At 40.1% G+C, this 144,179-nt stretch overlaps 2 protein-coding genes across 11 annotated transcripts; one reads left to right on the top strand and one right to left on the bottom strand.

Annotated features, from left to right (window-relative positions):
• The first annotated feature begins 20,260 nt into the window (after positions 1–20,260).
• Positions 20,261–34,895, top strand: Nqo1 (NAD(P)H quinone dehydrogenase 1). Its single transcript, XM_027405950.2, has 6 exons — positions 20,261–20,419; positions 28,115–28,279; positions 28,350–28,480; positions 30,273–30,386; positions 31,706–31,807; positions 34,012–34,895. Exons 1-6 carry the CDS (start codon positions 20,413–20,415, stop codon positions 34,315–34,317), a joined length of 825 nt encoding a protein of 274 aa, XP_027261751.1. The 5' UTR covers positions 20,261–20,412; the 3' UTR covers positions 34,318–34,895.
• Positions 34,896–43,524: 8,629 nt separating this feature from the next.
• Nfat5 (nuclear factor of activated T cells 5) lies at positions 43,525–129,448 on the bottom strand. Of its 10 annotated transcripts, XM_027405948.2 has the most exons (16): positions 129,019–129,448; positions 127,295–127,348; positions 102,566–102,691; positions 88,947–89,086; positions 88,528–88,805; positions 83,388–83,580; positions 80,586–80,776; positions 78,866–79,038; positions 72,899–73,033; positions 72,718–72,770; positions 70,481–70,613; positions 65,719–65,802; positions 56,612–56,760; positions 53,395–55,894; positions 52,242–52,485; positions 43,525–51,750 (listed from the first exon to the last, which is right to left on the bottom strand). In XM_027405948.2, exons 1-15 carry the CDS (start codon positions 129,089–129,091, stop codon positions 52,250–52,252), a joined length of 4,518 nt encoding a protein of 1,505 aa, XP_027261749.1. In that variant the 5' UTR covers positions 129,092–129,448; the 3' UTR covers positions 43,525–51,750; positions 52,242–52,249. The 10 variants fall into 10 exon arrangements, with proteins under 10 accessions (XP_027261749.1, XP_027261745.1, XP_027261746.1 ...); XM_027405944.2 differs by having other exon boundaries at positions 88,528–89,086; XM_027405945.2 differs by having other exon boundaries at positions 65,719–65,799; positions 88,528–89,086.
• Between the last annotated feature and the right edge of the window lie 14,731 nt (positions 129,449–144,179).

The following is a 144,179-nucleotide window of genomic DNA, read 5'->3' as shown; positions in this document are numbered from 1 at the left end:
TCAAAGTAAGTTATAAGCTACAGCTACAACGCCATGTCATTCTGCCTGTTGCTAGATTTCCAGCACAGTGGTCATGTACTGTCACCCTCTGTAACTATGGAACCCTAAGTACCATGCTTTCTCTCCTAAGTTGCCTTGGTCACAGTACTTCGTCATGGCAATAGGTTAGAAACAGCAGAAAGGGGGGACTTATTTCAGGAAATGAATGCCAGAAAAGAAAGAATTTTGTGTCTAATTTCACTACCTCCCAGGCCCTAGGGCATCTGGAAGATGTTTCAGCAAACAGGAAGACAAGTGTCCAGGCCTCCTTTCCAAGAACTGCTGGCCCACTGCACCATCACTGCCAGTAGGACTGGGCAGTGTAGGCTGTCCCAGAGACTTGTGTATGCAAGCTGTCCTCAGCTATGACCACAGAAGTGGTTTGCAATTTGCTAAACTGAAACAATGCCCATATTCCCAAAGACCAATGCCAGCCAGCATTCTCAGCAGAGAAAAGAAAGCCCAAGTTCATTGGTTAGGTGCAGGTTTCAGGCTAGCCTGGGCTACACCATGCCCTGTCTCAAAATAATAAGATAAAGATTCATTGTTTGCTTGGTTTTTTGGTTTTTGGAGATAGAGTTTCTCTGTGTGGTTTTGGCGTCATTCCTGGATCTCATTGTCTAGACGAGGCTGGCCTTGAACTCACAAATTCGTGCCTGCCTCTACCACCTGAGTACTGGAATTAATGTTGGGTCCCTGGCAAATTATGCTTTTGGAGGCAGACTCTCATTATATATTCCAGGCTGGCCTTGAACTCATAGTCATCATGCCTCCTTTCCAAGAGCTTACATGAGATTACATGTAGGGTAATACTTACACTCAACACTTGTGATTCTGGGCTAGAGAGATGGTTCAGTGGATAATAGAGCCTCCGGGGCCCCAGGTTCATCCCCAGCATCACCGTCAGGCAGCTCCCAGTCACCAGTAAGTTCGGCCCCAGAGGATCATATAACTCTAGCCTCCAAGGACACCTGCACTCAAATGTACACACACACACACACACACACACACACACACACACACACACACACACACTTTCCGCTCCTGCTTCCCCCAGTACACCCTCCTCTCATCCGCCCCACAGAGATGGTGAGGTTCCCCTAGGAAGTCTACTAAGTCTGTTCTATCATCTAGCTGAGGCAGGACTAAGGCAGAGCACCCCCATTCCCCTGTGTCTAGGCTGGGCAAGCTCTCTCTCCATACAGAATGGGCTAAGTTCAGTTTTTGAATTAGTGCTAATCTTGGACCTACTGCCAGTGGCCTCATATATTGCCCCAGGCACACCATTGTCACCTTTATTAAAGGAGTCTTATGCAGGGAACCCATTTGTCACACCTTGCGTCATTGATCTCTCTCTAGTTCAGGTCAGCTGATTCTGTGAGTCATGGTCTCGACTCCTTTGTTCATATTATCACTCCTCCCTCACTTCGATTGTACTCCAGGAGCTTGGCCCATTAGTTAGTTGTGGATTTGCCTCTGTTTCCTTCTGTTTCTGGAAGAGGGTTCAAGTGTCTCTGGGGTTATGGATTGTAGGCTGGTTATTATTGATGAATACAAATGGAATCGGAGATAGGTTAATAACCGGTAATTTATTAGGGGGTATAGTCACACAAGGGAACCAGTGACCAGGTTGGCACCCGAGCAGGTCAGACACAGAATGCTACCTAGTGCTGGCTCAGCCTAGAGAGAGATTTTGTGCTGGCCCCACTTGTTCTTATACACCCTGCTATGTACCTGAACCACACCCATACTGGGGTGGTCTGCAGTACCTGTAATCAGGGTCTCTCTCTCTACAATTCCCCTTTTAATATCAACAGGATTTAAACTTGAGACAAAACCAAGTTGTGTACAAACGTCTTAACATATGTAAGAGCATACATCATCTTAAGTAGAGAAAAGACTTTACAGAGTAAGACGATGTATGACAAACAAATTATACATGCATTACATCATACAAGGTTCTATAACAGTGTAAGTTATCTATAATTAACAATCCTAAAGATGAATCACAAGAAGATATGATAATCTACTTATTTCACATCCTAACTATATCTATCCCATGTAAACTCTAGTCATTTGAAAGAGACGTCAAGCCTGAACACCTCCTTCCAAACCCAACCCTAAACAATAGGAATCTAGCCCTAACTAGGTGTACATTATCCTTTTAATGTCAACAGTGGGGATGGGGGGCATAGTATTCTCTGAATTACTTCCTGCTGAAATGGAACGATGATAGCCTCATGGGGTTCTGTAGGAAGAATATGTTAGAGTAGTGAAAGTCTTGAATGGATTATCTGCAACACTTGTATCCAGTCTGTGTTTGTCGGGAGATGCTTGATTGAAGGTCTTGATTGAAGTCCTTGTGTTGATTGAAGTTCTTACCTGAAGCTCTGGCCAGGTAAGAACTGCCAGACTACTACTGCTTGTCCTGTGGGATTGTGTGGTGTACCGGTTACATGCTTTATATTATAATATTTGAAAAACCGTTCCAATTTGGTGGAGACACATGCTGGAGATTGTCAGTTTTTATTTGTGTAGGTATATCCATAATGGCCATTATGTCTAACAGGTGTGTTATAACAGAATCAGCCTTTTCAGAGCTAAGAGCAGTAGCCCACTGAAACCCTGAAAATGTGTCTATGGTATGATGTACATATTTTAAATTTCCAAATTCTGGAAAGTGAAAGACATCCACCTGCCAGACCTCATTTCTCTGAATGCCCTTTGGATTACAGCCTGCTGGTAATGGAGCTTGATGATAGAACAAACAGGTAGGACAGTTTCTTACATTCTCCTTGGCTTGTTGCCAAGTGATGGAGAAATCATTTTTTTTAAACCTCTGCTATTTATATGGTGTTTCTTATGAAATTCTGAGGCTTCTAGCATGCTTCCTATTAATAAAAGATCAATATTTTTCTAGTTTCTTTTTTTTATTTAGAGAATACTTTATTAGTTTTTGTAATCAAACCCACGTAGATAAGACCTTACATATTTAATACAGTGCATTAACCCTGTACAAATGGAAAAAAATAAGTTCAACATTTCTAGACCAATATGGCTGTTAATTTCTGTACAATGCCAACTCAACACGGTAAACTGGGATACTTTTTTCCAAAGTTGACAGCACAGCTAAAGTTTCCAAAAATTCAAATTATATATGTATATATATATTTATATTTATATAAAAGACCAATAATAGCAGTATGTTATGCACCAATAGCAGCACCAACTTTTCCAGGTTCTTCAGTTATTTGAACAAAATTGTAGAGACATCCAGAACACTCCATTTAAAAAAAAAAAAAAGAGTAAAAAACAAAATCCCAGAAAACAGCACAGTTCTGTTACTCTTGTAGTACCTGGCACCATTTTTAAAAAATTCATCTGGAAGGTAAACCATTCTGAGCAACACCATTAAAAACAGCTCTGATAAAGCATGGTCACTACTACGTATCATAAAGCAGGTCCACATATGAGTGAGTACATATCATGTTTGTCTTTTTGTGATTGGGTTACCTCACTCAGAATGGTTTCTTCGAGTTCCATTTTCCTGCAAATTTCAAGATTCCATTGTTTTTTCTGCTGAGTAGTACTCCATTGTATAAATGTACCATATTTTCTCTATCCATTCTTCAGTTGAGGGGTATCTAGGCTGCTTCCAGTTTCTGGCTATGACAAATAATGCTGCTATGAACATGGTTGGACAGATGTCCTTGTTATATGAATGTGCTTCTTTTGGGTATATGCCTAGGAGTGGAATTGGGGGATCTTGTGGTAGACTCATTCCCATTTTGCTGAGGAGTCACCATACAGATTTCCAAAGTGGCTGTACAAGTTGGCACTCCCACCAGCAGTGAAGGAGTGTTCCTCTTTCTCCACATCCTCTCCAGCATAAACTATCCTTGGTATTTTTTATTTTAGCCATTCTGACAGGAGTAAGATGGTATCTCTGAGTTGTTTTGATTTGCATTTCCCTGATGGCTAAGGATGTTGAACACTTTCTCATGTGTCTTTCAGCCATTTTAGATTCCTCTATTAAGAATTGTCTATTTAGTTCTGTACCCTATTTTTTAATTGGATTGTTTGGTGTTTTGGAGAATAGCTTCTTGAGTTTTTTGTATATTTTGGAGATCAGCCCTCTGTCAGATGTGTGGTTGGTGAATATCTTTTCCCAGTCTATGCGCTGTCTAAACGATCAGTCTTGTCATTGTCTTGTGTCAGTGGGCCTGGCAGACCCGTTATGGGATCTGATGTGTGATATATATGTATAATACATACATATATACATATACATATGAATATATATATATAATATCATAGCAGATGGGTCCTATTCCTGATTGTTTCTTGTAATTGTATACACAGTGAAGTTAATTCTGTATAGTCAGGAATGAATTCAGCAGTCTTGATGTGCAAAACAACTCTCTCTGCATATTGAGAGCCAGTAATTATATTGAGAGGCTCTGTAAAATCCGTAAGTATCATAATAATTTCATATAATTCTGCCTTCCTTACAGACTTTGGACTACTGTACTTATATCTCCTGATTTATATCCTGCCTTACCCGATTTGTTTGCATCAGTGTAGAAGGTAGGGACTCTAGAAATAGGTGTTTTTCTTACAATAATTGAAGGATCCAAATTGTCTTTTTTTTATGAATTTAATTCTGTCAGTTTGGGGATAATTGCTGCTAATTGTTCCCAAAATGTTAATACAAGCAGTCTGCCAATATTCATTGTCCTTCCATAAGGAGGAAATTTCCTCATTAGTTAAAGGTACTATAATTTCTGCTGGGTCCCTTACAGTCAGTTGACGAAGTCTTAATTTGCCTTTTAGAATCAAATCAGAAATCTTTTCTATGTAGATATTTAGCTTTTCATTCTGTTTATGTGGCAGAAATATCCATTCTAATATATCTTCCCTCTGCATCAGAATCCTTGAAGGGTACTCTCTAGATGGAAAAATAACCAGAATACAGTCTAAATTTGTATCCACATGGTCTACATGTGTGTCCAGTATTCTGTTTTCTACCCATTGTAATTCTTTTTCCGCTTCGGCTGATAATATTCATGGACTGCTTAAGTCCTTGTCCCCTTTAAGAACCATTTTTAAATGCTTTAAGTCATGTCCTTCTACGCAAATTATTGTCTGTAGTTGAGAAATTTCCTCTAGCAATTTCTGCAGGTCTATAAGAGTTTGATAATGATCTCTTCTAATTTGTACTTTTTGCAGCCTGATTTTTTTCGTGCATCTATTTTATAGCCTAAATAATCAATAGACTCTCCTCTTTGTATCTTTTCTGGGGCAATCTGTAATCCCCAGAGAGGTAGAACTTCCTTCACTGTCTCAAACATCTTTTCTAAACTGAATCTGAAAACAATATGTCATCCATATAATGGTATATTATTGATTGTGGAAATTTCTAACAAATTATTTACAAAGGTTTTTGTAAGAAGTGTTGGCACAGGGTAGGACTATTTAACATTCCCTGTGGCAAAACCTTCCATTGAAATCTCAACTGGCTGGGAGTTACTATAGGTGGGTACCGTAAATGCAAATTTTTCCCTATCTTTTCTTGCTTCGGTAGAGTGAAGAAGCAGTCTGTTAGATCAATGACTATGATAGGCCATCCTTTAGGAATTGAGGAAGGCAAGGCATTCCAGGCTGTAGAGAGCCCATAGGCTGAGTTACTTTATTGATGACTCTCAGGTCTATTGGCATCCTCCATTTACCAGACTTCTTTGTGATAACAAATACAGGAGAATTCCAAGAGCTGGTATATTCTTCTATAAGCCCAGCAATTAGCTGTTCCTGAACTAGCTTTTCTAAGCCTCTAGCTTCTCAGAGGTCACAGGCAATTGTCCTACCCAGACAGGTCATCTGTAAGGCACTTTAAGAGTAGAGCAATTACAAATAATGTTGCTATGAACATAGTTGAGCAAATGTCCTTGTAGTGTGAATGTGCCTCCTTTGGGTATATACGCAACAGTGCTAGTGTAGGGTCTTGAGGTAGGTTGATCCCTAATTTTCTCAGAAATAGCCATACTGATATCCACAGAGGCTGTACAAGGTTTCACTCCCACCAGCAATGGAGGAGTGTTCCCCTTTCTCCATTTCCTCTCCAGCATAAACTGTCATTGGTGTTTTGATCCTCAAATAAATAAATAAATAAATAAATAAATAAATAAACCCAGAAATTCTTCACTTTCTGTGTCCAAGTACTGCATGAGTGTTCTTACTGCCATGATCAAATTCCCTGTAAAGAGCAGCATGTGGGTGCTTGCTACACACCTTTTGCTTTGGCTCAAGCTCTCAGAAGACGAGAGAGCCATGTCTGGGGAGGTGGGAAGATGTGTCTGAAGCAGCTATTTGCATGTCTTTGGCAGGTTCCCTTGCCCTAATGACCTTATTCCTGCTGCTGCAGTCCACCACCATGGGGCTTACAACCTCCTTATGGCACCCCTGCTGGAGACCAAGAACTCAGAGACTTGAGATGATAGGAGACCTCTCCCATTCAAACATTGAGGAGGACATTTGGACTTCAGCAGCAGCAATAACAAGAAGAATGGACTCAGTCAGCTTTGGGCGCCTGGTTTAGAGACATGAGTATGGACTAGATAGAGAGTGAATACACAGGCTTCTTCAAAGGTCCTTGTCACTCAGACCCTCCAATTCTCTAATGACTCCAACTACTGTAGACCTCTTCATTTCTACAGTCACGATACAATTCCTGTTCCTTACACTCATATTTATGGGCACCCAAAGAGTGACAGCCTGTCTGTGACACTAGAGGCCATGAGGAAATTGTTGTCCATCGAGATTCCCCAGAGCTGTTTTGTGTCACCAGTGGCATGGTGGGCAGGAGAAGACTCTAAACTTAATAGGGGAATATTTAACTACCCGGCAAGGCTGAGGGAAGTAAGAAAGTGAGGGCATATGCCCCAAGCCCATGGCAGAATCAAATTCCTTATCTTTTACAGCTAATATACACTAACAGAAGCCAAGGTAAAGAAATAAACCAATGGACAAAATGTCAAAGATAAACGGATAGACAGTCATAGAAAATGGTTGATAATGAAATAAACTGAAGCACAGGCACAAACTAAATCTAAAACAAACAGTAAGTCAACATTAGCCCCAAACCTAGCATACTCAGGTTCAGGTCAGTGGTGATCACAGATATTCAGTGTGAAATACAGACAATGAAAAACAGAGTTCTCACGAACAAAGTTTTGAATGAAGCCCTCTGCAGCCAACCAACACCTTCTCTGCAACCAAAGGACAAGATCCAGGCCTAGCTGGCTCCTTGTGAGGTCACTGAGCCATGGACCAATCACAGCAGCCAGAAGCCATCATAGTTTTTTGAGATTTTTTGCTCATGGCTCCTCCCTAGCAGAGTCCCTGAGACCTGATCTAAATGAGTGACCCTGTGTCCAAAAAACTTGGTGAATGTGTCTGAGGAATAAACTCTAGCGTGTTTCTGTGGCTTCCACATGCACATATACCAAAAGAATGCATGCCTGCACAGAGACACATGTGCATCCACACACATGTAATAAGAAACACACACACACACACACACACACACACACACACACACACACACACACAGAGAGAAGAGAGAGAGAGAGAGAGAGAGAGAGAGAGAGAGAGAGAGAATTGAGGATTTCAAGCGAGATCTTCAATCAAGCGAATCCCATCTAACATGGACTGGATACTAACATTTTCTTTCTACAGGACCCCACATGACTATCATCGTCCCATTTCAGCAGGAAGTAACTTGGAGAATGCTACGCCCCCTTTCCCCATTGTTGTCTCTTAGGATAGTGTATATACCTAGTTAGGAATTGCTTCCTATTGTTTATGGTTCGGATTGGAAGGAGGTGTTCAGGCTTGGACACCTCTTTCAGATGACTTTAGGGTTTAGTTAAAATAGTTAGGAGGTGACATAAGCAGATTGTTGTATCTTCTTATATTTTACCTTTATACTGTTAAGTTTTAATCCTCTTTTAGACTAAAAGGGGAATTGTAGGGGAAGCTGTAGCCACGCCTTCTTAGGGGCTGGCTACAGGAGTACCTGACCAGGCTTGTGAGGGCGTGGTCAGAGTGAGTAGGGGGACTGCGTTTCGGTTTCGGTTTTCTCTTTGCTTCTTGCTGTACAGACTACCACCGGCTGGCTGGTTCGCTCTGTAAGTAAGGCTTTTCCCTATTAAATACCCTTATATTTCTACCTGACTCCGTATTGGTAATTTCCCACTATAGAGAAGAGAGACAGATTGTGAGAGTGTGAGAGAAAGAATCGCAAAACATCCATTGAATTTTATGGACTGATTCATGTTGCTCAAACATTTTTTCCATTTTTGTTTTTATAGACACGGTTTCTATGTGCAGCTTTGGTGTCTGTTCTGGAACTCTTTCTGTAGACTAGACTGGGCTCAAACTCACAGAGTTCTACCTGCCCCTGCCTCCTGATTGCTATGATTAAAGATGCATACCATCACTGCCTGGCAAATTATGCTTTTGGAGGCAGACACTCATTATATAATCCAGGCTGGCCTTGAACTCATAGTCCTCATGCGTCCTCCCAAGAGCTGAGATTATATGTAGGGTACTATTTACACTCAACACTTGTGATTCTGGGCTGGAGAGATGGCTCGGTGGCCAAGAGTGCCTTCCAGGGACCCAGCTCCATCCCCATCATCGCCATCAGACAACACCCAGTCACCTGTAAGTCCAGCCCCTGAGGATCATGCACCCACACACACAGGTACACACACACACACACACACACACACACACACACACAGAGAGAGAGAGAGAGAGAGAGAGAGAGAGAGAGAGAGAAAGAGAGAGAGAGAATTAAAAATAATTAAATAAATATTTTTTTATGCAAACAGCAAGAGGTTTTATTGCATTTGTTTAACAAGCTAACCCCATGTTAGCTTGGGCCTTTCATCTATCCACCATGGCAGACAGCTGGGAAAGATGCTGTGAAGCCACAGCATAGAGATCTTATAGGGCAGCGTAAGGGGAGTGTCTAGGGGTACGCACAGGCTCACTATTGGTGTGCCTCCAGGCTTGGAGGGCTTGCCCTGTGTTGATTGATCAACTGGTTGTTATGGCCCATAGACCCTCCCAGGATGGTTGCTATGGTCTGCAAGTCATTGCTGTGCACTTGTCTGTAAAGCACACCCAAAGCCGTAAAGCATAGCGCCACCAGCTAACTTCTGATTGATTCCTTGCCACGAGGCAGGCATCTGACCTTCTAGGGACCAAGGCAAGGTCAGGCAAGCACGTTCTAGGCTGTTATGGCTGCTGAAATGGGGAGCTGGTCCCTTCCTTCCCCCATTTTCTTTTTGGAGATTGCAATCATGGAATTGCTGTCTCTCCAGCGTCCCCATCAGGGAGTGAGAGATATTGGCATCCCCTATGTAAGGGAGTTCCTTCTGACTTAGCATATCAACCATGGAAAACAGGCGATGTATTCATTCCCATGCTACTTCTGCTGACTTTGGGACGAAGTTAGGGACCCAAGAAGGCTGAAATGCTAGTCAAAAGCAAAAAGGGAATTTAGGTAATGGGGAATCCATCAGGAGCTTCTGGTTGGCAGACTCTGTTGCAGAGACGGAGGTGTCCACATCAGCTGGACTGGTTCACATCCACAGCAAGTCCAGGGCTCGAAGTTCTTTAGGAACAGCCTGTATTCAGCAACTGATACTTAGATGTGTCTGCCAGAAGCAGAAACCTGTTTAAGACATGTTTAAACTAGGAACAAAAGTTAAAACTTATTTACTGAAGCCCACAGTGCAGAAAAAACAGGTATCTGGTTATCTGTTCAAACAGCAGGAACATATTTGTAACTTTGAGTCCTAGCAAAAACTACAGATTTGGGCTAGAAGCATGTACATTTTTCTTCTGTCCAGAGAGCCAGGTATGGATTGGACAGAGGTGCCTTTGGCCTGATGAAAAGCCCTTTAAGTTTATACTTAGATGAAAACCAAAATAAACCTAAAAACCTTGAGCTTGTGACTGAATAGTAGGTAGTGAAGGGACCAGCTCCCCATTTCAGCAGCCATAACAGCCTAGAACGTGCTTGCCTGACCTTGCCTTGGTCCCTAGAAGGTCAGATGCCTGCCTCGTGGCAAGGAATCAATCAGAAGTTAGCTGATGGCGCTATGCTTTACGGCTTTGGGTGTGCTTTACAGACAAGTGCACAGCAATGACTTGCAGACCATAGCAACCATCCTGGGAGGGTCTATGGGCCATAACAACCAGTTGATCAATCAACACAGGGTAAACCCTCCAAGCCTGGAGGCACACCAATAGTGAGCCTGTGCGTACCCCTAGACACTCCCCTTACGCTGCCCTATAAGATCTCTATGCAGATGGTTCGGCCTGTCTTTTCTAGCCATCCGCCATGGTGGGTAGATGAAAGACCCGAGCTAACATGGGGTTAGCTTGTTAAACAACAATAAAGCCTTGTGCAGTTTGCATCAAGCTTTCGACTCCGCATGGTGATTGGGGTGGCCTTGGTCCTGGGTTGAGATCCTGGAAACCTGAGCTTCTGGGGGTCTTACATTAGTCACTGCTTTATCAACTAACATGCTGACTATAGTCTTGTAGATCTGACTGCCTGATTCTGCCAAGCTGACAACCATTAATACTTTCAGAGATCTGAGAAGGGTAAATTTTATAGTTTCCGAATCTATTAAAAAGTGACAGGAGCCAGTCCATATACAGTTAGCCATACCCAAGTCTCTCCATTAGCATTGGAGGCAGAAGTATTAAAGAACAGCAATCTTTGCCAGGCCTATAAGGTGAGAGGGTTTTTTTCTCTCTGTGGAAGAGGGACATGGAAAAGACTGACCTTGTTTTGTCTAGGCAAAGGGGGTGCAATTAATTTTCCAGTGTCCAGCAGCTTTGTCCACATTCTTGGCCAGGTCCTGGCAGGCAGTAGGTGTCACATTTGAGCATCTTGCTCACTGGTTGGCGTCATCATTATCCAGGTGCAGGAACTGGGGTGCCTCATAATCTTCTTTGGAGACTTTGGTTCACTGTCAGGATCTGGCAGTCTGTCTGATCTTATAAACTTTTAAAATAACGTTTTAAATGCCATATTCTGCAGGTTTCTGAAGCATTAGAGGTCTGTCTGTTTGTTCTAGTTACTTGCCTTAAGCACATAGGTGGCTAGGCAAAGCCATATTTCTGTTACTAATTTTTAGTCTGACTGTAACAGGTTTTAACTTAGTAAAATAGTTGGAACTTAGCACAGTTGAATTTAAAACTGCATAGTTACCTTATATCCCTTAAACAGTAGCTACATGTATACATTTTAGCTGCTTGCTTAAACTTAACTTCTGAAAACATAAACTGTATTTATTTGTATTTTTAACATTTTAGATTAGCAGCTTTTATAAAACAAGAACTTTACATTGTCAGGCTTTGCTTAAAAATAATGATTTTAAATTTAAGCTCTTTAAGTAAACATTAATGAACACATCTTAAAAACCATAAACATTTAAAAAGCTGTTTTTAAAAAGAAATTTATAATCCCTTAATGTAAGCATTAACATTTTAAAAGCACAAACATTAATGTCTTTCTGTAATATATAGAAGCAATAACAATTTAAATCTTAATTGAAAAACTTGTTTATAAGATGGGTAAATTTTATAGTTTCCATGTGGTCACCTTTAGTCAAGATGGCTGTTCAAGTATCTTTTATCAGCTTTAGCAAAATGGCTACCAGCTAGCCATGTGGCCAGCTTGCCGCATGGCTGGCTGCAAAATAGCAGTAACCTGCACCATTTGTTTTAGCTGTATGCTTGTAACAGAACTTAGGTTATGCCAGGAAACAGATAGAACATTTTAAAACAAGCATACATAATTTACTTGAGAAATAAACAGAACTTTTAAAAATAGAACTAACTTAATATGGTTAAAACTTTGTCTTATATTACCAATTTTTATTATTTGTAAGTATGAGAAACCATAACAAACAGTTTACATTTTTTCTTTAATTTTTTTTGTTTTGTTTTGTTTTTTGAGACAGGGTTTCTCTGTGTAGCTTTGGAGCCTATCCTGGCACTCGCTCTGGAGACCAGGCTGGCCTCGAACTCACAGAGATCTGCCTGCCTCTGCCTCCCGAGTGCTGGGATTATAGGCGTGCGCCACCAATGTCCAGCTTTTCTCTGACTTTTAACAATCTTTCCTCTGACCTTTAACAACTTTCCTCTGACCTATGACTTTCTTTGACCCTCTATAACTTTCTATATACCTTCAGTTCATTCCTCTGATTCTCTTAGACATTCTTAGATTTTTAATAACTTTAAGGCCGTTTCTTTTTAACGTCCGGATCAGGCCAGATGATTCACCTGCCCCAGCTCCATGTGTTCAGGACGGAGACCTCGGGGTGGGGGGGAGGGTGCTGCTGGTAATCCCTCTGCCAATCCAGGTGTGGGAAAAAGACCCCTTAGGTTTCCCTGCTCCAACATTCTGCATACCACATGGAGCACAGAGAAGGCCAGGCAGCCAGGCAAATGGTGGCCTTGCAAGCCATGTGCTCAGGACAGGGAAACTCCCGCCGCATGCCAGGACCCATGGCAGGATGGCAGTTGGGGCAGAGAGAGCCCCACTTTGCATGCCTCACAGACCGGCAGGTGAGGATGGAGAGATAGACTCACCTGCACCGGCCAGGCTCAGCTGTGAGGGCCGCAGCAGTGGTTGGAGTCCAGAGCAGCAGCCTTACCATGTGCTGGGAGACAGAGGACTCCACCGCAGCACATTCTAATCCATGGCACATGGCAGAGGAACTCCTGTTCCACACGCCATGTGCTCAGGGCAGCAAGAAAAGACTTCGCTAGTGAACCCAACATAGGACCTTTACATTTACACAATTAACAAAAACAGCAGACATGAAAATACAAAACTGACATAGCACCGAAAAGCAGGCGGGCAGGGTGTGGATTGCAACAGATCAGATAACAAACCTGCTTAACTAGCCAGTCACACAGCCTGTTCCGATCCTCCAGACTTCACAGAAACTGTACAGAAACAAAGACAGAAAAAAGAAAGTTACCTAGTGTGGTGCCACGTGACTCAACGAAAGGGGGTGTTGTAACTTTAATTGACTGACTATGGTCCTTAACATCCCTCCAGTGGTCAAAAGTCAGATTGAGGGGGGTGGTTACTGTCGGTCCCATCGTCAAAATCACAATAAGACAAAACAGAAACCCAAGACACACAGACAAAAACTAACAGATGTCTGTCTCCACCTCCGGGAGGGTGTGTAACTTCCCCAATCCAGGAGAACTACCTTACCCTCACCAGCTCCCAGACAGGAATCTCCCAGGCATCCCTGAGACTCCCCCAGACCTCCTGGGACATCTCCCAGGGTGGCAGTCGGTGATCTCCTAGCACGTCTGCTGGTCATACTCTCTCTCCTCCCTAGACCAGAGCTCTCTGTCTCTTCCTGAGACTCGAGCGATTGTGAACAACCGAAAGCGCTTTTACAGAATACGAAATAGACAGAGCCGACAAACAGTAGACAAGACAATATAGGGTACCGCTTACCTCCAAGATCGACTCAGGTGAGGGGTGGTAAAAAATCCAGGATGAGCCCCCAAATGAAAGACCCACGGAGGCTCAGACCCCCAGGATCTCTGTCCAGGACCAAGACGACCCCAATCACCAGGTGGAGTAGAAAGCTTGATGCAAATAGCTAAAGGTTTTATTGCAGTTGTTTAACGAGCTAACCCCATGTTAGCTCGGGCCTTTCATCCATCCACCATGGTGGATGGCTGGGAAAGACCAAATAAATCTTTTTTAAATGGTCTGATTCACCAAGAGGTGGTGACGCACACCTTTAACCCCAGCACTTGGGAGACAGAGGCAGGTGGATCTCTGAATTGGAGACTAGCCTGGTGTACAAAGTGAGTTCTAGGATAGCCAGGACTATGCAGAGAAACCCTGTCTCAAAAAAAAAAAGCAAAAAACAAACAAACAAACAAAGATCCCCAAGAAAACAAAACATGTTCTGAATTTAACTCAGCTAGTCAGTTAGTGGGGCAGAGAGCAGACTGTGTTGCTTGCTAACCCAGGTTTACCTTCCAGACTATTGGTGTGTATATAAGTACTGCTTGGTTCTTATCTTTCCCACAAGCTGGGAGCTTTCTTCTCTACCTCATATCACACTTCATACCACCTGATCCCATAGGCTAAGCATGGTTGGGTCCAGTTAGTACTTGGATGGGAGGACAGGCATTTTGGCACACAACTGTAATCCCACCATATGGGGAGAAGGCAGGAGGATCAGGAGTTCAAGGTCATCCCTGGATGTACAATAAGACCAACCTGAGCTCCATCAGACACTGCCTAAAAAAGGGGATGAAAACATTTGTATACATTTTCACATCTTTGGATAAAGCAATGTTTTCTTAATCCCATCCCTGAATCACAAACCAGATGAGAGAAGGTTAGTGAGAGAGAACATGGATAACACAGACCTCAGTACTGACAGGGGAGTAAAAGCAGCTTACATCCAAATACTCAGAAGGTGGGAGATGTACTCCCTGATGCAACCCTGGGCCCTGAGGAAAGATCAACAAACTCCTCCCATAAAAAATGTGAGGGTGCAGGGTCTTATGAAGCCCAGGTGAGCTTCAAATTCCCTATGTAGCCCCAAATGACCTGGAACCCCTCAGTCTCCTGCTTTCATCTCTCAGGTTCTTGAACTGCAGGAAGAAGCCAGACAGTGCCTTGAAAATTCTTTTTTTAAAATGATTTACTTATTATGTATAGTGTTCTGGCTGCATGCATGCCTGCAATGCAGGCCAGAAGAAGATACCAGAACTCATTACAGATGTTTTTGAGCCACCCTGTGGTTGCTGGGAATTGAACTCAGGACCTCTGAAAGAGTAGCCAGTGCTCTTAACCTCTGAGCCATCTTTCCAGCCTGAAAATTCTTTAATAATTACTTTTATTACACATGTGCGTGTGCGTGTGCGTGTGTGTGTGTGTGTGTGTGTGTGTGTGTGTGTGTGTGTTCACAGCACATGACTGTCAGTTGTACTTGCTATATAGTCCAAGCTGGCACTGAACTCATGAGAATCTCCTGCGAATACCTCCTGTGTGCTGGTATATAATTATACCAGTTATAATTCCCCATAACTGGTTTAATTTACTTTTTACTATGAGGTAAATAGTTCACATAGTTTATGTGAACAAAATGCCTGTAAAGAAGCTGTCTGGCTGGGAACAGCAATAACAACGCCACCACCTCCTGGAAGGAGCCTGTGCTGTGTCTGCAGAGACAGATAGACTAGTTGGAATTTCAGTACTGTGGAGAGATTGGAATGTGATATATTGGGAGGCTAATTCCTCTGTCTTGGGCTAGTTTTAGCTTTTTTTTTTAGCCATTCCTTGTCCCTCTCTGTATCTGAGTTCCTTCCTTCCCACTTTCTTGCTTGTTTCATCCTTCCTTCCTTTGGCTTTTCAAAAGAGTCAGGATTTCCCTGTGTAGCCCTGGCTTCCTGGAACTCACTCTGTAGACCAGGCTGGCCTCAAACTCACAGAGATCTGCCTGCCTCTGCCACTGCCTCCTGAGTGCTGGGATTAAAGGCGTGCACCATCACTGCCTGACCCACAAATGTATTTTGATGTTGCCTTGACTTATGACTTTCTTTGTTCTGTAAAACTGTAAAAATCCTGTGAAACTGTTTCCACACTGGAATGTGGAATTTTGGGTAACTAAACTTGTGTTCCCCTGGCGGTGCTCATTCAACATGGTTCCAGAATATACTCTTATTGCCCTCAGGATGAGAGCTGTGGTTCTTATGTTGGCATTTGTCTACACCTGAGCAATAACACAAGGCACTGATTGCCCTCTGCCACAAGATGCAAGGAAACATTGGAAAACCCAGTGTTCAACATTGTACTGACGGCATTAGTTATTTGCCTGTTGCTGAGACAAAATTGACTTGAGGAAGTTACTTTAGCTCACAGGTTGAGGGTTGAGCCTGTTGTGGTGGGGCAGTCCAGGAGCTCAAGGCAGCTGGTCACATTGCATCCACAGTCAGGAAGCTGAGAGCCTCTGCAGATGCAGCTATAGCCCCAGCTCCTAGTTTTCGCTTTTTGAAACAAGGTCTCATGTAGCTTCTCAGGCTTCACTCTGTCAGGAGCTAAGCAAAGCCGGCCCCTTCAAGGGCAGTGGCTGTGTGAATGACAGTGTCCTTTTATTTCCAGATGAAGCTTTATGGTGGAAACTAGATGTGTGCAGGAATGTGACCTCCCCAAAACGCCTCCTCCATAGGAAAGGTGTGACCCTCCCTACTAAATCTCACCTTTTCCTTGGTTGGGAAGACCACGGCTTTAGAACTGTGCCCTGGTCCCCTTGCCTGCTGAGGATCACACTTCCTTCTTCCCTCCTTAGGTCTCAGAGGGTTTACTTTGGCTTTGCACTGGCCAAGATGAGAATCCACTGAGATCCATTATAGTCAAAGGCCTGTCACCACAAACAGAAGAATGCACGCACATCTTTCCTCCATGTCAGGATTTATTGAAGAACAACAAAGTTGCAAGGCCAAGCATTTTGTTTGGTTGTTTTTTGAGACAGGGTTTCTCTGTGTAACAGTCCTGTCTGTCCTGGAACTTGCTCTATGGACCAGGCTGACCTTGAAATCACAGAGATCCACCTGCCTCTGCCTCCTGAGTGCAGGGATTAAAGGTGTGAGCCACCACCACCCGACATGGCTGAGCAGTTTTAGTGATGGGAATTTGTATAAAGTCTTACTACTTTGGTAGCTTGGCCAACGCAAATGTAGGTTCTTCATTCCAACCTTTTTTTAAAATTTTTATTCATTTATTTATTTATTGAGGCAGAGTCTCTCTGTGTAGCCCTGGCTGTTCTAGAACTAGCTATGTAGGCCAGGCTGGCCTCAAACTCAGAAATCAGCTTGCCTCTGTCACCCAAGTGCTGGGTTTAAAGGTAGGCCCCCCCACTTCCTGGCTTTATCCCAATTTTAATTGCTAATATTAATTCATATCACATATCACACTGTAAATGAAGCTAAATGTCACATATAGACAGGTTAAAGAAAGAAAGCTACTGCAGAGTCCAAGGGGTTTCAATAGTGTGCTGAGAAAGTGGCTCCACCGAGAGATAAGAACCAAGGCCAGCATCTGGAAGGAGCAATGGAGGAACTTCAGTCAGGTTTGAGGATGAAGCTACAGAACGCAGCAGTAGGGGAAGCTGTAGCCACGCCTACTTAGGGGCTGGCTACTAAGGTCGGGAAACCCCGAGGGGGGGCCTCAAGAAGGCCCCCACATCGAGAAAAGTTAAGGAACACCTGTAGCCAGCCCCTAAGTAGGCGTGGCTACACGCAGCTGTGAGGGAACAGGCCGAACCAAGTCCACAGAGAAATGGGTCAGGAGCAGGGAACAGCAGAGGGTCAGGTCCAGGTCCAGACAGGTCAGCAAGTGGATGGACAGGCAGACAAGTGGGCTATATCAATAGTGAGGGACAGAGCAGAAGAGGGCAGTCCTCAGTTCTTGCCACACATACTATCAGATGACAGGTGCAGCCTTGCCATTGCAGTTTTTTTGTTTGTTTTTAGGGGGTTTCATTGTTTTGGACTACTAGGAATCGAACCCAAGTTCTCACACATGTTAGGCGAGTGCTATACCACTAAGCTAAGCCCCACCTCCTGCCATTACAGTATTAGGAGACATCATGATTGCAGTCCAGGTGAGGGAGCTATCCCCTTTCCTCAATATGCCGGGTAAGTTCTTGGGCCTGGTTTCCCTGATAGGATTTTAATGCATCCATGTTGTGGGGGTCTCTACAAACACCACAGCCGGCAGAGTAACAATCCAATGGTGGTTCAGACTTCAAGTCTGATACCAAGTAGTTTATTTTAGGTATATTTAAGCACATCACAATTTGGTGAAAAGTTTCCTGGTGATAATTTGCTCAATCCCATGTGCACAACAAAGCTGAAGACATGACTACATCAAAACTCTTTGTAAAGTACAAGTGACATTGTCCATAAAGGTGGGTTCTATAGATAAACTGAGGAAATGGGTCAGAGATCAGGGTCTGGGGAGGATCTGGTGTGGTCCTCTACCCAGCATTCTGGGTAAAAAACAGGTTATACATCTCTCCCTTTGAAGGAACAACCCTGTGTGTTTAACATTCCTGGCTCCCCTAACACTTATCTGTCACCACAATAACCTCCTTGCCTGCTCTACCATGTGACCCCACAGCTTCAAGTCTCCCCAATAAACCTAAGGATGTATCCTTTCTATTCCCAGGAGTCTGTGCTCAATGGATGCTGTGACAGATGGCATAGTTTCTAGGTCCTTGTAAAATGGAGTCTATTGAGGCAGGGCACTGCCTGAAGACCACTGTTTTCTACAACATGGAATGACTTGGAGCAGAGCATGGCTTGATCTCAACACTGAGGATGACCTGAACCCCTGACCCTGAATGAAAAAAGAAAGAAAAGGAGACATGACTGCTCCTAGGTATGGTGGAGAAGCAGGTTTATTGTAGATAAACAGGAGAGCATAGCCAGAGGCAGAGACATCTGGGAGAGTCCAGAGTGAACAGGACCCTGAACCTGGCCATTGAGGGAAGCAGGTAGGGAAGAGGAGAGAGCAGGAGACCAGGAGGCTAAGAGGCCAGGAGGGTAAAGGGTAAAAAGGACCGGTGTAGCCAAAATGGCTGGATTATATGGGAAGAACCTCTGGGGTAAAGACAGCCAGCCCCTGGGCTGGAGTTTTTAGGGAGGGGGCAAGGTATGCCAGACTGAGGGATACTGGGAGAACCTGGTGGCTAGGACTGCTTTGATTTGGTTAGATGGGCACCTCAGTTAGCTAAGAGGTCAGCTCTGTTAGGTCCAAGAATTGAGACTAAGATGCTGCGCTCCCTGAAGCTAAGTTACAACTGGTTGTGTGTCAGGACCAAAGGGTCCCCTGGAAAAGCAGCGTTCACTTCACAGCAGAGTCCTCTCCAGCCCCCTTTCTTTGACTTCCTGACAGTCCATCTCCCTTTTGTTCTGTAGGATGACTTTACCATTTTGGTTTTTTTTGTTTTGTTCTTTTGTTTTGTTCGTTGTTGTTGTTGTTTGAGACAGGGTTTCACCATGTAGTTTTGACTGTTCTGTAACTCACCAGGTAGGCCGGGCTGGCCTTGAACTCACAGAGATCTGCCTGCCTCTGACTACTGTCTGCTGGGACTAAAGGTGTGCAGCAGCATGCCCCACAACCATAATTTTTACTTATAGAGATTTAAAACCTTTTTGTTCTGTGTTCTGATGTAAATCTTTGTATAAAGTTACTAAATTTCATCTGTCTGGCTTTAGAAATACTTCTCCATGGCTGCTGCCTGGCTTCCTGGAGGGCCACACTGATCAGTTCTTGGTTACCTGTCCACCAGGGGCAAAATTGAGGAGACCCAGAGTTACACACCAAGGGGGGGGGCAGTTTTTGTAGAGTTTCTTTCTTTCTCCCCTGCCCCCCTTCTTTCCTTTTTTTCCAGGCAGGTTTTGGAGACAAGGTTTCTCTGTGTAACCGTCCGGCACTTGCTTTGTAGACCAGGCTGACTTCAAACTCCCTGAGATCCGCCTGCTTCTGTCTCCAAGTACTGGGATTAAAGGCGTGCGCCACCAGCACCAGCCTTTGTGGAGTCTGTAAGAACAGAACAGAACGCTGAAAAAAAGAAAAGAAAAGAAAAGAAAAGAAAAGAAAAGAAAAGAAAAGAAACCAATTAAAAAAAATCATTCACATGCCAAGTCTCTCTGAGCGCTTAGTTTGGAGTCACAATGACTCGGCAAATCTGATCCAGTACTTTGCCAGCCCCACCCTGCCCTTTGCGAGCGAAAGCGATTTCCCAGGGCTGAGCAAATACTAATCCACACTGGCCATATATACAGGAACGTCCAACAAAGCTCGGGTAATTTCTGTTGGAAATTTCCATTTTGTACCCAAGAGGTCTCCGGCAGGGGGCAGTTAAATTTACCCCATATGTAACCATATCCTCAAATCCCCTCTCACACCCTGGTTCCGGGAAACTCTTTTGACTTCCATATTCAGGAGTCCTATTCCAGCCCTAAACTGCTTCTCCTTTCCAGTAACTTGGTATCCCCCGCCCAACGCCTCTGGGCTTGGGAATCCAGCCCCGCCTTCTCTGGCTGCCCCACACAGTGGGCCGGGCGGGCCGGGTAGGAGGGTATAAAGCTTCCAAGCTCAGCTGGCACCGCTTACACTAGTCCCGGCTGCAGCCCTTCGCTTTTCTCCGTAATTCTGCAGGGTCGTCCTGGCAACCAGTTGCTCAGCCAATCAGCACTTGGTACTACGATCCGCCCTCAACATCTGGAGCAATGGCGGGTGAGTGCAGCCAGCCGACTCCAGCCAGATTCATGCAGGGGCTTGCTATGAGTTTTGTTCCTTGCTTCAAAGAGGAAAAGTGAAGTGATTAGGGTCCTGGATGAGCCTTGACTAGTCTCTTGACTAGTCTTTGGAAGGGGAACTTCTGTTCCTAGCCAGAGGCAACGTTTATTCTGCAGCCCAGTATTGCCCCTTCACCATCCCTTCCCTAACAGAGCCACTCTAGCACCTTATTTGGACTATTTAGAGATAGGGCCTCACGTATCCCCGGTTGGCCTTAAAACTGCTGCATAGCGAAATCTGGCCACGAACTTAGGGTCCTTTTGCCTCCACTGCCTGCATACCAGGATTGTAGGTATGCATCGCCATGCCTGGTTTATATGGCCCTGGATACTAAGGTAAAACTCTACCACCTGAGTTCTGTGCACATCCCCAGCCTAGGCCAGAGAGTACTTAAGTATTTGGGAATAAGTTGCTAACATATAAAAATGCAGAGGCAATTTATAGGGACTCTTGCTGAGCTTGGCACACACCCTTAATTCCAGCATTCGGGAGGCAGAGGTAGGCAGATCTCTTTAAGTTCGAGGCCAGCCTGGTTTTCCTAGTGATTCCAGGACAGCCAGAGCTACATAGTAGAGAGACAAAGACACACACAGAGACACACACAGAGAGACAGAGACAAAGACTGTCTCAAAAGGGGGGGAGGGATTGTCAGCTTCTGGAAGAAAACTGGAAAATGAGGAGACAGAAGATGGGGGAGGGGCTGGAGCTAGGAAGTGGTATAACAGAACTGGGACCCAACTCCAGCCGGCCTGGCCCTGGAGAGTTTCCACTGTGAACTTGGTGGGGGAAATCTGATTTGCCATTTGGTCTATTTTTATGACTGTCTCCCCACTTTGCCATCATCCAAAGGGTAAGTGAGGGAGGGGGGTCCTTGAAGGTCACCACCACACTTGTCTGGTACCTAACTGACATCTACTGCTTTCCTGAGCAACTAGCGTCCAGGGCTTCCCCACAGGGGCTGGCCCTGAGTTTGGGCAGCACTAAGGTTTAGGCAGCATCTCCACAGTTGGTGCAGGATTCTACCTTTTTGTATGTAGTTCTTTTTCTTCTAAAACTACTGCAGCCTCCACAAATGCACTCAGGACATTACCTTGCTAGAAGTATGCTGGGAATGAGGGCAATGCTTCCAGGAAACTGGTTGAGAATGCCCACTAAGCTCTACCATGAGTGGCTGGGAGAAACAGCAGGGAAGAGTTTTCAACAGCTGGTAAGGCTATGTCTGCTATTTTCCCTTTGTGTACTGGTCTCCATTTATCTGTGAGGGATAAAAGTTCAAGACCCCTCCATTAGAATAGCAGACATCAAAGTGCCATGCATGTTATCTTATACCCCCATGCCTGTGATTCAGTTTAATGTTTCTTTATTCATTCACCCACTTGTTCATTTTGGCCAGACTAGATTCTAACTCAATCAGGTCTCCTGACCTTGAATTCCAGATCCTCTTGCCTCTCTCCCAGGTGCTGGGATTACAGGTGCATGCCACAAAGCCCAGGTGGTATAGTTTGTATCAAGCTGACAAAAACTAACCAGCACACATGGTTTTTAAAATATGAATTAGCCTGGTAGTGGTGGTACATGCCTTTAATCCCAGCACTTGGGAGGCAGAGGCAGGCAGGTCTCCATGAGTTAAAGACCAGCCTGGTCTACAGAGTTGCAGGACAGCCAAAGTTACACAGAGCAATCCTGTCTCAAAAAAAAAAAAAAGAAAAAAAGAATTCTGGAATTTTCAATTTGATATTTTTAAAACCTGTTGACCAACGGTAACTGAAACCATGGCAAATAAAACTACAGATTGGGGAATGGGGCGCTATTACATTTGATTCTATAACTACCCCCCTGAAGTGCTGGCACCTCCCCCTCCAATTAGAACTAGAATATTTTCTAGGCATAGAGAGATGACTCAATGGTTAGGAATACTTGCTGCTCTTGCAGAGGACACACATTTGAGTCCAGAACCTATGTTTGGCTGCCCGAGTGTCTAGAAACTGATGAGTGCTGCAATCAGTTTGGTTATCAGGTTATGGTTAAGGGGAAGGTTTTTTTTTTTTTTTTAATTATTGTAGATACGAGAGAACAGCCAGAGGCATCAGGAAGAGTCCAGAGCAGAGAGAAAAAGAAGTAGACTGAGCATGGTCAGGGCTCTCTGTGAGAACAGGGAGAACAGCCAGGGGTAGAAATAGAGGAAACACTGTGAGAAACAGGAGCAGAGCAGACAGTGAGAAGAACAGGGTTATAAGGAGAAATGAGTAGCTCCTGGGGCGGTGTGTGTGTGTGTGTGTGTGTGTGTGTGTGTGTGTGTGTGTGTGTGTGTGTGGCTGGAACCAGTTTAGGGTAGGAGACAGGAGAGGAAGCGAGAAGAGCTAGGATGGACTTTGAAACGTTCAACAGGGAGCCTGGAGGCCAAGCATGCTGTTATGTGCCACACATATGCTGATAGGTGCCACAGAAAGCCACATGTCCCTTCTGTCAGAGGTAAGGGAAATGACTCCCTTTGGCAGATGGGAACCACTTTCACGAGTTCCCGAGGAATGCTGGCTTTTATCCAACCACCAGAAATCCTCCTATAGTCCAGGCTGACTCATGCCTGGATATTTGACTGCCTTTGGAGTTTGGGAAATTGGAGTTTCCTGTGGACCTGACAACAATTACCTGTAACTCCAGCTCCAGGGGAGCATATGTCCTCTCATACTCCTGCGTGCACAAACATAAGTCATGATTTAAAATAAAGTGCATCTTTTAAAAGATAATTGCAGCTGGGAGGTAGTGGTGGTGGTGGCTCAGGCCTTTAACCCCTGCACTTGGGAGGCAGGCCGATCTCAGAGTTCAAGGCTAGCCTGGTCTATAAATTGAGTTCAAGGATAGCTAGGGCTACACAGAGAAACCGTCTTGAAAAGCAAAATAAATAAATAAATAATAACAGCCAAGCAGTAGTGGCATATGCCTTTAATCCCAGCACTTGGGAGGCAGAGGCAGGCAGATCTCTGAATTTGATTGAATTGGTTAACATTAACCAATTAACATCTGAATTGGTTAACAGAGTGAGTTTCAGGACAGCCAATGCTACACAGAGAAACACTGTCTCAAAATACGTAATACATACATACATACTTTTCTATTTGCTAGTCTTACAACTGGGCGTGATAGTGCACACCCATAATCCCCAGTGTTTATGAGGGGGAAGTTGGAGAGTCTGAAATTCAAAGACATCTTCAGCTACATATTGAGTTCAAGGTCAGCCTGGGTTCCAACACTTATCTAAAAAAAAAAAAAAAAGGTATACCATCTTACAGAACATGGCATATTTATGTGTACATACAAAATTAGAGCTATTGAGGAGAATGGGACCATTTGAATATTGTTTTTGAAAGAGGGTCTTATACTACAGCTGAGGCTGTCCTAGAACTCATGGCAGTCCTCCTGCCTCAGTTTCCCAAGTGCTGGCATTACAGAAATAGGCAATATAACTTAGTTTTATGTGTGCTCAGTAGCTCAGTCTTGAGATTGACTGGAATGTGCAGGACATTTGTTTTCCACTAACAGCAGGTTGCAGGGAAATTAGTAGCGTGGCTCTCCTGTGTTTCAAGTGGCTTGCTGTAGTCTTCTTGCCAGACAGACCATGTAGGTGGTAAATCTTTTACTGCTATGATATCACCATTAAAACACTTTCTTAGGGTGATTCCCACAAGTTTGAGGGCAGCCTGGGTTGCATAGCGAATTCCAGGTAAGGCTGGAGGAGAGCCTGAAACCCAGAAAGAAAGAGTTACTGGGCTTGGTGGAGAAAGCCTTTAACCCTAGCACTTGGGAGGCAGAAGCAGGGAATGATCTCTGTGAGTTCAAGGCCAGCTAGGTCTCTGTAGTGAGACCCTGTCTCAAAACAAACGAATAACTCTAATAAAACAAAACAAAGGCTCCTAGCTCTCTCTGCAAGAACATTATTTCTTTCTGGTTCCTCTGGTCACTCAGGTCTCTTGAGCTGGCATCCATGTAGCTGTGACGTGCAGTGCAGAGAGCTAGGAAGCACACTAGCTTTTAGATTGTCAGGATGCTGAAAGCAAGTAAAGGATGAACGATGGAGCAATTGATGAGGACAGAGGTGATAGTAAAAAATATAGAGACTCCAGACAACAGCTACCAAAATTTAGAGTCAGGGTTGGCAAGGTGGCTCATTGAATAAGGGTACCAGCCACTAGGCTTGATGACCTGCATTTCAACTCTGGGACTCATATGGAAAGACAAATCATCTCCTGTAAGTTCTGCCAACATATTCTCTCTCTCTCTCTCTCTCTCTCTCTCTCTCTCTCTCTCTCTCTCTCTCTCTCTCTGTCTCTCTCTCTCTCTCTCTCTGAACACATAAATAATGTAACTTAAAAGCATTTGGGAGGTAGTGGCAAATGGATCTTTACAAGTTTGGGGCCAGCCTGGTCTATATGACAAGCTCCAGGGCAGCCAAGGCCACATACTGAGATCTTGTTTCCAAAGCAACACAACAGACGAATATAGACCTGGAGAAGTGGCTCATTGGTTACACACACTGGCTGCTCTTGGAGAGGGTCTGGGCTCAATCTCCAGCACCCACATAGGAGCTCATAACTGTTTGTAGCTGCAGTCCCTCTGAGGGTTCTGGGAGTACATATACTGCACAGGCATACATGCAAACAAAACACCCATACCTATAAAATCAATAGATTAACATTTTAAATGTGATTTTAAAATTAATTTATTTTTCCCATGTGGCAGGGTCTCTCTATGTAGCTCTGGAACTCACTATGTCAGCCAGGCTGGCCTCGAACTCACAGAGCTCTGACTCTGCCTCCCAAATTCTGGGATTAAAGGCTTTCACCAGCCGGGCGTTGGTGGCACACGCCTTTAATCCCAGCACTTGGGAGGCAGAGGCAGGCAGATCTCTGTGAGTTCGAGGCCAGCCCTGTCTCCAGAGCGAGTGCCAGGATAGGCTCCAAAGCTACACAGAGAAACCCTGTCTTGAAAAAAAAAAAAAAAGGCTTTCGCTACCACACCTGGCCAAACATTATTTTTTTATATAGTTTTTACTCCACAGTAATGTGTCCCAAGTCCTCAGCCCCTGTGATACCTAATAGATGCCCAGTTAACAATGTGGCACAGATGAAAGGTTGGTTTCTGATGACGTGAGCATTTCAGGGGTTAATGGAGTGGAAATCAAACGCAGGTGCAGGGGGAGGAGCAAGAGTCTTCCGGGTTCAGGGTTCATGGAATAATCAACCCATCTGTTTCTGCGCAGCATGCCAGCAGGAACAAGGAGCATTGGCAAAATGGTGTTGTGGCTGCAAGGCTGGCTCTGTCCTAGGAGGTGTGAGGCTACAGGTTTGATCCGCAGGACCTGACAGAAAGTAGATGCTGAGTCCTTAGATCTATGTACTCCAGGGAGACTCAAGGCAAAGCAGAAGTTGAGCAAGCCGTGCTGCCCGTAATTCCTGCTGTTTCAGAACTCAGCTGCAAAACAAATAACATTTAGGTCTCTCATTACCCTGGAAGTTACTTCTGTCTGTGGAATAACTCAAACAAAAACTCAGGGCTGGAGAGATGATTTCGTTAAGAGTATTGGGCACCCAATCTAACAAACTGGGCACCCTACAAATCCCTGTAAATCCAGCTCCACTGGTTGGGGACTAAGTGTTCAATCCTCAAGCCTGTAGGGACTTTTTATTTTTAAAAGGCAGGGTCAGCCTTGGCTCTCAGGTTGGCCAGAACCTATTATCCTCCTGTTCCTGCCTCTCAAGTGCTGGGATTACAGACATGAACTACTAAACCTAGTTGGGTGGTGCATTTCATCTTCAAACCATAACAAATTGAAGCCAGAACCAAAGCATGCAAAACTCACACTCAACCCAATCGCATGCCTAACCTCATTCATGGATGGCTGCAGTGGACACAATGCTACAATCTCAATGGCTCAGTCTATGAAGTGCTTGTCTTGCAAGCACAAGGACCTGAGTTCAGATCCCGAGAACCTGTGTTTTAAAAAGAAGGCCAGGTGTGGAAGTATGTGCTTATATTCTCGGGAAAGTTCCAGGGGCTTGCTGGCAGCCAACCTGGCCTACTTGGTAACTTTCAAGTTAGTGAGAGACCGTGTCTCAATCAGGGTAGAAGTTGCCTGAGGGATGACACCCGAAGTGTTCTCTAGCCTCTACATGTACACACCTACACACGTTAGCAAATACACATACACACATACACACAAACTAGAATTTGACCACTGTGGTGAAACACGATGTAAGAACTAAATGGGGCATTAAAGAGGTGATTGGGGCAGACATGGAGGTCTCAGAATTTGGGAGGTAGAAGTAGGAGGACCAGGGGTTCAAGGTCACCCTATGTTACACAGTTCATTTGAAGCTAGCTTGGGCTACATGAGGCCCTCGGAAATGATCTAAGCCATTGCCACATCTGTGGATTAGTATGTGGAGAGAGAAGCAGTGTGGCTCTCACTGTGCATTACCCAGCACTGTTGTAGGACTCTTGCAGAGTTTCCCACCATCGAGAAGGACCCTCAGCAGGCGCAGCCTCCTCCCACCCTCTAGTGCTATGAATCACATATATCTTCACATGTAATATATTATAAAACCATGCAGTCTGTGGTATGGAGTTATAGAAACAGAAAGTGTGAGTGGTTGAATGAGAATGGCCCCATAGGCTCATACATTGGAATGCTCAGTCACCAGGGAGTTTGGCACCATTTGAAAGGATTGGAAGAATCAGAAGGTGTGGCCTTGTTGCAGGAAGTTTGTCACTGAGGGATAGGCTTTTAGGTTTCAAAGGCCCATGCCAGGCCCTGTGTTCCCTTTCTTCCTGAGGATCAGGATGCAGCTCTCAGCTACTGTTCCAGTGTCATGAGTGCCACCATGCCCCCACTATGATGATAATGAACTAACCTTTTGAAACTGTAAGCCAGCCCACAGTTAAATGCTTTCTTTTATAAGAGTTGTCTTGGACATGGTGTCTCTTCACTGCAATAGAATAGTAAGAGGGTAAATGAGCTAAGACAACTACCAGTTATCACTTCTTCCCTTACAATCCTTGACTTCCCAGCTCCGGAAGCTTTGCTGGTTGGTACAGATGGAAAAGCTGAAATCAGAAACACTCTATCTAAAATCCAAAGTGTTTTTAATGGTATTAAGGATGCTAGGCAAACTCCACAACTAGCTTTTTTTTGGAAACTTTTTTGGGTATTGACATGATGTTCAAAATATTTTGGATTTTGGAACCCTCTGGCCCTCAGATTTTAACAAATGAATTCATTGCATATATGGTGTGCGTGCGTGCGTGCGTGCGTGTGTATGTGTACATAGTCCATGTGGAGGTCAGGATAACCTCAGAGCCGGTTCCTTCCTTCCACCACATGGATCCTGGGGATTGGCCTTAGGTCATCAGTCTTGTCAGCAAGCGCAGACCTGCTGAGCCATCTCACCAGCCTGAACTTCAGATTTTCAGATTAGGGCTGTTTAATTGATAATGTTAGCCACTATTCCTTAGTCGCTATTCTCCAGTCTGAAAAACTACAATGGAAACATGTCTGGCCCTAAGCATTTGAGATGAGAGACTCATTTGGTCTGTTTGAATTTTCCTTCCACGTCTCACCTTATTATGTCTAAACAGTAAGAAGAGCCCTGATTGTATTGGCCCATTCAGAGAGGACATCGTTCAACTACGCCATGAAGGAGGCTGCTGTAGAGACTCTGAAGAAGAAAGGATGGGAGGTGGATGAATCTGACCTCTATGCTATGAACTTTAACCCCATCATTTCCAGAAAGGATATCACAGGTAAGAACTGTCTCTCTCCATTGACAGTGGACCCTGTGGCCCAGACTCAGCCCCTCTTTCCTCCCAACAGGTAAGCTGAAGGACGCAGAGAACTTTCAGTACACTTCAGAGTCAACACTAGCATATAAGGAAGGCCGCCTGAGCCCAGATATCGTGGCTGAACAGAAAAAGCTGGAAGCTGCAGACCTCGTGATATTTCAGGTATGGCCAGGACAGAAATCGTAAGAAAGCCATGTCTGGGGTGTTTGTCCTTATTGTCCTAGACCTGACACTTTCTGCATTCTCTCTGAATAAGTAATGTCAGTCAGGGGTGGCATTGCATAGGCTCACAGATAATGTGCAGCTGAACTGCCTACACTTTGTGTATTTATTTAAATTGTGTGAGTGTGTGTGTGTGTGTGTGTGTGTGTGTGAGTGAGTGTGTGTGTGTGTGTGTGTGTGTGTGTGTGTGTGTGTGTGTGTGTAGGCCAAAAGATGGAATACCATTGCCCTGGAGCTCAGCAATGCAGCTAGGATGGCTGGCAAGAGAGGCCCAGGAATCGACCTGTTTGTACCTCCCCACTTCCCTGTTACTGGGATTAGAAGCATGCCATGGGCCACAGCCTTTCACCTGTGTGCTCGGGAATTGAACTCAGGCACTCATACTCGTGAGACCAGTTCTTTACCGACTGAGCCATGTCTCTAAGCCCTGCAAATTCTTTGTCCTGGTTTTCTTCCTGGATGTGTTCATGAGCTTTGAACCATGTTTTGAGGAGAGTAAAGACTGGAGCAGGCCCTTCTCTGCTTTTATTGGGACCAGAGGGCAAGTAAGATGCAGTTTTGAGGTGCTGGGGATGAATGCCAGGACCTCATGCCTGTTTGCTAGGCCAGTGCTCTGCCACTGAACAGTAGCCTAGATACAACTTCCTCGTGGGGCACCTGATAAACCTTAGCCACAGTGGCCAGTGATCTGCATTTTGAGGGGCTTTGATTATTCTAGATAATAGGACTGTAGATCTGTGAGCACAAGGGAGGCACGGCGTCTTGGGAGGACGCCTGCTAACACAAGCTCTTGGAAAAATATTCAGCCATTCCTCGAAGAGGCAAACTCGCCTGCAGCCCTTGCTACTTGGACTTTTGCCATCAGGTGGATTTCATGGAAATAGATCTGATTTGCATGTGACTTTATTCACACCCAGCCAATGGTTGTAGTTTTTAGGAGAAAGAGAGAGAGAGAAAGAGAGGGGGGGGGAGAGGGAGAGACAGAGACAGAGACAGAGACAGAGAAAGAAAGCCAAAATCAAGGATAGAATTTTCTCTTTTCTTATTGAGTTATATACTACCATATATTTTTCTTTAGTTTTTTTGTTTTGAGACAGGGTCTCTGTGTAGCCCTGTCTGGTTGGGATTATGCTGAACAAGCTGTCGTAGAACTCACAGAGCTGGGCTTTAAGGTGTGTTCAACTATGTCAGGAAAATGTATTTTTTAAATTATGTAGGCTGTGTGTTTGTGAGTGGGTATGTGTATGAAGGTGTAGGGGCCTGTGGAGACCAGAAGTGGATGTTGGGTCCCTTCGAACTAGATTTCTGAGCCATTTAACATGAGTGCTGGGGCTGAACCTGAGTCATCTGGAAGAGAAGTAAGTGCTTTTAACCTGTAAGCCATCTCTCCAGCCCTGTGTTTCTTTTATTTTGATTTTTTTTTTTTTTTTGAGACTGGGTCTCCCTATATAGTCGTGGCTGACCTGGAACTTGATATGTAGACTAGGCTGGCCTCAAACTCACAGAGATCAACCTGCCTCTGCCTCCTGAGTGCTAGGTCACGCCCCTGGCCCCTGGTTACTCCTATTTTGTTAAAAGCACTAACTTTTCTTGAGGGAATGACAAGGGCAAAGGTGCCCTATGGTGATACTGTGGACAGCTGCTTAGCACCTGAGTGCTTCCTGGCCACATGGGGGAAGGACAGGCAAGGGAGTGCCCTGAGTTGACCTCCTGGCTGTTTTCTGTCCCACAGTTCCCTTTGCAGTGGTTTGGAGTGCCCGCCATTCTGAAAGGTTGGTTTGAGCGAGTGCTTGTTGCAGAATTTGCCTTCACATATGCCACCATGTATGACAAAGGCCCTTTCAAGGTAGGTGAACCACTGGGCATTCTTGGTAGATTCTACCCTGAGCGCACAGACCTGGGAGGGATGAATTGTACAGCTCTTATAAATCGAATGTGTGATGTTTTGGATTTGTTTGATTTTTTTTCATTCACTTATGCATTATTTTATGTATAAGGGCATTATGCCTGTTTGTATGTCTGTCTGTGTACTACATGTGCGCAGTGCCCAAGGAGTCCAGAAAAGGACATCAGACCCCCTTGTGGGTGCTGGGAATTGAACCTGGGTTGAAGGGAGAGCAGCGAGTGCTCTTAACCCCTAAAGCATCTCTTCATCCCCTATTTATTTATTTATGTGGGAAGGACATACACATGCCTCAGTGTGTATGTGGAAATCAGAGGTCGACTTGCAGATTGGCGGGAAAGACTCAGGTTGTCAGTCTTGGTGGCAGGCACCTTTACCAGCTAAGCTATCTCACCAGCCTTTGTTGTAAATATTCCAGAAAAACATGAAAAAGTGAGTGTTGAGGGGATTAATGAGTGTCGAAGAATAGATGAAACTAGACTTTAAGATGTTTGGTGGACACTTTTTTGGGCTGTTCTCTTCATGTTTGAGATTTTCCATAATAAAAATAAAATGGAAATTTTACTGACATGGTGGTAGGCACCTAAAATCCCATTTGGGAGGTAAAGGCATGAAGATCAGAAGTTCAAGGTCATCCTCAACCAGAGAGTTTTAGGTCAGCCTGGGATACATGAGATTCTGTCTGGAAAAAATAAAACAAACAAACAAACAAAAACCTTTGTTGTGGTCTTTTGCGAGCCATCCACCATGGTGGGTGGGTGAAAGACCCGAGTTAACATGGGGTTAGCTCGTTAAATTACAATAAAGCCTTGTGCAGTTTGCATCAAAAAAAAAAAAAAAAAAAAAAAAAAAAAAAAAAAACTTTGTTGTTTGGAGGCCAAATAGTGGCAAGAAACATCTTGTGACTTTTTTTTTTTTAATCTAAATAAAAAAAAAAAAAAAAAAACGACACAGGGTCTCACTTCCAGGCCAACCTGGAACTCACAGAGACCCACCTGCCTCCTGGGTGCTGGGATTAAAGGCGTGCGCCACCATGTCTGGCCATCTCCTAACGTTTTAAGTGAGCTGGTGATCTGTGCTGCAGTCATGGCTATCCACAGCCACAAGCAAGTCACAGCTGCAGTTGGGGCATGTGCAGAGTCACGCTGAGGCTGCAGAGGAGCTGAACAATAGGTTGGGCTCATTAGCCCCTCTCCCTGGGGCAGTTCATTAACTCCCTGGGACCCAGGAGAGGAGGGGGTGACTCTTGTTTTCCCTTTCAGAATAAGAAGACCTTGCTTTCCATCACCACTGGGGCCAGCGGCTCCATGTACTCTGTTCACGGTGTCCACGGGGACATGAACGTCGTCCTGTGGCCAATTCAGGTACCTCGTTGTCGGTGAACTTCCAGGGGAGTTTGTTAGCTGAGCATTCCTCAGAGTCCAAACCTCCAGACAGTAACCGAAAACTGACCCAAGGTGTGAGGAGAAAATCCTGGCAACGGTGCAGCAGCACCCGAGCTTTCTTCGGGGACTTGTGACATAGATGACCCAGCCCTCTGGGGTACAACATGGTCAAACAGTCTCTCCTAACCAACGTGCACCGACCCTCAATGTGTGGAGCCAAAGCCTTGGTCTCTGCAGTCTTTTGGAATTGTATCTCCAGCTCCAGAACAACAAAGTGTGTGTGTGTGTGTGTGTGTGTGTGTGTGTGTGTGTGTGTGTGTGTGTGTGTGTGTGGTGTGTGTGTGTCCCCGCCTCCCATCGTGGCTTGGCATGCTGGGATTGCAGATTCACGCCACTGCATTCACTTTTTTTTTTTTTTTTTTTTTTTTTTTTTACAAGCGTTCTGGGTTCTAACTAACTCCATCAGTATTGCAAGGCTGGTACCTTTACTCTCTGAGCCATCTCCCCAGCTCTTTCTTTCTTTCTTTCTTTCTTTCTTTCTTTCTTTCTTTCTTTTTTTTTTTAAGGGGTGGTGGTGGTTCAATGTGGTGTGTCATGGGCTGGAGAGACTGCTCAGCAGTTAAGAACACTGGCTGCTCTTCCAGAGGACCCAGGTTCAATTACCAGTATCCATATATCCATTCCCAGGGGATCCAACACCCTCACAGACATACATGCAGGTAAAACCCCAACAACGCACATAAAATAAAAATAAATTATTTAAAAAGGGGCATCTCATTAAGTAAGCCCAGGGTGACTTGAACTTGTGGCAATTGTGCCTCAGCTTATTGGGTGCTGGGTTTAAGGCATGGACCAGCACATCTGGCTCCCCAGGACAAGGTAAGAACTGTGTCCACTCAACTTGCCTTAGAGGTGGGCTTTGGGGCCGTTGGACCCTGACGATGATGTCTACTGAGGGAAAGGGATTGGAGAAGAGAGTGAGTGAGGTGGGCAGTGGAGGGATCATTTGTAAAGATGGAACTCATGGTGTAGGGAGGCAGGAAAATGCACATCCACATACCCTGGCACGAGCCAGTGCCAAGGAGCAAGCACTCTCCCCAGTGTAACAGAACTTCCGACTGTTTTGGCAGAGGATCCAGGTTGGCACAGTTTCAAGACTGTATTCATTCAAAGGAAAGCTTCACCAAAGAGGCTAAATGAGGTAACAGGAAGGGAGGGAGAGCAGAAGGTAAGAGAAGGAACTGTGACTTCACCAGGGGTACCTCAGGCCTCTGACTGGATTTTCTCTCATTGGCAAACCCAGATCACCCTTTTAAAAGAATTTTAAAAATTTAGCCAAGTGGTGGTGGCTCATACCTTTAATCCCAGTACTGGTGAGGCAGAGGAAGGCAGATCCTGTGAGTTCGATGCCAGCCTGATCTACAGAGTGAGTTCAAGGACAGTCAGGGCTACACTATCTAGAAACCCTGTCTCGAAAAACAAAAATGATTTTTTTAAATGTAATTTAATTTTTATTTTATGAGTTTTGCCTGCATGTATCTGTGTAGTGTGTGTATGCAGTGTCAGCGGAGGCCAAAAGAGGACATTAGACCTCCTGGAACAGGTGTTGCCACCATGTGGGTACTGGGAACACAACCTAGGTCCTCTGGAAGAGCAGCCAGCGCTCTTAACCACTGAGCTCTCCCTCCAGCTCCAGGACTGTTTGTTGTTGTTGTTGTTGCTGCTGTTGTTTTTGGTTTTTCCAGATAGGGTTTCTCTGTGTAGCTTTGGAACCTATCCTGGAATTCGCTTTGTAGACCAGGCTGGCCTAGAACTCAGAGATCCTCCTGCCTCTGCCTCCTGAGTGCTGGGACTAAAGGCGTGCACCACCACCACCCAGCTTTTTTTTTTTTTTTTTTTTTTTTTAAGATTTCTATTTATTTATTTTACTGCTCCGAGTGTGTGCTACATAGGTGCCCCACAGCGGTCAGAAAATGTCATCCAATCCCTTAGAGCTGGAGTGACGGTGGTTTTGAGTCTTTCCACATGGGTGCTGGGCACCAAGCTTGGGTTCTCTGAAAGAGCAGCAAATCTTCATGGTTAAGCCAGCTCTCCAGCCCCAAGATCAGCTTCTGATACTTATTTACAGTACAGCCTGTCTGACTGCTCCTGAAATTTAGCTTTGTATTCTTTGTCTCTTTTAGAGTGGCACTCTACATTTCTGTGGCTTCCAGGTCTTGGAACCACAGCTGGTGTACAGCATTGGCCACACCCCACCAGATGCCCGGACTCAGATCCTAGAAGGGTGGAAGAAACGACTGGAGACTATCTGGGATGAGACACCACTCTATTTTGCGCCAAGCAGCCTGTTTGACCTAAATTTCCAAGCAGGATTCTTACTGAAAAAAGAAGTTCAAGAGGAGCAGAAAAAGAACAAATTTGGCCTTTCTGTGGGCCATCACTTGGGCAAGTCCATTCCAGCTGACAGCCAGATCAAAGCTAGAAAATAAGGGTGTCCCCCACCCCCAACACGTAGTTAAATCTAGTTATTGTTTTTCCAGCTTGCTAGCTTTCTTTTGTTTTTTTCCCCTTATTCCACAAGGATAGGAAAATAAAATAGGCTCACACCATACATTTTGGAAAGTTCTGTCATCGAGTGTATGGCTATGACAGCAATATGACTGAAATCAGATTATGTGCCACAGGTCACTTGGGATATGAAGCAGGGTGGATTAGGGTGGGAAGGAGGTATGGGAGCTGGAAGATATTCCTTTAGGTCATCGATGCAATGTATTCCCTTTCTTAGGGCTAGCCCTGGCTACATGGCAGCCAACTCTCAGAGATTTGTTTCTTTTAATTACCTCTCTGTGGTTTAGGGCAGAGGGGAATTGCTCTGAGAAAACCATGACTGAGGGACTGACTCGTTTTAGCAGTTAGCAAGCTGAAGCCTGTTTATGATGCGTCCTGGTTTCAATTACTGAGCAGTGACTGGCTTGTCTCCCAGGGGGGTTTCTCTCTTCTCTTCTCTGTCTTGTACACAGTGCACACAGGTCTTGGGAAATGAATATTAAAACAGGTCTTGGTCTCATTCTTCTAATTCATTTTTTTGCAGAAATAAATGACCACAGCAGGGTATGGTGGTACACGCCTTTAAGCCCTCCAATACTTAAAAACAATAGCCCACTACTGAGCTGGAGAGTCGGTTCAGCAGGTAAGAGCGCTTGTTGCTCTTGCCCAGATCCTGGATTCATCTTCCAGCCCAGACACCTACATAGAAACTAATGGCTGTTTCTAACTCCGTTCCAATGGATCCAATGCCCTCTTCTGTCCTCTGCAGACACCACAGGCACACAGTGCACAGACATACATGCAAGCAAAACATCCATACACATAAATCCTAAATCCAAAACAACAACAAAAAAACTATAGCCTTCTAGTGAAACAAAAGTTTGATCTATACAAATATCTTGAAGGTTTTTCTATAATACTGTGAAATCAATGACATTCCTTTTTATTTTTAAAGATGTTTTACTTTTAATTATGTGCACTTGTGTGTGTCTGCCTGAGGGCTTGTAGACATGTGAGTGCAAGTGTCCAACAGAGGCCAGAAAATGGCCTTGGATCACCCAGAGCTGGAGGTACAGGTGGTTGGGAGCCACTGGAAGTGGGTGCTGGGAACCAAACTCAGGTCCTTTACAAGAGCAGAAAGTGCTCTTTAGCTACTGAACTATCTCTCCAGCCCTGATGATTACATTCATTTTATGAAAGTATTTGGATTTCATGATTTGGGCGATAAAGTCGTAGGTCTTATTATTTATGGTCAATAATTTAAACATTCTCTCTGTGTGTGGTGTGTGCATGTGTGTTGTGTGGGTGGCTAAAGAATAGTCTTCTCACAAATGTGAAGCAAGGATTCTTCCCTTGAACTACATTCTCAGTTCCTCATTTTGGTATAACAATTTTGGTGTAAAATTAATTTTTATTTAGGCGTGTATGTACACGTGAGTGTGGGTGCCTATGGAAACTAGAAGATGGAGTCACAGCTCCTGGAGTTATGGGCATCTGGTTGTAAGTCACCAATGTAGGTTCCCAGAATTGAACTCCTTTTGGACCCTCTGCTAGAACAGCAAGGACTCTTAAATGTTGAGCCATTTCTCTACTCCTCCCTCCCCATTTAACTTCTTGAAAGGCAAGCTGGGCATGTTGACGATGCTATGACTGTCATCTCAGCATTGAGGAGACAGGGTCAGAAACTTAAGGTCATCCTGAGCTACATAGTGAGTTTGAGGTTATCTTGGGCAACATGAAACCCTGTCTCTAGAAACAAATCTTTAGGTGCATCTATCTCTTCCCACTGTGGGTGTAATTCAGGAGATTACAATAGTGCACCCTCTTGTGGCAAATGGCAAGAAAATTTGCAAAGCTATATGGTCAGAGAATCTGCAGACCTGATTTAGTGCTGGATGCTTTGGGATTCATTTCAACAAATAAACCCACTTCACTGTTACCAGTGGTATAGGCATCCAGGTTGATATACTCAGGGTTCTCTGGAGGAACAGAACTTAAAAAATAAAACTAGATAGGTAGATAAAGGGGATTTATTAGAATGGATTTTAGACTGTGGTCCAGCTAGTCCAACAATAGCTGTCTAACAGCAGAAGGACCAAGAATCCAGTAGTTGTTCAGTCCATGAGCCTGGATGTCTCAGCTGGTCTTTATATGCCACAGTCCCAAAGAAGTCAGCTCTGATGCCAGTGAAGGAATGGATTTGCTAGTGAGAGTGAAGGCAAACAGGCAAAGACAGCAAGATTCCTGCTTTCATGTCCTTTCTCTAGGCTGCCAGCAAGAGGTGTGGCCCAGATTAAAGGTGAATCTTCCCACCTCCAGTATCTGGGTTAAAAGTACATCTTCCCAGCCAGGCAGTGGTGCACACCTTTAATCCCAGCACTCGGGAGGCAGAGGCAGGCTGGTCTCTTGAGTTCCAGACTAGTCTGGTCTACAGATTGAATTCCAGGACCGCCAGGGCTACAAAGAGAAACCCTGTTTCCAAAAAAAAAAAAAAAAAAAAAAAAAAAAAAAAAAAAAGTAAAAAGTTCATCTTCCCATGTCAAATGATTTATCTAAGGAAAAATCCCCTCACAGGTGTAACCAGCCACTTTTGTTTTAGTTAATTCCACATGGAGTCAAGTTGACAACCAACAATAGTCATCACACAGGCCAAAAGGAAATCTGGGTTTCAGTAACAAGTGGTGGCCAGACGTAGGTAAGGCAATGTAGCCTGAGCTGACCCAGGGGGGCTGTTGCAGATTGAATGGCCATGGAATCACCTGTCCCTGAAACCTACATGGTGGAAGCAGAGAACTTTTTTTTTTTTTATAGATTTTATTTGAATTAGAAACAATCTTATACATATCAATTACAGTTCCCTCTCCCTCCCATCCTCCTATGCCCCCCTCAGTCCCCCCATCCCAGCCCCCATCCACTCCTCAGGGAGGGTGAGGCCTTCCAAGAGGGATCATTAAAATCTGTCAAGTCATTTGGGGCAGGGCCTAGACCCTCCCCTGTGTATCTAGGATAACAGAGTATCCCTTCATGGGAAATGGGCTCCCAAAGTCAGTTCGTAGGGATACATCCTGGTTCCACTGCCAGAGGCCCCATAGACTCCCTAGTGCTCCTAGCTGACACTCACATTCGGGGGCCTGGTTTGGTCCTGTGTTGGTTCCCCACCTGTCAGATTGGGGTCCATGAGTTCCCACTTGCTCAAGTCAGCTGTTTCTGTGGATTTTCCCAGCATGGTCTGACCCCTTTGTTGGTCACTCCTCCCTCTCTGAAACTGGATTCCAGGAGTTTGGTTCAGTGCTTGATTGTGGATCTCTGCTTCTGCTTTCATCAGCTACTGGATGCAGGCTCTAGGATGGCATTTACGGAAGTCATCAATCTCATTATAGGGGAAGGGCATTTAAGGTAGCCTCTCCTATTGCTTAGGGTTCTAGTTGGGGGTCATCCTGTGGATCTCTGTCCAATTCCCTAGTGCCAGATTTCTCTTTAACCCTATAGTGGCTCCTCTATTGATGTGTCTCTTTTCTTGCTCTCCTCTATTCCTCTCCCCACTCAATCTTCCTGATCCCTCATGTTCTCCTCCCCCCTCCTCTTCTTCCCTCCTCTCTCCTAACTCCCTCCAAACTTTTTTTTTTTTAAATCTATGTCGTTAGTTTTTGTTGTTGTTTGTCAATCTGACAAGCTAGAGTCATCTGGGAAGAGAGAACTCAATTGAGGAATTGCTTCCTTCAGATTGGGCTGTAGGAAGGGGGATGGATTTTGATTAATGATTTGTGTGGGAGGGGGCCCACCCATGGGCAGGTGGTCCTGGGTTGTATAAGGTTGTATAAGAAAGCCAGTAAGCATCTTTCCTCCATGGTTTCTGCTTTAAGTTCTTACCCTGGCCATTCTTCCTCTCCAGGGTGCTTTATCACAGCAATAGAAAACAAAGTAAGACATTTGCTATCAGGATGTTTGATCTGACACAGAGGTAGGTAAGGAGTAGCTCTAAAGAAAGGAGAGCTGACAAAATAAATTTAAAAAAATCTAAAAACCGCATGGTGACTCACAACCATCTATAGTGAGATCTGATGCCCTCTTCTGGTGTGCAGACATACATGCAGGCAGAACAGTATACAAAATAAATAAATAAATAAATAAATAAAATGAAAGGAGAGCTGAAGAAAGCCCAAGAGAAACTAATTAAGCTCAGGACCTGTAGCACCCCAAACTTTTCATAGTCATTGAAGTTTTCATAAAACAGCCTTGGCAGATACAGCTTCTTCCAGGAATTCTCCTTCACACTGGGGAAACAAGAGAAAAGATTGTACCATCCTGAAAGCCAACTGAAGAAAGTGTGCCAAGGAGGGAGCTTTGGGTGTGTCAAAAACTGTAGATAAGCCAAGTAAGATGAGGCCTGAAAACACACCACCAGGGTCCACCATGTAGAAACCACTGCTTGGTGATCTGGACAATGGCTATTTCAGTAGAGTGGGATGATAATTGCTGGGTGTGTTCGAGGAGACTGGAGAGAGTGAAAACAACATAGAAGAGAAGTGGTCCCAGAGAATTACTCACCAGATGCTGAAACAGGCTATCTTCAGGGCCAGACTGTCACCATCTTCAGTTCTGCTGGGCCTGCTTGCAAGAGAGACTCACAACAGGGCTTGCTGACTATTTTTACCTTCTTTCAAAGGAGGGTCTATGGCAAGGAGGGGTGTCATGAGACCTTCACCTATCTAGCCACTCCTCCCAGTTGTAAACAATTCTAACATAAATGCATGTAGTCTCGAGAGAGGCTAGAGGATACAGATTCAGAAGAACATTAATTTATGCAGTCCTGGGGAAAGTCATCATCCCCACCAGGGGCAGATGTTCCAGTGTGGCTACTTTAAAGTCACCTATGCTTCTGTCCATAACCACTCACCACTGCTCTGTAAATAAGCCTCATAAATTCACTGGTTTCCCTCAGTGAATGCTGGTAAAATTGTACATGCTAGGACCTTAGGAGAAGGGATGGATGTTGTTGATATTACACCAATGGAAGGGATTTTATTAATTTTGTTTGTTTGTTTTTTTTCCTTAAGATTTTATTTATTTATTATGTATATAAAATTCTGCTTCCATGTACATCTGCACACCAGCAGAGGGCACCAGATCTCATAATGGATGGTTGTGAGCCACCATGTGGTTGCTGGGAATTGAACTCAGGATCTCTGGAAGAGCAGTCGGTGCTCTTAACCTCTGAGCCATCTCTCCAGCCCTGTTTGTTTGTTTTAGAGAGAAGTTTGTTATAGATTTCTAGGTGGAGGAAGGGAGAGCCATGCCATTTGAGTTAAGCATGGAAGTTGGCCATGATATGAACTGCATGGTAAATGGTGAAGGGACCAGCTCCCCATTTTGGCAGCCATAACAGCTGAACACGTACTTGCCTGACCTTGTCTTGGTCACTAGGAGGTCAGATGCCTGCCCCTTTCAGCAGCCATGACAGTAACATGTGCTTGCCCTGATCTTGTCTTGGTCACTAGGAGGTCAGATGCCTGCCTCGTGGCAAGGAACCAATCAGAAGTTAGCTGGTGGTGCTGTGCTTTCTGGCTCTGGGTGTGTTTTACAGACAAGTGCACAGCAATGGCACACAGAGCATATTAACCATCCTGGGAGGGCCTATGGGCCATAACAACCAATTGACCAATCAACACAGGGCAAGCCCTTCAAGCCTGGAGGCACACCAATCCTGAGCCTGTGCGTACCCCTAGACACTTCCCTTACGCTGCCCTACAAGATCTCTGTGCAGTGGCTTCGCAGCATCTTTCCCAGCCACCTGCCATGGTGGATGGGTGAAAGGCTCAAGCTAACATGGGGTTAGCTCATTAAACAACTACAATAAAGCCTCGTGCTGTTTGCATCAAGCTTTTGCCTCTGCCTGGTGATTGGGGTGGCTGAAGTCCTGGGCTGAGATCCTGGGGGCCTGAGCCTCCGGGGGTCTTTCAATGGGAGGGGAACTTCAGAGACAGTGTAAGAAAGACAAAATATTAGGGAAAGTATGCTTAGGCTCTGGCAAGCATCCAGGAGAAAAGGGCAGAAGGGCAGCAATAAAAAATTACACCTGAGTCAGGACTCAGAAGGGAGGCTGTGATGGCTAATTCTCATGTCATTTTAACACAGGCCAGAATCATTTTGGAGGAGGGAACCTTAACTGAGAAAATCCCACCAGCCTAGCCTGGTGGGAAGCCTACAGTACATTTTCTTTGTTAATGGCTGATGTGGAACCAGCCCACTGTGGGTGGGACCACCTCACATTTGATGGTTCTGGGTTCTGTAAGAAAGCAGTCTGAGCAAGCCATGAGGAACAAGCCAGTAGGCAGCACCTCTCCATGGCCTCTGCATCTGGTCCTGCCTCCAGGTTCCTGTTCCTGTCCCGTTTGAGTTTCTGCCCTGACTTCTGGAACTATGACCAAAATAAACCCTTTTTCTCCCCAAGTTACTTTTGGCCTGGTGTTTAATGGCAGCAATAGAAACCTTAACACACACACTGTGTAAACTAAACAGAAACTGGCTCTTGGATGACTGCACTTGGGGCCAGGAATTTTTGCCTGTTTTTTTTTTTTTTTTTTTTTTTTTAAAGCTTCTTCTTCTTCTTCTTCTTCTTCTTCTTCTTCTTCTTCTTCTTCTTCTTCTTCTTCTTCTTCTTCTTCTTCTTCCTTTAAAAAATTTATTTATTATGTATACAGTGTTCTGCCTACATGTGTCCCTGCAGGTCAGAAGAGGGCACCAGATCTCATTACAGGAGTTGTGAGTCACCATGTGGTTGCTGGGAATTGAACTCAGGACCTCTGAAAGGACAGTCACTGCTTTTAACCAAGAGCTGTCTCCCCAGCTCTTGCCTTATGTTTTAAGAGGTTTACATACCAATGGGATAATAGAGACCCTTGGTGCTAAAGACAATTAAAGGACTGTATTTTTTTTAAATAAATTTTATTCTTGAGAATTTCATACATATACAATGAAATATCATACCCACCCCAACATCCCCCTCCAACTCCTTCCAACAAGCCTCTCTCACAACTTCCTGCATTATTCTATTTGTGTATGTGTGTATGCTCGTGCTAACCCATAGAGTCTAATTAGTGTTGTCTGTGTATGCATGGGTGTGGGGTCTTCCTCTGGAGCATGAGAAATCTACCAGTGGGAGCACTCTCAAAAAGAATGATCCTTCCCTCCCCCAGCAGCTAGCAACTGCTAACAGTACCACAGTAAGGGGTGAGGCCTGGAGTACTGGAACATTGGCTGGCTTGATCTTATGCAAAAAATCTTAGCTGCTGTGAGTTTATGAGTATGATTACCATGTCATACAACTGGATCTTCCAATAAAGGGAAATGATATTTAGGGTATGAGACAACAGAACAGGATGGCATCAGGACTAGTAATGTTAATATTGTGTATTTACTGTGAACCAGGAACTAAGTTAACTAACACATATTAACTGGCTTAACTCTGGTGACAGACCTTAAGGGACAGTCTCCTTTACATAAAAACAAATTGGTGAATGGTTGATCAGCAGTGTGGGAGTCAAGGCTCCACACAGGACCAAACTTGAACCCTTGTTTTTATACTTGTGTTTTGCATTCATGTCATGGTGAATTTGTGGAGGTCAGAGGACAACTTTATGGAGTTAGCTCTCACCTCTTTTTCTGGGTTCTGGGGATTGAACTCAGGTTGTCAGGCTTATGAGACAATGAGCCATAGTGGTGATCCTTGTTTCTCAAAGACTAATTTTATTTATAATTATATGTATGCATGTGTATATGCGTACGCATAGAGGTGCCTGCAGAGGCCAGAAGAGGGTGTCTGATCCCATGGAATTGGAGTCACTGGCAGTTTGTGAGGTGCTTGATATGGGTGCTGGGAACCAAATTTAGGACCCTCTGCAAAGCAGCAGACGCTCTTAACTGCTGAGCCATCTTTCCAGCCACCTTTTCCCCTTTTTTTCCCGTTTTTAAGACAGGGCTTCTCTGTGTAGCTTTATAGACCAGGCTGGCCTTGAACTCAAGAGATCCACCTGCCTCTGCCTCCTGAGTGCTGGGATTAAAGGCATGCGCCACCAATGCCCAGCCCAGGCACCTTTTCATTTGATTATTATACCTTTCCAGTGCTGTTTAAGCTTATTAATGCCAAACATTAACATTCTGTGGTTTTACGTGTACATGTGTAGTGTTTATACATCTGTGTGTATATGCAAGTGCAGCTATTGTGTGTGGATGGCAGAAGTTGACTTCAGGTGTCCATCTTGATTGCTCAATTTCTTAGTCAGGTTCTCCACTGAGCCTGCAGCTCAGAGATTCAGCTAGGCTGTTGGTGAATGAGCTCTAGGGATGAATCTAGAGCCCTGTCTCTCCAGTGTTGGAGCTAGATGTATATCACATCTGGCTTTTATTGGGGTGGTGGGATCCTCATCTTTTGGCATACAATTTACTGGCTTGCATTGAAATCAGAGATCTGCCTGTTTCTGCTTCCTCTGTGCTGGGATTAAAGGTGTGTACCACCATGTCCTGCTGAGGCAGTCTCAGATTGTTCTTTATATACTATACTCATGATATCCTTGTATCACCTAAATCAGTAATTTATCTAGTTTTTCTTTGACTCACTCTTTCCCACATCATCTGGCTAGTTGACACTATTTTTTTGAGATGCTGTGAACTGAAACCAGGGAACTGCACATGTTAAGTGAGTACTTTTATCATAAGCTACATGCTGAGTCCCTCACACATGAGCCCTTAGAACTATCTGTGCATATCTCATGGAAGATCACTGAGATCTACCAGTAGCTAGCTACACTCTGCTTACTGATAAATACCAGTTCATACAATTAGAAGCAACTAGCAGAAAAGAGATGGCCTCTGAGTGAGGAGCTGAAGGAGGGGACAGTGGTTTTCACTGAGAGCCCCTCTGTGTATATCTACGTATGTACTCAGTATGAACAATTAAGGAGAAATCTGGCCACACTAACATACTGAGCATTCTGCCAGACAAGATGGTATGTACAAAATGACTCAAAAGGTTCCTTCCTCTGCTTTCTATCACCTCTTTAACAGTCTCCTGTCTCAGCCACTTTCCACAATGTGAATACATTCAGGCTAACAGGAAGTCTAAGGAAAAAAGATGACAACCCACTGCAAAATGAAAACTTTCAATGTTTTATTTTTGACTGCAGCTGTTTACAGAAATATAATTGCGAGTATACAAATGTTCCAATAGAAGCAAAATATCTTTTTAATATTTAACAAGTTATCACAGATAGCTAAAAACATAGATGCAAATGAAATTCCCCCAGAGAACAAACTGAGAATATCTGGTGTCAGTGCTCTGAAATTCCAACTATGAAGCCATATACACAAATGTCACTCTTACATCATTGCAGGACAATGCAAGAAGGCAGGTCAGTGGTTGATCAATGTGCTCAAGCAAATAAAATTAAATAAAAACTCAAAATGGCAGAATGGCAGCTAAATCACTTGAGAACAGGTTAATGAAGTATTCCAAGTTACTTATTAAAACACGAAGTAAAAGAAGAGTATGAAACTCAGTCAAGTTGCCAGGAAAGCAGCAATCACTTGGAGCTTATCCTTGGAAGGAACAAGGTGAGCAGATATAGTCATTAGACAGAAGGAGTTAGTTCAATTGCACTGCAGAAGGTCTCTAATGAGTGGAATCGTGATCACTTTGGTGCAGGACAGCTCCTTTTTCTTTTCTTTCTCCCTGTTTCTCTCTCTTACTCTCTTTTTTTCACTGGGGATTGCACCCTTTGGGCTCCAACTATTTAGCTCTAACTCTAGCCAGGACAGCTTTTTATTGGTCATAGAAGTTTGATTCCAAACCTACTCTCAAGCATCTGGGATTATGTGTGAGTGTAAGCTGTCCTAAGGCTCATTAGCTAAAATATATAAAGTAACAGCCACACCTACAAACTATACATATTACTCCTGGGAAGTGTTCTAGGTGCAGGGAGGAATGTGAAAGAGCAGGTAGGGGTGACATGGTTGAATGCAGGATTTTTAAGGGAGGTATTACAAACTGGGACTGAATAAATTGGGTACAATGCTGTGGGTCTATCAACAGATGATGTAATCAAGCGGGGGAGGGGAGGAAGGGCACCTCTAGAACATCCCAACAGTTTGCCTACTTACTTTCCAGCACCAGTTTGTAGAGTAAGCCACTTAGCACTGCTAGTGTGGGACAGAGAGCAGTGATTCTCAGAAAGCAAGTATTCATTTAGTTTTATTCTGAAAAGTGAATCTTTCATGAGTTAACTCATCAGTTGATTTGTAAACAGTGGAAGGAAGATTAATGATGGAAGTGCTGAATTCTAAAGGAAAATATGAATAAACCTGCTTATTTGTTAGGATGCACACAACTGAGAAGGGAGAAATACCCACGTTATAAAATATACTGTCTTGTTATTTTGTTATGTACTTCACCTGAAGCATGAGTTCCAAGGAGAACCATCACTACTGCAGCATTCAAATGCCAAGTAAGCTACTTGAAAAGAATCCTTACCAGCTAAGAGAAGAAATTAAACAGGGTGCTACATTGGCCTGGCCAGCCATCTGATTTACTATCTCAGATACAAAAAAGAATAAGGAATGGTAATTCTGTTCTGAGAGCTGGTCTAGCCAGAGCAAAACCGTGGTCTGCTGGTAAAGTAAGAGGCAATGAAGAGAAAGCTTGTATTGCACTGCCCACAATGTACCCATATTATGCATAAACAGGAGACTGTAGCACCCATCAATTATTTTAGCTAAGTAAATGTCACAACAATTAAAGAAATACAGAACATTGCACCTATATATATATATTGAAATCAGTCAGTTGATGTAAACTTTTTAGTCAGTGGTAGGAAAATGCCAAACTAAGTTAAATGAATTATCATTAACTACACTGTATATACATAAAACATATACATTTCTTAGGCAGTACTGGGAATAAATTACCAATGTTGATAAATGATCACAGATTATGAGGTAAGGCTGAACATAGATAAAGAAGGAATCTCTAAGAGTGGGGAAGAAAGGCTCCAGAATTCACTAGGCTCTCAAACTCAGGTGCATCGGACTCACCTGAGGGTTTGGGTCAGACAGAATGCTGGGCACCACACCACACTTCAGATCTAATTCAGCAAGCCTGGGCTATTGCCCAAGAATGTACACCTCTAAATAGTTTCCTGCTCACACTGATGCTAGCTGCTGGGTGGATGGAGGACCAAACTGGTTTACATAAACCACACTGAAACTATACACTATACCATTCTTACATAAGGGACATAAAATACACAGGAAGGGGAATGGTTCTAAGTAGCTCTCCAACATACTCATCAGCCAGTCAAACATTTTACTATTTTAAAATGATTTGCTAAAGTACAGTCATTTCCCAACACTACATTTCAAAGTCTGAAAAGTCCTTTAGAGCTGTGCTGTGTGGTGGCTCACACCTTTAATCCAAGCACTAGGGAGGCAGAAGCAGAGGGATCTCTGTGAGTTAAAGGCCAGTATGGTTTACTGAGCAAGTTTCAGGACAACAGCCTCCAAAGCTACAGAGAAACCCTGTCTTGAAAAACAAACAAAACAAACAAAAAATCCTTTAGAAAATAGCAACTTCATACTTATTCCAAGTCACTTTATAAAGCACTCATCTAACACACCAAGCCAGCTATTCAAAATAAAAACAGATGTAGTACTATGAACAGTTAAGATGAATTCTTGGCTTTCCTTGGAATGATTAAAGTGCACAATAGGGTATTAAGAATGTTGCATACAAGTTTGCCATCTTCAATCCACCAATAGTCTCAAAAATACTTCCATTGGGGAACAGAGCTATACTCCAAAGTTTACGTTGCTACTGTCCTTAATTTGTGGCTGATAGCCCTTCTTCAAGTGCCACCATTTGGTAAGGAGCTAGATCAGAAACAAAATGGTAAAACCAGGACTCTCAATCTAGCTGTGTCTGACACTAAGAAATTACCTTAGCTCTCCCAGGACTCAAATGACCTCTTCCTAATTTGTTTCTGACACTAAGCTTTCCATGGCCAATTAACTACTAAAGTTCTGATAGGAAAGAAATAATAAAAAAAGAATCAACCTATGTTTTAACGACTGCTTTTCACCCAGCTAATTAGGACCAGAGAAGATGCTATGAGTAGTGTCTTCATAACATTAAACACACACACTTGAGTGCATGGAATCTCACACACAGCCAAATTTTTATTATTGTTCAGGTAAGACCCAGCTATAATTTGTTGGGATGAGAAAATCAGAGTTGATTCATGTAAGCCTGAATAGTATATACTTACTTTCCAAGCAATTCTGCCAAAGCACTTTCTCTGTTATTTTCAAGTCAAAGGTACTGACAAAGTTTTCTTCTATCGTGACCAAGAAATGGAGAAAAGAATGGTCAAATGAAGAATGTACAGGTTGGGACCTGTTAAAACAAGTTGTTCATATAATTTTGGCAACAGTGGAAGGTGGAATTATAAGAAGGGTGCACTGGCATGGTAAAAAGGCACTTTTCCATAAACATTTAATATACATATAAAATACTAATGTAAAAAATTGCCTGAAAGAGCAAGAGCAGTAAAAACAGAATTTGTTAATATACAAGGCTTAGAATGGCATGAAAACAGAGAGTTAAAAAGTAATTAGGGCACTGGGACAATTTATCAATGATACTGTAGAGAGTCAATCTCCTGCATCATGAATGCCACCTCCACAGTTTAGCTCTAGTGACAAAAGCAGGCAGAAGGGGAAAGCTCTCAATATGTACTATGGATGAGTGCTGATCCTCCTGCTAGTGTGTATACCCAAGCTCTTTTTCTCTCCCTTTTGGTGGTGCTAGGGATCAAATTCAGGGCCTTGCATATGATATGTAAACTCTCTACCCGAGTCTCACCCCCAGGCCTGAGCTACTGTTCTAATACATCTGCTGAATTACAGTTTTTTTTTTTTTCTTTTTCATTGACCCCTCCAAATAACCAAAAGCATGCAGATATAAAATGGACATCTTAGAGATGGGGCCTATGGTTGAGATGCAGAGTAAAGTTACAAGAGCTCCCATAACTTTTGACTAATTAAAAAAAAATCAGGAAACAGGGATAACAGAAAATTTTACCAGAAAAATCCTCAGGTTAACCCCTGAGAATATGTACAACTATGCTGAATTTAAGAATTAGTCATTTCATTGTGGTTTTTATTTGCTGACTGATTCCATTTTCTCCAAACATTTACAATGGCTTAAAAAGGCCAAAGGGGCCCAGGTAAGGTGCTTGATACCTGCAAGCCCAGTATGTGGACAGCATAGTGCAACCTCATTGAAAAAATAAAACACAAATATTCAAAAAGGTCAAAAGGAATTATTTCCATTCTGAAGGGACATATGCACAATTTCTTCCTTCTATTTTTTCTGGGTAGATTAGCCAAAATTCTGGTAGGCAAAAAATCTATGATAATGAAATTCTTAATTATAACATTATACAACGATGGAGGGCAAGTAAGGATGGGAGAATGGAAAGGAGGGAGGGAGGGAAAGAGGCCTCTCATTAATACTGCTATAATAAACAAAGCCCTTTAAACACTTGTTCTAAGGAGACAAGGTAGACAGACCTATACTGGTTAAATAACAAATAACATGATGTTCGAATCAGAAAAACACAGCAAATCTTAGGAACAAATTATCCAAGCAAACATCTTTAATCCCAGCACTCAGAAGGCTGAGGCAGGCGGATTTCTGTGAGCTGAGACCAGGCTGGTCTACAGAGTGAGTTTCAGGACAGCCAGGGCCACACACAGAAACGTCTTGAAAAAAACAAAACAAATTATCTAACTGTCTTCTCCTTGGTGTGAAATGACAATAAGGAATAACAAGCGCGCGCGCGCGCACACACATACGCACGCACGCACGCACACACGCACACAAGCATGGTCACCCACGATAAAAAGAGAGAGAGAGATAAGCTCCAAGCATTTCTGTGAGTTGCTGAAAGCAAGAATTGAATGTAACAAAGGAATAAAATGTAGTTCACAGTTTATTTAGGTCCTTCTGCCAAATATAAATTTAATAAATCCTGATTCTCAAGGTCTTTGCTGGCTCACTGAGTCTTCCCACAGGCAGCCATAACTTGTAACAGTAACTGAGAAGCTGCATTCTTAGCACAAGTATCAACCACTGAGCTAACTCTTCAATAAGAAGACAAATACTTTTTATAACCAAATCATATACTCAGAACATTGTACTTAACATGGACCTTTAGGGGCGAGGAACATTTAACAATGTAAGAAAACAAATAAACCTCCATCATTATTGAACAGGAATATAGTAGCACAGCACAGCCCTTGTATAAATAACCACAGAAGTGATGAGACTAAAAATGGGGGTTTCTACCTCCATCCACTCAAACCACTACAGTTCAGGTGATGTTCTGTTCTAAACTTAGACATTATAAAACAGAAATTGGTCCCAGTGACTTGGCATTGCCAATCAGCATTTTGTAACGATAAGCTTCTATACAGAACAAACAGAAGTCACCACACAAGCCAGACTTCTTACTGCCACTTCATCCATGGTACACTTGTAACAAACATTCTAATTTGATCTCGGTGAACAAACATTTTCTGAGTCTCCTACATGATCTCGGAAAGTAATTCAGAAAACTCAGAAGTAAATGTGGTTTTAAACTGACTTCTGTCTTTTCTAAGACCAAGTAGGTCTGCTTTCTATGATGCTCCAGACAATACTCTAGTTAGTATCCATTGTACATTTTAAAGCTGAAGCACTGAATTGTGTGGCTGATCCTTCTCATAACCTGAACTATGTTGGGTGATTTTTCCCTGTAGGGAGTGGGGGAGAAGGGAGATATTGAGGAAAATAGTTTTGGTTCAGAGAATTTATAAAGTAGCTCTGGATATTAAAAGATGGGAAAATGTTATTAAAATTACAAACATGGTATTTTTAGTGTCTTTATAAATAAAAGGCATAGAATACAGAAAGCCAATTAATAACAACAACAATAATAAAATATTAAATATATAGTGAACAAAGACAGAGTGGCTCATTCTTGTCAAACACCATTTGACACACTGCCTCAATTAAGTTTCCTTGCTCTTTAACACGTTGCTGAGTGAAGATCCAGCAAACACACAGTAGTTGCCTTTAGCTCACTAGTAACATCAAGGAACTGCCTGATGGAATGGCTACAGATAAACAGGCCATTTGTTTCAAAAGGTACTTAAATACTCAATAAAGACATAACAAACCCCTCACTGTTATCAGACGCCACGTTGTGGTAGAACATCAGACAAACTCACAAATTTACCACAAAAATGTGTGGCAAAAAGAATAGTTTATATATGTATATATATATGTATATATATAAATTTCTATATTTATGCCAATGTACTCACTCAGTACAAATAGCAAAATAGTATACCATTTCCTAAATATAAAATATAGCTTTCCAAAAAAATGAAACACACATTAGATATAAACCATCCAAAACTTGAACGATTGAAAACTGTTTTCAAAATTAAATGACCAGAGTTGGTCTCTTTCTGGAAAGTTCCCTTCATATCGGCAAGAAGCCTGTACTACTGAAAACGTAATCCAATGCCTCTCAGTGAGAGAAAGGAAGGGCCAGGGCAGAGGAAGAAGGACAAAAAGAAAAAGCAAATGACAAGAAAAACAGTCAAAGAACAAAGGAAGAGACACAAAAGGGGAATCTGACTATATATAAACAAAACCAACACCACAGTTCCACAAAGTTCAACAAATGTGTGGGATAGGGAGAGAAAAAATGAAAACTAAGGTTAAGGGAAAGAAACCTATGCTAATTTCTAGACACTTAGAAAGTACAAGAAACAAATAGGATACCAAAACATACGAACACACAGAAGCCACACACACTGGCCTTATGCTGAATTGACACTTTCCACATGCCAAAGATAAAGGAGACAGAAGCATGTGTCCAGATGTAGGTGGGAGTGAGGAGTAGGCACTCCACGGGTGGCAAGAACACCCAAAACTCTACAACTAATGCTACAAATGCAAGTTCTGGAGTGTATAATTTTGCTCATTGATGTAACACAAGTTAACTCTTCCTTTTAAATCATTGGTAAGACCCTGTAAAGCCCAAGGCTTATGGGAACCATCAAGTAAGTGACCACTTCAACAGTAAAGCACTAGGTGACAAGTGAATTATAGTCACTGCAGCTCAGGGAGAAGTAATTGTTTGAGAATTTTTCTTTGCCTTGTTTGTAAAGTGAAAACTTACATTGTTTTTCATTAGAGGGAAAAATTTGAAAACCTCAGAACAGCACCGTTCATGGAAGAAGAGAGAGAGAGAGGAAGAGAGAGAGGGGGGGAGGGAGGGAGGAGGGAGGGGGGGAGAGAGAGAGAGAGAGAGAATATTGTTTTTTTCTCAGGAATCAACTCCCAATAATTCCTAAAAGAGTATTCCTGGCCAGGTGCTGAGACTGCCAGGTCACTGGATCAATGTGGTTGCCTTCTCTAAATTACTACAGGGTCATAAAGCCAGTAGTATATTAATAGCTGTCTAAAACTAAAGAGGAAAACAATACAGAAGCATATAAAATGGGAACACTAGCCTAACGCTGGTAAGAAGAAAACAGACTCAAATTATTGTCAGTTTAAACTACTGAAGGAGATAAGAGAACATAATGTCATATATTACCCCCTTCATTTTCATAGAACAAAATATTTTTATGCAGTTATGGCTAAATCCCTTAGTAGAAATACAGAGAACTAACAACTCTCTGAAAAATGAACTTAGTAACATTCCAGCTGTCTCCAGTTTTGAAAGCATTTCACCTACACGTATGTGATGAGTAGTCCTCGGATCGCAGAGTTCTTAATACAACTCTTTTGTAAGTTATCCCTTCAGCTTCTCCATAAAAACTGAAAGAAACTCCTTCACTTTGGCCAACATACTTTTTTTTTTTTTTTAACATCAACAAAATCACAGCCTTAGTCATTACTCAACTTTGTCCTAAGCCATTCCATGACTAAAATACAGGAAAGAAAATAAAAATGTAAGTAAACACAACAAATATGATTTTCTAATAGCAATAATAACTGAGAGGCCCAGCCTTGCATTTAAAAACCTAGGAAAAAAGCAACAATTCTGTCAGCTGGAAAATTAAACATATTCTCAGTCATCACTGTTACTAGAAACAAAAAGCACATTGGTGGCGAATTACTGCAACAGGCAGCATGGGTGTATTCTTACAGCCAGGAAATCTACCCATTTACTCAAACGTAGTTCTTCATAACAGTTCAGTAATCTTCATGGAACCACAAGTTCTCAAGACATCTTGGAATCATCATTACTTTCTTCATGGAATTTCTGGGCGGGGGGAGAGAAATCATTATTTTACTAGGGAAGAAAGGCATTTGTGATGTGTCTGTCACCATGAATGACCCCAAAGGAAATTGTGTATGTAGGAAACCTTATCAGACTCAGTCTTTCTTTTTTGATGGTACTAAATATCGAACCTAGGGTCTCAAGTATGCTAGGGAAGAGCCTAACTGTGATGTATTCCCAGCTCATAATATTTAGTATGCTGTAGAATTTCCTCCTTTCTCCTTTCTCTACTATGATTGAATCTAGGGCCTTATGTGCTAGCCAGATAGTCTGTCATTCTAAAGCAAAGATGCCTTCCAGACAGAAGGAATGCTCAGTATTTCCTATCTGACCTAAGCTATCATTCAGAGTGATTTGCTCAAAGTGAATGTCCTATTTTAAACAGGTACACTCTAAACACTGCTATTAACCAAAATCTGTTATGAATAAATTTATTAATGCTTTTCACTAAGAAGCCAAAATGTAATACTCACACATCTCATTAGAAGGAGCCGGTTAAATTGTTCCCTTGGCTTTGCAATGAAACAAGCAAATCAATCTTCTCCATGCTCTGACTACTGTTCACAGAGGCGGCCAGTGGGGAAGCCTCTGGCATTTGCTGAGAAAGAAGTGTTGTCACAGAGGCCTGGCCCTCATTTTGTGTCTGTCCTGGCTGATTTATGGCCATCAGCTGATCTGGCAAGGTACCTGGTCCAGAGGTTAAAAGCTGACTACAATCTGTAGACGATGAAATAAGAAACATCTGATTAGACAAGATTCATGAAAAAAAAGAAAAACAAACAAACAAACAAACAAACAAAAAACCAAAAAAAACCCAAAAACACCAACTTTTTAGTTGCCAGAGGAAATTCATTCCTATACTGATCTAGTATATTACTTAAGCCTAAGAAAATGGCTTTCACAGGATGACAATTAATCTTGAGATTCCTCTAACATATATAAAAATACTACATAGGCTTGGTGTGGTGGAGTACACCTTTAACCTCAGCATTTGAGAAGCAGAGCAGGTAAACCTCTGAGTTTAAGGCCAGCCTGGCCTACACATTGAGTTCCAGGATAGCCAGGGTTAAATATTGAGAACCTAACTCTAAATAAATAAATAAACTACTTAGGTATCATCCAAGTCCTAAGTTATATATTACTTTATATAACACATGAAAAATGGGTGTCTAGCTCTTAAAAAAAACTTAATTAGCTGAGATTTATCTTTCCTTATTTCATTTTCCTTTCAAATTAATAGCTTAAAATGGCAAACACATTTTTATACTTCAATACATCTAATCCTCCTACTATCTTTGTGAGGTATAAAATTTATCGCCTTTTTGTTTCTATTTCTGAGATAAGGTCTCATGTACCCTAGGCTGGCCTTAAACACAGTATGGAGCCACAGATGACTTGAATTCCTGGTCTTCCTGCTTCAACCTCTGAAAGGCTAAGACTACAGGCATGTACCATAATGACCAGTTTAAAATGATCTTTTGAAAATATGGAAATTCAGGCCCAGGAAGGCCAAATAACTTGTCTTCAGTTGGTAGAACTCTACTCTTGCTCTTAAAATTCTTTGCTTTGTGCTTCTTTATAATAATCTGAGCATCTCAACTGAATACTGAGAAATTTGTTTCTTACTATTTTGAATGCCAAATAAGAACATTCCCGAAGTCTGTTGAGATGAGCCAGGAGAATTTTGTAGTTGGTTCATTGTGCCTCCTGTAGTGTTATGAAATAAAGTAGCCTGTGACTGGGGCGAAGAAGTGGCTCCTTGGATTCCAGGCATGTTGTTCTGAGACGAATAAAGAGGAGACTGTTGCATGTCTTGTTGGTTTATACTGGTTTGCAATGCAGACATGGATGCTGGAGAGAGGAAGAGTGTTACTTGGGGCTCTTGAGAACTAGGTGATCCTTGTACCAACTGGATCTGAGGAGAACTATGGAACAAGGATGTCTGTGGTGACTCAGACTGTGCAGGACCCGGGTTCTGAAGTGAGGAAACCGTAGGCTGATTCTGAAATTGCATGGGCTGTTGCTCTTGGTTCATTGGGGCCATATTACTTTGCTGATGAAAAATTGACTGGTTCTGCTGCTCCTGACTAGCCATTGGGTTTTGGTTTGGGTTAAATATCATGTTTGGTGGTGGCTGCTTCTGAGATGCCATTGTAGCCATAGCATTCTGATTACTGAATAAAATGCTCTGCTGCTGCTGCTGCTGCTGCTGCTGTTGTTGCTGCTGCTCCTGGGATGGAGAGTTACTCTGCATGCCAACTATTGAGTGCTGTGTTTGGAAAATTGCTCCTTGCTGGTTTTGAGATATTGAATTAGATGGAAGGGAGCCAAGGGCCACCTGAGGCTGAAATAAACCTTGCTGAGTAGATTGTGCCTGTTCCTGGGAAAGAATAGGGGTTGGGATGTGTGAGATTGGAGGCTGCTGTTGAAAAGCAGCTTGCTGCTCAGTGTTTGATGTTGACTGAAGTGGAGAAATTGAGTTCTGTGCTGCAAAAAATGAAATCTGTTCTTCTTGGGCTACTGTGTTAGTTTGAAGATTATTCATAGAACTTTGGGAAAGAAATATGTTGGGTGACTGCTGGTCTTGTGGAACTGAAGAGCCTTGTAATACAGTGATGGTATTCTGAGAGTGAAACATTGAAGACTGCAACTGTTCAGAGGATGCTGTGGAAGTCTGACTGTGGACAATAGGATTTGGACTGTGAAAAATTGAACCTTGAGTTTCCTGGGAAAGGTTCTGAGCATCAGCAATAGGATTTTGAGGATGAAAGAGTTGAGCCTGTGAATGAGAAGACTGCTGCAAAAAGTTCCCAGACTGAAGTGACATCATGTCGTTTCCTTGCTGGAACAAGCTATTCCCTTGTTGCTGGGAACCACTATTCTGAACACTCATTATATTTTTTGTAGATGAAAAGAGGTTTACTTGAGGTTGGCTGTCCCCACTGTGCTGCATTTGAACCATTGTCTGAAAGACACTATTCTGCATTTGTTTTGCCTGTGCTCCAGTTTCTTCACCATCTCCAGAACTTGGTGCTTGAAACATAGTGGAGCCAGGGGTTGTAACCTGTGGCGTGGTGGTTGTAGAAGTTTCATTTCCAGAAACTGTGGGGGAAGAAGAGAACAACTCACATTGCATTTGCATGTCCTCGTTGGTAGGCAGTGCACTCATCATGTGAGAAGGCTGCTGGTAAACTGGAGACTGCTGAAGGCTTCCATTTGCTGAAGCAGCTGAAGGAAATAGTTCTGACTGAATCTGGGCAGCTGCTTGGCACATGCTCTGCTGCATCTCCATCACCATGGCAGCTGATGACTCCATCACTTGCTGTTGCTGCTGTTGTTGCTGCTGCTGCTGCTGTTGCTGCTGATTAGACAGTGTGTTTTCAGTCTGTTGATGGACACTGTCAGTCCTCCCAGGTAGTAAGTTATCTGGTCTGGTGTGAACTGCAGGCTCAGAGGAGGAAAACATACCAGGGCTTACACTATTTTGAATTTGACTGACTTGGAAAATGTCTGCATTAAGCTGTTCTTGAACATTCTCATTACCATCTGGAGCAGAAAACAGAACAGAAGATAACTGTTGTTGTGCCTCTAAAACCTGCTGGACCAAGTCAACACTTCCACTGCTGCTACCAGCAGTGCCACCTGTAAAACTTCCTGCTTGCAGATGCTGAATAGTACTCTGGAGCTGGCTCACGCTATTTGGCGATGGAAAAATATTTGATGAGATCTGCTGCTGTAACGTCTGTGCTTGTTCTTGTAGCGGGGACTGCTGTTGCTGTTGTGATGCCTCAGTCAACTGTGACAAATTAACCACTGTGCCATCTGACTGTAATGTGTCCCTGGACTGAGATTCTCTTGTCTTAAACTGTGTAGCCTGCTGCAGAAGTGCATCACTGCCGGGCAGCTGACTAGAAGCAGAAACTGCTGGAAAAGTGCCAGGCTGTGAGATGTCCTGTGTTTGGATAGTTGTCAGGGTCTCTGGGTTGTATGCCTTGGGCTGAAGCTGCTGCTGATTCTCATTTTCAGAAGGCAAATGGGAAGATGATGGGGACGAAAAAGATGAGTTTCCTGCTATGTTAGAAATAGTTTCTAATGCTTGCTGAGTTGATCCAACTGTCTTTGTAGTCTAAAAAAAAGTCACAAATAATATGTACATATAAACATTAAATAATCACATTTATTACTCCAAAAATTATTTCTAAGAATGCACACAGAATTTTCTACACTATCAACTAGAAGTTGGTCTAAGACTGAATCTCTATGACATAATTAATGTCTGGCATTCAGTATTGTGATTAGTTATTGGTGTGTTTAGCCACATTAAGAATATTAAGAAAACATTAATCCTATTAATCCTATGGTTTATGTATAACCAAATACAAATAACACTTCCATATTTTGGATCATCAGTATCATTGCAATGGGGAAATACAAGTGAAAGGGGGAATTAAAAAGACAATAGAGAAGAAACCATAATAAAAATGTTTCTACCTCTGAAAATGCTAAAATTAGTGCTTTAATTAAATCAATCAATTTGGGCGACAGGTTCTTTCTGTGTAGCCAGGTTGGTCTTGAACTCACATCCTTGGCGCCTTAGCCCAAAGACCAACTTGTAATACCTTTATAAAAAGGCTTATCTCACAGGAATTAATTCTTCCTCTTGTCAAAATGTGTACTAGAAGTTACTTTGCAAACAATTTTAATGATATATAAAGCATTTGCTCTAAAAAGGAAATTAATTAAGCCTATCCATTGGAAAACAAAGTCAAAGAAACAAGAAAGGTGAATACAACAGTTTTTCATATGTGAGCTAAAGATATGGGCAATAGTTAATATAACTCACCTGAAAAATAGGGGAAGGTCTTTTCTCTGCTGTTACTTCCATTGGAGTAACATCTTCAGTCTTAATCATACTGCTTGATATGAGTGGAGTGATCAGGGCGTTAGGAAGAATGTTTACCTTATCTAAGTTACATCCAGACGTTTTCATTGCTACACACATAAAAAAAAGTTGTAAATCATAAAATTCATGAAAACAATCTGTTTACTATAAGCCATTTTTTTGTTGTTGTTGTTTTGAAATACTCTCTTGGACAGTCTAGACTGGTCTAAAACTTGTCATCTTCCTGCCTCAGCCCAAAAGAGATCAAAGTATGGGTATGCTGTACCACCATACCTGGCTTAAATGTCTATCTTTTGATGTTATAATGCATGATACATTTATTCCTACTCCATTTTTGCAAGACTCATGTACTCCAGGCTGACCTCAAACTAGGTATGTAGCCTAGAATAACCTCAAACTTTTGATCCTGCCTTCACTTGGCAGTGTATGTGTGGGTCACCATGCCTGATATGTACAAAGACAATTATTGAGCCCAGGGCTTAATGCATCCTAGGCAGGCACTCTGCCCACTCTGCTACATCCCCAAACCTCCCTGGCTTGAAGATTTGGTATGGGCTGAGAAGACAGGCTTATTTATGTAGTATCATGCAAGGTAATCAAACAAACTTAAGGACACATGAAATCTAGAAGGGCTTGCTTTACCACTAAAGAAATACCCAACTGTAGACTAAATAATAAGGTGAATTGGTTCAACTTCCAAGCTGTATCCCACAAACCACATCTAAGTGTACCGAGTTATATACTAGGTTTAGCTTAGTTTACCATACAGACCTGTATCTCCAAGCATTCCAACTTTTTTTTTTTTTTAAGATTTTATTTATTTATTTATTACATATACAGTCTTCTGCCTGCATGCCAGCAGGGGGCACCAGATCTCATTCAAGGTGGTTGTGAGTCACCATGTGGTTGCTGGGAATTGGACTAAAGACCTCTGGAAGAACAGTCAGTGCTCTTAACCGATGAGCCATCTGTCCAGCCCCGAATTCCAACTTTTTAAAGGCTAAGATTACTGAAGTATCTCTTAGCAAACATTTAAGAAAATACCAAGTAATTTATAATTGTTTATTCTCTGAATCGATGTTTTAGAAACTTGAATAACTCAAGGTGGTACATTAAATGCATTTCTCAACCATTTTTACCTCTATCAACATCTACTTCCAATAGCTATCGATTTATAGCTAAGAGAGGCAATTACTCCCTTTCTACTCTATTCTCCCCATCCCCTACATGTCTTTGATTCTTTTTCTTTTTACTTGAGTTTGCCCCATTGGTACTTTATAGAGCCTACTGTTTATTGCTAATGGGTTTGAGACTCTGGATTTTTTTCAAGACAGGGTTCTCTGTGTAGCCCTGGCTGTCCCAGAACTCGCTCTGTAGACCAGGCTGGCCTTGAACTCACAGAGATCCTGCTGCCTCTACCTCCCAAGAATGTTGGTATTAAAGGCAAATGCCACTGCCAGCCCAGCAGAAATACAGACTATCAAGATGGGTTTTACTAATATGCATCTCATGGTTGTCTCAAACATTTCATCTTCTCAGCCTCTAGGGCGCGAGCATTACAGGTCATATGCCACTATGCCTAGCATCTCACAAACTTTCAAATGTCATTATTTTCATTTTTATTCAGTTTATTTTTCAATTTCCCTTTGATAGCCCCACTCTCTTAAAAATATTTATTTTTACATTATGTGTATGAGTGTTGTGCCTATTTGTTTGTGTACCATGCATCCCTGAAGGTCAGAAGAGGACACTGGATCCCTGGAACTGGAGTTACAGATGATTGTGAACCGTGTGGGTACTGGGAATGGAACCTGGGTCCTTTGCAAGAGCAGCAAGTGCTCTTAACTGCTGAGTCATCTCTCTAGCCCCCTACACTCAAAAAAAAAAAAAAAAAAAAAAAAAAAAAAAAAAAAAAAAAAAAAAAAAAGAAAAAGAAAAAAAAAAGGCAATCTCATGTTTCCCAGGGTGGCTTAATCTCAAAGCCAAAGATTAGAACTTCTGATACTCCTGAATTTGCTTTTCAAGCACTGGGATTACAGATGTATACCACACCTGGTTTACACGGTGCTGGAGAGCCAAACCAGGGCCTCATGTGTTAGGCAAGCACTTTACCAAGTGAGCCACCTTCTCAGCTAAAAACTTTCTCTTATTGTGAAGATTTTTCTATTCTTTTTATTACCGATTACTTTCTTTCATATTTATTTATTGTTTGTTTGTTTACAGAGAGGCCTATGTAGTTCTGGAATTTAATATGTAGATCAGACTGGCCTCAAACTCACAGAGATCCTCCTGTCCCACTTTATTACTGATTTCTTACTTGATTTCACTATAAGTGGAAGACATAATTTCCCCGAGTTTCAATGAAATATAACTAGCAACAACAACAAAAATCAGTGCAGTTTTCAGTTCTATAATTTCCACTTGGTTCTTTTAAAAAACAAAAACTCCACTTTCTTTGCTAGCTTTTTCTATTTTTAGTTTTGACTTTCATTAAGAGAATTCAGAATTACTTGTTGCATTAATTTCATGATCTAACTTTTTGCTAGATAGTTCCAACACTTAAGACCACCTTGGATTTTGTTAGATTTGATTCCACTTAAACTGATTTGAACAGGTTTAACTTGCTAATTCAGGTTCTGGTTTACCTAAGTACATTGTAGTTTCAGTGAGAACTTAGTTCTATTTTGGGCTATCTGGTTAGGCTATTCCTACTCTATGTGTGATGTTGTCTACCTAGTAAAAGGTGCTTCCCCAGGCTATTGGTGTCTTTGGACAAGAAAGGAGAACATTTCTCCTGTATGTTTTTTGTGGGCTTTTGCTGTTGTTTTTAAAATACAGTGACAGCAGGCTTTCTAATCTCACTGCTGATATTGCTAAGGTATAGAATTATCTATGTGCGTTGCCTCTGGGTACATGTGACAAACTGGGTCTGGAACCCTATGTCTGGTTGACTTTCTGACACCAGTCTGACATTTTTTGCTTTTTGAGACAGGGTCTCTCTACATAGCCCTGGCTATCGTAGAATTTACTATGTAGACCAGGCCAGCCTAGAATTCACAAAGATCCACCTGCCTCTGCCTCCCAAGTGCTGGATTAAAAGCATGGGCCACCACAACCAGCTCCACTCAGATGACAACTAACTTTTGTCACTAAGTAGAGGGTTGGAAAATTCCTAGCTTAGATGTTCTACTTGGGTGGAGTGCTAGGAGCTTTCCTGAAAGTTAGGAAATACTGATCTTGCAAATATCATCACCATGGAGAAGATGGCACAGGGGATGCATTAAAATCCACTACTGCCATTTCTGGAGGCAGGCTGACTGTTGCTGACAGGTGTGGGTACTAGGTGTACTGGCCTTTCAGGTTCTGCTGTTGGTGTAGCAGGGGTGGTGGGGATACAAATTGGCTCCTAAACTTTCTTAGTGTGCGTGTTGAGCACTAAGTCATCTAAGAGTCCCTGGTCACTCAAATGACTTCTTTCTTTTTCAAAATACTTTTATGATAGGTGACTTATTTATAAGCTATTTAGTAGTAGTTAGGAGAGAAGCAGGGAAAACTTAGCTTATACTGTTTTTGCCCTAGAACCCTTAATTATGCTTTAATGGACCTAAAAAAACATTAAATGGGGTTGGGGAGACATACCAGTAGTAAAGCACTTGCCTAGCCTGAGCCTAGATTCAATTCCCAGTAATATACACAATTAACAATTTTTTCAATTAAAAGACTTGAGATATTTCTAGTATTTTTCCTTTCTCCATTTTCAATATGTACATACTGAGTTCTATAATATTTTGGCACTATTCTATGTTATGAGGATTAGTGTTGATTAGAATAAAAAATGTCTCCACTTTCTGAAAATTGTCTTTCAGTGAGGAATGAAAAAAACTCAATAATTAACTAGTAGGGTTCCTTTTAAAACAATTCAGAAAAGTTAGACAGTATATAAAAAAGACAGATTTCATTATTCCAATACTGACTTAAGCTTGCGAAGAACACTGCTATTGTCATTTATATGAAACTTTAGGAAATTAAGAAAAAAAATTTCCTAAAAGTATATTGTCAACAAGCAGGAGTCCCACCAAATATAAATTTTATTTAAAGTATGAGTTAACCAATTCCAGGAAGTCTTATGCCTTCATCTGGCCTCCATGGGTGCCAGGCATGCAAGAGGTGTACATATTCATTCAGGCAAAACACTCATACATATAAATAAAAAGAAATAATCTTAAGTATGAGTTAAGATTTATAAGAAAGATGGAAGTAATCTAAGCTCCTGGGAGGTTGGGGCAGAAATATCACAAGTTTGAGGTTAGTATTGGGCTACAGAGCAAGACCCTATCTCAAAAATTTGAGGTGGTTGAATAGAGGCTCAGACCTGTAATTACATGTAGGAAGCTGAGGCAGGGGGACTGTTATCAGTTCCAGGCCACAACTGAGCTATAATGTGAGATTCTGTCTCAAAATTCAAATCAAGCCAAAACACAAGGGATGTTTTGTTTAAGTTTCAACTTCTGGCATTTACTGTGTGACGTCGAGTAATTTTCACTTAATCTCTCTAAGCCTTGATTTACTTGCCTATATAAATGGTATTGTTTATTTGAGACAAGCTCTCTCTACAAATCTCTGGCTGTGTGAGAACTCACTATATACACCAGACTGGCCTCCAACTCATAGAAACCTGCCTGCCTCTGCCTCCTAAGTGCTGGGATCAAAGGCATATGAGCCACCATTCCTGGTAAAGTTTATTTTGAGGAGAGGGGAGAAATCAAAACTAGGCCAGCACTCTACCACTGAGGCTAGATCTCCAGCCTTTTACCTACAAAATGAGATTGTTATTAATTAACCTCATACCTCACAATTTTTTCAAATCTTAATATTGTTACTTAATCACAGCCAGTTAGAGAAAATTATATGCTCTCAACTCTTGTTCAAACTCATTAAATTAACCTCACACTACAAAGCAGGGTAATAAAAGATGACAGAAAGATCCAAGGTAGAGATGGAAAATTTATTAATTAGTACTTTATCCCTAGGTCCTAGACATGACCCATTGAGCAGTCTGTTTATATTCAAATCTACCTGGCACCAGTGAAGGTATTGAAAAACCATCTATAAATATTCTCAGGAGGAGCTAAGAGAGAGGCTTAGTGGTTAAGAGCACTGACTGCTCTTTCAGAGGATATGGATTTGATACTTGGCACCCACGTTGCTATAGCTCCAGTCCTAAAAGATGGACACCTTCTTCTGGCCTCCAGGAACAGCCCCCCCTCCACAAACGCACATACACAGGGGTGGGGGTGGGAGTGGAGGAGCCTACTTTAGAGCGAGCTTTCAATATGTAGTCTCAGTATTATTTTTTGAGTACCAAGATCTAAATGTTAAGCTGGGAAGTAGTGGCGCACACCTTTAATCCCAGCACTGGGAGGCAGAGACAGGTGGTTCTCTGTAAGTTCGAGGCCAGCCTAGTCTATAAAAGCTAGTTCCAGAACAGGCTCCAAAGCCACAGAGAAACCCTGTCTCAAAAAAAAAAAAGAAAGAAAGAAAAGAAAAAGAAGAAAGATTTACATGTTATTGCAAACCATGGCTATTTTTAAGGATGATCCTTAAAGAATTACTGCTGCAACAGAAATTGAAGTGTCACCCATGCCATATAGTCTTCATTATTAAGGTATTGCTAATTAAATTTTCATAAAGCATTCTGGTATAGTACCAAAGCTTTGATTTCAAGGAATCATAAAATATAAGCAGATTCCTAGTTCTGAAGCTATTACTTTCTTTTAATATATCACAGGAATTGCTAATTATTTTGTATACAATGACAAATTTAAAGTTCAAATCTATAAGACAGCTTAGAACTCAATTTAGTTTACATCTTCACAAAATTATTTTACCCTACCTTTAAAAACGTATTTATTTTTATTTTATGTGCATTGGTGTTATGCCATGGGTGTCAGGTCCCCTGGAACTGGAATTACAGAAAGTTGGGATTTGCCATGTGGGTGCTGGGAATTGACCTGGGTCCTCTGGAAAAGCAGACAGTGCTCTTGACCACTGAACCATCTCTCCAACCCCCTATCTTACCCTACTTTTAATTGATAAGGTATTTATCATATAAGGTCTGAATTGTAAAAAAGAGTGTTTCATATTCAGGGTTTATTGTTGTTGCTGTTGTTTTCTGTGTAACAGGGTTTCTCTGTGTAACAGTCCTAACTGTCCTGGAATTGGCTTTGTAGACCAGGCTGGCCTCAAACTCACAGAGATCCGACTGCCTCTGCACCCCCCCCCCCAATAAAGATGTTCATGCCGCACCACTACCTGGCCATTTTGTTTTGTTTTTGCAAAGGACTAAATTTTTTAGCACTAAAAACAAAAACAAAATAAAAGCCATTCAATAGATTTCCTTTTATATACAATTTCATGCAGGACTGGGTTGTGACCTGATTCTCTATGAACAAGGAATTAAGAGATGGACTATAGTCAGGCACCATGGCTCACACCTCTAATCCCAATGTGCTAGAGGCTGAGACAGGTGATTGCCAGTAGTTCCAGGCCAGCCTGGTTATCAGAGTGAGATCCTGCCTCAAAACAAACAAGACAGATTGCAAACATAGCTGATGTTCTTTAGCAATTAAGAGTATGTATCTAACAAATGTGGATTAATTTATTAACTAATTTTTCCCTTTCGTTTTTTTTCAAGACAGGGTTTCTTTTATAGCCCTGGCTATCCCAGAACTCACTAAGTAGACCAGGCTGGCCTCATACTCAAGAGACCCACCTGCCTCTGGGTGCTGGGCTTGGATTAAGGGCACATGACACCACCGCCTGACTGAACACCAATTTATTTCAATGGTTCATACAGATCTATAGAATGAAGCTGAAACAAATTTTCAATTCAAGCTAAGTGATCTTATACAAATCACTCAATTTCTGAGTTCTCGCTTCCTTTCCTGTGAAAAGTTCAGCATAGACTTCAAGTAAATGATAAATAAACTCTAGTTACAAGACCAGGCCTGTTGAGTCTGATAAGCTTCCCAGTCTATTTGCAACTTCATAATTTTTCACTAATCTACTCTGGGAAATGTTCATGGTCACAATTACAATAGCAAGCTGTAAGGAACTATTCTGCATGTGAATGCTCAGTTTTACTTTGAAAAGTTTCACTGTAATTGATAAAATTTATCCAGTTCATTATGGCCCTTTATATAATTTAATCCACATGAAATTAAGGGCAGAAAACTGAAAGAAAAAAAAGAATTACAGAACTGTCTGTGTAATTATGTAATCTGTACCTTCACAGGAAAAGGCATAAAAGCATCATCACAACGTACTATAAATTATAGAGTAGTAATCTGCCTTACCACATTGTAACAGACTTAAATCACTTCATATTCATGGTTCCCTTTGTACTTGGATTTTTTGACACAGTTCTACTATGTAGGTTAGACAGGCCTTGAGATCATGAAATTCCTATCTCAGATACTGCAGCACTGGCTCTGTAGGCATGTGCCATCATACCTGTTTCTGTTGTTGTTTGTTTTCAGTTAGTAGGGCAGAGCTGTGACTGCACACACCTTCAATCTCAGCACTGAGGAGGCAGAGACAGGCCAGATCTTTGAGCCTGAGGCCCAGCCTGGTCTAAAAAGCTAGTTCCAGGACAGCCAGAGCTGTTACAGTCTTGAAAAACAAAAATCTTAAATTGGTAGGGAAGTAAATAAACATATCAGAAGGAAGAATGGTTAGATCCCAAAGCAACTTTTCATATACCTACAGTTCATATTTCAATAACAAGTACTATCTTTTTAAGAAGAAAGCTTCATAATATCTGCATTACATTTTGGGAGTGGGGTTAAGATGGGGTTTCTCTAGGTAGTCATGGCTGTCCTAGAACTCGTTCTGTAGATCAGGTGGACCTTGAACTCACAGAGATCTGGCTGTCTCTGCCTCCTGAGTGCTGGGATCAAAGGCGTGCGCCACACCAGCAGGCTTCTGCTTTACTTTTTTGTGTGATTTATATACATTACTTTAAAAAATTTATTTATAATTATTATTTTATATTGTGTGCATTGGTTTCTGACAGTATGTATGTCTGTGTGAGGGTGGTGAATCTTATGGAACTGGAGTTACAGATAGCTGTGAGCTGCCATGTGGGTGCTGGGAATTGAACCTGGGTCTTCTGGAAGAGCAGCCAATGCTCTTAACCACCAAGCCATCTCTCTAATCCCTTATACATATTACTTTTAAGGAGTTTGGGCTTTTTTTTTTCTTCTATTTATGTATTTATCTGTGTGTATGAGTTGATACCCCAGCCATAATATGTGTGAAGGTCAGAGTACAACATGTAAGGGTTGTTTCTCTTCTTCCACCATGTGTGTTTTGGGGATTTAACTCAGTTCATCGGCCTACTGGAAAGTGCCTTTATCCACTGAGCCACCTTGAAGGCCCTTAAGGGTTTGGGTTTTTTTTTTTTTTTTGGATTTTTTATGTTTATGTACATTGGTGTTTTACCTACATGTATGTCTGTTGAGGGAGTCCAATGCCTTGCAACAGGGGTTAGACAGTTGTGAGCTACCATGTGGGTGCTGGGATTTGAACCTGGGTCCTCTGGAAGAGCAGCCAGTGCTCTGAACTGCTGGCCATCTCTCTAGTCCTCACTTAAGGGTTTTTTAAACTGAAGAATTAAAAAATAAATAAATAAAAGCAAACTCCTCTAACATATTCATTATTATTTTGATATAAGGTCTTACTATGTAGCCTATGGTAGTCTTGATTCCCTTGTCTCCCAAGTGTTAGGATTACAAGTATGCACTATCAATCATGTTTGGTCTATTATGTTTTTGGTTTTTGTTTTTAAAGTAAACCAATATGCTAAATCAAAGAAAATAAGTTGAAAAATAAGTCTCTGCATCAGGAAAGTTAAACAAATATTTATTTTATAATTTGCAAAACACCTTGCTAAGAATCACAATGTATCAGAGAAAGAAAGCACTAAAGTTTACTAGTGAACACACAGGATGACCATTATTAGTATCTGAGAAATATCAACTTGGTACCTTTCATGGCTTCTTCAAAAGAGCAAGGTCTTGCTGGACTAGATACCTCCTTTTTCACATTTACATTCAAAGCACCAGCTGCTGCTATTAAAAATAAAAATCATACATTTATTTCAATTTATTGATCCTGGTAAAACAGATTTTAATAAATACTCTTTAACTGGAATGTTTTCTTAGCACATCATTGACTTATTTACTATAAATCCAAGGTTGAAGCAATTTTTTTATAACCAGCAGACTTAACTTCTAAAATATACTCATCTTCAAGTAGATAGAACATATGATCACTTACCAAAACAGAAATATTTAAGAATCCTATTAACTCCAGGAGGTGGTGGCACATGCCTTTAATCCTAGCACTCAGAAGGCAGAGGGGGGTGGATCTCTGTGAGTTCGAGGACAGCCTGGTCTACGAAACATGTTCCAGGATAGCCAGGGCTGTTACACAGAGAAACCCTGTCTCAAACCCCTCCCTCTGCCCAAAAGAATCCTTTTAACACTGTACATACTGGTAACATGAGAGGAATGAAGACTGACACCAAATATCAGACATTTAAAACTTAACAGCTCTATTAGAGCACTAGGAAGAAAAAAAAATATTATCATTTATCTCTATAAATTTAAAAAGTACTGACTCAAAAACATTTGCCAATATGTAAAGTAACTTAAAATATGGATGATGAACATATAGGATCTATAATATGATTATTCTTTCAGTAAAACTTTGAAAAAGAAACTTTACTAGCATTAACAGAGAACTGCAAGGCTATCTATTAAATCTTCCATAACAGCTTTTGATTTAATGAGCTGAAGAACAAAGATCATTCTAAATGACAATGTTGAACTACAAATAAGTAGGTTGGGCTTCATTTTATTACTGTTGCTATTTTTATGTTTCAAGGATTCCCCTCCACCTTATTTTTTTTGAGACAAGGGTTCCTTTCCCAGTGGTTCTCAACCTGTGGGTCACAACCCCATAGAGGTCACTTATCAGACAGCCTGAATACTAGATATTTATGATTCATACCAGTGGCCAAATTACAATTATTAAGTAGCAAAGAAATAATTTTACAGGTGGAGGGTATGTGTCACCACATGAGGAATTCTATTAAAGGGTCAAAGCATTAGGAAGGTTAAGAACCACTCTCAGTTAGCTAGACTGGCTGGCTACCAAGTCACAGATCTTCCTGATTCCACCTCCCTAGTGCATGTGAATGCTGGGAACTGAACCTGGGTTCTCTGCAAAAACAAGTGCTCTTAATCACTGTGCTGGCTAGTCTTATGTCAACTTAACACATAACCTAGAGTTATCTGAAAGAAGGGAACCTCAATTGAGAAGAGGCCTCTATAGAACCTGGCTGTAGGGCATTTTATTAATTTGTGATTGAGAGGAGAGGGCCCAGACTATTGTGGGTGGTTCCATCCCTGGGCTGGTGGTCCTGGGTTCTCTAAGAAAGCAGGCTGAGGGGCCAAACAGCCTTTAATCCCAACACTCAGGAGGCAGAAACAGGTAGATCTCAGTGAGTTTGAGGCCAGCCTGGTCTACAGAACAAGTTCTAGGATAGTCTCAAAAGCTACACAGAGAAACCCTGTCTCAAAAAAAAAAAAAAAAAAAAAAGGAAAAACAAAACAAAACAAAACAGAAAGCAGGAGAATGAGTAGTACCCCTCCATGGCCTCTACATCAGCTTCTGCCTCCAGATTTCTGCCATGTTTGAGATCCTGTCCCAACTTCCTTTGATAACAAATAGTGATACATTAAGAGTAAGTCAAATAAATAAACCCTTTCCTCACTAACTTCCATTTTGGTCATGGTGTTTTGCTGCAGCAATAGAAACCCTAAGACAACTACTGATCCATCTCTCCAGTCATGCACCACTGTAGTCAGCTTTTTGAGTGGGCCCTGGGCACGGAACTCAGGTCCTTATGCTCGTGTAGACTGAGATATCTTCCCAGCCCATATATTTGTTTTAATTCCCTTTCCTATATGTATGTGTGTGTTCAAGTATGTGTAGATACATGTGCATATGTGTGCCCATTTATGAAAGAGGCCAGAGGTAAACCTCAGGTATCTGTCATTAGGAACCACCTATTTTGTCTATTAAGACAGAATCTCTCATTGACCTGGAGCTTGCTAGTTAGGCTAGTTTGGCTGGCCAGCAACTCTCGGATTCTCCTATCTCTACCTCATTAGCTCTGGTACTTACAAACTCATACCATAACAGTTGGGTTTTGGAAAATGTGTTCAGGAAATCAAACTCAGGTTTTCATATTTGCATTGAACTCTGGAACCAATTAAAAATGTTTTAAAGCAAGGCGATGGTGGTACATTCCTTTAATCCCAGCACTTAGGGAGGCAGAAACAGGTGGATCTCTGTAACGTCCAGAACAGCCAGAGCTACAAAGAAAAACCCTGCCGTGAAAACCCAAAAACTTTAAAAGTTAATTTATTGTTTATGTGTCTGCATACACATATACAACAGCACATATGTGGAGGTCAACTTGTGGCTTCTACAACATGGGTCTCAGAGACTGAACTCGGGCTACTAGGCCTTTACACACTAAGCAAACTTGCTGAACGCAGCCTGTTTCTTTTATCTAAAAAACATTCTAATTTCTATTTGTTAAGGCTTGTTTGTTTTGTTTTGAAGTGCAGTCTTCCTATGTAGCCCAATCTTAATGCATCAGGCTCCTGAGTGCTGAGATTACAAACTGGAATTACCTAGCCTGGCTTTCCGTGCTTGAAGCAGTTTTTCGAGACAGGGTTTCTCTGTATTGCTTTGGAGGTTGTCCTGGAACTCACTCTGTAGACCAGGCTGGCCTCAAACTCAGAGATCTGCCTGCCTCTGCCTCCCCAGTGCTGGGATTAAAGGCATGAGCCACCAACGCCTGGCTGTTGAAGCATTTTTTAAAAAATTATTATTAGCATAGGGGTGCACGTGTCAAGGCCCTCAAATTATTTATTTTATATTTATAAACATACCCCAAATGAAATTTGAATTGGTTTACTTTTAATGCATTATTTCTCATGACAATATCAAGACATTTATCTCTAATTGAATACAAAGGCAAAACTGGGGGCTGGAGAGATGGCTCACTGATTAAAAGCACTTGCTACTATCATAGGGAACTCAAATTCAGTTCCCAGAATCCACATGGCAGCTCCCAACTGACTATAACTCCAGTTCCAGGAGACCCAACACCCAGGCCAGCAAGCTCCAATGATCTAGTTGTCTCTGTCTCCCCAGAGCTGTGATCACAAGAATGTGGCCTTTTATGTGGGTTCTAGGAATCAAGTCCCTGTGCTTGCAAGGCAAGCACTTTACTGACTGAATTACCTCCTCAGTTCTGACCTCATTTGTTTTTTTGTTTGTTTGTTTTGGTGCAGGAGCTTTCTTTTTCTATCACTTTTCCTCACCTTCTATCTCACTGGGTCCTGAAGTATGTGGGAATAACATTATCAATAAACTGCAAGTGCAGAACTACATTCTGAAATAGTCCTCATTAAAACAATAATAACTATAGCAGAAGCCAAACCCCCACACAATGCAACCAACCAATAATTTTCATTTCCAAAATGCTCTTCTCATTTCTTTTTTTTAAGATATATTATGCATAGTGTTCTGTCTGCATGCATGCCTGCAGGCCAGAAAAGGGTGCCAGATTTCATTACATATATATGGTTGTGAGCCACCATGTGGTTGCTGGAATTAAACTGAGGACCTCTAAAAGAGCAGCCAATGCTCTTAACCAGACAGCCATCTCTCCAGCCCCACTCTTGCTATTTCTATCAGAGGCTTTTTTTTTTAAGTCTTCAAGTACTTAAACAAAATAGGTAAATAACTCATAAGTAATGTTTTGGCTAAATATCTTGTCAAATTTATACATTTCAGTTGATTTTGTGTTCTGATTTCTTCTTTCTTTTTGATCTCTATCCCTCCTACTTGGTTTCTCTGTGTAACAGTTCTGGCTATCCTGGAACTCAGAGATGTGCCTGCTGGGATTAAAGGTAAATGCCACCTTGATTTGTAAACCATGAAGTGCTTAAAATTATACTTAAAACATTCTTGTTGGAGAGTAATGGAACACATCTTTAATCCCAGCATTCAGAAGGCAGACTCAGCCAGCCTGTGCTACATGGAGAGTTCTAGGACAGCTAGGGCTGTTAGACAGAGGAACCTTGTCTCAAATCCCAAACTAAATCAAGCAAACAAATAAACCACAAAAATATTTATCATCAGTCTGATAGTTTTTGTGTTATTACTTATTCCAAGTTTCTTCTTTTCACCTTCTCAGAATGCACACTAAGGCCAGAGGTATTAAAGTTCAGTGGTCAAGCATGTGGTTAGCATACTAAGGACATGGAATCAAACCCAATGTGATCAAAGGGCAGGAGGGGGAGGTCCCACAAACCAGTCAAATTAAAGTATTAGCCATTTCCAGTTGTGAGTTTCACCTTCTGCATTTAAAAGTCACTCTGTGAATAGTGATCTCCACTAGGAAGTAAACTGTGGCTAACTCTGGAGCACCTGAGCTCAAGCACTATCAGCTCTTTTATATAGAGAATAGATGGAAATGATTCTAAGAATAACAGTAGCATTTCATACTACTGGGATCTTTTTTTAAAAAAATACTACCAATCTACAAATCAAATTAGTAGAAATTCATATTTATAGTTTTTTTTCTTGTCTGGACTCTCAACTTTTTCAAAGGACTAGAAATTAATTACTCATTTTAGTTCAGAATTTTGCACTTTGACATACCTGGGTCTGGAGTGTAAGTAAATGGCTGAACATCATGAGATCTTCCAGCATTGGTCACAACATATATTCCCACTGATACAGGCAAAGTTATATGTTGGTCATGGTATGGGGGAACCTTCACAATAAGATGGTTCTAATTGAAGAAAAGTGTAAGAATCAGAAAGGAAGCCAATGTTTAAAAGGAAAAAAAAAAAGTACATTAGCTGTTATCTGTATAGTTTTTAAAAGTTTGATTAGAAAAAATGCACTAGGTTTTTAGAGCCAGGTATTGATATGGAGCTCAAACCTGCCTCAATCTCCAGATCTTCCTGCTTCACTCAGACCCCACATTCAGGGATTACAGGTATGGGCCATTACAGCATGCAAAAAATTATGATTTAAAGGTTGATAAGCAACATGTCATTCATCTTAATATTTCTTTCATGGTAAAGCCCCAATGTTTTACAACACATTGTAAGGTCCCTGCTTGACCAACTTCATTTCATCCCTATTCTCCTGATGGCTTAATTCATTATAGCTAATTGATCCCATTTAAACTTAAATGTTGTCTATCCTTTTAATTACTAAACTCAGCTTTATCTCAGACTTGTTCTCTCCAACTGTAGTTTATTTTCATAACAGTACTTTCTAACCACTTAATTACTGATTGCTTTTTTTCTCTCTCTCTCGAACAACAAAAAGTAGAAGCTCCACAAAGATGTAGGGTGCTCTGCCCCACAATCTGTCAGGATAATAGTACCACATACAAAATGCACTCAGATGTCATTTGAAAGAAACATCTTGCCAGCATGGCTGTAAATCTTACTCCTCCTCCCTCAACCTCTAAGTGCTGGGTTTTACAGGTATGTGTGCACCACCATGCTGACCAGCTCCAAAGCTCTGCTTATTTCAACACACCTTTTCTTTTCTCTAATATTTCATTTTTGTTTTTCATTTAATACAGTTCTCTAGGATGCCAGATCCTATTCTGTTCTAAGAAAATGTTTCCCAGAAAGGACAATTAACTCATCTCTCTCTCTCTGAGGAAAAAATTAATTTAAAAATGAGCAAAACTCACCAGGTGGTGGTGCATGCCTTTAACCCAGCACTTCGGAGGCAGAGGCAGGTGGATCTCAGTGAGTTCGAGACCAGCCTGGTCTACAAGAGCTAGGTCCATGACAGCCTCCAAAGCCACAGAGAAACCCTGTGTAGAAAACCTCAACCCCCCCAAAAATATGAACAAAACTACAGAACCAATGACCTACCATGTTAGGATTTAATTTATTTATATAAACTCATTTGCAGCAAGTCCAAGACTGGGCTGGAGAGATGGCTTACCAGGTAATAATGCTTACTGAAAAAGCCTAATGACCTAGTTTGATCCTGGAAACCATAGAAAAATAGAAGGAGGTACTCCACAGAGTTGTCCTATGACTATCACATGTACACACACCCCAACACGTCCCTGTACAATAGTAAAATAACAACAAAATCACAACCCTCTAAAGACCTCTAGCATTCCACCTGCCACACAAAGCCCATGACCTGAATTTGATACCTGAATCATACGGTGGAAGGACAGAGCCAAGTTCATAAATCTGTCCTAGCATAACACACACTATATGCCATGTATGCCTACACATATACAGCATACATACTTTTAATGTAAATTCAATTATTGGGTTGAGGATGGACATAGCTTCAATTGGTAGAGTGCTTGCCTAGCATGTATGAAGCCCTGGATTCAATCCCTGGTACTGTAGAACCAGGCATGGTGATACCTATTTGTGATCCCAGCACTTGGGAAGCAGAGGCAGGTGGATCGCTGAGACTTCAAGGCCAGCCTGGTCTACATAGCAAGTTGCAGAACAAGGCTCCAAAGCTATAGAGAAACCCTGCCTTAAAAAAAAAAAAAAAAAAAAAAAATTAAATTAAAATAGAACTAGGGGATGAAGTGCCCTCAGAAAGAACAGACTTTAGATCAAAGTTCACTTTTCCTTCAGGGGCAATGAAATGAACTAACAAATCTTCAAGGGTATTACAAGCTTGGTATTACAAGGATCCAACTTGTTTCTGTCAATAGTACTCTAGAGGACATTACTGCTGGTCATGGAGAGTGGGGGTTACCTGATTATGTGACAGAATAAATGAAATATCAGAACTGGAAAGAACCTGAAATAACTTAATGAAGCTTTCCAAACAAAAATGAATGAATTGCACAGAATAAACAAAACTATTTCAGGAGTTTTTTTTTATACCTGGTGGAACAATTCCATGTCTATTTCAGCTTCTGATTTCCAAGAGTTTTCATCTGATAGAAACAAAAAAAGTGATTTTAAAAAATTGCCTTTTTTTTTTTTTTTTTACTCTGTAGCTTTAACTGTATTTTTATAACAAGTGAAAGATGGAACATTCTCTACCACTTATATGCCTACTTACCAGAAACATTTTCTTGGAAAATAACTTTAGTTCCTTTCAGAAAGTTCTTCCCAATTAAAAACACTTCTTCCTCTCCTTTCACTGAACAGCTATGCAAGCTTTTCTTTAAGATCTCAGGAACTCCTGCTGGCTGAGCTGTGGATATACATACATACATACATAAACATTCCATAAAGAGCCACCAACACTTAATTCTTATCTACAACTAATATCATGAATCCAGTTTTATGAGTTGTTTCTGTTGATCAAGATTTTTTTATTGCATTTTATTTATTTTAGACTGTGTGTCTACCTGTGTATCTCTCTGTGTATGTATGCATGCATGTACACATGCCACAGTGGGTGGGTAGGAATCAGTTCTTACTTCAACTATGTGATATGGGACAGAAGAGAAATCAAAATTAATGGACTATTTTATTGCTACTAAGCTCATAATCCTTTGGTTTTATTTTGACTCTTTAACAGCTTTTCTTTTCATGTATGCATGTATGTATGTTAGACTTTTTGTTATATTAATGGTTATATAGAATACTAATTCTAGAAAAAAGTTTCATCTACTTTCCTGTACATGATTTCAGGTTTCAGTCTCTATCAAGTTTTCTGCAGTGAATCATAAGCACACCTAACAGCAACCTTTAAAATCCCCAAAAGGAGGTTGGGGCCCCACAATGACGATTCCACCAGGACTATAACACCACTAACTAAGCTGACAAATACAACCTAAAGATCAGCTTTGAACTACAAACTGCTCATAACAATTTCAAGGTGGCTAGGTGAGATGATCCAGCCACACAGACTACTTCAGCCAGGACTTGAGAGACAGTCTTGAACTTTCCCATTACACAGAGACTGGGAAAAAAAAAAATAAAATGATACAGCTACCTCTTCCAGGACTTGACAATTAATCGAATTTTTTTCTTTTCAAGATTCTCTAAAGATGCTGTTAACCCCAGCAGGAAGTAAATTAAAGAACTAGAGCCCACATTCCCAAGACGTGCTGTGGATGATTTTTGGTTGTTCAACGGGCTATGGATATCTGTCATCATTTAGAGTGACTGGTTACAAGTTGTTATTGGTTATGGTCAGAAAAACAGCTAAACAAAGGAGATTAGACTCAGGCAAAAAAGAGGGATATAGATATGATAGGATAAAGGGTCGATTATTGAATCTACTTTTTTTAAAAAAAAACATTTTATTTATTTATTATGTATATAACATTCTGCTTCCATCTATATCTGCACTCCAGAAGAGGGCACCAGATCTCATAACAGATGGTTGTGAGCCACCATGTGGTTGCTGGGAATTGAACTCAGGACCTCTGGAAGAGCAATCAGGGCTCCAGCCCTTGAATCTACTTTTTAAAAGCAACTACTTATTTAAATATTTAACATTGGATTGGACTTTTATATACTTTATACATATTTTGTATATTGATACAAATTTGTAGAACATATTGTACATGCATTTTTATTCTTGTTCAAGGTATTGTACATACTATACTGCTCATTTAACAATGTAATGCTAATTTCTAGTCCTTGAAAGTTATTATTACCAAATGTTTAAGATAATAAGGAAATGCAGGTGAGTATTAGTCACCTATTACAATCAAACTTGTAGTCATATTAGGTATGTATTTAAGGTAAATATATTTTAGATAGGTCATCATCAAACACTTCAGAGATCTATAGAATATAGCATTTAAAATGTTCCAATAACATAGGTTCTTCTTCTTCTTCTTCTTCTTCTTCTTCTTCTTCTTCTTCTTCTTCTTCTTCTTCTTCTTCTTCTTCTTCTTCTTCTTCTTCTTTTTAATGACAATGAGACATGTCTGCCCCTGGCAACACCAATCTACTTCAGAAAGATGATGGGCACTGAAGAAATTCCACGTGGAATTAACTTTCTTTGTGGCAAAAGTAACTCACTGGACAAACATTGCCAAACACTGTCAAGACAAAGCAGGACAATCCTTCAAAAATCCTGCTTTGCAGTAAAGTCTGTCAAATATTGTAGGCCTGTAGGCCAAAGATGGTCACCCCAGTGTTACAGAGGAATTTTGGGTGACTCTCCAGGAAGCCAGCTGTTTCTGTCATTTTTCACATTTTTTTGGAAGTCACTTGCTTTCACTTCCTACTTACTAAATTAATATTAACTTTCATCTTAGATCTCTGAGGGAGTGGAAGACTAGATTGTTATAGTTTTACTTGTTTGCCAGACTCAGAAAAGAAAATCACTAAAAAGATGTAAAGTGTCTAAGGTTGAGGGACATTAAAAGATAATTTTGATAATGCAAATTAGAATAGAATGTGAATTATGCACAGCCTTTCGAACTCATTAAGATAGGATAGATATGGAATATTTTCTCTGAATTTGTCAAATGCAAATGGACAAATATATATTGTATATCGTTACACTTATTATATATAGTTTTTCTTTTAGTTACAACCTTTTTAAATTTTAGACAAAAAAGGGGAAATGCAGTGATATTCTGTTTAAGATCTAACAAATAAATAAAGCTCGCCTGAAGATCAGAGTGCAGAGCTATCCACAGTAGTTAGCTATAGAGGCCAAGCAGTGGTGGCTCATCTTTAATCCCAGGATTTGGGAGTCACACACCTTTAATCCTAGCACTAGAGAGGTGGAAACAGGAGTGATATGGCTGGGGAGAGAGAGGATATAAGGTGGGAAAAGATAGGAGTTTGGGCAGTCTGAATATTCGTAGAGATGATTGCAGTCTCTGAACAGCAGTTAGTCTGAAGTAGTCAGTCTGAAGCAGTATGAGGATGCAACCGGAGGACTGGATTGCCCCTTCAGTTTGAGCATTCTTAGAGGTAAGAACTCTCTAGTGGCTGGCCAATTTGCTTCTCTGATCTTTCACCCCCTGATAGCTGACTCTGAGTTTTTATTATTAGTACCAATTAGAATTTGTGCTACAACTATGTGGGTCCAGAGTATCAAACTCAAGTTGGCAGGTACAATTCCCAGCACCCACATGGCCATTTGCAATCTATTATTATTCCAGTTCCAGGGGATCTGATGTCTTCTTCTGGCCTCTGTGGGCTACAGGCATGATATGGTAAACACATATATGTGTAGGAAAAACCACCCACTCCCACTAAATTAAATATTTTTTTTAATTTATGCATTACTTATAGTGGTCCTCCTCTATGTATGACTACAGGCTAGAAGAGGGCACCAGATCACATTACAGACGTTGTTAGCCAACATGTGGTTGCTGGGAATTGAACTTAAAACCTTGGGAAGAGCAGTCAGTGCTCTTAACCTCTGAGCTACCTCACCAGCCCCTAAGAATCTATTTTTAAAAAACTAGTTTTTTGGATTGGTGAGATTGCTCTGAAAACTTGATGAGAGTCCCAGAATCCACATGGTGGAAGCAAAGAACCCATTCCTACAGTCTTCTGACCTCACATGTGCACCATGGCACACATACACCTAAACACATAATACACATATATACACATAAACACAAGCACACATGCACACATGCACACAATAAATAAACAGATGTAAAAGTTGAATGTTTCTAAGTTAAAGAAGAGCTGTGAAAATTATTTGACAAAACTAGTAAAACAAACAAACAAAACAGGCTTTAAATGACAAGGTCATAATATCTATAATAACTGAATAGGAAATTCAACTGAATGGAACAACATTTTTTTTTCTGTTTTGAAATCAAATATGAGTTATAAAAAAGCAATGCCAACTCAGGTCTGTAAGCCCAGCACTTAAGAGACTGAGGTAAAGCTAGAAAGATGCTCAGCCTGCCATGCAAGTATGTGGACCTGAGTCTGGATTCCTAGCACATATCTGTAACTCCATACTGGAGGGTAGAGAAAGGAGGATCCCTGGAACTCACTGGCTGGCCACCCTAGACAAATCTATGCGCTTCAGGGTCTGTGAGAGGCCCAGTCTCAAAATAAGGTAGAGAGTGACTAAGGAAAACAAAAGCTGTACACATGTACCAGTATCCATACTTGTCCACACCAACACAAACAATCTGAATGATCTTGTTTTGATTTGTTTTATTGAAACAGGGTTTCTCTGTGTAGCCTTGGCTGCCCTGGAACTCACTCTGCAGACCAGGATGGCCTTGAACTCACAGAGATTTGCCTGCCTCAGGCTCCCAAGTGCTGGGATTAAAGACATGTACCACCATTGCCCAGCTAAGAATGACCTTTAATTGTAGGCTACTTATCAAGATCCCACCCCCCCCAAAAGCCAAAGAAAATAATCCACATAATCCACAATGAAAACCTCAAGAAAGAAATATATTAAAAGTGTCAGAGCTGGAGAGATGGCTAAATAGTTAAGAGCACTAGCTGTTCTTACACAGATCAAGGTTTGGTTCCCAACACCCATATGATGACTTATAATTGTAATTCCACTTTCAGGGGATCCGATGCCCTCTTCTGACTTCCTGAGGAACCAGGCAGGCACATAATGCAAACATACATGCAGGCAAAACATATGTGCACATAATATAAAATAAATGCATTTTTAGTAATTAAAGAAGAAATTGTATCATTATAATTAACTATAATAATTATCTCTAGCAATAGTAAAAGGCATAACACTATCAATGAACTTAAAGACACACTTTCACTTGTTTTTCTTTCTATACTAAAGTTAGAGGTAAGAGTTTCATTTCTCATTCATAAACACTGTATAATCACGACTTGTAATAAGAAATGTGACATGCCATTATTTACAAATTCTGCTTACTTTAATGTTCTAACAGCTCATGGTAAAGATGCTTGGAAATCCTAGGGCTTGGAAACTGTCTTCTGGCATCCTATTTAAATGACTTATTTAGGGGGACATTGCTGGAAAACCAATACACTTAAGTGACATGATCTTCAGCTCAAATTACATAAAATATTTAAAAAATTACATTAACATTTATTTATTGTGTATCACAACTTTTTGGAGTCAGTCCTCTTGGCCATGCAGGTTCCAGGGACACAATTCATATTATCAGGCTTGGCAACAAGTCCTTTTACCTGCTGAGCCATCTTGACAGCCATCAAATTACTTTATTTATTTATTTATTTATTTATTTATTTATTTATTTATTTATTTTCTGAGACAGGGTTTCTCTATGTAGCTTTGGAGCCTGCCTGAAACTAGCTCTTGTAGACCAGACTGGTCTTGAACATAGAGATCCACCTGCCTCTGCCTCCCAAGTACCAGGATTAAAAGCATGCACCACCATGGCCCAGCTACTTAAATTTTAAATTTAACTTAATTTTATGTGCTTTGCCTGTATGTATGTCTGTGCACCTCATGCATGCACTGTCCATGGGATAGAATGGGGCATCAGTTCCCTGGGACAGGAATTACAGGCAGTTGTGAGCTACCCTGTGGTGCTAGGAATCAAATCTAGGTCCTCTAGAAGAGCAACCAGTACTCTTAATTTCTGAGCCATCTCTCCAGCCCTTTTTAAGATTAGCATATGATGACAATAGGAAACTATAAAGTTACGTATCTTTCCAATGTATTTTAATATTTCTATATTATGAGATGGATTTCCTGTAGCTCAGGCTGTCATTAACTTCACCACAGAACAAAGGATAACTTGCAGTCTGAGACAGAGCTTGTCTTTCAGAACAGGCTGGCCTATACACATAGCAGTCTTCTTGCTTCTACTCCTAGTTACTAGGATTACAGTTTGTACCACCATATAAAGCTTGCAGTTTTATTTATTTATTCATTCATTCATTCATTTTTTGTCAAATAGACAGTGACTTGCTATTTTCTACAGCCTTCTGCCTCAGCTTTCCAAGTGGCTAAGAGCATAAGCATTTGCTACTATGTTCTTTACTACAGTTTTAAAATATTGCAAGTATGACATGTTCCTAAGGTGAATAATAAAACATTAAAATTTACAGATACATTGATAGAACTTAGGAACTCTTCATATATCCAGCATTTCCATATTTTCTTACTTACTACACAAAATGGGGGAAGAGGGCGTTTGTAATGTCAGAGTGGATCCATCTTTCCTTGTGATATTAACTCGAAAAACCAATCTGGCACGTGTGCTCTTTTTCTTGGAACCAGCAATTCCTATTCTGGCTTCAACATCAGCATTCCTCAGCTTCAGTATTCCTACGCAGTCCACCCTAAAAATAGAAAAAAAAATGTACCAAGTGACACTGTTATTGTCTAAATAGTACAACTTTCTTGTTGTTGTTGTTTTTTGTTTTTTGAGACAGGGTTTTTCTGTGTAGCCCTGGCTGCCCTGGAACTAGCTCTGTAGACCAGGCTGGCCTGGAACTCAAAAAGATCCTCCTGCCTTTGCCTCCTGGTGCTAGGATTAAAAGTGAGTACCACAAGTTTCTTTTTTAAAAAGGCAATTCTTTTATTATTAATTATTTGAATAGGTAACAGTCATAAGGCCTCAAACTCATAAAATACCAAAGGATAAATTTTAAATATTCAAAGCTTTTAATCTTGTTAATCTATTTAAAATGGAAAAAACAGTAAAGAATTAAAATTATTCTTTAAATATGAACATAAGTAATGGCCAACAAGAGAATTATTCTATGCTTTTAGGAAAGCAAAAAAAGTATAATTTAGTCCATCACCATTCTAGAGGAACGCTCTTTGTCTTTTGGTTGTGAGCCTAGCCTTTAATGGCTGAGCTATATCTATAGTCCTGTAGGAACCTTTTTAAAAGAACAGTTTGTTCTATTTAAAAATGTTTTAATAAGACCCTCAAAATCAGCTGGGCATGGTAACCCACACCTTTAATCCCAGCACTCAGGAGGCAGAGGTGAGTGGACCTCTTGATTTTGAGGTTAGCCAAGGCTCTTGAACTAGAAAAATTTTCCAGATTATCATCAAAATATAATATATAATAAAAACTTTCTTAGGAGCTAAAGAGATGGCTCAGAGGTTAAGAGCACTTGCTGCTCCTCTTGCAGAGGACTTGGGTTTGGTCCCCAGCAGCCCTGTATGTTGGCTCACAACTGCTTGTCACTCTAGTTCCAAGAGATCTAATATCCTTTTCTTGTCTCTGTGGGCAATTGCACAGACATAATGCACATAAATTCACAAAGGCATACACACATATATAAATATATATTTAAATCTATTTTAGAAATTTGCCAAGAGCCAGGCGTGGTGGTGCACACATTTAATCTTAGGACTTAGAAGGCAGAGACAGACCCAGACTAGTCTACACAGTAGTTCCAGGACAGCCAGGGTTATGTAAAGAGATTCTGTCTCCAAAAAGAATAAAACCAAAACTCAAACAAACAAAAACCACAAAGTAAATAAATAAAATATAAAAATTTTTCAGGCATAGTGGCACACACCTTTGATCTCAGCACTCAGGTGGCAGATCTCTGTGAGTTTGAGGCCAGCCTGGTCTATGTAGAGGGTTCCAGCCCAGTCATAGTAACATACTGCAACCTTGCCAAAAAAATAAAAGAGGAAGTGCCTGGTAGTGGTGGTGCACGCCTTTAGTCCCAGCACTCGGGAGGCTGAGGCAGGCGGATCTCTGTGAGTTCTAGACCAGCCTGGTTTACAAGAGCTAGTTCCAGGACAGCCTCCAAAGCCACAGAGAAACCCTGTCTCGAAAAACCTAAATAAATAAATAAATAAATAAATAAATAAATAAATAAATAAATAAATAAATAAGAAAAAAATTTCATTAAGTACTTACGCCAGTGTCATGTTGTTGCTAGGATCAAGACCAACTTCTATAACAGTGGTACCTTCAATGTCCACTTCTTTGCAGGGAGTTGTATTTCGTCCAGTTACCCTACAGGCTTGATAAAATCCGTGTGGTTTCACTCGACCAGAATCATTGCCCACAAACACCTGCAACACTACTGGTTCATTATGACCTTCCAGCTAGAACCAGATAACATAAGCACTAGTTAGCATTTCAAATAACCTCATTACAAACTAAACATTCAAAATCAAATCCTAGCCAGGTAGTGGTGGCACATACCTTTACTGTCAGCACTCTGGAGGCAGAGGCAGGCAGATCTCTGTTAGTTCAAGGCCAGCCTGGTCTACCGAGTGAGTTTCAGGACAGCCAGGTTTACACAGAGAAACCCTATCTCAAAAAGCAAATCAAATCCTATATTTAAAACTATATGAACATAAAGGAAAAGTAGTAAAACTTTTCCTTCTTGTGTGTGTGTGTGTGTGTGTGTGTGTGTGTGTGTTGAAGACTGAACCCAGGTACTCACAAATGCTAGGCTAGTACTCTACCCCTGAGCCACATACCTAGCCCAAACATTTTCTTATCAAGAGTCGTGCATGGTAGCACACACCTTTAATCACAGCAGAGATAGGTGAATCTATGTGAGTTTCAGGTGGATCTCTGAGTTTCAGGACAGCAAGGACTATATAGACAGTACTGTCTCAAAACAAAATAAGGCTTTGGGGGTGGGGGAGGGGGGATCTGGAGACATAGCTCAATAAATATAGGCAAGACTCACAACTAAAAGTAAAAATACTGTATTAGTTCTACAATAACTACATTTTAATTACTTAGATTCCTAAGCTAAAGTATCATATAATATTTATATAAGCAGCCTCCAAAGCCACAGAGAAACCCTGTCTCAAAAAAAAAAAAAAAAGAGAAAAAAAAGGTATTAAATTTTACTTCAAGTCAAAGTTCTCAAGAGGTATAGGTAATTCTGATAACTTTAACTTTAAAAACCTTATTTTCCATGTTCTTTTGTTTTGAGACAGGTAGTCATGGCTGTCCTAGAGCTCTCTATGGAGCCCATGCTGGCCTCCAACTCATGGAGATCTGCCTGTCTCTGCCTCTTAAATGCTAGAATAAAAACCATGAGCTACTAGGGTCTGGAGAGATGGCTCAGAAGTTAAGTGTAGTGGAATATTAGCTTAAGATGTGTTACATTTGTTTATGTTGTGAAGTATTTGTTTAATGATGCAAAGATATGTATTCTTTTATGTTGCATTTGTTTAACTCTGTGAACCTGTGTTACTTTGCTAGCCTGAAACACCTGATTGGTCTAATACAGAGCTGAATGGCAAATAGCTAGGCAGTTGAGGGACAGGTGAGGTTGCCAGGCAGGGAGAATACATAAAATAGGAGAAGAGAGGAGGGAGGAACAAGAGAAGGAGGATACTCCAGACCAGCTACCCAGCCAGCAACAGAGTAAGAAGGAAAGAAAGGTATATAGAATAGAGAAAGGTAGAAGCCCAGAGATAAAAAGTAGACTGGATAATTTAAGAAAAGCTGGATAGAAACAAGTCAAGCTAAGGCTGGACATTCATAAATAAGAACAAGTTTCCATGTATTTATTTAGGAGCTGGGTGGTGGGTCCCCAAAGGGCAAAGAGTTTAAAAAACAAAACAAAAAAGCCTACAATTAAGAGCACTGGCTGCTAGGCTGCTGAGTTCAATTTCCAGCACCCACATGGTGGCTCACAGCCATCTATAATAGGATCTGATGCCCTCTTCTGGAATGCAATTGTACATGTGGATAGAACACTCATACGATGGATGGATGGATGGATGGATGGATGGATGGATGGATGGATGGATGATGGATGGATGGATGGGAGGAAAGGAGGGAGGGAGGGAGGAGGGAGGGAGGGAGGAGGGAGGAGAGAGAGAGGGAGGGAGGATGGGAGGAAGAGGAAGAGAGGAAGGGAGAAAAAAATATGTACTACCATGCCTGGCTAACTTCTTAGTAATTTCTACTATGTTTCTTTGAATTCACTTTAAAATTTCTTCTTAAAACATTTCAGGTGAATCTACTATCACTACCAAACAAAGGAGACAGATAATTGATGAGCTACCAATTTTTTCTTTTCAGAACATACTTTCATCTTTCTAACTAAAATTTAACCAGGCATGCTGGCTCACACCTATAATTCAAGCACTCCTGAGACTGAGGCAGGAGGCTTGCCGTGAATTCAAGGCTGGCCTAGACTATACATATTGAGTTCCTGGCTAGCCTGGGTTATAGTTATGAGTTTATATATCGCAAAAAAAAAAAAAAAACCAAAACCTGTATCTCATAAAATATGCATAAATATGTGTATATATAAGCACAAGGATGTATGTATTGTTTGTATCTGTGTTACACTCATTGTTTTCCATGTACATGATGCATGCAAAACTAAAAACAATGTAAAAAAAAAACCAGCTAAACAAACTCAAATATTATCTAATTAGACATTTGTTTTCTATTATACTGAGCTAATAATTCTATCCTTTTATTCCAGGAAGCATTTTCTGAGGTTAAAATAATTAATAAAATGGAAGGAACTTCATCACATAAGTATGTATTATTTTTACATTTAATTGATGGCTGTGTGTGGGGAGCATGTATGTAGGCATGTGTGTTTCACGGTGTAGGTGTGTGGAAGTCAGGACAACTATATAGAGTCAGTTTTCTTTGGGTACTGGGAATACACTTTTACCCAGGAAGCCATCTCATGGTCAGTCTTTACACATTACTAAATAAAATGAGTACCTTCACCGTCGGAAAGCCTTGCTGCGTTCTATCTTTTACTGAGCCTCGGCTGCCCTCTGTCAGGTACCGAGCTCGGTGCTGGGTTTCAGGCTGTACAACTATCTTCAGCTCCTTCCCCTCACTTTTAACCGGATACTGTCCACATAACATAGGGCTCTTCTTTACTCCAGTTCCCTTTTGGTTGTCCAATGTTCTGAGAAACCAAAGCACAGCATGGAAGAAAATATCAAAAACAGTTTTCTACAAAAGCTACTTAGATAAAGGAAGAAACAGAAAGGCAATAACACTGAAAATAATTGCTTAGATTACTGATAAAATAGAATACAGCCTTAAGGAAGAAACATCCTATATAACCAAAGTATCTTTAAAATATTTTGAACCACATATAACTATATGCCATGAAAAAGAAAGCTGGACAGGGTACAGAAAAAAAAAAAAAAGTTGGGTGGTATAAGGAAAACAATGCAATAATTTATCAAGTTTTCACACTGGAATTCAGTTAAAATAAAACATAAAAATCACACTGGAGATTAGACAAAGCTAAAAGATCATGATTACTTTTTAATAAGACTTTCAAAGCAAAAGAAAACAGAGGGAATGGCAACAACTACTAAACCAGCTCACAAAAGGTCTAAGATTCAACAATGGAGGTATATGTAGTATATCCTTTTGGAACTCTTTCTCAGTAAATCAAAATGAGAAGTTTATATAACTAAAAAAATCAGTGATTCAATTTTTATTGGGGAATGAGGCTTACTGTAAATAATAAGTATGATTTTTTTTTCAGATTCTTCTTATCTGTGACTGGTTAAATGATAAAAGCTCAATAAAAATCTTATAGTTTGAGCTCTATCGAAAAGGTACCTTTGCTTGTTTTAATTGTGGAGGTTTCAAGTTTGGTAGTTTTTTGAAGACAAGGTCTCAAACACGCAAGGCTGTCTTCAAGCTGCTGTATAGCTGAGGATGGCCAATTAGTGTGGATCCTACTGCCCCTCCACCTACCTTAGCACATGCCTGGCTCTAAGACTGTTTTAATAATTTATTTGTTTATAATATCCAAAATTGTGAATAGGACTTCTATAAAGTAACTAATATAATGCAAATATCTATTGAAAGAGATTTAAAATCATCCATGTATGTTCTTAAAAAGTCAGGGCCTATCATGCTTTTTTATTCACAACCAAGTAACTGGATCCCCAGAAGAATATTATGATTTTAAAAACAGAAGAACAGCTTTAAACCTGGCCCTAAAATTTACCCATCCAGGTGTAACCAAGCTGTTGCCTTAAATTATTAAAAACAAAGGAAAAGAAGGCAGTTACTCAATAAAAATGACTCTCTAGGAAAGGGGCAAAAGTATGGAGGAAAGGATAACACTGACAAAGAAGTCAGTAGTACTACAGGGCAAGCTCACATGAGATGTTTGCTGATGAAGGCAAACAGGAAAAAGAAATGGACAAGGAAAGCAAAGAGGAAAAGGAGTTTTTATAATAGTAAGATGGGCAAGACCATACCATAATTGGACAAGAAATGCCCTTCACATAAGTCTGACAAATTATGTCAAAGATTACCTGTATATGTAAGTCATTTTAAAAGCCCTAGAGGAATGAATCTATGAACAAAAATACCAGGAAAAATGGGACAAGAAACATTGTTGTTGTTTTTTTATTGTTGTTTGGTTGGCTTTTCTTTGTTGTTGTTTTTAGCATTCTGAGTCAATTCAAATGTTTGAAGAGTATATACAATTTCTTAAACAGGAGATTCAATAACAAAGGGAGAAAAAAGGTATATTGAAACTATGTAAAAATATCTCCCTATACACACACACACACACACACACACACACACACACACACACACACACACACACACACACGAACTAAAAGAAATTATAGTATAATGATAACAGCATTTACATGAGTGACTAGATTTGGATTGTTTACCTACTTTCTTGTATTTTTTCAAATATATCTATAGTTCATATATATTAGTCATAATAAAAATGAAAAATTTTAGATTGAAGTACTAAGAAAATGGGAATGATAGGACAACCAATTTTGTCAGGTATGCTTTTTATATTTGTATTAGTCAAACAAGTATTCTGAAAGTAAATGGAAATGATTTCTGTAAAAAATAAGTATCTTCTTTGGAATGAATATTTGTTGAGTGAATTTATATATATGCTAATATATTATATATATAATAATTTATATATAATATATATTTGTAAATACATTTACAAATATATTCACAAATATATTTACATACACACACATGAAAAAGACCACAAGGAATGAAAAAATTTCTAAAATACTGAAAATAATATTTCTGCTTTTCTTTTCTCTTTTTTCTTTTTTTTGAGAGAGCTCTTACCACACAGCCCAAACTGGCCTTGAACTTACTCAGTACAGACCAGGTTGGTCTCCCTCTCACAAGCCCATTGCCCCAGCCTCCCATCTGCTGGGTTTACATGAATTTACCACCAATCATGTCTGGCCCTAAAACTATATTCTAAAATTCTCTTTATTCTCTAGGTTTAAATGGAAAACATGTATAGTTACATGTGCAGACATGTAAAACAATGAAAGCATCAACTAATTCTTAGAGAAGTAGTAATTCAATTTATAAATTGTTAAGGTAAAACAGCTTTAGAAAAATGAAGCAAGCACCAATTCATTACATGGGAACTGATTGACTTTTGCAGGGCTGGGCATCAAAGCCAGGACTTTACTCATGTTAGGAAGGGACTCCATTACTGGAGTCTGACATCTATAGGACAACTACCATAGACAATTATCATGATGTGGGTCTTAGCTTAGAATGATACTAAGGTTCTTTTGTGCTAGATAGTCCTTCAGGTTGTCTATGTCATAAAAATAATTTTCACTACAAAAAGATCTAATGACTTTTCATATCCACATTTTATCATATCTAAACTTCTAGAACTTTAGAAGAAACAGGGCTGCTGATTCTCAGGCCATTAGCTAAAGAATTTAAGAACGATACGGTCAGCAAAAACAAAAGCAAAAAAGTTTCCTTAATAAGCTCTTCTGGAATCAATTGAAAGTTCATTTAATACTTAGCATTATATCAACTTCAAACTGTGTCACCTCATATTGAAGACTATATTACTTCTCTCTCAAAACATTTCAAAACTTCGTGTTTCTAACATCTTTCTCATCATAGGAAAAAAATAGGCAATTAACTAGAATTATGGATTAAGAATGGTTGTCCATGTATTTTTACATTTGGTTTCATCCTTTCCTCAATAAATTTCTAATAAATTAAAATTTTCTTCATCATTTCCACATACTATTGTCAAATATTTTTCCATTACCTAAGAAGATGGGCATTTCTTCTGCTGCTTGATGGAGTTTCTGCTTCATGAATTATTTCATGAAAGTATTGTCTTGACCAATGTCATTATACTTTCCCTGGTAACCTCAAAGCATTTCTAAGATATATCTATCATACAAAAGCAGAAGCAGAAAAGATGTAGGTCAAGAAATCTTTTCAATCAGCAACAGTAAATCACTGTTTGACTCTAGCTATCCCTAAGTCAAAACTTTCCTGTCCTTAACTGGAAACTTTAATAATTATTTCAGTATAAATAGGAAAATAGCTTTCTCTGAAACTTTATAAAGACCTTTTCCACTGCAGTCCAAATAAGAACACATATATTTACTGACATCCACACATCTTTCAGATCTGGACTATCAGTCACACTGCCTTACATGACTTGGGGTGTTCAGAATCTTTCAGAGCCTTAACCTACATTTTATAGTTGAATAAATGCTCCCCTTCCAAGTTCTGGACTATTAGACTGTGACATAATAGGAAAGGCTGTGTATCTTGTTTTCTTTTGGAAATTGCATAACCTAGACTTTTTGAATCCATAAAGTATTTTAATTATTTAGTTATATAATTCTAAAGGAGTTTTAAATAAAGGTATAAAGGAAAAGAGTAGGCTAATTTTTTTCAAATTAATTTTCAGGTTAGAATAAAAGGAAATGAGTTTCATTATGGGTTTTCAAATATAAGTACATATAGACTTAAATGACGGATAGTAATTTTAAAATGTACATAGGGAATTATTTGCAGACACATTTAATATTTATTATGATAAATACCATACTGAGTTGGATTTTTAATGTAACAGTTCAAAGATGTCATCATGGGGCACACCAATCTAAGCTTTCAGACAATTTTTTTTTTCTTTTCAATAAGCAGGAACTGCAAGTGATCCTAGGTCTCCTATAGAATCATATTCTGCCTCCTTAAAAACTAATTCTCAAAATCTAGTGAGTTAAATTTTACTGAATATACTGTAGAAAATTCATTTTCAACAGTCTAGCAACTATATATTACAATTAATAATAAAGGAATCCTAAAGTAAATCATGTTAATCTGTATTATAACTTGGAATATTCTATAATATAACCACTGAGATACTTGGTGAGTAGTGTACCAATGGCACAGATGGAAGAGGAAGCTCAAATATGCACCATGATCCTGTTTCATTATCCTTCAAGTAAGAAACAGAATCCGAGAGGGGGAACAAAGTCCTGAACTGAACTGGAACTACGTATCAAAGGGGAAAAAAGTTTCAAATAGAGGAACCTACATGAGAATTGGAGTCATCTTTGTTTTTTGTTTTTTTCTTGTTTTCATCAAGTAAAGATGAAAAACAAAAATAAAACACAAAATTCTTTGAAAAATATAATGGAATGAACCATATGAAATAAACTATTAAATGAACAAATTAAGATTCTGGAGAACATTTAGGTGTTTTAGCTAGCATCATCAGACTGTTACTTATTTCTGCAGGTAAAGATATTTTTAAATTCTTTTAAAATATAAGTCCATTTGAAGTTTAAAAGTTATTTCAAAACAGATGATCTTTTCTACCACACCTAAACATACCCATAAAATTACTTTGTTATAATCTACTGCTATTTTAAAATTATTTTTCTAGTAAAAGTTGATTATTTTAAGTTGAAATTTTCATTTACTTCAAGGATAAAATTAGCACTTTTTGCTTTATATGCAAATTTGAACTGAGAATTAAGAAAATTTGGGAATGATTTACTTTTTTGTTTTGCATAATGGTGATAGAACTTTAAAAAATGTGGATACCAACCCATTTCCAGCTTTTGAGTTGCCTTTGTTGTCCGTGGTAAGCTGAGAAAGCACATAGTGAGGTGCTTTGGCACTGTCGGCATCAAATATATCCATATTAGATTCTTCACAATCTCGTCGTTTGACCCCCGGCCTCTGCTTTGGATTTCGTTTTCGTGATTTACGAGGTACCTCAGTGTTATCATTGTAGGAACTGGTGCTCATGTTACTGAAGTTGGAGGGGGAATCCTCCATCCACATACTGCAGCTCTGCTCAGACTCCAATCCACACCCCTCATCCTGGCAGGACATCCGACTGTTATCCAGCAAGTCCTCAGGTGGTGGTGAGATGTACAAAACTGTGTGCCTCTTCGGGGTTGATGGATGCTGCTGAACTGTGTTACCGGTTAACTGCTTTTCACTTACCCCTCTGTTACTTACCCCCACGGCTGAGGAGCAGCTCTCCACTTGCATAGCCTTGCTGTCGGTGACTGAGGTAGAATAAATGGTAGGGCTGGAAGAGGTGGTAAAGGAGCTGCAAGCACCGCCCATGGAGGAAGAGGAGGGAGCTGAAGAAGCATCTGTAGTGTACAATCCAAGAGTAAATACACTATACATGTTTTCACCTATGCTGGCTAGCAGTCCCAATGAAAATGTGATTTGTGAACTGATTGTTTTCCCCAAAATGAATAATTGGAATTTGGTTAAGTTTTAGAATATAAATGCTTTAAGCAATACAAAGCCTACGAAATACAATTTTTAAAAATGCCCAAATAGCATTTTTACTTCTGTTATAATTGACAATTTTTTAAAAATCTAATTTAGCGTTTTAAGCCATAAAGCAAGAATAAAGCTTTTATTGCCTCAGCTGAAGGTTCTGTTGAATTTTAATCATTTAAAGTAATACAGAAAACCCCAAGATGAAACATATGTTTGTGGTCCACATTCAATGCCAATTAAATAATTCATTATAAAATTTGAAAAGTGGGACTGTGCTTAGCCACAAAATATTAAAATAAGTTTCTAACCTATGAAGCAGAGAACTACAGGTCATTTTTAATGCAGACACTCCCTGCTTCAGAGGCAAATCCTGGAATAAAAATATGAGAAAATAAATGAGAAAAGAGCTGCTGATTATTCCAGATACCAATTATAAAATGAAAAATAAATAGAGGGAAAAAAAGATAATCAACTGAACTGGAGGCAAAATGGAACTGGTACCATCACTATGACTGTAAAATCCATGAGAATAAAGGTGAGAAAGGTTTAATGGGAACATGCTTGGTTGTAGAAGATAAACAGGTTGGCCACTGAGAATCTCAAAGTTGGAAATAGCACATCAAAGCCGTGAGTATCAACAAAAAACCCAAAACACCCATCATTTACGAATGAATAAAAAAGCAGAAAAGCATGGCTACTAGGACTATAAAGTCTCATGTGCTCAAAAATTAGCCACTTGCCCAATAGCTCTCTTTCAAAAAGGCCTGCTAGTTGTGTATGGTGATGAATAGCAAATCTTACTGTCTAAAGCCTACAAAAAAATTAAGCAAGAAAATGTCTAGAACACCAGAATTCCTATAAAAATATCTTAAATCATTTATCAAGTATGCACAGCAGGGGGAAAAAACAGAATTTAAGTAAATCTCTGCAGAACACAATGTGCAGCAACTAGCAGCAGCACTGGGAACACTGCTACTCTAGCCCCTAAAAACATAAACTTAGCCACATTAGCATTGCTTAGGCTGGAGGTTACCTGTAATTTCACAAATACTATTTTATTGTGTACAAGATATAATTGTATACAATTATAAATAAAAATTGGTAATGTGCTTAAATTTAATGTGTCTATAACCATTTATGCCACAGTTTTAAAACTGCACAATAAAAATTTAAATGTGATGTGACATTATTTAAATGTGATATACATTATTGAAATCACAATATTCATTGTCAATTATAGAGCTAAAATGTAAGAAAATCAGTTTGGATTAAAAAAAAAAAAAAAAAAAAAAAAGGCTGTGCTACTAAATTAACTGAACCCAACTGAAAGCATGTATCAAAACACCCCAAATTTTTCATTGTTGTCAAGGTTGAAGAGCACAGTCGTGTTAGCCATCGGAAATGTGATCTATGTAATGCCACTCTCAAAATTTTTCTCCCAACTGCCATAAGTCAAAGAACCTGAAGGAGTAGATGATACCAGTTCCACTTTTTAGTTTGTATCCTTATCAAATGGAGTAGCTGAAATTAGAAAACTCAGTCACTTTTAAACTGCATTCCAATTTAAAGAAAAAATTATCAATTTTGTTTCATGCATTAATGCAATGTTTTCTTAGTAAATAAATATTCTTAAAGATCTGTAAAAACTACAAAATCTAGATGCTAATGTCAATGACAGTTTAGGAGCTGATTTGTAGCCACTTTGGGTTTAAATATAGTTTTTTTTTTTTCTTTTCCTTTGGAAAGTACTAATGTTTATTTTGGACAAAATAGGAAAGATATACCTAATGTTCCTCCATCTGTTCCAACTATTGGCTATAAAGAAACTAAAATTTGTGCTTGTGAATTCTTGAGTTTCAGAGACAGCATGCACTATTTGCAGTGGATCACACAAAACATGCAGCATGAATGCTGTGAATTTGTATTTCTAAAGCATTCCCATCCCTCTTTTCTAACGACCATGCACACAAGAATGCAGAATACTAGTATTTCAGGGATCCCTGCCAAAGACAAAGGAAAAGTATATGTGAAAAGCCATAATGAAGTCAACAGCAAATTATAGAGTTGTGATATTCTGATATATTTTCCTGGCTTACAGCTCCTAGCAACTTCCTAGGTTGAGTAGAGCAGTAAGTATCTGTGGTTAAATATTTGGCCTTCCACTTTAGAATGATAAAGGTGAAAGATAGGTTTCGTTTGCTTGGTATTATTTTTTTGGGGGGGGGGACAGAATCTCTGTTTTGTTTATTTGTTTTGTTTTAATTTATAATAAGCACCTTTCAACCACATGATACTGTATTAATAAGGTGTTTTGGGGTTACTAAATAACACAACATGGGCGGAGGGGCTGGTTGCCACAAGAATAAACTGTGTCCTCAAAGGGTTAGTGCTCATAGCCCCATCCTCCCACTTCCAGGGAGCAGAGGGCCTGCAGGTTAAGGTAGTAACAGCTAAAAATTTAGTCAATCATATCTAAAGTCTCTTCAAATTTTTTTTCTATATAAAAATTCAGGTATCCAGGAAAGTGAACAAGAACACATCATGTCCTAAGAAAGAGGCACAGCCAAACTCGCACTGGAGACTGAGGCTTCAAGATCTTGTCCTATGCATCTACTCATTCATCTACTCATTTCCATGCTTTAAAATACTCTTTATAATGAATCAGTAAATGTGTTTCTGTCAGTTGCTGTACTAGAAAATTAACTGAACTCAAAGAGGGGATCATGGAAAGTTCAATTAGAAGCAGTCAGAGCAATACTGAACTCTATTAAGTTAAACTGGCAAATAAGTTGAGTTGGAGATTTAAAAAGGATTTAGTATTTAAGATGTAAAATGCTTAGATTATATAGCATTACAGAGCAGTACCTGATATAGGTAAATTACTGAGAGTTTAGAGATAATTACTTGTCCTTTCCCCAGAGTGCTACAACAGTCTTTCACTAAAAAATAAATGTAAGACAACTGCTTATTACATATTAGCCCTAAATTTACCACAAAAAATTTCCTAGTATTATTTCATTAAAATATAAAGATAAAAACAATGATAACAAGGACATTTTAGACTTCTAAACACTAATCTGTCAATTTCAAGCATCCCAGAAAAGTAATACAGTATATTTCTGGGAATACTATAAATATACTGGTTACCTCTAAAGACCCTTCATGTAATTATATAGTCATTCAAAAAATTGACATTCTATAGAACTGAAGTGATTGATAATAAAATCCTGCTTGTTTATATATATACATATTTTTTCCATCTTGTTTTTGCATGGGGGCGGGTGGTTTGTTTGAAGCAGAGTCTTACTATGTATCTTTGACCTGGACCTGGGAGGTCTGCTTGCTGCTGCCTCTTCAGTGCTGGGATTAAAGGGATGTGTTAACTACTCTCAGCAGTTTTGCTTTTCAGGCAGGGTCTTGTTTGGCAGTTTTGCTTTTTTTGAGGCAGGGTCTTGCTATGTAGCCCAGGTTGGCCATGTATTCACAGCACTCTCTTCACTGCATTCTCCTGAGTGCTGAAACTGCAGCTGTGAGCTACCATGCTGCCCTTGTATACTCATTTTTATTTATTACGTTCCCAAGAACAAAATATTGTAACTATTTCCCTGTTTTCAGTACAAAGACCCTATTTCTATCTGTTAGGAATGTTCAGTCTGTTAAAAATTGCTGCATAAGAAACCAGTTGAGCCATGGTGGCACATGCCTTTAATCCCAGCACTCAGGAGGCAGAGGCAGGTGGATCTCTGTGAGTTTGAGGCCAACCTGGTCTACAGAGCAAGTTCCAGGACAGCCAGAGCTGTTATAAAGAGAAACCCTGTCTCGAAAAAACAAACAAACCAAATAATAATAATAATAATAATAATAATAATAATAATAATAATAATAAACATAAAGAAACCTTCAAGCTGGGCGGTGGTGGCACATGCCTTTAGTCCCAGCACTCAGGAGGCAGAAGCAAGTGGATCTCTGTGAGTTCGAGACCAGCCTGGTCTACAAGAGCTAGTTCCAGGACAACCTCCAAAGCCACAGAGAAACCCTGTCTCGAAAAACCTAAAAAAAAGAAAGAAACCTTCAAATAAAAATGTTTTAACAAATGCTCTTATTTCTTTTTTAAAAAGATTTATTTTATTTTATGTGTTGGGTTTGTGTATAGGTGTTTTACCTGTATGAATGTCATTGTACCATGTGCTTGCAGTGCCACAGAGGTCAAAAGAGGGCAGTGCGTCTCATGTGACTAGAGTTACAGACTTGTGAGCCACCATGTGAGTGCTGGGACTCAAACCCTGGTCCCCAGAAAAGAACTCTGCTTTTATTGCCTTATAGAGAAAAATAGTTATAATGTATTTTCGTGATTAATTACACAATTTTATTTGTTCTTTGAGTTTCTTACCCATCTTTTATAAACATGAAAGTTTTTCCTAAACTTATTTATTCATCTAAGTAGCATGTGAATACATCTTTATTTTCTCTTGTGAAATAACTATTTTTGAACTTGGCTTAATTTATATAAGCTAATTATTTTTTCACAACACTTTCTGTGACCAGAGAATATCACATACCAAGAGGAAAATTGACTTATCAGTCTACAATTTACTAGGAAAAATTTATAACCTCACAAGGATATATTAAATTTTAAAATTTAAAAATGAAGGGAATCTGTGCATAGAAGCAGGTAAATCTCTGTGAGTTCAAGGATAGCCAAGGGTATGGAGAGTGACTCTGTCTCAAAAAAAAAAAAAAAAAATCAAAACCAAAAGGAGATGGAGAACATCATGTCTCTAGTGTCCTATAGTTCTATTCTTTGCAAATTAAATGTCACCCATGATAATGAACTTGAACTTTATATAAGGCTTCTTTTTCTTAAAGTTAAAATTCATTTTGTTATATTTATCTATTTACTTGTTTTGTACGTGTATGCTCACATGTCACTGTACACATGTAGAGGTCAGATGACAAACTGTGTGAATTAGTTTTCTCTGTCTACCATATGAGTTCCAGGAATCCAACTCAAGTTGTCAGGTATGGTAGCAAGTGTCTCTACTCACTGTACCATCTCACTGGCCCTGTGTGGCTTCTTTTAATTGATGGAGGGAGTTAAGAGTGCAGCTTAGTTGCAGACCACTCATGCGGCCCTGGTTTCACTTCCCATTAAAAAAAGAATGGATACATCACTAAAGCCCACTATGAATGTTCAAAGTACCTGGGATAAAAAGATTGTCAGATAAATATGCCAGAATATATAAATATCTAATTTGTTAAGAAAAATAAAAACTGGATTTTAAGTTTTATTACATACAGAAAGCCATGTGTATTTTATATATCCCTTGCTTAAACTACACTTAAGTGAAAAACTCAGTTCTAAATGGGTCATATCAATTACAAGTTATTTAACAGCCATAACATTTTAGAGCTTAAAATGACATTTTATATTTTATCTGATCTAATAATACTTATAGAGAACTCTGAAATCAGAACTATTATTTAAGGTCCTCAAAACAACTAAACATGTTTCACTGATTTAAAATACATTCCATAAACAGTATTTAACTAAGACCCTGAGTTCAGATTTGATCATAGCAGTTAAATATACATATATATCTGTACATTTTCAATTATCTGTGCAATTAGTTGAATTTTCTAAAAGGTGACTATAAAGGCCATGAACTTCTATAGTGTACTATGTGAACCAATAGTGGAACAGAGAAGGAGGCAACTACTGCTTACTCAAAAATATTCCTAAAAATCAACACAGGCACACTTTCTGATGTATACCTTTGAAACTTGTTTATTCTTGATAAGGAACAATTTTAATAAATATCTTGTCTCATAAAAGTCACCAGATATAAAGACATATTTTCAGATCAAAGAAAGACACTCAGAGAAAAAAATTCAAGGACATTTGTGTTGCCAATAAACTGAAACACAGAAGACACAAAGTGGCTGCAAACCTGCTTTTTCAACATCTTACATGCCAACCTTCATTTTCTACTTTTCTTATTATAATATTAATGTAAAGTTTAAAACTTTACAAATTTAGTTTCAATCAGTATCAATACACTATTTTTTAAAAAAACGAAAAAAAAAAAAAAAGGAAGAAAGAATGAAAGAAAGTAAGACTTATGAAGAAGTCTGAAAAACGAGACCGACCTATACCCTGGGTGAGATTGGATGGGTTAAGTGTCTCTGGTACTATTTGTCTTCACTATTGACAGACACTGTCACACAACCCACCACACGATGCCTGTCTCTGAATGTCGAAGCTAGAATGCAAGTTAAGTGTATTAATAGAAAAACAACTAGCATCCCAGCATATAAAATAAGCAATCCAGATTACTTTACAAAAAAACAAAAACCAAAAATTCGAGGATTGATCAATCAATTTACATGTTTAAAACAGTTTCATTTCCCACATGTACTTTTCCCACCCAAAATAAGTTTACATGCTATAATGTTTTAAGATAAACTTTAAAAATTTAATTATTAACATCAGATAAATGCATGTAAAGAAAAAAATTTTACCCAAAACTTTGGTTAACTCATATTCACCAATTTATTTTCCTGTTTATAAATGCAATCTAATCCATAAGCCAGAATGCTCTTTTATGTGGTTTTTTTTATTGTTGTTTTAAAACTTTACCCAAACATTCTTAAGAAGCAGACCAAGACACATTTTCAACAAAGCACTTAAGGTGCACACCTTTAATCCCAGCACTCATGAGGCAGAAGCAGGAGGATCTCTTGTGAATTCAAGGCCAGCCTGGTCTCCAGAGCTTGTTCCAGGACAGTTGGGGCTGCTACACAGAGAAACCCTGTCTCAAAAAACAAAACAAAACAAAACAAAAGGACTATAACAAAGATCCTATCTCAAAACAAAACAACAACAAAATGCCAACTATCTTCATACTTCTTACATGCCCTCTAAAAAGCTACCAACTGGGTAGGGTCACCCACACCTATAATCCCAGCATTTCAGAGGCTGAGGCAGAAGGACTGCTATGAGTTAAATGCAAGCCTTTAAGAACTGTGAGATTACAGGCATACGGGCAAGGCACTATGCCCAGTTTATGCAGTGTAGGGGATTATACCCAGGGCCTTGTGTATACAAAATAAGCACTCTACTGAACTACACCCACAGCCTTAAAATGAATTTATGATTTGTTATCAGTAAATGTTTACACTTAGTATATATATTTTTTCAAGGCTGTGCAAAACATTTTCTTGAGTGAAAAAAAAGTTCAAGCCCTTCCTAGCATACATCAAGAAGTAAAACAACTTCATCAAGAAAAAAAAGTACTTGTGACTAGAAAGATTGAGATATAATTACAAGCAATGATATACAAATTGTCTAGCACAATTCTAACCTTCTCTCGCCTTCTTCCTATGACTTTCTTGTTGTTTTGGGCTTTGTTTTTTTTTTCTTTTTTTGTACTGAATATTTGCCTCAGATCCCTGTGCATGCTAAGTATACAGGTGACCATAGAGTTACATGTCAGGTCTTGTTTTGTTTAACAGAGTCTCATATGTAAACTGGCCTTGAATTTGAGATTCTAGCTCTGTCTCACGAGTACTGGGATTACAGGTTTATGCCATGATACCTAGCTAATCAACTTCCTATGTTTTGTTTGAGACAGGATTTCTCTGTATAGCCTTGGCTGTCCTGGAACTCCAGGCTGGACTCAAACTCAGAGATCCCCCTTTCATAGAGCTGGAAAGGTATGCACAATCACCACCCGACCCCAAATTCCTATGGTTTTAATTTAGATGATCAGTAAGTCTAAAATTACTTAAAGCATAGCTGTTCTCTGGTTACAGACCTTAATTTTCTAGTGTCCTTTCCTCTAGTATAAATAGCACTCACTCAACAGGTTGCTTCAATGCAGAAAATATTTGTTAGATACTTGAAATGTATTAATTGCCATAGCATAGAATTCAAAGAACTATCTAATAGGGTTCTTTTTAAAAGTTTGTATTATAGATGTTTTAAAAAGTTACAAACTTAAATTATAGCATTAAAAACTTACTCTAACCTTTTCCACAACACTGATAAGTCAACGGAAGTAGAGGCTCATCTGCAATCAAAACTCTGCTTCATAAACAAATCATCATCATGGCTAAGGAAGACGTTGCTGCTAGGTGTTAGCACTGCTTTATCAGAGGTGCTGAAGATTGTCCACATCCACAAGAGAATGCAGAATTCACAAAGCTTTTAAAGCCTTAAACAAGTGCCAAAGCCCACCTTTGTGTGCTAACATACAACTGTGATGAGCCTGTATATGTCAAGTTGGTGGAGGCCCTCTATGCTGACAACCATATAAACCTAATAAGGTTGATGTCAACTTGGGGAGTGGGTAGACTCTGCAAAACTGATCAGGAGAAAAATCCCAGAAAGTGGTTGATTGCAGTTGTACAAGGCTTAAGAATTTCATAGGTCGAGAATGCCAAAGAGAATTTCAAATATGAAAATGAACAAAAACAACAAAAAAAGCCCACCTTGGCTCATTTTTTTCTAAATAAACAAGCAAACAAAAAGCTACAATAAAAATTGACTCTGCATCCAGGTATGCTGACCTATGTCTGTAATTCCAGGACTTGATGGGTCAGGAGGATCAGATACTTGAGATTATCTTCTACTATATAGCTCAAAGTTATATGAGACCTTCTCTCAAATAAACAAACAAATAAATAAAAATAAAATAAATAAAAACATTAGGTCATCAGATGGCTTGGGCAGGTTGAGGCTCTTGCTCCCAAGCCTAAGAGTCTGAGTTTGATCCTGGGCCATACAAAAAAGGACAACTTCGAAAAGTTGTCCTCAAACCTTCACAAGCACACCACAGGAAGTGCATTCCTCAATAAATTAAGTAAATGTGATAAAAGAAACAAAAATTACCAAAACTAAATAAACCCAAAATCAAATCAAAATCCTACACTGATTTAATAATGGAAATATTCAACAGAGACTCTTATGTATGATGTATTATGTGTGTGTATGTGGTGGGGAGTATATTCACTTATGTGCAAGTGTATGGAGACCAGCCCTTGACATTAGGATAATCTTCCTCAATCACTTCCCCACTTTACTTTCTTTCAGACATGCTTTGTTGTTGGTTTTGCTTTGTTTTTGTTTTTGACTAGACTGGCTGGCCATGGAGCCTTTGAGAAATCTACCTGACTTTGCACACATACACCCAAGGTCTGAAATGGAGTGTGCAAATCTGAACAAAGGTCTTCAAGCACTTTTACCTTCTCCATAGGCCTCAACAGAGATTCTATTGTACATGCTTAATGACTGTAGCTACCTATACATGTTTTGAAAGCTGCCTTGTGGATTAGTGTTGAGGCTATATTGCTTCTAAAAAAGACAAACTTTTAACTCCAGAATTTGGAAGGTAGAGGCAGGTAGAGGAGGATCTAGAGTTCCAGGCTAGGCTTGTCTATATAGGGAATTTGAGATCCTGTCCATATCCACACAAAATAAATACTAACATAATTATTTAAAGTTATCAACTTTATGAAAACAATTTTACCCTAGTTATTAATTTCTTTCATTGAATTATAAAACTTATAATTTTATCAATTCTTTGGTAGCTTTTTGTTGTCATTTTGGGGTTGTTTTTTTTGTTTGTTGGTTTGGTTTTTTTGAGACAGAGTCACCCTAAGTAGCCCAGATTGGCCTCAAACATGCAGCCATCCTTACAGGCAGGTATGGACTCCTGGAAGATTTTTTTTTAAACTTAAATTCTTGAGCTAAACAATGAATTGCTTATTGGGTATAGTAGCACATACCTATAGTCCCCCGGAGTTTGAAACAGAAATATAATGCCCATCAAATATCCCCAAATGAAAATAGACAAATTAATTTGACTTTTTTATTTTGTGGTGGGGGTGAGGGGGTGGGGCGAGTGGGGGGGCAGGATCTCATGTAGCTCAGGCTGGCTTCAAATTCACTATGTAGCAGACGATAACCCTGAACTACTGATCTTCCCTCCATTTCTCAAATGCTGGTATTATAGGTGTACTACCTGATCTCTTAAATTGAGACAATAAAGGCTAATTAATAATCATTTCCATGAAAGATTCATCATTATAAACAAATCTCAGGATTAAAAACTCTAAATGTATAAGTAAAAATAATACTTGATTGCTCTAACTTTTCTCTCTCTTGGTCAACTCCTTATTTTGCTAATATTATTAATTCATTGATTTTTTTTTAAAACCTCTGCCATAGCTACTTATGGAACCTACAACACTGTCTAAAGTTTTTATTTCTGAATCTATCATTTAGAGACACTGAACCTCAAATTCTTAACTACTTTTCCAAGAGAATTCTTAAAAACAGGCAGGTGAACAAGTTTCAAATGAAAGGTTCTGACCTTGTCTTCATATAGGAGAGGAATGGGTCTCCTGCCCTTATCTTCCTCCATCCTAACCCTGGGTCTCACAAAGCAAAAGATACTACTGATGGGAGTATGTAAAGGAGTAATAGTATAAATACCAAAATCCTAACAATTTAAAAGAGGCTGAGAAACATCCTTTTACCCAGGATTCTGGATTGTGGATCAGCAGCATCACATTTTTTTATACCCTCAGTAATATGTGAGGCAGAAAAAGAAAAAAAATCTACATTGGTGAATCTGAGAAACACATTTTTAATAATTATTAAAGAATTTATAAACACACATATCCCCGATCTCTAAAATTTTTTAAATTTTAAACTGATTTAAAATTTGTGAAACACAAACCTTTATGGCAGAACTAGAAGTCTGTTCCCACCAGGCCCTCATACCTGATAGCAGCCAATCCAGCTCCTTCAAAACTCTGAAGAATTAACTATATCAAGAGTCATCATTTTTATGCATTTCACATGTAAACAGCAAATGCTACAGATTTTTGTTTTTAAAAAAACATCAGATATTTAAATTAATGTGCATTTCCCTAGCTATCAAGTTTTTGGACAGAAGGACATTGAGTAACTTGGTAATATAGTCCCAGTTTTTCTCTTTGATAGTTGTATCACCAAGGCTATCAATCTGATAAATAAAATTGTGACTCCAATGATGTCACATACAATACATATTGATGTCCCTACAATTACTCTTATCTGTACCAGTATAAAATAAGGGAGCTTTTCTATTAATAAGACATCAGAAAATAGAATAAATTAGGTTGGTTACTAATAAAGTAGATATTCAAATGAGAAGAGTATTAATTACTTGGATTTAGAATACAGAAACTTTCTGTGAGACAAAAACTTTCAAAGTTACCTTTTTATTCTCTTTACCATTTTTATTTTTGGGGGGTGGGGGTTCGAGACAGGGTTTCTCTGTGGCTTTGGAGGCTGTCCTGGAACTAGCTCTTGTAGACCAGGCTGGTCTCGAACTCACAGAGATCCGCCTGCCTCTACCTCCCAAGTGCTGGAACTAAAGGCGTGTGCTACCACTGCCCAGCTTTCTTTACCATTTTTATAATGCCAATAATTTCAAGAAAATAAAAATTTACTGGGGTGGAGATGCGTCTTGGTAGTAGAGCATCTGCCTATCATGCATGAGGCCTTGAGTTTAATTCCCAGGTCCACAAATATAAATACATATATGTATGAGTATATGTATATAGAAAGATAGCTTTAGAATATTTCCTTTAGTCAAATCTTTTATTTTCATGTTTCAACTCATAGCTTTCAATCTAATTTACCTGAAAAGAATTTCTCAACTATACAGGAAGGACGAAACTTTTCATTAGTGATCGAAAATCAAGGGCTTTAAAAATTTATACATAAGAAATTCTGAAACATGTAGTACTATTTAGAGGGAAGTATTGTTCTTTTTCTAAACTTAGCTATCTTTTTTCAGCTTTTAAAAGGAACTGGATCTACTGTAAACAGATGTTAAAAAGCACAGAAGAAACAGACTTGTAGTTCTATGCAGATTCAACATGTCCTTATAAAAACAATTTCAAGACACAAAAGAAATCAGTTAGTCAATTTCTACATGTGGATTTAAAGTGAAACAATACTTCTTTAAAATACTATTTAATTTTATGATTCAATCTTTAAAAACTAGATTTAAAGCTCCAAATTAAAAAAAAATATTTAGAGCCACTTTAGAATCTGGTAGATATGAGGTAAACCAGACCATCTTATCAAATTGATCACTAAAAAGCTCACAAATTCACAATTAAATCCACAGAAACTGTTAGAAAATGTCTGGCCACACATGAACAGTGAGGAGGGCCACTGAATGTTTCTTCATCATATTTAAAGTTTTCCTGCCCTCAACCAAGAAGGCTTCATACTGTACTGTTTGGTTTAAGAAAGGTTGGTATACAAGGCTAATGGTATATAGGTTAATGAATATAAGAAATTAAACACCTGCTGCTAGAACACAGTAGCAATATTGTCATTTGAACTACAGCCTTCCCTTTTAATTTTTCCTTGTGAATATTTTGATGGACTTTAAATACCATTTTAAAAGATGACAAGTATCACAAGGTAAGAAACCTCTATAGGATGACAGAACTTCAGAAAAGTAGACATAATATATTCATTTTTCTAAAGCAAATATATTTAGCAACCTATAGTCCCAACTTTTTAAAGTACTATAGTTGGGCAGGCTAATATGGAAATCATTCATACTAATTTGTTACTAATCAAGACTTTTTTCCTATTAGTATATCTGTCATCTTTTATCCTAATTCAAAGTTAAAGTCTGAACCAATTTAATTGTAATTACAAAGTGTATGATTTGAGAGCTGAGTAAAAATAAATGACAAATTCCAAACATTTTTAATGCTTTTCATTGGTATAGGAGAATGTATTTACATAAGGATTGTATTCAATCTTTCCATTATTTTCCATGAATTTAAAATAAATATCAGGCCACATGTATATTTAAGGGTAGGAAAAAGGTTATAGTTACATCCCTATAAACAGAAAAGAGACTTAAGAACTTGAGTCCTTTTTCAGATCATATAACATTTTTCCCTTTGGAAAAGTCCCCAAAAATATTTGTTAAATAAAAGGTCAAATGTAACTTTTTTAGCCATTGCCTGGTATTTAACCTTTTTATTTGCATTCAACAAAGTCATTTAAAACTGGTTCCCATATTTGAAGACGAGGTCCATTTTAGGAGATAGCATTTACAGATGTACAAATTTAAGATTTATATATATTTTAAAAAACAAAAAACCTACTGAAAACCCTTCGATTTAAAGGGTATAGTCTTTAAACCTTTCTAAAACAAACCCTCAAATCATACTCTTTTTAATATGAACTTTGCCAGTACTGTTCATGTTGGCCAGATAATACCCTAGTTGTCGGTAATGAAGTAAAATGAAATGCATACCAGCAGCAACTACAGCTGGAGGAGGCGAGCCTGCCTCACCACCACTTGTCTGACTCATTGATGCTACAGAAGTTTCTCTAGGTGGAGGTAACTGTAACTCCTTTGGGAGAAGATCATAGACAGATTCTGTAGGGAGGAAAAAAAAATAATTGAAGGAAGGTTAGCCAATAAACTAATTACATGAACATGAAATAAATATCTTCTCTTTTGAAAAGTATATTCACAAAAACAACTGTATTGTGAAGGTTGTGAACAGTTATTAGCAAGTATTTGTTCATACTTAATCTTATTAAAAAAACTGGAGTGAATTTTCCACTGGTTCTACTCTGATTTTGATTTTTACTTTTATCCTTTTTGTTCAAGACAGTCTCCAGGAAAATATCTATTTTTAAAACTAACTAAAACTAAAATCATAATCCAAAAACTTATAAAGGTATATAGACACAAACACATAAATTTAAATGGAAAGGCAAGGTAAAATCCACCTATAATCCTAACAGGAGCAGCCAAGGCAGGACCACAGGTTTGAGGCCATCCTGACTCATAAAGTTAGTTCCAGACTAACCTGGGCTATATAGGAAGATGCTACCTCCAAAAATAAAACTACTACTCCTCAAAAAGTGTTTTTGAGCTGTGCCATGGTGGCACACACCTTTAATACCAACACTCAGGAAGCAGAGGCAGGCAGATCTCTGAAATAGGCCAGTCTGGTCTACAGAGCGAGTTCCAGGGCTACACAGAGAAAAAACCCTGTCTTGAGAAACAAAAAAAAAAAGTTCCTATATACATGATGAAGAAATGACAACTTCATAAAACGATTAATTTTCGACCAATCATACTCAACAATATAGGAAGGATATATTGTCATTGTATCAACAACTTGAGTATTTCTAAATTGCAAATGACAGGGGTTCAAGAGGAATGGATATTTGCATCATTATAATTCATCACAGATAATGAAAAATTCGTGCAAACACATTCTAATCCCTTCTTTGGCTATAGGAGCAGGCTGTTTGGTTCACTTGGTGACTTAGTTGGGAGACCATCCTGCGATACATGCCCCAGTATTACAACACTAAAATCCAATACAAGGTTTCTCTCTAGCAGTCCTTTTTTGCTGCTTTGAGTAATGAGGGTTGAGTTGCTAACACAAGAAGCAGAGTCAATAAAAAAGCAGGAATGGGCACCTTTCAGGCCAAACTGAGAAGTGGCAAGACAGCTGGCTGTTTGATAGCTAGGAAAAAAAAAAGAGGGACCTGAAGAGTTCCCAAAGATGGCCAGGTTAGGACAAGACAGGGAAAGCAGAAAAAGAGCAAGAGCACAGGCTGAAGGATAGAAGGCTATAATATCCAAAAGAGAAGCTAGGCGTTGGTGGTACACGCCTTTGATCCTAGCACTCGGGAGGCAGAGGCAGGCAGATTTCTGTGAGTTCAAGACGAGCCTGTTCTACAAGAGCTAGTTCCAGAACAGCCTCCAAAGCCACAGAGAAACCCTGTCTCAAAAGAAAAAAAAATCCCAAAAGAGACATCACAGGCTGTAGTTACTGGAAGAGTTCCAGAGACTTGTCAAGCCTTTGGAACTGAGGGTCTCAGATACCCCAGGGTCTGGAGTTGTAAAACTGACAGCTGTCTAGGGCTAAGGAATCTCCATATCTAGACAAACCCAGAATTCAGCTTCTGCCAAAGGCTAAGGCTTTCTAACTTCCCAGAAGAAGCACTGTGGCTTACACTTTTAAGGCCAAGGATCCAAAGAGAGGTCTGCACTGCAGCTGTAACACTAGAGGGCGCCAAATGCCACTGAACTGGCCTGCCTGTGACCACCTCACTACTGCCAAAAACACAGGGACACCAAAGCTCAGAACACAAAGCACTTCTCCTTACCTGCTTAAGGTTTTTATCAAGGTCCACCCAGTCAGATGAACAGTACAAGGGTACAAGAAAAGAAAATAAGCAGAACAAGGAGCAGATTCAGAAGACTAAGAACTTGCTGCAAGGGTCCAGGCCGATTGGAAAAGGAGAAGGAATGAAATTAGGTACTTTAGATACAAAGGCAAGAATGTCAAAATGAGCTGGCGGGGCAGTGGTGGCGGCCTCAGCAGGGCTAACCTCAAGCACTTGGGAAGCAGAGGCAGGTGGATCTATGTGAGTTCCAGGCCAGTCTGATCTACAGAGCTAGTTCCAGGACAACCAGGGCTATTACACAAAGAAACTGTCTTGAGAAGTCAAAAAAATTTTTTTTCTTTAAATATGTGATGAAACATAGGGGGAAGGTGATAAAATCTAGGACAGTAGAGTTTTCCTCTGATAAGAAATCTAGAGATAGGACAATGAAACAAAACCAAACTGGACTCATACCTGCTCTTTTTAAAGGATCATTATAGAATAAACACACACAATAATGGTGGTATTCAAATATGGGGCACAGTTCATGGAGCAGATGTAGTTTAAAAAGGAAGATCTGTTCCTAAATTTTTGGATTATTAGTCTCCACTTCACCTTTATTATACTATACATGAGAACAGGAATTCAATTGCTTTGGGGTTAGACTAAACACCAGAATTGTCAGAGTTCATTTCCTTTATAACATTTCTTAAGAAATCTCTAATTTACTTTCAGGTAATCAAGCTGAACACAACTAATACTGACTTAAGCCTATAAAGAAATGAACAAGAGCTGGGCGTTGGTGGCACACGCCTTAATTTAATCCCAGCACTCGGGAGGCAGAGGTAGGTGGATCTCTGTGAGTTCGAGACCAGCCTGGTCTGTAAGAGCTAGTTCTAGGACAGCCTCCAAAGCCACAAAGAAACCCTGTCTCGAAAAAAACTAATAAATAAATAAATAAATAAATAAATAAATAAATAAATAAGAAAAAAAAAAGGCAGCTTCTGTGTAGTGTTTCTTGGCCAGGAGGGCATGCACATATGCACACACACAGTATTTTTGTTTAATTATCAGGCAAGTAACTAAATAAAAATACTTATGGTAAAAAGGGAGGGAAAATTCTGTGAGTTAAGTGTCAATATAGTGAGTTCAGGCCAGCCGAAGCTACACAGTGAGACACTGTCTTAAAATAGGGTCTCTCTGTTGTGTAGTTATGGCTACCCTAGAACTCACTATGTAGATCAGGCTGGCCTTGAATTCATAGAGATCCATCTGCTTCTACCTCCCAAGTGCTGGGATTAAAGGTATGCACTATCACACTGGACAAAAATGATACTTTATGTTGAAAACGCTTTAAAAATAAAACAATGAGCCAGATGGTGGTGCACATCTTTAATCCCAGGACTCAGGAGGCAGAGACAGGCAGATCTCTGTGAGTTTGAGGACAGCCTGGTCTATAGAGCGAATTCCAGGACAGGAGTGCTACACAGAGAAATCCTGTCTCAAAAAAATCAAAAAACAATCAGAGATGGCTCCAATGGTTAAGAGGACTGGCTGCTCTTACAGTGAACCAGGGTGCAATTCCCAGAATCCACATGGTAGTTCACAACAGACTGTAACTCCAGTTCCAGGGTTCTAATGCCCTCTTCTGGCCTCTTTGAGAACCTGGGACACATGTGGTGCATAGACATACATGCAGGCAAAATAGCCATACACATGAAAATTTTTAAAAGGCATGAATTAATGACCCAAACAGGTATCTACTACACAAATAACAGAACTTCTCTTGATTATCAGGTATAGCCATTGTCTATAGCCATACCACCTCCAATGCCCAATCATCAGGTATAGATATCACACTGAAAAATCCACTTGTAAACTCTTTCATCTAAAACAAAATATAAAAACAAAAACAACAGCCAACACCCATCCTTGTAAATGTGACCATAAGGCATAGAAAGATTCTTTAATGCAGCCCCCTCCAAAAAAAAAAAAAAAAAAAAAAAGGCTTGGGAAATATTTGCCTTTCTCTTTCTCTTTCTCTCCTCCATTCACTGCCTCAATAAACAAGTGAAATCCCAAGCTAAGATTTCACACCAGATACTCTAAGATGAAGTCCTAACATGTCCAGTGTGCCCCCAGTTCTGCATTTAAGAGACAGCATTATTTTTGTTTAAAAACAAAAACACTTCAGCCTTCACAGTCATCATACTTGGCATCTCTGCTGGAAAAAATGTACTGGCTACAGGTCCACTGGATATTTTGTTTCTGAAAGATTATAGCATCCAAGAATAACTGGTAGGTGATCTGTTTTAACAAATTTTTCTCAGTTTTGTTAGCAAATATGTATTTATTCAAATTATTTTCCATATTGCATTGTTTTCCCAAAATGTATTAGTGTTTTAAGGCATTTAAATAATATACACTGTACATTTTATACCAACTAGAGGAAAAAAGAAACTAAAGAGCCCCGCAGACATTATTCAGTTATTATCTGTTATTTTAGAACAGGGGATGTAGCTCAGTTGGTAGAGTAATTGCCTAGTGTACAGTCAATCCCCAGGGCAGCATAAACCTGCCCTGGTGATACATTCCTGTAATTCCAGCACTGTGGAAGTGCTGGATACAGCAGTTCAAGATCATCCTTGAAATCCAGGATGAAACTCAGGAAATCCAAAGCCATCCTAGACTAGAAAACGATGTCTAAAGCCCCCCCACCCCCCAAAAAAACCCCCTACACTTAAATTTCCCCTTAGTTTGTATGTTTTGGTAGTAGTGGTAGTGGGGGACTAATAGTACATTTAAAAAAAAAAAAAAAGAAGTAGGGCTTCAAGATGGTTCTACAGGTAAAGATACTTGTCCTGCCATGCCTGGTGACCTAAGTTTGATCCCTGAAACCAACACAAAGGTGAAAAGAGATTACTTACTCCAGTTTCCCTCTGGCTTCCATGCTGGCATTGTGGCACACACACACTCATATGCACACACCATGTACAACACAATAAATTTTTCAAAAAACATGTAGACAAAGGAGAATAGGAAAAACAGCAGTGGTGGGAAGAATAATAGAAAGAAAGGAACTTTAAGAATATAGAACTAGGGGCTGGAGAGATGGCTTAGCAGTTAAGAGCACTGGCTGCTCTTCCAGAAGACCTGGGTTCAACTCCCAGCACCCACCTAACATCTTACAACTATAACTCCTGTTGCAGGGGTTCTGACACCTCATACAAGATATACATGCAGGCAAAATACCAATATTTTGTAAATATTAAGTAAAAACAAATTTAAAAAAAAGAATATAGAGGCCGGATGGTGGTGGCACAAGGCACGCCTTTAGTCCCAGCACTGGGGGATTGGGGGGGTGGGGCAGTGAGGCAGAGAGAGGCAGGAGGATCTCTGTGAGTTTGAGACCAGCCTGGTCCTCAAGAGCTAGTTCCAGGACAGCTTCCAAAGCCACAGAGAAACCCTGTCTCAAAAATAAATAAATAAATAAATAAATAATATAAAAACCAAGCGGGGGCATAGTGGCACAGACCTTTAATCCCAGCACTCAGGAGGCAGAGACAGGTGGATATGTGAGTTCTGCGAATTCAAGGTCAGTCTGGTCTACATAGTGAGATCCAGGACAGCCAAGGCTACAGAGAACCTGTCTCAAAAATAAACAAAATAAAAATAAATATAAGTATTAAGGATAAAAAAGTATCAAGGAAGAATATTAAAGACTTCCAAATGTGAAAATGTTTCAGCTCAAGGAAAAAACAACTTTAAAGAATCCACTTATTTGATGTGAAAAAAGGTACTTCCTGTTACTTTTGCTAAAGAAGGGAATGACAGAGTAGAAGCCAAAAGGCAGAGCTGAAGTCCAAGTGGAAGTGAGGAAGTAAGCTCAGGGTAAGTTGAAACAAAACTTCTGAAGGATAAGGAAAAGGATGCTTGAGAAGACAGGGCCACAGATGAAAGGCTTATTTTATTTTATTTGGTGAAGAAAGATTATATATATATATATATATATATATATATATATATATATTATATATTATATTATATATATTGTATATATTTGACCATATAATGAAAAGTACCAGTGAATAAGAAAAAGCCTGAAATACCAAAAAGAAGAAATTCATTTAAGAAAACACCATCAAGCTCCCACAGTGGCATGTGATTGTAATCCCAACCAACTACTCAGGAAACCAGGTAAACCTTATTGTACTTAGTAGTGGTCCCAATGGGCAAGAGTAGTTACACTGGCATTTTTACTATATATTAACAGTGTACTTTGTAATTGTTTTATTTTATTTTTTGGTTTTTCGAGACAGGGTTTCTCTGTGTAGCTTTGGAGCCTATCCTGGCACTCGCTCTGGAGACCAGGCTGGCCTCTCACAGAGATCTGCCTGCCTCTGACTCCCGAGTGCTGGGATTAAATAAAGGCATGTGCCACCAATGCCCAGCTATGATGATTCTTTAATGTATATATCTCTATGTACACACTTCTGTTTATTTATACATTACCTCAAGAATAGAATTCTGGAATATATCCTGTTGTAGCAGTTTACTGATGCTATTAAATGTAGATCTGTTACAATTTACAATAGCTACAAAGTATTACATTGTTTAAATAGCAAGATTTACTAAATTAGCCAATCCTTTCACAATGGACTATTAGTTTATTTTTAATACAACTTATAAATGAAAACTATAATGAAAACAATGTGGTTATTTGCTGTGAGGAGTAATGATGTTGATCATGTAAGATTTTGATCACTGTTCCTGAACACTTTTTTTTGGTCTTGTGTTTCTAATTTGTCATGTTTCTAAATTTCTTCTGCTATTGTATTTCCCAGTGAATGGTGCAGACTTGTGTCTTCCAGCTTTATTTTGAGAATAGAGAAGTGTAACACCAATTCTAATTGTTCTTAGTAGTAAATACTCATAGACAGATATTGGGATTAGAGCTGAAGATCAGAAAAGCAAAGTGGCCAACCACCAAAGTTCTCATGTCTACCAGTGCTCAAACTGAAGGGAAGATCCTGTCCTCAGATTGCATCTCCATCCTGCATTGCTCTCCACCAGACCTCAGACTGTCTGCTCCTATCTCCTCCTGCCTTATAGTCCTCTCTAGTGCTGGCATTAAAGGCATAACCTGAGATCAGAGTGTGAGGTCTGTTTCTCTTTTAGACTGATTCACTCTCATGTACCCAGGGTGGTCTTGAACTCACTGAGACCCGTCTGCCACTGTCTCTGAGTGCTGGAATTAAAGGTATGGCCACCACTGCCTGTCCTCTATGGCTAATTTAGTGGCTTAGGTGTGTAGCTAACTAGTGGCTTAGTTCTGCACACTGATCTTCAGGCATGCTTTTATTAGATCATAAACAAAATATCACCAGAGAAGAGTAAGATAACTCGGTTTTGTTTTGTTTTTCTGTATTTCGGTTTTTCAACAGAGGGTTTCTCTGTGTAGCTTTGGGAACTCTGTGTGTAGCCTGGGTGCTGGGATTTAAGGCATGTGCCACCACCATCTGACTAAATAGGATAACTTGTATGTTATTAGATAAGACCACTTCTAGATCATTTTGTAATCTAGTGTTATAGTTTCAGGCTTAGGCTTTGGAGTCAGAACGAACAGATTTGAATAAAAAGGTTTTTTTATTCAGGGAGTCCTGTAACTAGAATGAAACTGTACATGTAACCAGAGATCACTTTGAACTCCTGATTCTTCTGCCTCTGCCTCCCAAATTCTGGGATTATAGCTCTAAGCCACCACACTTGGCTCTTAAATTTAAAAAAAGAAAAAGAAAAAGAAAAAGAAAAAAGAAAAAAAGCCTTTATTGAATTCTTCAAAACTCTTCAAGAACCTGGTAGGTCTGTGAGAGTTTAGTACTTTTTTAAAAAAAAAAAACAGGAAGCATTTTTGTTCTTGTGTTGAAGATGATGGAAGTACTTACAGCCCAATCACTATCAATAGGTAGTTTCTTTTAAAATTTACCTATGGCGGAGTGTTTAATAAAATTATTATTATTTTTTGAGACCACTCATTGTTCTGGTCTTCAAGCTTGAAAAGTTTCATTAGGAAAGAAATCATCTTCTTTCTTTCTTTCTTTCTTTCTTTTCTTTCTTTCTTTCTTTCTTTCTTTCTTTCTGCTCTGTAAAACAACACCTCAGCCTTTCAAGCCTAGTACTGGGATTGAAAACTTAGCTGCCAAATGGGCACCAACAGAGTAATGCAAATCATTGAAACTGGCTTAATGGTATTTTCTACAACTGAACTCTCAAGGGGATAGGCATCTCCAGCTTAAAGTTTGGTTTGTCAAGAGAAGCCCCAAATTTTGCATTTTTATATAAAATCTGATTATTCAGTGTTGACAATGACAAACACTGTAAAGGCCAAAGGGAACAATTATCTTTTTTATTTTTGTGTCTGTTGTATGCATATGTGTGTAGTGTGCATGTTTGTGTGCGTATGTGCTTGCTTTCCACCTTATTTTTTGAGGTCTCTCTCTAGCTAGGAAGCCCAAGACCTACACAAGGAAAGCTACGTGTTTTACCATTGAAATTAAAATAATCTGGAGTGGGCATGAGATATTAACACGATCCTTTGGCAATAAAAGAATAATGTCCAAGCAGTATCTCAATAACACCTTATTGCATACTATTTTGAGGGCACAAACTATGGCTTCCATTTGTTTCTACATGCTTCAGTTACTACATAATACTAATAATAGTTTTGGGTGTCTTTTACACATCACCGCTAGCTCTTACAACTCCTCAAAGCAGATAGATATTGCCACTATTTTGGTTAGTTTAAAATAAGTCTTCATCTCTTAAGTAACTTGCAGAAGGTTACACAGTGCTACCCACCTTATTAGTTATTAGAATGATGTTGGAATACAACAGTGCCCTCAATTCAGGGTTTTCATTGGTGCTTAAAACCACCAGTAGTGCTGTTTCCTCGATAGTATGTTTTTCCTATATATGAATGCCCAATGATAAAAGTAGTTTATAAGGTCATGTGTGATGCCACATGCTTGGAATTCTAAATGTTCAGGAGGTAGATACAAGAAGATCACTGCAAGTTGGAGGACAGCCTGTTCCATGTAGTAATTTTTTTTTTTGTTTTTTTTTGTTTTTTTTTTTGCAAGCCTGGGATGCATAGTGGGATCCTGTCTCAAAAAAAAAAAAAAAATTTACAAATCTGTCACAATAAGAGATTAGAAAAAAAAAAGCTAGTAATAAAAATGGGCTCCAAAGCGACACAGAGACACCCTGTCTCGAAAAAGAAAAAGAATCATCATAAACTTATTAAATAGTGGCCACTATCCAGTTACAGCAGAATTTCATGTGATTTATTCTTGCTTTGTACTTTGCCATATTGTAAGATACATAGTGTATGTTTACACATATATATGTATTTATATGCTCATATTTAAATTCTGACAGATCAAACATAAGGCAGTATTATCAGAAAAAAAGTACAAAATCAGTGGTAAGAAGGCACTGTAGATTATGCCTGTTATTCTCAATATGTGCAAGCTGAAGCAAGAGAACTATCGTGATTCTGAAGTCACCTTAGCCTATAGGATGAAAACTGTATCAAAAAAGGGATGGATGGATGGATGGATGGGATGGGATGGGATGGGATGGGATGGGATGGGATGGGATGGGATGGGAGGAAAGGAAAGGCAGACTGGAAATGTAGCCCAGTTGAGAGGGCTTGTTTATTGTGCACAAAGCCTGGATTCAATGTAAAAAAAAAAAAAAAAACACCTAAACTGGGCATAGTGGTCCACACCTGTAATCTCAGCATGTGGCGGTGAAGCACAAAGATCACAAATCCAAGATCATGAGATCATGTTTCAAAAAAGCAAAGCAAAACAAGAACCAGTCCTACCACCACCTCCAAAAAAAAGGGTAAGAGGCAGAGAAAGGTAAGGAGGAAGGGAATAACTAGGAATAAGATAAAATGTGAATTTGTGTCCTGAAATACTCCTATATTCTGCCCATACTGTTTTTCATCCTGTTAATAATGCCCAATCCTGAAAAACTAACCACTCATCTTCAACATTCCTAAATCCACAGCTTCAAGGCTTTGATAAAAAAAAAAAAAAAAAAAATCAAAGCTTACAGACTAGTATGAATTCATGACTTTTCTTCAAGCAACCTAGAAGTCTTTTATAAAAAGGTATTCCTTGTCATCCTGTCAGTTTTCTGAGGAATTCTTCACAATGGTTCTTTGAAAGCCACTCCCCTATGTCTGTCACTCTTGGAAGGTCATTTCTCCATGAAGAAATCAGAGCACAGTTCACAAATCTTCAAACTTCCTTATCTTCATCTCTGTCCCTTTATTATATAGCTATCTAGCTACTTTTGAAAGATATATCACTGTGCATCCCTGGTTGGCTTTAACTCACTTTGTAGACCATGCTGCCTCTAACTCACAGAGATCCAACTACATCAGTGGGATTAAAGGTGAGCAGAGCCAGGCATGACTATTATCTGTCACTTTAAATTCAAGAGAAGCACCAACTCTAAATCTCGAATCTGTTTTTCCCTCTCGTGCCAAAACTTTATTATATTTGTTTTATTTGGGCACTGGAGGTTGAATTTAGCATCTTGTACATGCTAGACAAATATTCAACCACCAAATTATATTCCCAGATCTTCTTTCTTTTTCTTGCTTTCTTTTCCTTTTTTCTTTTGACAAGGTCTTACTTTATCCCAGGTTGGCCTTGAACGAAGTCTGTAGACTAGGCAACTCTTAAACTTGGGACCCTCATGCCTCTAACTCCAGAGTAGCTCGACTGTAACAGTTCTGTGACACTAGGCCTGCCCCATCTTTTTGTCTGTCATTCCTTTCATCAACTCCTTCACCCCACTAAAGATTCCTATTGATGTTGTTATTGCATTTTTCTACCTTCCCTTAGGGGCTTCATGTCACAACTCTCCCCAAATGCTTTTAGCAGTTATCTGTGCTATCTGCCTCTACTTCCTCTTCTCATATTTATCACTTAACTATCTATGCTTTTGTTCATAACACTACAATCAATTACTAATTGACTTATTTCTCAACTCTGATACAGTGGACCACTACTTTCAGAAATATATTGGTAGCTAATGACACTTTCCACCTAGCTTGACGACTGAAGTTTGAGCCCCAGAACTCACACAGTAGAAAGAGAAAACTCATTTTTTTCACAAGTGTCTTCTACCTCCACATGTGTGCTATGGCATACCTTCCTCTACATAATTTTAAATCTAAAAAACAAAAGGAAAGATAAAAATACTGGGCCTGATCTGGGCGTTAGTGGCGCATGTCTTTAATCCCAGCACTTGGGAAGCAGAGGCAGGTGGATCTCTGTGAGTTCGAGACCAGCCTGGTCTACAAGAGGTAGTTCGAGGACAGCCTCCAAAACCACAGAGAAACCCTGTCTCAAAAAAAAAAAAAAAAAAACTGGGCATGATAGCACACACCTTTAGTCTCAGCACTAGGGAGGCAGAGGCAGGTGGACCTTGAGTTCAAGGCCAGTCAGGTCTACCTGGAAAGTTCCAGGACAGCCAGGGCTACACAGAAAAAACCTGTCTCAAATAACCAAAATAAAAAATAAGCAAAAAGATGGAGGTGTTAACTATATTTCCCCAAAATCAAATTTTATCTGAGTATCATTTAACAAATCATTAGATGACTTTTGGCTTCGATTAAAACAATTTCCAACAATTTTTGATATGGCACTAAACATACTTCTGTCATTTTTTTTTTACTATATATTTATGCCAAGCTATATTCTCAGCATTGAAGTTTACAAAATCAAAGTATCAGTCAGTTCTGAAAAACACTGAATATGGTTCTACATCTATGATATCAAACATTTAGCCAAAATTTAACTTTTATGTAAAGATAATCACATTCATCTCATTAGTTTGCAAATCTGCTTTTGTCTTTAATAAACAGTAAAATAATATGTATACCAAATAAATATTTTAGAATAAATCTATTTATTTATTATCTGTAAATGTTAGATCTGTATACTAACTTCATATACCTATGGTATGTGGGGTCATGTAAAAATTCCTCAGGCATTAGCCGAGTGTTGGTGGCACACGCCTTTAATCCCAGCACTTGGGAGGCAGAGGCAGGCAGATCTCTGTGAGTTCGAGAGCGAGTACCAGGATAGGCTCCAAAGCTACAAAGAGAAGCCCTGTCTCGAAAAACAAAAAACAACAACAACAACAAAAAAAAATCCTCAGGCCTGAAAAGAGGTTATTAATAGAAAAGTTTAAGAAGTTCCGATCTAAACAATCCTATTTGTTAATGCAAAGTAACTTTTCTCAAAACAAAATCAACTAATTTGGCAGATACACTAGAAACAAAATAGTTATAATTCCAAGTCTTGGCAGTTTCAACTAACAAATGATAAATTTCTGTAAATTTGTTAAAGCAGCCAAGTACAAAGACATTAATGAACAACTAGGAAGACTGAAGTAAATTCAATAGTTCATTAATTATAGCTAAAATCAGCACCTAGAGAAACAAGCCTAGGTTACAACAAAAATTTCTGGGCCAGCAAAGTTAGCAACCTCAGTTGGATCCCCAGATAAAAGAAGGAAAGAACTGATTTCAACATGTGTGGGATGCATGCTCTCCCCCCCATCATGCACATAACAGTAATAATAATGATGACAAGTTACTGTATTAAATAAATTCCAATAAGCATGTGTTCTTTTCAGGGCATATTGTTTATAACAAGGTCTCACAACTCAGGCTGGTCTCAGACTAAGTAGTTGAGGCTAACACTGAACTCCCAATTTTCCTGTCTCTGCTGCGATTATAGGCATGCTCCATTAAGCCTGAAAAGCTTGTGCTCTTTCACTGTACAAAATGGAGTATTTTGGGGATTGGAAAGATGGCTCAGTAATTAAGAGCACTTATTGCAGGGGCTGGAGAGATGACTCCACAGTTAAGAGCACTGGCTGCTCTTCCAAAGGCCCTGAATTCAATTCCCAGCAACCACATGGTTGCTCACAACCATCTATAATGAGATCTGGTGCCCTCTTCTGGCCTGAAGGCACACAGGCAGAACACTGTAGACATAATAAATAAATCTTTTAAAAAAAAAAAAAGAAAAAAAAGAGCACTTGTTGCTCTTCTAGAGAAAGTGGGTTCAATTCCCAGCTCATAACCATCTATAACTCCAGTTCCAGAGTATCTGAAGCCCTCTTCTGGCTTCTGCTGGTACAGGCTGACATGCAGAGAAAACACCCAGACATGTAGTAGCAACAGCAGCAATTTGTTGTTTTCTAGACAGGGCTTCTTTGTGTAGCCCTGGCTGTCCTGGAACTCACTTTATAGACCAGGCTGGCCTCAAACTCAAGTGATCTGCCTGCCTCTGCCTCCCAGAGTACTGGGATTAAAGGTGTGTGTCACCACCACTCAGCTAATAGTGGTAATTTTAATAGTATATTTCTTCCCATTAATGAACTCATATAAGTTTATCATCTTTCCTCCTTATCTCATACTACATACCAACCAGTCTTTAGAATCAAACTGGTGGCACAGGCCTCTGTACTCCTGGATACTCTGGGGGTAGAAACAGAAGTATTCAAATTCAAGGCCTGACTGGGTTACATAGTAAGTTCTAGAAGAACCTGCACAAGTAAAAGTAGCAAGCAAAAGGAAAGGTGGCATGTAAGTCAAAGGTCAAGCAGCCAAAACACTTCCCAGGAACTGTACCCACAATATAAGTGATGAATTCATTTGGCAAACGTCATTTCATTTCAGCTCTCTCCACAGATATTTTATTGTAACATGGAAATAAAGGACTAGGCAAAGGTCACATTTTTAAAAAGTTGACCAATGAAATAAAATTTTAACCTTTGTTCATTAATCCATACATTCATATTTAGGAAGTGTATGTGTATGTTCAAATTGCATCACAGCTCTAGAATCAAATCGGAGCTAGAACTACAAAGACATATATTTAAACCTAGGATTTTCTTCTCCTCGTTCTTGTTTTTTGTTTGTTTGTTTGTTTGAGACATGGTCTCACACAACAGCCAAGGATCACTAGAAACTCACTGTTAGGCCAGGCTAGCCTTAAATTTAAATTCTACTGCTTCAGTCTCCTGAATAGCTGTATAGGCCTAGGCCACCGGATCTAGCCACTTATAAACTTAAATTAAAGAAAAAATACAGTTAAATACGCATATAAAACTGTTCTCCACCACTGTTTATAAGAGCAGAACTGGAAACACCCTAAATATAAAGGCCATCAATACAAGGGTGATAAGTAATGACTCAAACACATCATGATACAATGTAGTCATTAGAAGCTGATTTGTACCATATCAAATGTCTATTCTGTAATATACTGTTTAGTGAAGCATGCTATAAAGAGTATAAAATCATTACAAAAAAAACTAGGGCCAGGAGGCGGTAGCATGCATAAGGCCCTAGGTTCAGTCTATAGTACAAAGAAACAAAAACAAGTTCAATTCCTAGCAACATTTCATGTACCCCCCCCAAAAAAAAGAAAAACCCTTTTAAAGACTGGGAATATAGTTAAATGGTAGATAGAGCACATGTCTAGAACATCTAAGGTCCTAGGTTCAATTCCAAACACACACACACACACACACACACACACACACACACACACACACACAGAGAGAGAGAGAGAGAGAGAGAGAGAGAGAGAGAGAGAACTTAAATTTTTAATTTTGTTATAACCTGAAAAATAAGCTTCAAATTTTTGAAAGACTTTTCTATAAAAAATCTTAGCCCAAAAGAGTAACTTATCCTGTCAGAGGGTGGTGGCATATGTCTTTAATCCCAGCACTTTGTGGAGGCAGAGGCAGGCAGATCTCTGTGAGTCCCAGGCCAGCCTGGTCTATAGAGTAAGTTCTGGGAGAGCCAGGGTTACACAGAGAAACCCTCTCTCAAACAATAATATTAATAATGATGATGATAATGACTATATATCCTAAAACAAAAAGTCCAAACAAAAAATTTCCTTTGAATAAGATTCAACTTTTCTTCAAAATGATCATATCAAAATAGATTCACTTTCAAAAAATATTTATAGGTATTAACACAATGTAAAAACAAAAAATTCTACCTATACCAGCATAGTAGCATATGCTTGTTATCTTAGTACTCAGGAAACTAAAGAAGGAGGACAATGAGTTAAGTGGCCAGCCTGAGCTAAAAAGTAGGGATCCTGTCTCTGAAAAAAAAAAATCATATAAAATTATATCATAAATTAAACAAATTACTTTAATGTTCATATAAAGCAAACAATAAACCACCCAAAGTACCCTTTACGCAAGCCCTTCAATGAATATAATTATATCAATTTAACTTAACAATTATCCAAGGTCCTCATTAACCCCATCAATGTCTAATTAATGATAGAAATATAAGCACAAGAACATCTTTTTGAGAATCAGTAGTGCTTAAAGTTTCCATAGCTACAGAAGTATGCCTCACTTCACTAATGTCGATTCTCCTTTTCTTTCTGGCTCATTGCCACAATTCTGACATTTACTGGATAACTGCAATCCTCTTGCTATTCTTAAATATAAACATTTGCTTTCTACAAATCAACAAAATGAATCAACCATGCAGTAGTGAAAAATATCATTTCATCCCATCTAAATGAGGCTAATATACTTATTCAAATTCATCTATGTATGTGTACTAAAATAATTCATATACTATACAAAATTCACCTAAAGCAAATAATGGCTTTTAGTATAGTCCATGTTTTTACAGATATTATTATAAATTACAAAACACTTTTATCACCCCTAAAAGACTCACATATTTTTTGAACTATTATGCACCCTATCCCTCGCTTCCAACCCTTAGGAAACACTAGCATACATGTTTCTAGACTTAACCTAACTTTTGTACAGTATTAGGAATGGGAATATTGGGTGGGAGGAAAAACTGTGGTTGGAATATAAAGTGAAATAAAAAAATTAAAAATGGAAAAAAAGGAATGGGAATATATAGCATATAGTCTTTTGTGATTAACATTTTTGTTTTGTTTTTTGTTTTTGTTTTTCGAGACAGAGTTTCTCTGTGGCTTTGGAGGCTGTCCTGGAACTAGCTCTTGTAGACCAGGCTGGTCTCAAACTCACAGAGATCTGCCTGCCTCTGCCTCCAGAGCACTGGGACTAAAGGCGTGCACCACCTCAGCCAGGTGATTAACACGTTTTCAAGTTCACTTATAGTGAGTTCTTGATTTCTTTTTATGGTCAAATAACATTCCATTGTGTGAACAGTCCAAATTTTGCTTACCCATTTATCCACCAGTTTATAGCTATTTAGATTTTTTCTGCATTTTAGGCTTTTTATGAATAATGCTGTTATAAACATTTTGTGTGGCCACATGTATTCATTTTTCTTGGATACATATCTAAAAGCACAATTTCTAGATAATACAGTAATTCTGTGTGTTTTACTTTTTGAAATATTTATTCTTATTCATGTGTGTGAGTGTTTTGCCTACATGTATATCTGTATCACATGTATGGCCCTTGGAGGCCAGAGGAGGGTGTCAGATGTCCTGATGGTTGCAGATGGTAGTGAGCTGCCATGTGGACGCTGGGAAACGAAGCCATGTCTTCTAAACCCAAGTCTTCTGGAAGAGCATCAGGGCTCTTAATCACTGAACCATCTGTCCAGCCCCATGTTTAACTTTTTGAAGAAATATCGGATTCTTTAAAATGGCAGCTTCACAATTTTACATTCCTAGCAGTAGTGTATTCATCTCCACATGATCAGTATTTTTGTTGTTGTTTCTGTTTCTTTGAGATGGGGTCTTAACTATGTTACCCAGGCTGTTTTCAAACTCCTGGGCTCAAGGTATCTTCCTACCTCAGCCTCCTGTGTAACTGGGACTACAACTATGTACCACAATGCTTTATCACAGCCATCCTAGGAAGTGAAAGAAGTACCTCTGGTGATTTTAATTGTATTTCCCAATGTTAACGATGAAGAACATCTTACATGTATTTATTAAGTGATTCATATAATTTGTTGTATGTTTTTATGCTAAACATTTATTCTTAGCAATATTTATGAAAATTATTAAAATTAGTATGTCCTTAAATATAGCTTACTAGCATTAAAGTCAATGTGTCCTAAAATAAAAATACATTTATTAGCACAAGCATTTTGCTGCCTTAATATATAGAAATAGTTGTCCTAATTAATGAAACAAAGTAGTCAGACTTTACTCACTCTACATTGGTAAATGTTTGCCTCATTTGCCTCACATTTTATTTTTAAAAGGATTAATTCCTATGGTGCAGCTCAGTAGTGGAGCAACACAAAAAACACCAAATAAACTCTTTCAGGTTACTCTCTTCCAGACATGTTTGCTGTGGCACATGCCAGCCCACAAGAATACACAATTTATTAGCTTAAGCTTACATTTGGTTTACAGCCACTGTTATAAGACACACTTAAACATGTCCTATCTTATTAATTTATAGAGACTGTAATGAAAACTTTGAACAAACACACTTGGGTAATAAAGCCTCTACAGTAAGGCATGGTAGTGAATACCTTTAATCCCAGCACTTGGGAGGCAGAGGCATGCAGATCTCTGAGTTTGAGGCCAGCCTGGTCTACAGAACAAGTGCCAGGATAGTCTCCAAAGCAACACAGAGAAATCCTGTCTCCAAAGCAAATAATAATAATAATTTTAATCTAACAATCTACCTAATAATGTAGAATTTCGAATATATGACTACTGATCAAATGTTGATTTTATTCAAAATCAGCATTTTCTACATACAGTTACGCAAAAGACTGCACTCACTTGTAAGGGACCAAAGAACTCACATTCTATGCTGGAGACATAGGTCAGTTGGTGCAATGCATGCCTAGCTTTCACAACACCCTGAGTTTGATCTCCAGAACACAAAAAAGTAGGTATGAATGAGGACATAGGCCTGTTATTCTAGTACTTGGGAGACAGAATTAGTTCAAGATCATCCTCCACTACATAACAAGTTCAAGGTCATCCTCTACTACATAACAAGTTCAAGGCAAACCTTCTGGATTATAAAATATCCTGTTTCAAGCAAACACCCTTCATATTGTTTTAACTTTACAAAAAGGAGAAGTAACTTAGTAACTCCAAAGAAAGTACTCTGAGTCTTTGTAGTGAAGAAAAGTACTGTAATTTCCTTCACTGAAATAGTCTAATCCCTAACACAGAACTTTCAGGAAGTTCAGGAAACAAAAACCAACCCCAGCAAGATAAAGAACTAGTTTCTGAAGCTCCTATTCTGCTGTCCATCTCTTCTCAATTTCATTTTGTCTCTGAAACATACCAGCAAAAATAAGAAGCAGCAGAAACAGATTCCTATGATGTCATATAAGTACTGCCAAAGATTTCTTGACCCTTAACAGATACTTGGTTACGCAAAGTCAACTAACTATCCATCCTGATAGAAACACGCAGGGTGTTTTGTATCACATACATGAAACATTGCATTCTAAGTGAAATTTTGATCAACAAAAGAGGAAGTAACATTATCCTTTCTCAAAGATTAAACGGGCTTCTAATTATTTACATAATCCTAAAGGTATATTAAATTTGTTTTACAACTGTAGCAAAAAGGCCTAGAAGAATGAGATTTTTTTTTTTAATCCATTAAGCAAAAATTTTCAACTCAAAAAAAGAAAAAAAGAAAAAAGAAATCAAGTGCCTGGGTCAGCAAGAATAACAGCTTGACAATATGAGTTCCGTCTGTGGAACCCATGATGGAAAGAGAACCAACTCCAGAAAGTTGTCCCCTAATTTTACAAGTATGGTGAGCAAAGCATCCCGACCACTTCACACAAATAGACAATAATAAAAAAATTAAACTAAGAGAGAGAAAAAAACTCTGGCTTCTGCTTATTTCTTTTTCTACTTTTCACTTCTAAGCCTGAATATCAGCCACGACAGAGTTTAATCTATGATATGCTACAACTACCTCATAAAGATACTCACTGTAGTGGCTGGTTTTGTTGTCAACTTGACACAAGCTAGAATCATCATAGGAAGGAGCCTTAGTTGAGGCAATCCCTCCATAAGACCAGTTGCAAGGCATTTTCTCATTTAGTGATCAATGGGGAGGGCCCAGTCGCCCATGTTGGGTGGTACCATCCCTGGTGCCATGCTGGGTGGGTTCTGTAAGAAAACAGACTTAGGGGCTACAAAGATGGCTCAGTGGTTAAGAGCACTGGCTGATCTTCCAAAGGATCTCGGTTCAATTCCCAGCACTTACATGGCAGCTCACAGCTGTCTGTAACCTGAAACCTTCATGCAGGCAAAACACAATACACACAAATAAAATAAGAAACAATAAAAAAATTTAAAAACACAGACTAAGCAAGCCAGTAAGCAGTTCCCCTCTATGGCCTCTGCATCAGCTCGTGCCTCCAGGATCCTGCCTTGTTTGAGTTGCTATCCTGACTTCCTTCAATGATGAACAGCAATGCTGAAGTGTAAGCCTAATACTTTCCTCCCACACCTACTTTTTGTTCATGGTGTTTCACTGCAGCAATAAAAAACCCTAACTAAGACACTCATGTAAGACAGCAAACAATTTGCTAACTGTGAACATTAAAATATTCCCCAAAGCAGAGCTCACATCCCTAACCAAGAAGCTATCTTCCACTAACAACCACTTGAAAAGGAAAAATCTCACTGGTATGAAAAAAATTTATTTTCAATAAAATAAATCAGGCACAGGGCTGGAGAGATGGCTCAGAGGTTAAGAGCACTGGCTGTTCTTCAGAGGTCCTGAGTTCAATTCCCAGCAACCACATGGTGGCTCACAATCATTTAAAATGAAATCTGATGCCCTCTTCTGGCATGCAGGCTGACATGCAGATAGAATACTGTATATATAATAAATAAATCTTTTTTAAAAAATAAATAAGTCAGGCACACGCATGCAAGCAAGATATTTAAACTCGTAAAACCTTTAAAAACAAACATACAATTTTTTAAAGAATTATATACATTTTAAATTTGTGTGATTATGTGCGAGAGAGAGAGAGAGAGAGAGAGAGAGAGAGAGAAGAGAGAGAGAGAGAGAGAGAGCCCCATGCATATGAGGGAGCCCTTTGAGGCCATAATAGAGTACTGGGTGTCTCCTGAAGTTGAGGTCATTTTAATACTTGTGTATTATTGCATTAATTAGTTAAAATCCTGTAACTATTGTCAGGGAATCATCACGTTAATTAAAATCATGGTAGCAAGAAGGCTCAGTCAGCATTGTTTTAATAGACAGGCTAAAAGCAAACTCTGCTGAATAGCAAGAATATTTTTAATCTATTTATCAAGTCAAAAACTCCCAACTACAGGTTTTATAACTTATTTTCTTAAAAACTTAAATTGACAGGCATGGTGGGGAACACCTGTAATCCAAGCACTGACAGACTGAGGCAGAAGGAGTGAAAGTTTCAAAGAGGGGGAAGGAAGAGGAAGAGCAGCAGCTCCAACAGCGTAACTCTACAACTTATTAATTATGTGATTCTAGGCTAGTCACTAAAGATCCATATGCCTCCATTTCCTCATCTCTAAAGTAAGATAATTGCTATTTAACATCTCAAAGGGTTATACAAATTCTTTTGAGTTCACTGATCAAGTAGGATGCAGGAGCTAGCAACACCTCTACTCCCAGCACTCAAACAAATGGGACAGGAGGACCAAAAGTTCAAGGATAACCTGGGCTGTGAATGAGACCCTGCCTCAAAAAAAGAAAGGTGAGAGAAGATGGCTCAGTGATTAATTAAGAGCACTGGCTGTTCTTCCAGAGAATATGGGTTCAATTCCCAGCAACCATATGGTGGCTAACAACCATCTGTAACTCTAATTCCAGGGAATCCAACACCCTCTTCTGGCTGCCTCGTGCACTACATGCATGCGATGAACAGACATTCATGCAGGCAAAACACTCATCCACATAAAATATAATGACAAATTAAATCTCAAAAAAATGCTGGGCACTGCTGGCACACACCTTTAACCCCAGCACTCAGGAGGCAGAGTCAGGTGAATCTCTGTGAGTTCAAGGCCAGACTGGTCAACAAATCGAGTTCCAGGACATCCAGGACTATTACACAGAGAAATCCTGTCTTGAAAAACCAACACACAAACAAACCAATTCTCAAAAAAAATCTTAGAAAGAGAAATGAATGAACTTTAGAATTAGAAATGAATGAACATGAATGAATTCAATAACTAGGGAAATGGCTCCATGGGAAGTTTTCTATGTAAGAATGCAGACCAAAATTCAGAGTCCCTGCACCCATATAAAAAGTAAACTATGCCTGTAATTCCAGCACAAGACAGGCAGGAACAGGAGGATCCTTGCAGGCTTGCCGGTCAGTCAGTCTAGCCAAATTAGTTAATTCCAGATTCAGTGAGAAATTTTCAACAGGAAGGTAGGGATAGATTGAGGAACCTCTGGGCTTTACACACATGTATGCACACACACACAAATAATTCAGTGAATCATCGGGACAGTAAGGAAGCTCAATAGGTAAAGTAAAGGCACTTGCCACCAAGCCTGACAACCTGAGAATGACCCCCAGAACCACATAGTAGAAAGCAAGAACTGATTCCTAAAAACTGTTGAGTCTGACATCCACATGTGTAGTATGGCACATCCAGTAAGTAAATGTTTTTTAAAGAATTCAGTGGTGCCAGGTGGTGGTACACACGCCTTTAATCCCAGAACTTAGGAGGCAGAGGGAGGTGGATCTCTGTGAGTTCAAAGCTAGTCTGGTCTACAAAGTGAGTTCCAAGACAGCCAGGGCTATACAGTGAAACCCTGTCTTAAAAAACTTAAAAAAAAAAAAAAAAAAGGAATAATTCAGTGGCAAGCTCTTGACATACACCACTCTGAAGAGATTTATGTTCAACAATTTTTCCGTGTGTGTGTGTGTGTGTGTGTGTGTGTGTGTGTGTGTGTGTGTGTGTGTGTGTGTGTGTGTTTACACATTCTATAGCCAGGAACTTACTAGCTTTGTTTCCATCTCTGCAACCCTCCTGCCTCACCTACTTGGACTGCAGTTTTAAGAGATTACAAGACACTGATACACCAGAAGTATTAGCCTCCTGGTATACTCTATCTTGCAAAGATGGCAAAGGAGAATCAAGAAATGAACTAGAGGAGGCCTAGGCCTGGCCCAGGATGATGTTGTAGAATTTGGGGAGCCCCCATGGAGGGCTCTACCCTCTATGGGGAGTGGAGGGGGGAAGGGGATGGGGTAGGGGGAAAAGGGAGAAAGGATTGACATGTGAAATTACAATTTGTAAAAATTAAATAAAAAAGAAAAGAAAAGAAAAAAGAAAAAAGAAATGAACTAGAATATATACTTCTTAGAATAAAACAGAGTATTCTAAAAAATTAATACAAAGCCAGACAATCATGGTGAACACCTTTACTTTACTTCCAGTACTTGAGAGGTAGAGGCAGGTAGATCTCCTGTGTTTGAGTCCAGCCTGGTCTATGGAGAGAGTTCCAGGGCAGTCCAAGCATACATAGACAAACCCTGTCTCAAAAAGACCAACAAAAAATTAATACAAAAAGCCAGGCATGATAGAATATGTCTTTAATAAGCCAGAACTCGGGAGGCAGAAGCAGGCCAATCTTTTTTTTTTTTTTGATTTAACTTTTTTATTGAAAATTGTTTTCATAAAATATGTTCTGATCACAGTTTCCCCTCCATCCACCTAGCCAAGCCACATCTTTTCTTTCTATCTCTCATTTGAAAACAAGCAGCAGGCCAATGTCTTGAGTTCAAAGGCAGCCTGCTTTACATAGTGAATTCCAGGCCAGCCAAGACTACATAGTAATACCTATCTCAAAAAAGAAAAAAATATATTTGAGAACCTTTTATATACTCTAAATTATACTGTTAAAACAATATAGCTGATGCTAAAGTTTAAAAACTAACTTTTAGGGGACTGGAGAGAAGACTCAGAAGAGCACTGGCTGCTCTTAGAGAGGACCCAAGTTTGATTCCCAGCACATACATGACAGCTCTATAATTCCAGTCTCTGGGGATCCAACACTCTTTTATGGTCTCTGTCAGCACAACACACACGCACACACGATACACGGACATACAGGCAGGCAAAAGCAAAACACCCATACACATAAAAATAATCTTAAAAAACAAACAAAAAAAAAAGAAAAACCTTAAAATTTATAAAATACATCCTTAAATAATTAACACATTTTCCCTGATAGATAATCTCTCTGATTAGGATATTCCCTGCTAGGGTCATATAGCTCAATGAGAACATTTGCCTCCCATTCTTGAAGTCCCAGGTTAAATTCCCAGTACTTCTGGGCATTGTGGCACACTCTTTAAAGCACTCAAAGCAGAGGCAGGCAGATCTAAGTTCCAGGCCAGTATGACCCATATAGAATTGTCCCAGAACATCAAAGAGCTACATAGTGAGACTTGTCTCAAAAAACAATAGTAAGCAAATAAATAAATCCCCAGTACTATCCAATAATAAAATAATAATAAAGCCAAACACTATAACTAGACACTTTAATACCTAAGGAGATACCTACTTTTCTAGAAGGAATAATAAAGTTTAGAATAGTAAAATCACTTGCCCCAGGTCACAGAACTGAAGAAGTTGCTAAACTGGTATTTAAACCTAAGCTCAATTACAACACCCACTTCCTCCACTGTATCTATAGGACAACCTTCCTCTATGGGAAGAAAAAGCTATATTCAAGTCAGACAAAAATATTCAAGGTCCTTTTCAAAGAGATAATAAAGTACTACAGACATAATAAAGCATTGTCACTGGATACATATATTTATTTCATGGTGGCACTTGGCTTTGGGTAAGGAGTACTGACTACAACACAGAAGGGATTGTTTCTGCTGCTGCTCAACTTTTCCCCCAAGACTCTTACTTTCAGCTTGTTTCTCATTTCTAAATAACGGAGAAATAATTAATATCCTTGCTATCTAATACCAAGACTCTAAAATTCAAAGATGGTAAGTGTAAAGTAAAAATAAAAAAAAGTTTTTAAAAGAATTGTCATCTGTTTAAGGTACATAGCCTATTAACTTTTCCAGAACATTCTATGGGCCTCTTTTTCTAAGCATAGTTTAATCATCTCTATTACTTAGCTTTTTTCATCCTTAAATATAATGATATAGAAGTCACATCAATAATTGGTAAATAAATTATATATCATTCTGAAACACATAACATCCAAGTTTTCAATTTGGAATTTTCAAACTAAGTTTGTTTGGTGTCACTGCTGTATTTATTAATTTATCATCTTTATGTTTGAACCTTTTCAAATTCAGTTTGTGTTAAAAAAATAAATAAATAAATAACTGGCCAGGCGGTGGTGGCGCACGCCTTTAGTCCCAGCATTCGGGAGGCAGAGGGCAGCAGATCTCTGTGAGTTCAAGACCAGCCTGGTCTACAAGAGCTAGTTCCAGGAAGCCACAGAGAAACTGTCTCGAAAAACCAAGAAAAAAACAAAAAAACAAACAAAAAAAAAACAACCAAAAAAAAAGCTGAAATTCTAAAGTAGAACACCCAACACATAATTTTAAACGATTGTGAGGGATTTCCCCAAAGCCTCTCAAAGCAGACACAATGGGCTATAAGCACTTCAAGCACAACAATGAAATCCACTGAAACATTTAGCTGCTCTAAAAGAAGGATCAGGCTCCTTAGCAAAAAAAACTACATTGTGTGAGTCTGCAAAGTTTCCCACTTTTCCATTTCAACTCCATCTCAGAGAAAGCCTTTGCACACTAACACAATATACTGTAAAATGGCATTTTGCTGACCTTCCAATAGTCCAGCTCTATGAAAATTCTGTGATGGGTGTAACTTCAGAGAATCTGAAAAACACAAAAAGCATTAAGTACTTTTTATGCTGAATGAGAAAAAAATGCCAAGGATAGCATACATCTCTTATGTAACTATTATGTATTTTTAAGAGCTTAAGCCCATATTAGTTTGGTCTATTCCCTGCAAAAGGGTGCTTGGGTTGCTTCTACACTAGTCTCTAAGCTAAACTCAAATTTTGATAAAGCATTTGTTTCATGGAAAATTATCTGATGATTACTGCCCAAATGGTGTTACTGTCTTGCCTATTTTTAGCATTCAATTGTACATCAGCCTTATTCTAAAGCTCACCTCTTGATATTTTCTGACACTTCAAACTACAATATTTCTAAGCTATTTCAGGTAATATCTGAGAAATATCCTACAGGATAATAACTGTCAACTAAAGTCATTAAAGCAACAGACAATGGCCTAACAGTTATGAAGTAGGGCTCTGTGTACAAACTCAATATAAAGTCAGCACCTTCCATGGTAAATCACATCCCTCTGACTCACTTAAACAATATGAATACACTAACGCCAGGCTTAAGTCCCTCGGTAAAATTATCTGGTGGATTTGTAAAACTAAAAAGAGGGGAAATGCTGGATTTCTCGGGAAAAGGGTTCACACCGTGGTATGTTTTAAAATATAAATGAATCGCTAAGAACAGACTTTTGCCCCTTCCACCGGTATAAGAATTGGCGATGAGTGCAAATGTGGGTATTTTTAGTTTGATACCCCTTGCAAAGGAAACCTGTTCTGACACATTCTTGTGGTGTCCAGTGTAGGAATTTAACCCCAGCAGAGATCACCTCAAGTGTTAATGTTTTAGATGCTGGGAATCCCCTGAAGGCCTTAGCCAAAATAGTTTTAAATGGGGAGCTGTGTTCATTGCCTCCTCTCTGCAAGGAGCCCTTGAACAGCAAAGAAGAGAAATTTCTCTAAGGGCAGGACTGTGCCCGAGCCTGGTACTCCAGGGAGAGGAATACAAGTAATCCAGGGAGGGCATCCCTATATTTGTAAAAGAAGTAATTAGAATGCCACGGAGGTGAAAAGACAGAAAAAAGAAAATTCGGGCCTTTTCCAGGCAAGACGATGACGAGGAAAGGAAGAACGCCTGGTTGAGGGGGGCCGTCCCGACATGGGGAGGGAGTGGATTAGGCCCGGGGGGGGGGGTAAGGACGACCGCGCACAAACAAGCCGAAAGAGGGAGAAAAAAATGGTGACCCTCAGCTCGGAAGCCGCTTGGGGCCACGCAGCCCGGCGTGTGGCAACTTTGCCGGGGAGGAGAGACCGGGAGACAGGAGCCGCGGCGTCCGGACCCCCTGGGCGCCCCAGCACCGGGACTAGTGGGGTGATTCCCGAGTCGGGGAAGGACTGGGCAGGCAGCCGACAGAGGGTGGCGGAGCCGGGAGCGGCGACCGTCAGGATGCGAACCTCCGGGGCCGCAGAGGACTCGGAGGGGGGGGGGCCGGAACCTGAGCCCCGGGCGCCCCGCGCTGCGCTGTGGAGGGGCCGCCGCTCCGCAGTTCCCGAATCTCCCCTAGCCCTCCGTGACGCCCCAGGGCCAGCCTGGGACTCTCGTGAGGGGCAACCCCGGCCGAGCCGGGCTCCGACGGGGACCCCCGGGACTCTGAGCGCCCGCGCTCCCCGCCCCCACGCCCCACCCCCCATCTGACTCACCTCGCGAGTACAGGGACTTGGGCGATTCCAGGTCTAGGTCCGCGCTGAGCAATGAGATGAAGTCCGAGGGCATCGCAGCTCGACCCAGCCCGGCCCGAGGGCAGCGGGAGGGGGGGAGCGGCGGTGGCGGCGGCACCTCCTCTCCGGGACCGCGGGCACCGAACCGGGGGCGGCGAGGCGAGGGCGGCAGCCGCTGCCTCCTCCTCCTCCTCCTCCTCGAGGGCAGTCACTTCCCACCCGGCCGAGCGACGAGAACGGCGGCGGGGAGTAGAGCAGCTCTGCGGAGTAGAGAACTGACTCCCGGTGAGTCCAGAGAGAAGAAGGTTCGGGCGGGGTAGGGGAGAGGGACAGCCAAAGAGTCCGTTTCGGGCTTCTCCTCAGCGCACACTGACTGCAGCCGCCACCGCCGCCGCCGCTGACAGGAATCTGAGCCCCGCCCCCTCGTGAGGCACTGCGCACGCGCGGAGGGGGGACTCCAGGAGCCCGGAAGAGCCTAGAGGCCGCCGGAGGGCGGACAGGCGCGCCACGGAACAGCATCAACAAGGGCTTCGCTTCCTGCCGTCGCTGCCGCGGCTGCTGCTGATCCCGGGCTGGGAATGGGCCCCGCCAGCAGGGAGGGAGGAGGGAGGAGGGAGGAGGGAGGCGGCCTGGCTTCTGGGGCCCCAAGAAGGGAAGAGATTTTTGCCACGACCTGGTGGCGGCGAGCCTGAGGCGGCCGGCCCTGCACCATGGTGTACGCAGGAGGACACCGACCCTGGGGAACCTAGATGTCTGCAAGGAAGAGAAAGACCTCCAGGGACTTGCAGCGACCGAGGCCGGCAGGCTTGAGCTTGCACAGGGGAATGGAGTTCCATGGCTTGGACAGCAACCCAGCCCTTCGGGGCTTTTCATAGCAGTTTCTGCAGTGAGCTGGCCCAAGGACTAGCAGACTCGTTTTTAATTAAGAAAGGGCAAACTATACTCTAACCCACCCTTTAAGTTATCGAATTTTGGGTTTTTTTGTTTGTTTGTGGATTTTTTCGTTTTGTTCTTGTTGATTTTTTTTTTTTTTCCGAGCCCCATCTGGCCTGGAGCTCACTATGTAGACCAGGCTGGCCTCAAACTCAGAGAGCTGTGCTTGCCTCTGCCAGGCATATACCAGGCTATTGGTTATTTTAATTAAAATATATCCCCCAGGTTCCCCAGACCATGTTTATGGCTACTGCGTTTATTTATTTAGACACATGGTATTGCTGTGTAGGTCTAGGTGGCCTGGAACTCACTATGTAGATTTAGATTGGCCTCAATGTTAGGGCAATCCTCCTGATTCGGCCTTCCAAATGCTCCTATTACAAGAGAGTACCACCATGCCTGGCTTTGATCATTTTAATTTTATTTATAATGATGTCTGTCTCTGATAGTGAATGCCCAAATTTATTCAAGAGTGGAAAATAAAAGACAATTTGAAAAATTGATCCTGTGAGTCTACCTAACTGAGAGAGAGGCAAACATAAAAGCCTATTCTTCCAAACAGGTTTTCACTTTTCATTATTCATTCAAGTGAGGATGGAGGATAAACATGTAAATGAGGGTTTTTGGCTAGTCTGTTCATGGGGGCTAAAAGTTTCCGTTGCAAAAACAAATCCTCACCTACACCACAGACTGTTTCCTGACTCTAATAGACTTCTGGGAAATTTTTAATCAAGTTATTAAAATATCAACTGAAGCACAGGGTGTGCATCTTGGGAAATAATTTTTAATTTTGTGTGGAGTATTGATGCCAGCAGCCACATGGGCAAGGTTTTTGAGGTATTCAAGATGGCTTGATTTATATTTCTATGTCTACAAAGCTAGTCACAAACCCTGAAACTCTGTCGATTTTATAGAATGTGTAAATCCAAAACAAAGCTTTGCCCCCTGTGAATCTGGCCACTTCATCAAGAGGACTTGGAATGTTTGTATTGGGTTAGAATCTCCAAGCAAAGGTATCTTCAGAGTGGACCCTTTAAAAGCTTCACCTACAGACCTAGCATTTACACTTGTGTCATCAGAAACTACCTATCCTTTCATCTAAACATCTGATAGGGGTTGCCCAATTTTCTTCAGTGAATTCTTAGTGATAATTAATCAACACTGTGAGCATTTTCCTCCATCAGAGGTAAGATTTTCAGATCCACCCCAAGATATAGAAGAGCCAAACAGGAAACTACCCTCAAACTTCTATGACCACTGCCCTCTGTTTTAACAAATCCCAAGTGAAGTCCCTTCATAACTTCTGAGAGCCCCACTCATTTGATAAGAGAAGATTCAAACTTCCTATTGCCCAACAGGCTAAGGCCAATTGAAATCCTATAGCTTTGAGTTGGAGTAAAACATTGGCTGGTGACCTAGCCCTTCCATTAGTCACTACATAATACATGAGGAGGAAATTGCATGCACCAGAGTAAGCCTCAGTACTGAGAAAGGGAGGTGAATCACTGAGCATATTCCTTTCCCCAAACCTATGAGACTGAAAGATACATAGGGTATAGGAAATCCCCTTTCTGGCTCTCATTAACAAGTCAAGTGTCAAAGTCTCTTCCCCTTTCTTCAGCTCTTCTCTGCCCTTATTGACTTTTTTTCCATTATGCTTTCTAGTTTATCCAGTTTTCTCTGATTAGAGAAAAGCAAAATGAAGAGGGATCCTCCAAAGTGTGACTTGGTTTTGACAGTTAATTCTCTAGATTGGGATTCCACGGGTCCAGGACCCACCACCCCAGCAGGCCCTGCACTTAATATTCTGTGTGTGTGTGTGTGTGTTTATATGTATATATATAAAATTTTTGAGACATTATCTTTCTCTGTAGCCTAAGTTTCCCTGCCATTAGGTATGTCGATCAGATCCTCCTCAAAAACACAATGGTCCTTCTTTCCCAGCCTCCAAGTGTTGAGATTATAAGCACAAGCCACCATGAATAGCATTTGTTATAACTAAATGAATACAGACACATTCTTTAAAAAAAAAAAAACTCTTTCAATTGACTTTTTAGAATTTACTTATTATTATTATTGTGTGTGTGTGTGTGCATGTATGTGGGCAAATGTGCCAGGGTGCATGTTTCAAGTCAGAAGACGACTTCCTGAAAGTTCCCTCCTTCCACCTTTATTGAGTGCCAAGGATCAAACTCAGGTCTCCAGGTTTGTGTGGCAAGTGCCTTTACTCATTGCACATCTTACCAGCCTGAAAAACTATCTAGAAGGAGATTTTTTTGTGTCCATGCTTTGTAACAGCATAGAAACCCAGATTTATTTCAAACATGGCTCACATCTATAATGCAAACGCTTACTAAGCTGAAGCAAGAGGATCATTACAAACCTGAGCTTACATTTGGACTACAGTTTGAGGCCTTGTCTCAAACAACAATAAAAGCAAATAACAAAAAAAAACCCTAGATTTTATTTTATTCCTTTCAATTTCAGTAACTTAATTCAAATGAGCCAAGTGTAGTGACTCACTCATACCTGAATTTTTTTTTTTTTTTTTTTTTTTTTTTTTTTTTTTTTTTGGTTTTTTGAGACAGGGTTTCTCTGTCCTAGAACTCACTCTCTATACCAAGCTGGCCTCAAACTCACAGAGATCCACCTGTCTCTGCCTCCAAAGTGCTGGGATTAAAGGCATGTGCCACCACCGCCCGGCTCATGCCTGATTCTTAACACAGAGAAATGTTGAACAAGAATATTGACAAGTTTTCAAAGCTGGCTTGGACTATATAGTGAGTTTAAGGCCAGATTGAACTATGTAGAGAGACTCTGTCTCCAACAAAAACAAGACTACTGTAGCTCAGTAGAATGTTTGCCTAGAATGGACTAAAATGTTGTAAAATGGACAAAGCCCTGGTTCAATTGTCTGTTCTGTATACACTGTGTTCGATGGAGTGCACTTGTGCACTTGCAATCCCAGTAGAGGCAAGAACAGATGTTCAAGATCTCCTTGGCTATATAACCCATGTGACCCTAGCCTGGGTTACAGGACACCCTGCCTCAAGAAATTAAGTAAATAAATAGTGAACTGAATGTGGAGATACATGCCTGTAACCCCAACACTCAGGAGGTGGAAGCCGGAGAATCAGAAGTACATGGGATCCTGTATCAAGAAGAAAACAAAAAACAGGTAGATGTGGAAGGGTGTGCAGTCAGCCCAGTGCTTGGGAGATAATCAGAAGTTCAAGACCATCTGAACCACATGAAACCTTGCTTCAAAACAACAAAATCAAAAGCAGCTTCGTGTGATGGTCTATGACTTTGACTCCTATACTTGAGAGGCAAGGCAGGCAGATGTCTGTGAGTTCCAGGCCAGCCAATGCTACCTATTGAGACCTTGTCTCAAAAACAAAAAAAAAAATTTGGATCATTGTATCCTTTATAAATTATATGTGACTTCTAGTCCTTCCAGCATTTCCCCAGGTGTTCATTAATGTCTCTGTTGCATTTGCTTTTATCTGGAATTCACATCATGAAATATTTTAGACACAACCCACAATCTGTACTTCATAAAATAGTGAAGACAAACAAGAACAACAAAAATTAAATCATTTAAACATCTAAAACTTGGAAATTACTGCTTCTAGTCAAAAATCACAACAGGTTCATGGAACAAAATGTATAGATGTGGTAATATGTACAACTCTTTTATAATACTTCCCAATCATATATCATATTCCCTAGTCATTTGGTAATTTCACAAGAACCCAGATTCAACTACAAGATTGCATAGATTACATAACAGAATGGCAGTTTTTATATCAGCAGTGCATTCTTTAACCCCTCCTGAACCTGCTTAGGCACTTTTGTAAACTGTGTAGCTGGATCTCCTGTAAATGAAAGAGGTTCAAATATCAACCACTGAAAAGAAATTAAATAAACTCATACAGAACAGAGGAATGTGTTGTCACAAGATCTGCAGAATCGTTATCCTTGTAGTACAATTAAGGCTGTTAAAATGATTTTAGTCACACATATATTGTAAGGAACCTGCTAAACAAACACAAAACCAGAAAGGAAAATTTCCAGAGCAATTTAGGTAATAAACCAAAGAAAGCTTGGAGCACAGATTATTTGTGCCCCACCTTGGGAGCACTCCTTTATAATAATAAAAGAGAATTGATAGTGGTGGGAATAGCAATGACCTCATTGTGCTGAAATGCTAGTTAAATTTATATTTGGTTATGTTTGTGTATCTGTATCCACACTGAAAACATGTCCTAGTAAATATTCCTGAAGACAAAATTAGACTGTATACTATTTGCATCAGATCTAGAATATTCCCCTGTCTTCCAAAGTGTCTACATCTTATGATAACCAAACATTTAATTCTGTAAAATACTTCTGTATATTGTTAAGAGATTGTCTAAGTCACTGTAGATCTGAAGTCTCACAAACATCAGTCAAGTTTCTCAAGATTTTACAGGGATGTCCAGCCTTTTGACACTGGGACACAAGGTTACCATCTATAGCATGGAGGTTGGGGGGGGGGGGTAGGAAATAGATGACGCAGCGAGCAGAGAGCTTGCTGTGGCAAGCATGAGGACAGGAGTTCAGATCCTCAGCACCCTCACTGAAGACTGGACGCTACGAGTGCTGACTGGCAGAGACAGATCTACAGAGTACACTGGCCAACCAGTCTAGTAAAAAGGGTGAGCTCTAACATCTCTGAGAGTGATGTCTTTAAAAAAATCAATAAATAAATAAGGTGGAGGGCAGCAGAAGTCTCCAAATGTCAATCCCTGGCCTGCGCGGACGCATACACACATGACTTAAGTGTATCCAAAAACAAATGTAAATACACATATATACCATACACACATAAAAATAATAAAACTTGTTAGATGTGGTGACACAAGCCTTTATTCCCAGCATTGAGGAGGTAGAGGCAGATGGGTCCCTATGAGTTTAAGGCTAGCCTGTGCTACATAGGGAGTCCTAACCAAGCCAAGGCTACACAGTGAGACCCTATGTATATAACAAATAAAGAAAAAATAGCAATATTTTTTAAAGGCTCACACTTGAGACCTATGTGATTTAGTTACAAAAAAAAGTATAATGTTTTGGCAGGCCTTGGTGGTGCACGCCTTTAATCTCAGCACTCGGGAGACAGAGGCAGGAGGATCTCTGTGAGTTTGAGGCCAGCCTGGTCTCCAGAGCAAGTGCCAGGATAGGCTCCAAAGCTACACAGAGAAACTCTGTCTCGAAAAACAAAACAAAACAAAACAAAAAAGTATCATGTTTTAAGTGATTTTATGACTGTTGAGTTGAATTCATAGTTATCGTACATAGCTCATGCTGCCCTGTGACCTTGGATCGGATTTGCCTGGTTGGCAGAGAAATTCTGAGTCTGGAGATCCAATTCAGTCGGCTTGACTCTGAAAGACAAGTGAGCTGAGAAAAAAGTTAAGTGCTCAAGAAATACAAAGGATGGATTAGGTGGGAGAAATTTTAATGAGAAAATAGAAACTCATGAGCCCATTGAACCAAGAAAGGAAATAACGTCTTTAAATTCTTCCAACTCTAGGCCAGTCAAACATATGCAGATTGCAAGCAAGTTCTTATTCATACTGGCTTTGAAAAAGGCCTTTTCCATCTCTAAGTTATTTATTGAATCTAGCTAGCACCCTCCTCTCAGCAGTGACATTAGTTTGACCAACCTTATGAACTGGTAGAGGTTTTACATTCCCTATTACTCTCGATCTTCACAGCGAGTTCTACCCAGAGGTTCACTGATTTACTTCAAAGCATTAGTCAGCTCTCTAAACTGGTATGTAAAATTTTGCAACCCCAGGACAAACGGCTAACTGAGGTTTCTATTTAACAAATCAAAGCAGACCTGGGCACCAGGTTCTCCCCAGCATCCCTCAGTCTGGCATACCCTGCCCCCTCCCCTAAAAACTCCAGCCCAGGGGCTGGCTGTCCTTACCCCAGAGGTTATTCCCTATATAATACGGCCATTTTGGCCACACTGGTGGTCCTTTTTACCCTTTACCCTCCTGGCCTTTTGGTCTCATCTCTTGGCTCTCTCCCCTTTCCTCCCCACTCTCCTCAATGGCCAGGTTCAGGGTCCTGTTCACTCTGGACTCTCCCAGATGTTTCTGCCTCTGGCTATGCTCTCCCTTTTATCTATAATAAATCTTCTCCACCATACCTAAGAGCAATTCATGTCTCCTTTTCTTTTTTCCTTCCTTCCTTCCTTCCTTCCTTCCTTCCTTCCTTCCTTTCATTCTTTCTTTCTTTTCCATTCAGTACCTACATGTATCCTTCTCTTGGGAAACAAACAAAGGTCAAAAGTTGTAGCCTGTTGGTGACAGCACACACCTTTAATACAGAGACAGGCGGATCTCTAAGTTCAGGGCCAGCCTGGTCTACAGAGTGAGTTCTAGGACAGCCAGTACTACACAGAGAAACCCTGTCTCAAAAAAAAAAAAAAAAAGAAAAGAAAAGAAAAGAAAAACAACAACAAAAAAGTTTAGCCTTCATAAGTTTTCTGCAAGAAAGATATATAATCCAGAAAATATTTTTTAAAAATTCCTCTACATGAAGCAAATCCATTCTTTGTTCCACAAGTGGATGTCAGGGTCATACTAGGGGTGGGAGATAACAAAGCTCTAAGACATAAATTCAGCCTGCTCATTTACCCTGTAAACCAACCCCATGCACTGTGGTAAGCACTAGGCAAGAAATCCTTAGCCTTGTCTACATTAAACTGTCTATTTGCTTTCCTATCCAATTGATAGAGGGATAAAGAAAGGAATGCCACACACCACATTCTTTCTTCTCCCACTCTCCATTGCAACAGCAACTTCCTAAGGTTGAGGGTATGTGGAGGGCAAAGTCCCAGGACACTCAGGTTGATAATGCAGTGCACTGGAGCTATGAGGTGTTGATGCAAATATTCCAAGAAATGCCTGAGCTTCATTGGACTTTGTCAGTGGATGGTAAAAAAAACAACAGATGTCTTTTTTTAAACTTTACTGAGGATTACGGCTAAATGCTCAGGTTAAGGATGCAACGATAAAATAGTTAAATTGGTCATCCACAGCTAAGCCCCAATTTAAGGGCTGAGTTGAAGTTATTGGATAAACTGGACTGACTTTAGAAATAACATATTCTGCCTGAGAGGCATTTGTTTCAGCTGAATAAAAAAATTTTAAAAATTGGTGCTACCCAACCATGGGAAGAGATTCACAAAAGATCTGTAAATAGTGTTAGAATTTGGTTATACAGCATGAAACTTGGAATGTTTATTTATTTATTCATTCACTTTCTCTACTTACAAAAAAATTCCCTTTGTTCTCAAAGTCCAGCTAAGGTAAAATGTCCTATGTAAATTCATTCTGAACTCGTCAACATTTTTAAATATCTTACATATTTGTTCGTTTTAGTTTGTTTGAGACAGGATGTCTCTATATAGCCCTGGCTATCTTGGACCTCACTATATAGACCAGGCTGGCTTTAAACTCAACAGAGGTCCACCTGCCTCTGCTTCCCAAGTCCTCGGAGTACAGACATGTGCCACCACACTCAGCCATTTTATTTATTCATTCATTTATTTGTGTGTGTGTGTGTGTGTGTGTGTGTGTGTGTGTGTGTGTGTGATTGTGCGTGTGTGCTCGCGCGCGCACGCACGCTTGCCCCCACATGCCTGCACATGCCCACATGCTGTGGCATAAGAGGATAACTTTGTAGTTAGTTCTTTCCTTTGACCTTCATATGGGTTCTGAAGATTGAACTCAGGCTGTCAGGCTTGTGTGGCAAGCACCTTTACCTGCTGAGCCAACACACTCATACACACATATTTTTCTTTTTTCTTTTTCTTTTTCTTTTTTTTTCTTTTTTTTTTTTTTTTTTTTTTTGAGACAAGGTTATTATTAACCCAGGCTGACCTCAAACTTGACAAAATCCTCTTTCTTTCCTCAGCCTCCAAAATGCTGGAATTACATGTGTGAGCTTCCAGGCCTGTTTTCGAAGAATGTTAATTGTTCTGTCTGATGGATTTCTGTAGCACTGTGCTCAAATTGCTGGCCTAGCAACATACATACATACACCACCCAGGGAGGGCAATCAGATAAAACATGGGTCTAGCGGGTAAAGGGCTCAGTGAAAGAGTTTGTGCCTAACATATTCAAAGACCTGGGATCAATTCAGCACCAATCAATCAATCAATAAATAAATGCGACAGACAATCCTTTCCTTAAATATCTTATAGTTAATGGTGAGCACATGGTGGTTTCAGAACCCAGACAGAATGAAATAAGTCCTGTAGTAGCCATTTATTGACATTTTGGTCAGAATATAATATTGGAGTCTGGGGGTGTAGCTCAGTTGGTTGAGTGCTGGCCCAGCTTTCACAGAATCCTAGGCTCTAGCATAGCATCCGAAAACTGGGAAAAGTGTCAAGCCTGTAAGCCCATCAGAAGTTCAGGGTTGTCCTTGGTCAGTTGGTTGAGTTTGAGACCAGTCTGTCAGCCAGTGATACATGAGAACTGTGCCAGGAAAAAAAAAGAAGGAGAAAGGAAGAATTTCAATTAAGTAAGAGATTACCAACCTGGAAGATGCTAAGGAGCTGAGAGAAATGCTGAGATCTTGAACATCATGCAGAGGATTTTGTTCCTTATCCTAGAAGCACTGGGAAAGCCTGAAGTTTTTTTAAAGAGGAAAATGGCTTGCTGGCCACGGTTACATTTTTTATTTTTGTTTTTTGTTTTTTCGAGACAGGGTTTCTCTGTGGCTTTGGAGGCTGTCTTGGAACTAGCTGTTGTAGACCAGGCTGGTATCTAACTCAAAGAGACCCGTCTGCCTCTGCCTCCCAAGTGCTGCACTGTTACATTTTTAAAAAGTAGTAGTGGCAACAGTGTGAGTCAAGACCCAGTAGTCTCAGGCTTGAAATGAGCCAATGGGGTCCTAGAGGAGAGACAGAAAAAGATGGAAAGAAGAAATTTTGTATAGAAGACATTATAGAAGTAGTACTGAGCTGGGCAGTGGTGGCGAACACCATTAGTCCCAGCACTTGGAAGGCAGAGGCAGAGACAGAGACAGGTGGATCTCAATGAGTTCGAGGCCAGCCTGGTCTACAGAGTGAGTTCCAGGACAGCCTCCAAAGCCACAGAGAAACCCTGTCTCGAAAGTAGCACTGAAAAACCTCAGTAACTGTGACATGCTGAGTGTGAGGCACAGAGGAAAGCCTGAGAAACTAAGGGTTCTCTTAGATGGAATCCAGTAGCTTAATCTATCCTCCACCTCACCCCCCCCCAAAAAAAACAGAGAAGTAAACAACAATGAAGGTTAATCATTCAAGAGACTTTCTACTGTTATCTGGGATGATAAAGACTAAACAGAAGATTAGTGATCTTGGACCTACTCCTTAATAGTAGGCAATCCAAGTAAACATCACTTGCCTAAACTCAGGAAAAGAATAAGTTGATAAGAAAGAATATATGCCAACATGCATGCCCAGTGTTCACCCCAGGCCTGCTCGAGCATTAATGTTTAAGCCATTCCACGCCCATTTTTCTTAATAACTGAATGGGGAAGAAGTGGAGGAATTCTAAAGACCAATAATTCTTATGAAAAGTGGGGGTGGGGACAGAAAGCTAGTAGGAAGAAAACAGGGCTATGGTGGCTTCAAAGAGGACTGATAAGTGTTCAAACCCTTGAGGGAAGACTTAGACAATAATGAACCCAGGGTTGGCTCTGTAAGCCTAGACCAAGGTTCAGTGCATATAGAAAAAAGGTACAGAACAGGCTGAAAAACTTTGAAATTAGCCCTGAGCAGCTGAAAGAGAGCTGTACGGAGCGAACAAACCATCTATATGAGCTGTTTCTATTAAAACTTGTTTGGTTTTTTGTTTTGTTTTGAGACAGAGTCTTGTGTAGCACAGGCAGGCCTCAAATTCACTATGTAGCCAAGAATGACCTTGAAAAGATAGATCTTCCTGACTTACTTCCCAAGTCCTGGAAGGACAGGCACCCAGTTTACTGAACCCACAGCTCAGTGGATGCTAAGTAAATATTCTACCACCTGAGCTACAGCCCTCTGCCTGAAAGCTTTTTTATACAGAGGGATATGAAAAAGAAGAAATTCTGAGGGAAACAATTAGGCTTAGCATATGTGAGGCTCAATTTCCTTTGATCAATCTCAAACCAAAGGAAAAAGAAATGGAGAAAGAGTAAAACAGACCCACATAGACAGTTCCACCAGCAAACTCCCTCTAGAGCAGTGGTTCTCAACCTTCCTAATGCTGTCACCCATAAAATTATGTTTGTTGCTACTTTATAACTTTAATTGTGCTACTGTCATAAATTGTAATGTAAATATATGTATTTTCCTATGGTCTTAGGCAACCCCTGTGAAAGGGTCATTTGATCCCCAAAGGGGTCTTGCCCCATAGGTTGATAACTGCCACTCTAGAAGGAAGAGAAAGATGTAACCTGTATCTTTCCACAAAAGCAGGTCAACCCTAAACCCGGAAGCAGTCTTGGCCTTCAGTATTGGGGCCATCTTTACCCAGCTTCAATTTCTTCTAGATAGATTATTTTTTCATGTTTCAGAAACTAAAGTTTATTGCTTTGAGGACGGGCGGTGGTGGCCTTTAGTCCCAGCACTCGGGAGGCAGAAGCAAGCGGATCTCTGTGAGTTTGAGACCACCTTGGTCTACAAGAGCTAGTTCCAGGACAGCCTCTAAAGCCACAGAGAAACCCTGTCTCGAAAAACAAAACAAAATAAAACAAACAAAACCAAAACTTTACTTTTTTTTTTTTTTTTTTTTGGTTTTTTGAGACAGGGTTTCTCTGTGTAGCTTTGGAGTCTATCCTGGCACTCATTCTGGAGACCAGGCTGGCCTTGAACTCAGAGAGATCCACCTGTCTCTGCCTGCCTCCCAAGTGCTGGGATTAAAGGTGTGCGCCACCAATGCCCGGCTCTTGTTTTTGTTTGTTTTTTTTTTTCAGATGTTCTAAAACACATAATCATTTATAGGACCCGAGGAAACAGAAGACCATCCCACACTGGCTGGGACCAACATGGCTAGCCAAGGTGACCCACACTAACTTTGCTTCAGAATAATAGCAAAACCATATCATTAAAAGTATCAAAAGTATCTGTCCCCATCATGTGCCTGAAACCATGCCACATCAGGTAAGTCCTATATAGAAAGAGAAAGGAGGATTGAACTTTATTCCAGGAAAATCCCAACCACTTCTGGAATTCCCCTCTTTTTTCTACACCTTAACTCACAGATCATCCCCTTTCCATTACAGTATGCCATAATACTTTGGGACCCAGCATGCACAACACAGCTCTGTCTTGAGGAGCCTACCCATAGAGTAGGAACTTTTGTTTTTATAGGGTTTTTATTTTCAGGGAAAGGTTGAGACAGGCCCTCCTGGAGCCCTGACTGGCCTCCTGATGTAGCCAAGCATAACCTGAACTCTTGCTTGCTCTTTCTGCCTCTACTTCCTAAGAGCTGAGATTACAGGTATGTCCATCATGATGGGCAAGAAAAATCTTAACTTGATACAGTCTGTCCGGAGGTTTATGGAACATGATTCGGTCAGACTCTCTTCTTTGAAATAAGCAGGTTAGATTATCAGGTGGGGATTATGTTTGGCTGTTAGCTGCAAACACTAGTGGTTCATAGGTTTGTGTTTTTCTCACCCAAGTCTAGAGTCAGGATATCTGAGGCTGGTCTCACAGCCCCACTTCCCCATCAGGCACATAGGTAGTTTCCTGTCCCACTGTTAGAAACTGCCTTCTTTTCACAAGAAGACATTTGTTGCCTCTATGCACTTGTCTGCAGTCTTATAAGAGGAGGCAGAAAGGACAACAGACAAATGGGACAGCTCTACAGGTGGCCTCAACTTAGGTTTCATTGACCAGGATTGAGTCATTCAACTTAAAAAGGATGGGGGCGGGCCTTGTAGCTGAAGCTCTAAACATAACTGGAAGTTAGTTGGCAAGGAATGGGGACAATAGGTGTTGGCACCTTTCTTTCTGAAATGTGGTGATTATAGTCTTATTTTCACTCTATTCTCTCTCTCTCTCTCTCTCTCTCTCTCTCTCTCTCTCTCTCTCTCTCTTTCTCTCTCTCTCCCCTTCTCTCTTTCTCTGAACCAAGGTCATGCAGACATTAGGCAAGTACTCTACCATTAAACCACACCTCCCAACTTCCCAACAGGCTGGCCTCAAACTCACAGAGATCTGCCTTCCAGTCCTCCAAGTACTGGGATCAATTATGCACACCACCTTACCAGGTTTAAAATCTTTTTTTTTTCCATGTGTATGTATAGTATGTATGCATGTGTATATGCATGTTTGCATATGTGTGGGCTCACATGTGTGCTTGCAGAAGCAGGTGCACATACATATGGTGGCCCAACACTGATATTGGGAATCTTCCTTGCTGGCTCTTCCACCTTATTCTTACAATTAAATCCAGAGCTTACAAACAGGCCTACTGTCACTAACAAGCTTGCTGGAGGAGGAGGGAAGGGTAAGAGAAGATCTCTGTTTCCACCTTCCCAGACTGGAATTACACCTGGCATTTATGTGGGTTCTGGGGATTTGAACTCTGGTCCCTTGCTTTCAAAGTAGACATTTTAACTGCTGAGCTATCATCCTGGCCTCTTTCTGAAAATTTAAAAAAAAAAATTAGGTGTATGGGTATTTTACCTGTATGCATATTTCTGTATGTCACATGTGTGCCTGGTGCCCTTAGAAGCCAGAAGAGGACATTAGAGCTCCTGGAACTGGAATTCTGTAAAAGGATGCAAGGTACTCTGGAAGAGCAGCCTATGCTCTAACAACTCAGGCATCTCTCCAGGCACACAACACACACTCTTTCTTTCTTTCTTTTTCTTTTTTCTTTTTTTTTTTTTTTTAACATACATTGGTGTTTTGTCTGAATGTACGTCTGTTGTGAGGATGCTAGATCCCCTAGAACTGGAGTTACATACAGACAGTTGTGAGCTGCCATGTGGGTGCTGGTTATTGAACAATTGAACATAGATCCTCTGAAAGATCACTCAATGCTCTTGACTACCTAGACATCTCTCCAGCCCTATTTCTTTCTTTTTGAGATAGGGTCTCACTATGTAGTCCTGTCTGTACTAGAACTCACTCTGTGACCAGGCTGGCCTGGAACTGACAGAGATCCTCTTTCCTCGGCCTTCAAAGTGTTGGGATTAAGTATGCTATCATGCCTGTCTCCTTTCTATCCTGAATAAAAAAAATATTTATTTTATGTATATATGTGCTTTTGCTTACCTGTATATATGTGCACCATATGCATGCCTGGTGCCTTGGAGGTTAGAAAAGAGGGTCAGATCCCTTGGAACTGGAGTAACATGGTGGTTGTGAGCCACCATGTGAGTACTGGGAACTGATCCCAGGGCCTCTAGAAGAAGAGTTCACTTAACCCCTAAACTTTTTGTTATCATTTTATGTTTATGGGTATTTTAGCTGTGTGTATGTCTACTTTCATTCTTTTTTTATTTTTTAAAAATAATTTTTATTTTTATTTTGTATATATTGGTGTTTGTCTGCATGTATGCCTGTGTACGGGTGTCCTGGAACTGAAGTTACAGACAGTTGTGAGCTGCTATGTGGGTGCTGGGAATTGAACTCAGCACCTCAAGAAGAGCAGCCAGTGCTCTTAACCTCTGAGCCATCTCTCCAGCCCCCTTTTTGTTTTTAAGGATTACTACATTGTTATTTATCTTATGTGTGAGTGTGTCTGCGTGGATGTGTGATGTCAGAGGATGATTTTGTGGTAGTCAGTTTTCTCCATTCCCGATGTGGGACTCAAACTCAGGTTGTCAGGCTTAGCAGCAGTATCATTACCACCACAGGCCATCTTTCTGACCACAGGCCCCTTTCTTAAATTTTAAAGTTCCAATCTTCAGGAAGTTTATTCTCATCATTCCCAGACATTCTGGTTCCTTCTATGAGTGACCTGAGCTGCTTGACTTCTGAAGTGATTTCATATCCTTGTTTCATCTCTCCTGACTGAACAGTATTTGTCAACAGCAAAGCCAGACACTTAGCACAATGCTGGGTTTGTAATGAGCAATCAATAGTGTGTGAATAATGAATGAATGAACGATTGAAATCTGAGTTTCTATTTATTCCCTCCCCTCAGAACCCTGTCTTCATGTGT

The sequence above is a fragment of the Cricetulus griseus genome, chromosome 3, assembly GCF_003668045.3.
Source record: "Cricetulus griseus strain 17A/GY chromosome 3, alternate assembly CriGri-PICRH-1.0, whole genome shotgun sequence".
Classification (NCBI taxonomy): Eukaryota; Metazoa; Chordata; class Mammalia; order Rodentia; family Cricetidae; genus Cricetulus; species Cricetulus griseus.
Note: the sequence above shows the minus strand (reverse complement) of the source record. Positions and strands in the feature narration are given on the sequence as shown.

Bases quoted from the DNA above. Each gene is read 5' to 3' on its own strand.
- Nqo1 (XM_027405950.2), top strand. The intron at 28,280-28,349 runs GTAAGAACTGTC...TCCTCCCAACAG, and splicing joins TTCCAGAAAGGATATCACAG to GTAAGCTGAAGGACGCAGAG. The intron at 31,808-34,011 runs GTACCTCGTTGT...TGTCTCTTTTAG, and splicing joins TCGTCCTGTGGCCAATTCAG to AGTGGCACTCTACATTTCTG.
- Nfat5 (XM_027405944.2), bottom strand. From the start codon at position 129,091: ATGCCCTCGGACTTCATCTCATTGCTCAGCGCGGACCTAGACCTGGAA. The intron at 102,692-127,294 runs GTCAGCAAAATG...TCCTCCCTACAG, and splicing joins TAGAGCTGGACTATTGGAAG to AATCTGTCTATGATCTTCTC. The intron at 55,895-56,611 runs GTGAGTTATATT...ACTTTTTTTTAG, and splicing joins GACCTTCCCCTATTTTTCAG to ACTACAAAGACAGTTGGATC.